Source organism: Myotis daubentonii, chromosome 1 (genome assembly GCF_963259705.1).
Source record: "Myotis daubentonii chromosome 1, mMyoDau2.1, whole genome shotgun sequence".
In the NCBI taxonomy this organism is placed as follows: domain Eukaryota; kingdom Metazoa; phylum Chordata; class Mammalia; order Chiroptera; family Vespertilionidae; genus Myotis; species Myotis daubentonii.
This window is the reverse complement of record NC_081840.1, coordinates 190618993-190742095: the sequence shown is the minus strand read 5'-3', so window position 1 is coordinate 190742095 and position 123103 is coordinate 190618993. Positions and strand designations below refer to the sequence as shown.

The 123103-nt window shown below is 38.9% G+C and overlaps 2 protein-coding genes across 2 annotated transcripts; both read right to left on the bottom strand.

Moving 5' to 3' along the window:
- Positions 1–15600: 15600 nt before the first annotated feature.
- On the bottom strand, positions 15601–61699 carry TMPRSS11A (transmembrane serine protease 11A). The gene is made up of 10 exons (XM_059669821.1): positions 61514–61699; positions 52546–52667; positions 50569–50687; positions 37409–37476; positions 36219–36379; positions 29582–29620; positions 27487–27658; positions 24055–24314; positions 19959–20101; positions 15601–17708 (listed from the first exon to the last, which is right to left on the bottom strand). Exons 1-10 carry the CDS (start codon positions 61522–61524, stop codon positions 17547–17549), a joined length of 1257 nt encoding a protein of 418 aa, XP_059525804.1. The 5' UTR covers positions 61525–61699; the 3' UTR covers positions 15601–17546.
- A 12366-nt stretch (positions 61700–74065) lies between these two features.
- Positions 74066–120079, bottom strand: LOC132227343 (transmembrane protease serine 11G-like). Its single transcript, XM_059682304.1, has 10 exons — positions 119984–120079; positions 92870–92991; positions 92178–92299; positions 88643–88710; positions 86987–87147; positions 85398–85436; positions 84277–84448; positions 83013–83272; positions 78354–78496; positions 74066–75682 (listed from the first exon to the last, which is right to left on the bottom strand). Exons 1-10 carry the CDS (start codon positions 119992–119994, stop codon positions 75521–75523), a joined length of 1260 nt encoding a protein of 419 aa, XP_059538287.1. The 5' UTR covers positions 119995–120079; the 3' UTR covers positions 74066–75520.
- Between the last annotated feature and the right edge of the window lie 3024 nt (positions 120080–123103).

Genomic DNA, 123103 nt, shown 5'->3' with positions numbered 1-123103 from the left:
AGTTTCAATTATAGAAGCTAAAAAACCCCAGATACCTGCTTTCAGCCAGCCGTGGCCACCGAGCTGGAGCCGGCTCTCAGGTCCAGTGATGGCAACAAAGTTTCAATTATAGAAGGTAAATAAATCCAAGAATAAAAAATAAATAAATAAAAGGAGAGGCTGGGAGCTTCAGTCACTGGCCAGCCTGAAAACAGCCCTCAGTCCCTCACCTAGACTGGCCAGGCACCCCAGTGGGGACCCCTACCCTGAAGGGGGTCTGACCAGTTGAAAACAGCCATCAGCTCGTCACCCAGGTTGGCCAGGCACCCCAGCGGGACCCTCATCCTTTAGGGCAAACCAGCTGGCCCTCACTTGTGCACCAGGCCTCTATCCTATATAGTAAAAGGGTAATATGCAAACTGACCCTAACAGCAGAAAGGCTGGGAATGACTGGTCACTATGATACACACTGACCACCAGGGGGGCAGACGCTCAATGCAGGAGCTGCCCTCTGGTGGTCAGTGCACTCCCACATAGGGGAGCTCTGCTCAGCCACAAGCCAGGCTGATGGTGGTGGTGGGAGCCTCTCCTGCCTCCTCAGCAGCCCTAAGGATGTCCGACTGCAGCTTAGGTCTGCTCCCCGCTGGCAAGTGGACATCCCCCGAGGGCTGCCGGGCTGCCAGAGGGATGTCTGATTGCCATCTTAGGCCCAATCCCCCTGGGAACAGGCCTAAGCCAGCAGGTGGTCATCCCCCAAGGGGTCCCAGATTGCAAGAGGGCACAGGCTGGGCTGAGGGATCCCCCACCGAGTGCACAAATTTTTGTGCACTGCGCCTCTAGTAGCTATATAAAAAGTATATTATAACTTTTTGTTTTGATATAATTTCAAACTTACAGAAAACCTTCAAATATAGATTCATCAAGTATTAACTATTTTAATGGCTGCATTTTAAAGGATGAGTCATATTACACTGACTAGATTCATCATAAAATACTGAAACTATCTCCTGATATGAAGTGTTTATATCTATTTTATTGTTGATGATTCATTCTTTCAATGACCACCTTCACAAACATAGTTTTTTTTCCACCCTAATGCTCAATTTTTCTTTGACATAAATAAAAGGGAAAATAATTTATTCAGTCAATTATTTAAATATTTTAATGGCTTTTAAAACTTTACTTTTTTAAATAATTTTTTCAAGGATGTGAAGTATTGTCCTTTGGTTTTTGTTGACAGCACTTTCCCCAGAGTACGCATGCTCTTTCTCCTCCATCTTTGTGTTTCCTGGAGTACTCAGAAAAGGCCTTTTTAAGGAGTATGTGTTTAGTCAAAACATATTGTTTGGATGTCCAGTAACTGAATGTATTCATGCAGATTGGCGTCCCATCACTATTCACAGCAGAACTTAGGATGAGTCAGGGGAGTGGCATGGGGAAAGCTGTGCTCAGTCTGAAAGTGACTTCCTGCTTGCCTGGAATGAGCGCCATACAAAGAGAGCTGGGTCATGAAATATGATTTGAGAGGCAAAGGATTTGCTCTTAACACGGACGAGTTCAAAAGATGTCTACTCTTTAAAACCTTTTTTTAAAAATTTCTCAATTACAGTTGGCATATAATATTATATTAGTTTCAGGTGTACAACATAGTGATTAGATATTTATGTAACTTATGAAGTGATTACCCTGAGAAGTCTAGTACCCATCTGACATCATATATAGTTCTTACAATATTATTGACTGTATTTTCTACGTTGTGCTTTACATCCCTGTGACCACTTCTATGACTGCCAATTTTTACTTCTTAATTCCTTTACCTTCTGTCCTTTCCCCAAACCCCTCCCATCTGACAACCATTTGCCTTTCTCTTTCTGACTTATTTCACTTAGCATAATGCCTTCTTCATCCAGGTTGTTGAAAATAAGAAGATTTTATTCTTTTTATGATTAAGTAATAATTCATTATACATTCATCTATCTGTGGACTCTTAGGTTGCTTCCATATCTTGGCTATTGTAAATAATGCTCCAATGAACATAGGGGTGCATATATCTTTTGAAATAATGTTTTATTGTTCTTCAGATATATACCCAGAAATGGGATTTCTGGTTCATATGGTAGTTCTATTTTTAATTTCTGGAGAAACTGCCAATACTGTTTTCCACAGTAGCTGCACCAATTTACAATCCCACCAACAGTGCATGAGAGTTACATTTTTCTTCACATCCTCACCAATGTAAAAAGATATTGAGTCTTAATCTTGAGATCCTCATAAAGTGGCAGGTTAGGCCTTACCTTTTCTGTTTGTGAGAGGCAGCATTGCAAGAATAAGGAGCATAGAATTACATACAAAAATAGCATAATCCTCTTCTCTGTCATAAGCTTGATTTTATTCCTCCGCTTGTACATTCACAAAACCAAGGCAGCCCGACTTAGGAGGACTAACAGGAACCATTTTTTTTTGGGGGGGGGGGAATTAAAGAGAAAATTTATTTTGATGAAGGATAAACTGGTAGTATATGAGCTATTGAAAATGATTCTTTTGCCTGCCTAGGCTGAGGGGGAGAGATCATAGTAAAGAAAATATCTCCGAACACGCAAACAATCAGTTCATAAACTTAACTTTGAAAGAAATACGAATTGCTCAATGGAGTCCATCATAACAATACAAGCAGAAAAACAACAACCAAAATGCAGATGATCTAAGCGGGTGTGGGCCAGTAGTGATTTCTTTGAATTTGGAGTTTGACTACTCAATTCAGAGCAGTCCAGTCATATGGCTTTGGTTGGCAATGAATTTGTCATTACCTCTCTCACAGTTATTATGAAGATAGAAAAACAAAGATAATAGACATGCTCACCATCCTATATAATAAAGGCCTAATATACAAATTGCCCCATCGACCAGGAGTTCAACCAGGAGTTTGACTGCTTGCTAGGATGTGAACTGACCACCAGGGGATGGCGACATGTGCCACCTAGGGGTGGGGATGAAAAGTAAAGAAGAAAGCACACTGAGACTGGTAGGAAATGCAGAGGTGCAGAATGAGCTGGTCCGGCACCCCGGTGTGCTGCTTTTTTATTTTATTTTATTTTTTTTCAAGATTTATTTATTTTTTAAAAATTAAATCTTTATTGTTCAGATTATTACAATTCTTCCCCTTTTTCCCCCCCATAGCTCCCCTCCACCCGGTTCCCACCCCACCCTCTGCCCTTAACCCCCACCCCCACTGTCCTCATCCATAGGTGTACGATTTTTGTCCAGTCTCTTCTCGCACCCCCACACCCCTTTCCACCCCCCAAGAATAGTCAGTCCTCTCCCTTTCTATGCCCCTGATTCTATTATAATCACCAGCTTATTCTGTTCATCAGATTTTTTATTCACTTTATTTTTAGATTCACTTGTTGATAGATGTGTATTTGTTGTTCATAATTTGTATCTTTACCTTTTTCTTCTTCCTCTTCTTAAAGGATACCTTTCAGCATTTCATATAATACTGGATTGGTGGTGATGAACTCCTTTAGCTTTTTCTTATGTGTGAAGCTCTTTATCTGACCTTCAATTCTGAATGAAAGCTTTTCTGGGTAAAGTAATCTTGGTTGTAGGTTCTTGGTATTCATCACTTTGAATATTTCTTGACACTCCCTTCTGGCCTATATAGTTTCTGTTGAGAAATCAGCTGACAGTCATATGGGTACTCCCTTCTAGATAACTGACTTTTTTTCTCTTGCTGCTTTTAAGATTCTCTCTTTGTCTTTTGCGCTTGGCATTTTAATTATGATGTGTTTTGGTGTGGTCCTCTTTGGATTCCTTTTGTTTGGGGTTCTCTGTGCTTCCTGGACTTGTAAGTCTATTTCTTTCACCAGGTAGGGGAAGTTTTCTGTCATTATTTCTTCAAATAGGTTTTCAATATCTTGCCCTCTCTCTTCTTCTGGCACCCCCATAATTCGGATGTTGGTATGCTTGAAGTTGTTCCAGAGGCTCCTTACACTATCTTCATATTTTTGGATTCTTTTTTCTTTTTTTTTCCAGTTGGGTGTTTTTTGTTTCTTCATATTTCAAATCTTTGACTTGATTCTTGTGATCCTCTAGTCTGCTGTTGGTTCTCTGTATAATATTCTTTATTTCGGTCAGTGTATGCTTAATTTCTAGTTGGTCCTTTTTCATATCCTAGAGGGTCTCACTAGATTTATTGAAGGTCTCACTAAATTTATCAGCAGTTTCTAGAAAATTCTTGAAAAACCTTAGAACCATGGTTTTGAACTCTATATCCAGTAGTTTATTTTCCTCCATTTCTTTCATTTGTGACCTTTTTTTTAACTCCTCATTTTGGCTGCTTCCCTGTGTTGATAGAGTGGCTTTCTGTGCTAGATGTCCTATAGGGCCCAGTGGCTCAGCCTCCCCAATTACCTGAGGTGGACACTCTTGGTGCACCCCTTTGTGGGCTTTGTGCACAGTCTTGTTGTAGATAAGCCTTGATTGTTGTAGGATCACTGGGAGGAATTGACCTCCAGGCCAATTGGCAGTGAGAATCAGCTGTGTCTGCAGTGGGGGAACTTCTGTGCTGAAGACACCCTTCTGGGGCAAGACTTGCTTCAATGGGGCTTTGGTGCTCACTGAGTCTGCCCCCTGAGTGTGTCCCTTATGGATCTGAGGAGTTTTAATCTAGATGGTCCAACTCTGACCACTGGGTACACTGGCTCTTGGATTTCTATGGAGGTGCTAATTTAGCCTCTGCCTGAGGCTACCCAGCAGGAGCAATGGAGAGATCTGCAGATTCCTCTTCTTTGTTTGGGATTTGGAGGTGCCCAGATGAGGCCCAGCTGTGAAGCAATGCAAGCTGCTGTGGGGCCTTGGGCCTTCTTTTGGATGTTCTGGGTCTGTCTGACCAATCTGCAGTTTATTAGGTAATTGTAGATTGCAAAGGGCCAGGCCATTCATATGCAAAAGCCTCTGCGCACAGCTTGGGTGGGGCGGGGTCTCAGGGAATCAACAGGGCGGAGCAAACAGCTATGGCTGATCCTCAGCCCTGCCCTAAGAGGCCCCCGGTCTCAGTGTCCTGGTAATCACTACAAGCACCTCTGAGAGAAAGCTGCCCTCGAGTTCTGCCTGCTGCCAGACAGTCCAGTTTCTCCCCGTATGAGTCTGGGTCCCCAGAGACTCACCTGGAACTGGAGTTTAGAGCAGTCGGGAGCTTGAGACTCCTTCCTGATTATAAAGGACAACCACCTCCTCAGTTGCCAGTTCTTTCCGCGTGCGCCTCCGTACCTCTGCACTTTACTTCCACACCTCCTCTGAGTCTCAGTGTGCTTTTCTTTCCTTCTAGTTGTAGAATTCCACTCAGCCAGCATTCCTGTGGTTTTGGATGATGTCCGTTTGTCGTTTAGTTGTATTTTTGAAGTGGTTGTGCGAGGCAGCAATTTCAAGTGTTTACCTATGCCGCCATCTTGGTTTTTCTCCTGTGTGCTGCTTTTTAATCAGGAGGGAGAGCATCTCTGCATAGGCCACCCATGAGAAGCAAGGGCTCCCAGCCCTACACCAGAAGTCCAGCCTAGGGTCCCAGAGCTGGGAAAAGAATTCTTCATAACTACAGACTGTAACAAGAAGTGCAGATTCAGCCTCAGTGACACAGTATCAAAAGGGGCTGGAACATACAGCTGGATAAGGAAGGGTTTATTGACTTTGGAGCTGTCTCTCTGTATACAAGGCATCACACCTGAGAAGATACCCAGGAAATGATGTAAACTCACTGCTGGAGTGGCTCCTAGAGCAGTGATGGTGAACCTTTTGAGCTTGGCGTGTCAGCATTTTGAAAACCCTAACTTAACTCTGGTACCGTGTCACATATAGAAATTTTTTGATCTTTGCAACCATAGTAAAACAAAGACTTATATTTCTGATATTTTTTTATATATTTAAATGCCATTTAACAAAGAAAAATCAACCAAAAAATATGCGTTCGCATGTCACATCTGACACGCGTGTCATAGGTTCGCGATCACTGTCCTAGAGACCTGGATAAAAAGGATGATCCATGCTAAGCAAAGTTGAAATGCCAGATTTTTTGTGAGAGACAGTAGAGGTCAAAGGATTAGAAAGCTCGAGAAGTGAGCACAATGGAATGGATATATTATGTTCATGGGAGGGTAGATCTTCCACCAAGGCCATCAGGAATGTGCTAGTGAGAAGGGCAGCAGTAGGGGATGAACTTGTTCCACTTGGCCCAAGATTTTCTAGGCTTTAAAATGGGAATTCCAGTGTTCTGGAAGCCTCCTACAATCCTAGACAGACTGCACAGTTGGTCACTCTAAACTAGAACTATTAAAAGTTGGCATGGTGGACACATAAATGTTGTGGCCACAGTGGGAGAGATGGAGTCCAACAGCATGAAATCTCACTTACCAACACCAATCTAACTAACCCTTCCTCTCAATGTTCAACCTATTATCAAAGACTGAACTCACAGCGTCTCAAGCTGGTGACAAGCCAGCTACATTGAGCCGCTTCCATCCTGGAAAGACCAGCCATTTTTTTCTCATAGGAATAGACATCTATTTTGGGTATGAGTTTGTCTTGCCTACCCAGAGGACCTTAGCCAGCTGTACTAGTTGGGTTGTTGTGAATGTTCTAACTGGGCAGATTCCTTATAATTGAGTACGATTTATTTTCTGGAGAAACTTCTTTAATAACTGCTCTCATTGTGATTATTACAAGTCATTAAAAGTACTTTATATTGTCTTGCTCATTTGGAAGTAGAATGAGAATATCTGGTAATACCATCTGCCATTTATTTTCACTTTTTTGATATGTAGAGACAAAATTCAGAGATGTCACAGTTGTTGTTTTTTATGTTCCTTTTTCTTATAAATTATGTTATTTTCTGGTTATGGCTAAGTGTAATTGGAGTGTGATGTGGGTTTTTTTTTACAGTGTCATATCTTTTGTACCTATCTTTTCATTTTAACAGTATTCTTGAGCAGGCATAAGACCATGCATTTGTATTTAAAATGTTATTAAAATGTATTAAAGACAGTATAAAAGTCTCACAAGCACTTGGACATGGTTCTTGCTTAGGATTAAGAAAGCATTATTTAGAAGATTCTTTCTAACATCAATTCATGTCATGAAAGATAGCAAAGATGATGATAAAACAAATTTAATTATAATCTTAAAGTTAGAGACAATGCTGTATCATCTATTGACTTCAATATATGGTAATATTGTTAAACTAGTAATTAAAAATATATATCTCACCCCAGAAGTGTGGCTCAGTGGTTGAGCATTGACCTATGAACCAGAAGGTCATGATTAGATTCCTGGTCAGGGTACATGCCCAGGTTGCAGCTTGATCCCCAGTGTGGAGTGTGTAGGAGGCAGCCAATCAATGATCCTCTTTCAGCATTGATGTTTCTACCTGTCTTTCCTTCTCCTTTCCTTTCCGAAATCAATAAAAATCTATCTCAATCTATGCAATGTTGTATTTAAAGAGCTTTAGGGGGAGAAACCAAGATGGCAGCATAGGTAAACACCGGAAATTGCTGCCTCCCACAACAACTTCAAAATACAACGAAAAGACAAAACAGACATCATCCAGAAGTACAGGAAGGCTGGCTGAATGGAAATTCTACAACTAGAAGGAAAGAGGAAAGCACACTGAGACCCAGAGGAGGTGCAGAAGTAAAGTGCAGAGGTACGGAGGCTCGAGCTCACGCGTGGGAGGGAGTCACAAGCTCCCGACTGCTCTGAACTCTGGTTCCGGGAAATCTCTGGGGACCCAGGACTCATACAGGGAGAAACTGGACTGTCGGGCAGCAGGCAGAACTCGGAACTTGAGGGCGGCTTTCCCTCAGAGGTGCTTACAGCAATTACTGGGACACTGAGACTCGTGGCCCCTTAGGGTAGGACTGAGGAGCAGCCATAGCTGCTTGCTCTGCCCTTTGATTCCCTGAGACCCCACCCCACCCAGGATGCAGCAGAGGCTTTTGCATATGAAAGGCCTGGCCCTTTGCAACCTGAAAATTACCTAACAAATTGCAGCTGGACCAGACAGACCCAGAACTTCCAAGAGAAGGCCCAAGGCCCCACAGCAGCTTGCATTGCTTCACAGCTAGGCCTCATCTGGGCACCGTCAAACTCCAAAAAAGGAAGGGGAATCTGCAGTTCTCTTCGTAGCTCCTGCTGGGTAACCTCAGGCAGAGGCTAAATTAGCACCTCCTTAGATCCAAGAGCCAGTGTACCAGTGGTCAGAGTGAGACCATCTAGATTAAAACTCCTCAGATCCATAAGGGACACACTCAGGGGGAATACTCAGTGAGCACCAAAGCCCCATTGAAGCAAGTCTTGCCCCAGAAGGCTGTCTTCAGCACAGAAGTTCTCCCACTGCAGACACAGCTGATTCTCACTGCCAATTGGCCTGGAGGTCAATTCCTCCCAGTGATCCTACAACAATCAAGGCATAACTACAACAAAACTGTGCACAAAGCCCACAAAGGGGTGCACCAAGAGTGTCCACCTCAGGTAATTGGGGAGGCTGAACCACTGGGCCCTACAGGACACCTAGCACACAAACCACTCTACCAACACAGGGAAGCATAAAAAATGCGGAGACAAAGAAACAAATGACAGAAATGGAGGAAAGCAAACAACCAGATATAGAGTTCAAAACCACGTTTATAAAGTTTTTCAAGAATTTTATGGAAACCGCCGATAAATTTAGTGAGACCCTGGAGGATATGAAAAAAGACCAACTAGAAATTAAGCATACACCAACTGAAATAAAGAATAATTTACAGAGATTCAACAGCAGACAAGAGGATCCCAAGGATCAAGTCAAAGATTTGAAATACGAAGAGACAAAAAAATACCCAACCGAAAAAGAAAAAAGAAAAAAGACTCCAAAAATATGAAGACAGTGTAAGGAGCCTCTGGGACAACTTCAAGTGTACCAACATCAGAATTATAGGGGTACCAGAAGAAGAGAGAGGGCAAGATATTGAAAACCTATTTGAAGAAATAATGACAGAAAACTTCCCCTACCTGGTGAAAGAAATAGACTTACAAGTCCAGGAAGCGCAGAGAACCCCAAACAAAAGGAATCCAAAGAGGACCACACCAAAACACATCATAATTAAAATGCCAAGAGCAAAAGACAAAGAGAGCTGAAACCGATTTGGCTCAGTGGATAGAGCATCGGCCTGTGGACTGGAGGGTCCTGGGTTCGATTCCGTTCAAGGGCATGTACCTGGGTTGCGGGCACATCCCCAGTGGGAGATGTGCAGGAGGTGGCTGATCGATGTTTCTCTCTCATCGATGTTTCTGACTCTCTATCGCTCTCCCTTCCTCTCTGTAAAAAATCAATAAAATATATATTAAAAAAACAACAACATTAAAAGACAAAGAGAGAATCTTAAAAGCAGCAAGAGAAAGACAGTCAGTTACCTACAAGGGAGTACCCATACGACTGTCAGCTGATTTCTCAACAGAAACCATGCAGGCCAGAAGAGAGTGGCAAGAAATATTCAAAGTGATGAATAGCAAGAACCTACAACCAAGATTACTTTACCCAGCAAAGCTATCAATCAGAATAGAAGGTCAGATAAAGAGCTTCACAGATAAGAAAAGGCTAAAGGAGTTCATCACCACCAAACCGGCATTATATGAAATGCTGAAAGGTATTCTTTAAGAAGAGGAAGAAGAAAAAGGAACTCTTATCATTTGCCACAGCATGGATGGAACTGGAGAGCATTATGCTAAGTGAAATAAGTCAGTCAGAGAAGGATAAATAGCACATAATCTCACTCATTTGTGGAATATAATGAACAACATAAACTAATGAACAAGGACTGATCCAGAGACGGAGTGGCATTGATTGGACTGTTGGGCCTTGGAGGGAAGGTAGGGGAGGGTGGGGGTAAGGGGGAAAGATCAACCAAAGGACTTATATGCAAGCATATAGGCCTAACCAATGGACATGGACAATGGGGGGGGGTGGGGTGAGGGCATGAGCGGGGGGGGGGATGGGTAGGGGGTAACGTGGGGATAAGGACACATGTAATATCTTAATCAATAAAAAATATATTAAAAAAAGAGCTTTAGGACTCAGTAAATTATGTGTATTAAATTATTATATGGATTCCCATGGCAAGTGTTTCTTCTTTTTTTTTTTTAAATCTTTTATTGATTTTCTACGGAGAGAAAGGGACAGGGATAGAGAGTTAGAAACATCGATGAGAGAGAAACATTGATCAGCCGCCTCCTACACGCCCCCAACTGGGGATGTGCCTGCAACCAAGGTACATGCCCTTGACCGGAATGGAACCTGGGACCCTTGAGTCTGCAGGCTGACGCTCTATCCACTGAGCCAAACCGGTTCTGGTGGCAAGTGTTTTTTTTTAATATGGGGAAGCATCATGGCTTTTTCCAAGAGCACAAGCCAGGCCTCTGACAAAGAGTAATTTCACTACGAGGAGGAACAAGTGAAAGTATCGTGAGAAATAAGGTTACAATAAATATTAGCATGCAAACTTCTTTTTCACTTCTGCTTTTAGGTGCTTTAAAAGAAACAACTTATGTATGTTTAAAGCAGAATGATTAGACCATTATGAATAAGTTGTAGAAAACTTCCCACCAAGGGAGACAACCCATTTACTAAGGTTTCTATTGCTCTGGGTATGGGTGTGTGTTTGGGAATAAAATACAGGGTTTGGCAGAAGTTGGTTTATAGGTGTTCACATGGAAAGTAATAAAATAATTAATAAACAGTAATGCAAGAATAAACTATGTGTTTTGCATACTCAGAGTTGTAAATCTACTTTTGCCACTCCCATATAAAGAAATTAGCAAGAAAACAGAAGAAACAAATGGTACAAAGAAAGTTCACAGAAGTTATAGCAAACATAAAAATTGTGCTAATATAGGTAAATGGTTTCAACAGATATAATAGAAGGCAAAGACTCTTTTGAGTCTCTTTTTAAAAGAAAATCCAGTTATAAGAAACCCATACGTTTTCAGATACACAACTAAAACAAAAAGAATGTTAAAGAGAAAGAGAACAAAGATAGCAGGCAAATATACAGAGATCCAAAGCAACAACATTAACCAGGATAAAGAGTGAAATTTGTATTGGTCAAAAGTATATAAATATACAATTTTGAAAATGAGAACAATAACATAACAACAAATGTAGAAAAGATAAGTAATTATATGTGAAACTATACTAAAATATTTAGTCTCAAGAAAATAAATTTCTGGGATAAAAAACAAATCATTGAAATTGATTTAAGAGCTAGGAAACTTCAACAACAAAAAATAACCACAGGAGAAATGAAAAATGTATTAAAATTTTTTATAAAAACATCTTGCCTCATAGCATTTCCAAAACAGTTGTTTCCTATGCTATCTTAACTGTTTCCAAGTATAGAACATGCTGAAATCTTTTCTGTGAATTTTATAATGCTGACGTGATCTTGGTTAATAAAAATTTTGGTAAAACACTAAGGAATTTACCAATCTAGCTATGAGAAATTATTAACTATATTTGAATAAGTAAAGCCCTGGATCTATCTTTTCTAGAATAAGCTACGTAGGGTTGCTTATGTAGACTACAAATCAAATGCTGTTGGGTCCATCTCTCCCACTGTGATAGAGTGTTTGCCCTCATGATCTTCAGTTTGGAGTTTGCATGTGAAAATGCTGTCTTTGGTTTTGCTTTACTTGTAATATACATAACATGTACTACTAGCTCTTTAGTTATAGAGACCTTTCATTGAACTTGGGTTTTCCCCACTTTGGTGATGAGAATTGGCAAAGTAAATTTATTTTGTTTTGTTGGATTTGTTGTTGTTATTATTTTGAACAGGTTACTTTCCCCATTTATTTTTCTGGGTGTGTACTGCTAAATTAAAAAAAAATCTACTTATTTTCCCCCAGCTTTAATGACATATACTTGACATGTAACATTGTGTAAGTTTAATGTGTATAATGTGATGATTTGCTACACATAAATATTGTAAGATGTTTACCACAATAAAATTAGTTGAGACATCTTTCACCTCACATAATTACAATTTTATTGTGGTTATTGTTATGATATCATTAAAGCTTTACTCTCTATCAATTTTCAAGTATACAGTACAGTGTCATTAACTATAGTCAGCATGCTGTACATTAGATCCTGGTACTTATAACTAAAAGTTTGTACCCTTTAGCCAACATCTTCTCATTTCCTCGACCTCCCAGCTCCTGGCAAGCTAATGGACAGCATTGCGGCTATAGTTAATGCTGTATTGGAAAGGCAACTATGTGAGGTGGTGGGTATGTTAATTAGCTAATTTGGCAATCATTTCACAGTGTATGTATTATCATATCATCATGCTGTCCACTTCATATATAATTTTCTTTGTCAATTATATCACAATAAAGCTAGAAAATGTTAATAACATCTAAAACACATTCACAGAAACATCTAGAAATAATATTTAATCATTTATCTGGGCCCAGTGGCCCAGTCAAGATGACACATGAAACTAACCATCATGAAGTTCAAATAACCCATTGTTGTTCAGTGGTAGGTTGTGGAGCCAGGATTCAAATAAATTCTGTTTAACTTCATATTGTTTACCCCTGTGTCATACTATCCATCATCTAGCAAATGTGTGATTTGGTAGTATAATCTTTTACAAATATTTTAAAAGATTATTTAAACCTATATTCAATAATCCAATTGGTTCAAATTGTCATCAGTGGACAGGTTTTGTATTAGTGTTTTACTCTTTTACCAAACTCTGAAATATGTGACTGTAGCCGGGTACTTGAACTGGGTTTGAGGTCATTTGGAACCATGAAGATGTATCATTACACCTTTCTGATTCAAGGTAATAGTTCTCACAGTTAGAAGAGCATGTATTTGCATTGTCTCTTTCTTAATAACACGGGGACGTTTCCACTGATTCATCCTTATTTGTTTCCAAGGCTTTTGGACAGGAACACTTAATACTGTGATGGTTTTCTGGGATTAGGGGTAGTCTGTAGTCATGGATCAGGGAGAAGCTATCAAGCTCACCTTGAAATCCAGTCTGTGGTTTTCTTTTGTTTTTATTATTTGTCCTGTGATATAATCTGTTGATCTCATTTCTCAGAGGCATCTAAACGAGAAGGATATAAGGACTATGGATAAAATAGTAGATCATGTAATCAGAGTATGTTGTTAGGTCCTTAAATGACCCAATGAAAGGCATATGAGGGCTTGGCTGTTTTTCAGACTGTTTGTCATGAAAAGCCAGGGGTAATGTTTGTGCTTTGTACCAGGAATTGGAGTACTTGCCTCAAAATGAAGAGAAGAAACAGAGCCGTGGTTGGCTGTGAGCAAGACCTAGAAGGGGCTTCTCCATGCTCTGTCCTATTCCCTAGTTGTCCAACAGAATCCGGGAAAGCTGAGGAGCTCTGGTTGTTGGAGGCACAGGTAAAGCCTTGTTTGTGTTGGGCCACCATGTTGTTGTGTATGATGGAGCCAGATTACATTACCCCTTTTAGGACAGTTTCAGGAAGAGAAACTGTTAGGAACACTGAGTGCTCTCTCCATCTATGACATGATTCCAGCAAGATAATTGATACCAGTTTTATCATTGGGAATCTTCAAGGTTGATAAAAAAAATTTTAAGGTTCTCATTGATTCGTTTCATACTTTTCTAAACACACACATACCCCAGAAGATAAGCCTTTATGTGGGAAGGAGGTTTGTCTGGAACCCTAGAGATAACTGTAGTTCCTGTACACAGTGACAGGATTAACCCAATCTCCTCTAAATTAACCTTACACTCCATCATTGAAACTCTATCTTTTCTCCACTCATATCAAATTCTCCAGGAAAGCAGTCTCACAAAGATAAAATGCCTTCTTTCTTCAAGACGAAGCATGCTTTTAAGATTTAAAAATTATCCTTTGCAGGGAGCCAGCTTCATGGAATGATATGACCAGATATCCGTGGCCTGTACTACCATGGTAACGGCCACTGCTACTTCTGCTGTGTTGTGTTCACTGGAGTAGAGTGTCAAAACTACCAGATAACTCCTCCAATCCCGGAATCCAGGTTACCAGGGAAAGGTAAAAGGAACGTTTCCTAGGAAAATCTAACGAACTTGTGGATGTCGTCTAGTGTGGGAAGAGCTCAGGAGATTTATTTCAGTGCAGTGGCAGATGCAATGGTGTGAGCGCACTCCTCCTATACAAGTTTCCTTGGCACACCGGGAAGTGGCAGTGCCCGCCTGAGTAAGCCCCCTAGAGCCCCTACATAGTACCCTGATCTTTCCTACCATTGGTTGCCCTAAGGATGGTGTAAACTTCTGATTGGTCCAGGAAGTTATATATGTTGCTGCACTTAAACAATAAAATCAGACTGCGTCTTGAACCGGTCTCCGGAGTCAGGCATGCTTCGTTAGGACTCCGTCGGCTTCACCCCCGCGGGACCCCCTGCCTCAGTCTAGCCTCCAGGTTCCTCCTAAGGCTGACGGTCCCGTAAAGGATAACAGGAGAACTCCTGTGCGTAGGAGTGCCCAGCTGAATGCCAGAGCCTCCTGAGATGGCTATGGGAGGCCCAGAGAGCAGTCTGGTCTATGAGGGCAGTGACCACATCACTCAAGTCAGGGAGGTACTCATCCTAGTGCTTTCTCTGTACCATGAAGCTCCTCTAGCTGATCACTACAGGCCATGCAAAATATTCAGCAGATTTTACAGGGATCCTCAGTGACCCTGCATACTGCATAACATCTAGCATGCCCAAACCCAGAACATGTATTTCAAGGCTACCAACATTAGCATAATACTATCCAGGAGGTCTCCAATACCCTCCTGAAGTTATTAGTCCTTGCCTGTACTGGCTCTTTATCACCATCAGTTTCCACGGAATTTTAAGCTGCATAATATTCAGCTATTTACATAGGAAAAATACTTTTAGTTCTTGTTCTCTGCCTAAACATATTGATAAAAAAGATTCAACTTGGTAATGAGGAAATATCATATTTTCTGCGAGCAGCATAGTTCAGGGTGCTGCTAAATATTCTACACTGCATAGGGTAGCCCCTCACAAGTTATCTAGGCCAAAATGTCAAAACTGCCAAGGTTGAGAAACCCTGCTTCAGCGTGACGCAAACTAGTTATTTAAAAGAAATGCAGCCCTAGCCAGTGTTAGTAAGTGGTTAGAGCATCGGCACATAGTGAAGGGTCTCAGGTTTGATTTCTGGTCAACGGCAGGTACCTGGATTGCAAGTTCCATCCCTGGCCTCTGCCAGTTGCCTGTGGGAGGCAACCAATCGATGTGTCTTTCTCATCGATGTTTCTCTCTCTCTTTTCCTTGCCTCTCTTTCTTTCTCCCTCCCTCCTTTACTCTCTCTGAAAAAGCAATGGGAGAAATATCCTCTGGTGAGGAGGAAGAAAGAGAGAGAGAGAGAGAGAGAGAGAGAGAGAGAGAGAGAGAGAGAGAGAAAGGAAGGAAGGAAGGAAGGAAGGAAGGAAGGAAGGAAGGAAGGAAGGAAGGAAGGAAGGAAGGAAGGAAGGAAGGCAATTCTTAAGAGCAGTTGAAAGAAAGATTCATACTATTGGCCTACCACAGATTAAATGATATTTATAGAATGTTCTGACCACCAACTTTATTATTGATTTAAAATGACATACCAATATTTGCTTGCGCATGTTCCAGAATGAAATGCTGCACCAAGCAGTTTAGAAATACGAAGTTTATAACTCTAAGATTATTTTGAATCTTAACATCAAAAGTCAGAATTATATACCACCAAAATAGCGTCTAATTTATGTCTGTATATATTTTTGCCTATGAACAAGCAACTTTATCTTGAAGTGAGTTCAGAGAATTGGTAGCCAGCTGCCTAAGTGAATTCCATCATTTAAGATTATTTTCTTAAGAGTTTCCTAATTTAAGACAGACTCAATAATAGCACTTGCTGAAACTTTTATAGATCTGATGTTAAAAAAGATGCTCTGCAAGGTAAAGAGCATGTGAAATTGGTACCTGGGTTTGCGGCCCTCGCTGGATAAGGCTATCTGGGCCTCACCAAGTCATTTAGGCTTCCTGGCTTCCGTTCTCTGAAACATGTGTGCTGGCCTGCATGACTTGTACAGTCTTTTCTAATTTTTAAACTTTTGTGAGTCTAAGTTATGGATCATTTTTTTTTTTTTTGGCGGGGGGCGGTGAGTAAACTGTGAGTTTCCTTTCCATTATTTCAGAGTTATTTTCATGCCTTCTCAATAGCACATGAGGGGAAATTATTGTAAGGTCATTCAATTTCCCAGTGCTTTGGCTTGTATTTGCACTACATGAATAAATGACACCACACTGCAGAGCTGAAGTTTAGCTGGTGTAGTCACACGGAGTAAGTTCCCACAAAGCCTTCATTCAATTGTATCATTGAATACATGAGCCTGACTTTCCCAATGTCTTCACAAGGCACTTTATTTAGCAGGCATGTTTGTTCTTTCAGATGACATTGTTCACGTGTTCTGTGTGGTAGGTCTTCAAAATTTATATTTATTTTAAAACATATTTTTAAAACTAGGGTTTCATGGTTGCAGTGGTCAGGCTACTGCCACAAGCTTTAGGGGAAAATAGGCTGCAGCAATACAAAGACACTTGATTTCTATCTAGAAAAGCAATGCTCTTTGATTCTTTAATGTATTAGCAAATTTTTAATTTTTTTCTAGGCATTTAACCTTACAATAAAAATCTACAGTCACCTCTTGTTAGTCTAAACATGTAAATGCATCTATGAAATGTCAAAATGTTGTGCCAATGTTTTGGGACTGTTCATAAAGTTATCACATTCCCCCAAATTTCTTATAACAAAAATATATTTTTGATTAGTTAATTAATATATATATATACTTATTCATTAATCAGGCTTTCTCTGAGTTTATCTGTAGGGTAGGGATAGGTGTGTGTGTGTGTGTGTGTGTGTGTGTGTGTGTGTGTGTGAAAATCACCACAAATTAAGGAGGTTAGAACCAACATAAAAAGGTTAGATCTCTGGTTTGATTTGTCACAGAACTTTGTTACCCAGAAATAACTTTCTTTTATGAAGACCCCTCCAATGAGTTTATAAGTAAAAAATTAGTTTCTTATGGTGGAAAATCTCTTTGGAAAACCTGGAAGAATAAGAAAAAAGGAAAAAAAGTATTTGTGAGTTCTGAAGATTATATAAAGGTTTCCTGAACTCTCTGAGTGTTTAAAAATTTACTCATTTAAGGTGACACCCCTGACAAATCTCATGGATTATCCTCAATAGATTGCATTGCTCCTCTTTTATGCTCCACCTTGTATGATTTTAAGAGCTGAGTAGCTCTGATGTATTTTTCAAGCCAGGCTAAACTGACCCATGACTTTACAAATTTAAATTCTTTATGAATTGGCTATGGGTAATTGGTTAGTTAGAGTGATTCTAAAATAAATAGTGACATATGTTTTGTGCTGCTCGGTCCAGTCACTGAACCTCACTGAATATTTGGGTTCTCATACATGTGTGGCTGGCATACAGCTCTCGATGTTGAACTTTTACAGTGATTTAGAGCCCAGTTTTTGAAGCAATCCAGTTTCGGTAATAAGTCACCATTGTGTAGACTCCAGGTTTGTTCTTTTGACCACAGTTATCTCCCCAGCTCACAATTCCAATGAGATACCAGGTATCTTTAAGATCCTTTATGACTAATGGTCCCCCAGAATCACCCTGAAGGTAAAAAAGAGAGAGAAAAAAAATATTAGTTAAATATAAAGCTTATTACTTAAGATATTCTGATGAAGCACATATTTTATTATTAGGCATATATATAGATTACCAATTATGGGATAATTAATTGAAACATGTATTTTAAAAGTTATAAAGCCCTTTAAAAAGTCTATAAAATTTCAATGTTGACATTTTAATTTTTTTCAGTTTTATAGATATACTAGAGGCCCAGGGCATGAATTCATGCACCAGTGGGGTTCCTTAGCCTGAGCGATTGGGCTGAAACTGGCCATCTGACATCCCCTGAGGGGGCCCGGATTGTGAGAGGGCACAGGAAAGGCTGAGGGACCCCACTGGTGCACAATCAGGGCCAGGGAGGGATGCGGGAGATTGGCCAGCCAGGGAGGAACCACAGGAGGGCTCCAGTGCATGTCCAGCCCATATCGCTCAGTCCTGATCAGCTGGACCACAGCAGCAAGCTAACCTACCAGTCGAAGTGTCTGCCACCTGGTGGTCAGTGCATGTCATAGTGAGTGGTTGAGTGGCCTTAGCATATCACTAGCATATTATGCTTTGATTGGATGACTGGAAGACTGGACACTTAGCATATTAGGCTTTTATTATATAGGATAATTGTCAGATAAAATTGTATATATTTAAAGAAAATGACATGATGATTTGACATACTATACTTTGTGAAATGACCATCAAGTTAACTAACATATCCATCAGGCTAATTAACACATCCATCCCTCACATAGTTACTGTGTGTGTGTGTGTGTGTGTGTGTGTGTGTGTGTGTGTGTGTAGGGGGCAGGTAAGGATGCATAAAGTCTACTCTTAACAAATTTCAAATACATAACACAGAAAGTCAAGCTGATGTTGGTTTTCTTTTGACTCTAAGTAGGGTGCTTAGTGTTCCGTTTTCTCAGACAGACTAAGCCCCACACCATAGACCCCAGTACAATTGCCTTATTTTTGTCTAGGACCTGTGCCTGAGTTTCTTCCTTGATAACTTTCTCACTTTTTGTATGACTCTGGCTTATTACTCACTTGCACAGTAATGGGTTAGGAATCTTATGTCTGCTCCCCAATCCAGGGAAGTCTCTTCATGAGCACCAATCCTTCCTGAGGCTTATCATTAATCTCAACGTTTGTCTAGATTCCCATATCCTGTCTGCTCCTAGACTCCTGTCGCCACCTTCCACTTATCCATCAAGGCATGGGCCTCTCTTTGGATTCCCTGAATTCTAGCTGCCTTCCTCCACATTCTTAACAACTGAGGCTAGGTGTGTGTCAGACTCTGTTCTTTCTAAGCCTATATGCTACTTGTACATATATGTAGCATACATTTTTCTGACAGAGGCTGCCCATGTTTTGTAATCTGTGGGAATCTGGGAAGGGCTTGCTGCCACCTGATATTAATAACCCCATCATTTCATCAGGTAGAATCATCTCCTTGGAATTTTCAAGGATCTCACGTTATAGAGCAAGTGCCTCCAGGAAGAAACACTTTTGTACCTTGTCAGAACACATATATGCAGGATAGATATTGGATGACAGAGGGGGACATGGTAAGGGCACTGGATAGTCATGACATGGTCTAATCCACCTTCTAAGCATTTGCTACTTCTCACCTCTCATCCTCCTATGCGAGACTCAACAGGTTGCCTGGGGTCCCCTCAAATATGAATTGTAGTTTCACAGCTTTATAATTGTGGTGATGCTCTTCCTCTTTTCTATAATATTATTTTCTTATTCTATAATTGGGCAAGTGCTATTTATCCTTCAGGCCTCATTTAAATGTGATTTTTCTGATACTTGCTGTAAAAATATTTGCTCTTCATTATATCATTTATAACCTCACATCATCGTTCATTATTCCTGAGTGTTTCCTTCCTATATGTGAGCTCTTTAATAAAAGAGAGTTTTATGAATCTTTGGACTTCCAGTATTAAGGACATTTAATTTTATTATTTATTTTTCTTTTTAATCCTCACCCAAGTATATTTTTCCATTGATTTTTAGGGAGAGTAGAAGAGAAAGGGAAAGACAGGAACATCGATGTGAGAGAAACACATAGATTGGTTGCCTCCTGCATCAGCCCTGGGCCTGTGAAATTTGTATTTAGAAATTTTTGAACTGATAAGATATCTGTATTTTGTACTAGTATAAAGAATATAGAATATTTCTTAATTCGGGTAAAAAAATTTTGAGTTAATGATATAAAAATAATGTCTTTCCGCCTACCCTGCAGGCATCATACATGCCTTCCAGATATCCAGCACAAAACATCCCAAATTTAATATCACTGCCATATACATCTGGTTGCTTGCACACATCATCACTTATAATCTTGAGTCTGGCTTCTCGAAGTTCATTTTGAGATTCCCCTTAAGGCAAAACAAAATAATTTTAGTGTTTACAGTCAGCATTCTTAGCTAGAATGAAGTGAGCAGACTTTATTCTAATCTTTTTCATACTAAAATTGTCAACACAGCATAAGTTTAATGTAAGCAGTTTCCAGAGGAAAATAAAATTCTGTTTAAAACCTGGCACATTTATCATATGATTTTTATCATATCACATTTTTTTATTCCTCACCTGAGAACATGCTTTTTAAATAAATAAACAAACAAACAAATAAATATCTTTTTATTGATTTCAGAGAGGAAGGGCGAGAGAATCATTGATAGGCTGCCTCCTGCACACCCCACACTGGGGATTGAGCAACGCTGGCATGAGCCCTGATTGGGAATTGAACTGTCCTAGTTCATAGGTTGATGCTCAACCACTGATCCATGCTGGCTGGATCTGAGGACATGCTTTTATTGATTTTTAGAGAAAGAGGAAGGGAGAGAGAGAGAGAGAGAGAGAGAGAGAGAGAGAGAGAGAGAGAGAGAGAGAGAAACATCAATATGTGAGTGAAACTTCAGTTGGTTGCCTCCTACAAATGCCCTGACCAGGGATTGAACTCACAACCTGGACATGTGCCCTGACCAGGAATCAAACCAGAGACCTTTTGGTGCATGGTATGATGCTCCAACCAACTAAACCACATCAGCTAGGGCCTTATCACATTTTGTTAATCATCACCCTAGGATATTTTTTCATTGATTTTTTAGGGAGAATGAAAGAGAGAGGGAAAGACAGAGGGAAACATTGATGTGAGAGAAACACATCAATTGGTTGCCTCCTGCATACACCCCGACCAACTGGGCCAGAAAGGAGCCTGCAACCCAGTATGTGCCATTGACAAGAATCGAACCTGGGACCCTTTGGTCCACAGGCCAACACTCTAACCACTGAGTCAAACTGGCTAGGTGGGGGCCTTATCATATTTTTATAAATAGCTATACTAGCAAGAAATACCATTTTATTTCTTTTCCTGGAAAATCTTTGTATCTTTCCATTAAAAATGATCAGTTTATATATTTAAGAAGACATTAATTTTTTAAAATAATATTTATATTTGTGAACTCTAGTTTATTTCCAGAACTTTGTAGGTCAAGTGTTCTCCCTTGGCTTGATAAAATAACTGTAACACTATGTATATTTATTTTATCCTTTGCATTTTATGAAGAAGTTTCACACATAAAATAACATTAAAGGCAATGATTTCATTTTTTATGTATTGTAAGTTTGGGGCTCTCGATTCTAAACTAGATTCTGAATTATAGAAACCAATAGTATGGCAGGAAGATAACTATGGTACAAACAAAGACTATCACAAGAATTCACAGATGCTTTACGTCAAACAGTATGGTCTTTGGGAAACTGACACTGTAATAGACAGAATTCAGTGATGATCCCCACGATTCCTTTGTGATGTCCCTACCCCCAAGTATGGGTGGAATCTCTGAATATAATGTGTATCATGCATATGATTAGGTTATGATATGAGGCACAGGTGAGGAAATTTTTTAGGTGTAAACTAAGAAAAATTCCGTTTGACACTGAGTTCATCAAAAGGGAGACTTTCCAAGGTGGGTCTGACCTGTTCAGATGAGCCCTTTTAAAAAGGGCTGAGGTCTTCCTGGTTTTGAAAACTTTACTAATGGCATTGAACAAGCAGTTCTCAGAAGTTCTATAGCTGTAAAAAATTGAATTCCATCACCAACCAATGATCTTGGAAGAGAACCCAGAGCTGCAAATGAGACCACAATCCCAATCAAGACTTTGCTTGCTGTTTTAAATAAATCCTGGAACTCCCTGAACTGTTTCTCAACTCTTGTGAGAATGCTGAATGACATTTCTCACAAAATATTGATTTTTTCAAAGAATTCGCTTTTCCCCCAATTAATTTTCTCTATTGTTTTTTCTTTTGTTTTTATTCATTTTCTAATCTTTATTATTTCCTTCCTTCTGCTTATTGTAGGTTTATTTTGCTGCTCCTTTCTATTTATCTGAAGTGGGAACTTAGATTATTGATTTGAGACCTTTCTGCTTTTCTAATTTGCACATTTGCTGTAAATGTCCTTCTCTGCACTATTTCAGCTGCATCCTGCATGTACTGATATTTTGTTTTTCATTTTCAATCAATTCTGTGTATACTTAAAATTTTCTTCAAGACTTCCTCTTTGACCGATGGATTATTTACAAGGGAGTTGTTTAATTTCTAAGCATTTGTAGATTTTCCTGCTGGCTTTCTGTTACTAGTTTGTAGTTTGATTCCATTATGATCAGAGAGCATACTATGTATGATTTCAATTTTTAAAAATGTGTGTAGGATTGTCTTATGGACCTAGATATGGCCCATCTTGGTGAATGTCCATGGGTGCTTCAAAAAGTATTTTTTTGTTGTTGTTGTTCAATACATGACAGTCAGATTCTATTGCTACGCAAAAAGTATTATGCCAGGTATGGTTCTGTACCAGCCTCAAACTCCAAGCCAGGAATGTTTCTTCCCACCAAGCCCCTCCTATCATCCTGAAGCAGAGAATGCAAACACTGACTTAGGAGAAAACCCCTCAGATAGAATGCAGACAGAGAGGTGTCAGGCTTACAGCTCTACTCAGCCACCCCTGGAATTAAAAAACTATGCCTAATAATTTCTGTGACTAGTAATATTGCCTTAAAGAAAGCAACACGCTTCTCAGCTCATACAGTATGGAATGAAACCACATGGGACATCTATTTTGGGTCACATTAGTGAAAGGTATTCCTAGTTTCTTAGTAGAGACTGAGAATTAAAGGTTTATTCTTTAGAGTTTATTGTATTTAAATTGTATAGAGCTCTGTGAATGAATTTTGTCATTCTCAGAATGCCCTTTCTCATCTTCTCAAGCCCAGAGTTAAAGAAACCCTCTCGCTGTTGTATATGTATGTACCTGGACCAGATTTTAGGATCCAGAGTGTATCTAAGTACGCCCACCAAATATTCAAAAATAAAATAATTTTTACTTGTTAGGAGATCAAGTTAGTATTATCAAGTTAAATAATCTTAGAGAGGGTAATATCTGGTATTGCATAGAGAACGGCACATAGAAATAGATTTTATTGTTGCTGAGGGAACACCTTTGAAGTCTTCCTTAAAGCCCACCCTTTTAGAACTGCCTCTCCCTCATTCCATGTGATGCTGACCGGGCTGCCCATCACACACCTGCCTTTCTTGGTGTAGGCATAGGTCTGAGCATTTATTTGAGTTAGCCAATCAATCTGAGTACCCCTGGACACAAGCTGGGCCACAAGAGATATTCTCAGGGATTAACATAGATTCTGGCAAAGAGAGAGACATGTTCTTCCCTTGGCATCTATAGGTAGAGAGGGGTAAATCCTGAGCTGCTGTTGGCCACTTTGGAGCTGGAATCCCTCCATACGAACGGGGAAACAGAGGCAGGAAGTGGAATGATTCAGCAACTTAGAGCTTAGTAACATCATAAGAAGTCCTGAATCCAGCTGTTTCTGAAGCCAGACTCATTTCTTTTTTCTTTTTAAAATATATATTTTTATTGATTTCAGAAAGGAAGGGAGAGGGAGAGACAGAGATAGAAATATCAATGATGAGAGAGAATCATTAATTGGGTGTCTCCTGCACGCTCCCTACTGGGGAGCCAGCCTGCAACCCATGCCCTTGACTGGAATCGAATCCAGAACCCTTCAGCCCATAGGCCAACGTCCTATCCACTGAGCCAAACCAGCTAGGCCAGCCAGAAATACTTCTTGATTTCCAAATTACAAGGGCAAAAGGTGCCATTTCATCATTATTCTCGGTTTTATCTAATCTGAGTTGAGGTTTTGTCACATGCAAAACAGGAGCCCTAACTAATCCAACCAAGTTGTGGAAATGGCTGGCGATGTTGATGGAAATTAAATCATACCCTATGATCATTTTTAAGATACCCACCACCGTAGTAAAGTGCTCCAAATCCTGTGATATAGACAGTTGAATTTGGTCGGAAGGATGCAGAAGCTTCTGGCAAACAAACCCGGCGGATGTCATCAGTAAAGGTGACTCTGGGAGAAAACTGCACAACAGCAATGTCGTACTCTCTTGCTGGGGAGTGATACTTCTCATGGAGAATAATTCTTTTGATATTTCTTTTCATTAGTGGAGGGTTGATTGTTGTTCCAAAACTAACAGTCCATTCACGTGGATTTATATTCCTAGAAAATATTAGCAAATGAACAGAATATATAAACTGCACTACAATAATTGCACTAGGCTAATAAAAGAGAAAATGGCATCCTGAAAATACTTGATTGCACCAATAACTTTCTTTGACTATTTAAATGGAGTCTACTGCTACTATTTTGAAGGTTAAAACATGTACAAACAGCATCTTAGACCTTAATCTAATACAGAATTATTAGATTTTAGAACTGCAAAGGCACATAAAATATCATTTACCTCTTCAACCAATATTTATTGAACATCTACGTGCTGAGTCTTATTCAAAGTGCTGAGGATAAAGTGGTGAACAAGACAGAAAAGGTTAGATTCTAGTGAAGGAAAAAGAGTTAAACCAATTAACAAATGGGTAAATAACCAAACAGTGACAAGGGTTAAGAATAAAATATTATAGATCAATGGAATAGAATACTAGAGGATAGTTAGGGAAGGCTCTTTTGGGATATGACAATGGAACTAATACATGGTTGACAAGGAGTCAGCTGTGAGAAGATGGGAAGACAAGTTTCCAGACAAACTTCCCAAGGCTTTAGACTGGAGGGGCTGCAGTTCAGGACCCAAAGGAAGAATGGTGGGGGTGAGGTTGGACAGGTAGGTAGGAACCAGATTTTAGAGTGCGTTATAGGTCATGAGTAAAGCACCTGGATTTATTCAAGTGATATGGATGATTTTAAGATGACAGTACTTGAGTCTCATTTATATATTTTTAAAAAAAACCACCATGTTGATTCTAGAAAATAGATTGTTGGATGATAAGAGTGGATGAGTTAAAAGCTGTCAGAGGTCATGTGAGAGATGACCAATTGTGTATGACTTATAGCTCGTGGGCTGGAGCAATTGGTGGATAATGGTGCATGTAGGGATTGGAAAGGTCATCTAGTGATGACAGATTATCTAATAAAGCCTGTGTTTCATACTTAAGGAAAATAAAGCCTAAATGGGCTACACTATTTGCCTTGTATCACATGTCTGCTTGCCTCTCTATGCTCTTTTCTTTCTAGGACATGGTCTTCAACCAAAATTTATTTATTAATAGCAAGATAAATGTTCCTTAACTAATTAATTGAACATCATCCATAGGAATAACCAAAGAGACAAATACTGTCTACATAGATACTTGTTTCTCAGCCTAATTATTTCTTAATAGGTAGCTTCATAGAAAGAAGCATTTATTATAAACATCAATGGGGCTTAAATCCTATTTGATAGCTGTTAATTGTGCTGGGTTTATTATTTTCATTTTTGAGGCAATTTAAAATTTTATTTTTATACACAATTTTTATATGCAAAAATATTCTAATGAGAAAAGCTAAATAAAGATTGGTTTGTAAACACAATTGTTCATATAGCATAAATATACACATATTTTAAATTTATAAATCAGTCTTTTGTGAGATTTATTGGTACAAATCTGCACTCGCAACTTAATCATGCCTAGAGGAACGTCACATAAAATAGATATTTTGAACTTGGATATGCAAAGGACAGAATTATATTTACTCAAATGGGAATGATCATTCTAACACTTTCCAACAATGGCTTGCTACCAATTAATACAGTTTGTGTTTATTACATATGCAGATTACAAACTAGAAATACCTGACATGAGGATGCTGGGTAAAGATTACAAATAAACTTAACAATTTTTAATTTGGCCCCATATCAATAAGGTGCAATTTACTAGTGATAAGTATAAAACAGTAATTTAGATCCCCAAATAAATTGTAAACATTTAAAGTGGTGACACCTGGTCTGAAAATCATCCCTGTAAATAGGATCTAGGAATTGTGTTATTAGCTTTAAAAAAAACATGTACTGAGGTTTCTTAAAGTGTTAACTCAATATTAGACTCCACTAATATAAAATAATCTGAGTAGTAAAGGCCATACAAAGTCATGTGGTCCTTTCACTGACCCACTGCTTGGGAAATGGGATTTGCCATGAGGAAGTCATATCCTTGTGTTCAACTCTACCATCTCCTAACATTGTGACCTTGGGCAAGTTACTGAACCTTCCTTATTTCCTTCACTGAAAAGGGGCTTACTAAGCAGGGTTTAGCAAGCAAAGGAGAGCATAGATAAGAATCATATAAAACAAATCTTAAGCACCTAACCAAATGCTTGTAGCATATTGGGGCTTAATGAACAATGATAGTTGTTGTTACAAGAACACTCTCAAGTGGCCATTGTCTACGCTTGAACCCTTTTGCAGATGGGGACATCATTGCCTTTATATCCCTTTCTTTACCTTAAAGTCCCTTTCATCTTTGAGCATCTCTGACTGTTGAAAAATTCTTACTTGATTACCTAGTTCTCTTACACAGGAAAGTATCTCAGATATATGAACATAATTATTTATCATCTCTACCAGAGCTTTTGCAAGATAACTTTTTTTCTCCTAGGATAGTTTCTCAAGCTTTAATTTGCAAACAGATAACCCGGGGAGCCTTTAAAATCCAGCTCCTGATTCTGTAGGGTGGAGATAGGGCTTGAGATTCTTTCATTTTTAACAAATTCTGTAGTTATGTCAATGCTGCTGGTCTATCAACTATGCTTTGAGTGGCAAGACTGTATGGATATACCAGCTCCTTTCTTTATCACCAAGGACTCGCTACTACTCTACTAGTAAGAGCATTTTGTTTTGTCAAGTTCTCTTTAAGTGTATTGTCCAGGACAGAATTCACTATTCTAGGCAGGATCTGACCAACAAAGAGTCTGATATCTCATTTATTCTGGGTTCTGCATTTCTTTTAATGTAATCTAAATCACAATTGTAGTTTTGTGAATCGACTCATAGTAAGTTATCTTCCAACAGAAATTTCTAAGCAATTTTCACGTTAAAGCACATCATTTAGTTCTTGCTATTACTCTAACATAAAGTCCTTTTGACATTTCTGTTTTTCTTACCAGACTATTTGGTACTGGGGAAAGGTCATAAAGTGAACCTAGTTAGAAAGAAACCTGAGGACCTGATCAATGACTACTCCACTCCCCCCACAACTTTTCAAATAAGTTTGCAAACGTAACGTTGTTTTAGAAAAGAACCAGAATTCCTCATTTTACCTCAGTAATATTTGGGGGTATTGATTATTACTCAGAGACTTTTTTTTTAGCAGTAGAGGGGTCCAACTTAAGGTCTATAACTTACTTCTTAAAGCAGTGTGCTGCAGTGACGAGCCACGTATTGCTAATCAAGGTGGCCCCACACTGATGGATGTTATCACGCTGAATGGAAGCTTGCCACGGCCAGGCAGCCTTGGCCGCAATGTCTCCGGACATTATTCTGTTGACTATTAATGGAACAACCCGTTTACCACAACCTGAAAGAGATGAGACTATTAAGTTTTAAAAAATGTGTAAGTTTTGATGCAAAGAACCTCTAATAGAGTATTACAATGCAATACTTGCATCTATCATTATATAAACATGTACAATATTAATATCCGTCCTCTGTATTTACCAATATGTTGATGTTTTATTCTTTCCCTACCTTTATATATGTGGAATATATTGCCTACTGAAACTATGTACAGCTGCAAAGGGTTGGCACACTGCAAAGTGTGTATCCTAAGGACTTGTGGTGTCAATTACCTACATGTCCTGGGAGCTCATACTAAGATCATTGTTTCTCAATTTTAGGTGATTCAATAGTGTCACTTTGACATGAACTTCTCACAAGAGAACTGACCAGACAAGTAATGTACTATTTGTTGGAGCTCCTTCTTCTTTATATTTTTCTGAGTGGCCAGTTCTTAAAGTGTGTATGAGGTAATGTATCGTGACCAGTCTCTCACTTTCAGGATGGAGTTCCATGTTTCCACATAAACATCACATTCACTATTGGTGGGAATAAGTATGTACTCTGTTCTGTGCATCAGATCAGAGATTAGTCTGCTGCTTAGGGTTCCTGCTAAGAATCAGCCTCCTTGATTAGCACCTTTATGGTGATAATAAGGAAAATAAACTAGCTTCACTTTTTGTTCTAACTAATTAGGTATCAAAAAAGAAAACTGATTTTACTGACATTGATTACACTCCAACTGTGGCCAGTCATTTAAAAAATCTCCATCACTCTGCCATTGCTCTAGTTCGCCATTTTTCTCATCTAGAAGACTTCTACAGTGTCCCAGTTTATCTCCCTGCCTCTAGTCTTGTCCCTCCAATCTGTTCTCCACATTGAAACTGAGTGATCTTTCTGATCTGAATAAAACAATTTAGTGATTTTTCACTGCCCTCCAAATAAAGTCAAAATGTGTCAGCAGGATTCTGGTCTTTGGTGACTATTAATCATGCCTCTTTCTGATACCTTCAATCCCCATTCTGTGTTCCAGCCACACTGATGTTTTGCAATTGCAAGACATGACCATGTCCTTTCTTTCCAGAAGACATTTTTACACACTACTTTCCCTGCTAGGACACCCATCCTACTTGTCATTTGTTTCATGGTCTCTCCTCAGATCATGTTCTGACTCCACAAGATGAGGTTAGCTAACTCTCTGATTGACTCTCATAGCAGTGTGCACTTTCTCTGTCATAGCATTTATTACACCATTTTAATATTTCCTGATTTACTTATGTCTTCCTCTAACTTCAAACTCTTAATTTTAGAAGCAGTATTGTGTCTCATTCACAATGATATTCACTTCCTGGCACTTAGTAGATATTAAAATGATATTTGTTGAATGAGCGAGGGAATTAATTAATTAATTAAAATGTGTAGTATGGTGTGTTTGCAAGACACATAGATGAATGCATGAACAACTTTGCTCAAATTCATCACCACTTTTATAAAATGTTTCAAAAATTTGGTTACACTGATATAAAATAAACAAGTGGAGCTGCTGTCAACCATAAAGGTAAGATATATTAAGCAACTTTTATAGGTCAGTCACAGATAATGGAATCTATCTCTTCTCCATCTCATTTTCTCATTTTATTTCTCAGCAGAAAGCACATTTGATAGCATTTAAAAATTAGGAAAGCAAGTCCATTTATTCCAAACCAGAAATATATATGTATAACTTATGCAAAATGTTCAAAATTTCAATTACGTAAAATGTTTTTCTTAAACATGAGAAAAGATCAATCTCAGAGTTAAAAATAAAAGTATTTTCATATTGCCCAATTGCTATTCTCTCCCAAGAAAAGTGGGACATGGATGGGAAATTATTAGCTAATATTTGAAGATATTGTTCTTTCTGATGTGGAAATAGAACTTGTTTTTATAAGCTAACTAGACTTACATGCTTGGACAGTTAACTTCCCTGTTGATGAGCTCATTGCTGAAAAACAAAAGAGAACAAAGAATAATAATTTGACATTCTCCTGATTGGCCTCCATGACCTGAAATTATCAGGAGGTGCTGACCATATATGGATTCTAGATAGTATTCTAGAATCAGGAGAATGGCTACTAGATATACCATATATATGCACAATTTTTGTAGAGACTAATAGGCAAAGCTCCAATTAGGAGAATAATACCTCAAACAGTGGATGATTAGGGCACAAATAGTGAAGATTAAAATTCACAAATAGTTTATATTCCTACAGACAGTGGTTTTCTAATGGTGCAGAAAACACCCTCTTTGGATTTCACCTTAGAAGAAAAAAAAGTGGGGAACTAGGGAGCAAGTAGGTGGGGTTTTGAGGCTCAAACACAGCCTCAACCAGAGAAGGTCTGCTTTTATCTCTTCTGTTTAGGAGTTCACAGAAGCCTTTCTCTGGTTTAGGAATAATAATAATAATAATAATAATAATAATAATAATAATAAAACACATTGAAAACACCCATGTGAACTGTCCTTAAAATACTTCTAAAACATAGTTCCTAAATTATCAAAATGATTTTTTCTGAAGAGTAAGCTAATTGTGTATTCTTATCCAACATCAATTATTGAACATAAACTAAGATTGAATTCTGTTAATTTCCAGCAAAGTTAGGGATCTGATAAAAAAAAACATGAATACTTAAACTTAAGTTGGTGGAAGGTTGCCTGAATACTGATGATTTTCAACATAAAATTGCTTGCTGAGCAGAATGAAGATAAACTTTTACAAATTTCCACCAATGGTATGTTTAGACTCATGTTGTTTGCATTTAACTTCTCATTGTGCAAAATAAGAAATTTTACCCACCTTCTATAAGTCCCACTTGAAAAACTAGTGATGATGAACTCTGTAAATTGGGGTTTTGAAAATATTGAATTCAAAGATTCCCTTAAAAGCATGCCCAAGTTATTATATGGTGAAGAATCAATTTTTCAGGACACATTCTCAATGTGTATTTTATATCAGTTAATCAATATATAATTGATTAACTTGGTGCCAGGTGTGCCCTCCACCCCCTCCTCCAGAAGATTACAAAGAGGAGGAGACCGCCGAGGTTGAGTACAGTGATCCATATGCTGAGAAGGACCCGCCCTGGGCTCCAAGGTCTTATTTGGAAGGAACTCAATTTTCTGTCAAATATTATTTTTAGTAAATTTCTTATTTCACTTAAAAAAAAAAACAATTTAAAATGCCACATAGTAGTAATGCACTAAAATGGAAAATAGTATAATGTTAGAATTATATATTGATTAACTGATACAAAATAAAGGTTGGTCTTTATTTTGGGATTTTATAATAGTATAATGTTAGAATTCTTCAGTTAAAACTTCTTCAGCTTAGTTTGAGCTGGATGCAAATACCTCTTTTCCAGGAATGATACCAGGTTAAGTGTAATGGTTGTAAGTATAATTGGATTTTTAAGGGTTGATTACGCCTAGAGGTAAACTACCTATGCACAAGTCACTAGCTGCTGAAGGTTTCTAATCTGTATCAATATTTTGACTTTCCACATCTAGGAGCACAAAGAAACATGAACATCCTGGTCTTGAAAGTAACCCTCTCACACATTTCTGAGTCGGGAGTAATGCCGTTAGTATTCAGGGCTCTACAGCCTACAAGTAACATGATGGGAGTGGGAGCACACCCACTGCGGGTAGGCAGTGAGCTGCCCTGCCACAGCCACGCATTTGCAATGCAGAGGTGTTGACTTTGGCCTTGCTTTCACACACTGCATCACATGAAGGACCCACACCACACAGTAATTTGTCAAAACAAAACACATATTTTGACAAATTATGGGTAAATCTTGGGCTGCAGTTTTTTATTCATTGGGAGTCCCCCAAATGAAGTGTTTCTATAGACCAATGTATTTGCCTGTAAGAACAGCCTTGAGGTTTCTTAATGAGCTTTCCACTAATGGGCCTTTCCTAAGTGCTAACAAACACTGCTCTTTTTACATTTATAAATTTGGAAACCTTCAAGGTTCTAGCTTTTTCTATTACCAGTCACTCACATTAATGCTTTCAGTTTCCAAAACATATGGACAATTTACTAGTTTTCTAAGTGGTAATAGTCTATATGTTCCATATTATTTATATATATATATTCTTATATCCTCATGGTATTTCTATTTCAGGAAGAACAAACATTATCATTACAACTAGAGGGCTGGTGCATGAAAATTCATACACTCAGGGTGGGGGGTGGAACCCCTCTGCCGGGAGCCGGTCCATGCTTGCTGTTTCAAGGGACCTGGAATATATGGCATACGGTTCTTAATATGTTTGCTCATCTTCTTGGAGTTGTGTTTTAACCAAGGTCACCTCTCCAAGAAAGGTTGAATCCCTAGGTAGGGATTTCCCCCTGGAGTTAGGGAGGGAATAAAACCCCTCAACTAAGTGCCAGGCGGGTAATTAATCACTTTAACTATGAACAAGCATGCTTAAGCTACATAATCTTTACTCCCTGGAATGGAGATAAGAAACGCCCTAACCTTTGTAATAGAGATTGGTAGGATTGAATCAACTAGTATAAATACAGATGTAACAAGACAGCAAGAGACAGAACTCAGAACACAGAACTAAGGACACAGGGCTTGGAAGACAGGACCAAGAGAGACAGAGCCTAGGCACAGAACCTACACAGAACGTTCTGTAGAGACAGAAGAACTTCACTGGCGAGAGCATGCCAATAGATCCTGGACTGAACCTGACTATAGAACATGGCAAGAGAACCTGACTAGAACCTGGTGACTGAACCTGGCTGGAGATCTGAAGCAGAACCTCTCTGGAGATCCAGACCAGAACTTGGCTAGAGATCCTGGCTAGGCTGCTGATCAACTGAACGCTGTCTCCGTGTCATTCCTTCTTCGCCGACTCTGTCTACACCTTTGGGAACCCCTTGGACCTGCTGGGGTTGGACCCCGGCATCTGGCGCCCGAACAGGGACCCCTAGGTAAAGCGCCCCGCACTCGGGACGGATAGGACTCCACCGCAGGAAGAGGGTGGATAGTCTTCGCCGACTCCGTCCACATCTTTGGGAACCCCTGGAACAGGATTCCCATAGGTAAGCCCCCCCCCCCCCCATTGAGAACCACACACTCGGGACAGATAGGACTCCACCAGGGTACTGCAGACCCCCCTATAGAGGATAAGTAGGGTAAGAAGGTGGATAGTACAGAACTTAGATTGAGAAGATGTGCCATACTGAGTCCAAAGAAAGAAGACTCTGTATTGATCCTTAGATTGAGAAGATGTGCCATACTGAGTCCAAAGAAAGAAGACTCTGTATTGATCTTTAGATTAAGAAGATGTGCCATACTGAGTCCAAAGAAAGAAGACTCTGTATTGATCTTTAGATTAAGAAGATGTGCCATACTGAGTCTAAAGAAAAAAGACTCTGTATTGATCTTTTAACATATATGCTTGCTAGCAGAGGAATTAAGGTTACTCCCAGTCAGACAGAACGTTTTATACAAGAAGTATGTCCATGCTTTTCTGAGGAGGGAAAGGTAAATGTAATGGCATGGGAGAAGGTAGGCCCAAGGAGCCTTATCCTTAACCCCACTGCAGCCTTTCTACCCTGGAAAAGTGCAGGATTGCCAAGCTCTCCCTGGGATGATAGATCAGGACTCAGGTAATAGCGGAAAGCGCCAATCCTACTCTTAAAATGGATATAAGAGAGTATTTGAGGTTTTTCTTTTTAATGCCTGCTTTTAAAAAATAAAAAAGGGGGAATTTGCCAGGAGCCGGTCCATGCTTGCTGTTTCAAGGGACCTGGCATATATGGCATACGGTTCTTAATATGTTTGCTCACCTTCTTGGTGTTGTGTTTTAACCAAGGTCACCTCTCCAAGAAAGGTTGAATCCCCAGGTAGGGATTTTCCCCTGAAGTTAGGGAGGGAATAAAACCCCTCAACTAAGTGCCAGGCGGGTAATTAATCACTTTAACTATGAACAATCATGCTTAAGCTACATAATCTTTACTCCCTGGAATGGAGATAAGAAACGCCCTAACCTTTGTAATAGAGATTGATAGGATTGAATCAACTAGTATAAATACAGATGTAACAAGACAGCAAGAGACAGAACTCAGAACACAGAACTAAGGACACAGGGCTTGGAAGACAGGACCAAGAGAGACAGAGCCTAGGCACAGAACCTACACAGAGCGTTCTGTAGAGACAGAAGAACTTCACTGGCGAGAGCATGCCAATAGATCCTGGACTGAACCTGACTATAGAACATGGCAAGAGAACCTGACTAGAACCTGGTGACTGAACCTGGCTGGAGATCTGAAGCAGAACCTCTCTGGAGATCCAGACCAGAACTTGGCTAGAGATCCTGGCTAGGCTGCTGATCAACTGAACGCTGTCTCTGTGTCATTCCTTCTTCGCCGACTCTGTCTACACCTTTGGGAACCCCTGGACCTGCTGGGGTTGGACCCCGGCACCCCTCATCCCAGCCTGTGCCTTCTCGCAGTCTGGGACCCTTGGGGGATGTCCACCCTCTGGCAGCCCAGAGTCCTTGGGGGATGTCTGACTGATGGCTTAGGCCTGCTCCCCGCACGTCCTTAGCACTGCCATGGAAGTGGGAGAGGCTTCCCGCCACCACTTCCTTGCTCACAGCCATCATCCCAGCTTGTAGCTGAGCAGAGCTCCCCCTGTGGGAGCGCACTGACCACCAGGGAGCAGCTCCTTTGTTGAGTGCCTGTCCCCTGGTGGTCAGTGCACATCACAGCGACCGGTTGTTCCACTGTATGGGTCAATTTGTATATTACCCTTTTATTATATAGGATTTTTTAGATGAGAAAATGAAGGCAAAGGCCTGGGCCAATTACTTGGGTGGTCCTGCAGTGACTCAGTGGGGTTAGAATTAGTCAGGTAACTCTTAAGTCAGGTTCTCTATCAGCACATCCTACCCTTTAAACTACTCCAGCCATTAAAATAAACTGCAGTGTACAATCTGAGTCTGTAAGAAACAAAAAGACCAGGCAATCCATGACCATTTCACACCTCATTTCAAGTTTCAGATAGGTCAGGCTTTTAAATTCCTGGTAAGTTAACTGGTTATTGGGAATTAAATAGAACTATCATGTAACTTATCAGAATTGCCACTATTTCATAACCTCGATTCATTTGCTTTCCCAGCTAACAAAGAAGGTGGATTAAGCTCTTGACAGTTTCTTCCCCCTCGGCTTGGGAGAGGTCCACAGCTTTATTCCTTGAGTAGCTGACTCTTTGCCACATCAGCAAACTCCTGCCCATCCCATTCATTCACATTTTTGCTTCCTGGTCTGGTTTCCTCTTGAAGAGTCAGTCAGACCCTTACAAGGGCAGGGCATCCTGTTTCCCATCTGATGTTAATCACTCTGATTCTCTTTGTGACTCTAAGGATTGTGTCCATTGGAATTTGTAGGGAAGTCTGCCGGAAGTAGATGCAGCTTAATATACAAGGGTAGACAGGTTTTTGTCTAGCTGGACTCATCAGGGTATGCTAATAAGGAATGAATTTCTAAGAGATGAATCTTAAAAAACAGAATTTCTAAAATGTGTTTGACCACAGAGCCATTTTAAATAGAGCCTCTCAAGAAATTAGAGATCTAGATTTGAATTTTACCTCCTTTTAACAATTAGAGTCCTTAATCTTTTGAGGCCTTCGTTCACATCTATAACATTTGCCTACTTCTTAGGGATCTAGAAATTAGATGCAGCATATAAAGGGAATAGACAGGGCCTTTATAAAGGTTGATTCTCTATTTCAGAGAAGTGATAACAGTATAATTGTTTCAATAATTTTTTTCTAGGTTAGTGATTTTTACTTATTAATTGTAAGATTGCTTTAGTGGCTCCAAAGTTAGTTTACCAATTTTCCAAATGCCCATAGGAAAAAAGTTAACAAAAATGTCATAATTGCCCTAGCCAGATTAGCTCAGTTGATAGAATGTCAGCCTGTGGACTGAAGGGTCCTGGGTTCGATTCAGGTCAAGGGCACATGCCCGGGTTGCTGGCTTGATCCCTAGTAGGGAGCATGCAAGAGGCAGCCAATCAATGATTCTCTCTCATCATTGATGTTTCTATCTCTCCTTTTCCTTTCCTCTCTGAAAGAAATAAAAATATATTTTCTAAAAATGTAATAATTTCACTCAATACAGAAATTATCTATATTTTTGAGAGGCAACACACGAGTTTATGTTTAGAAAGGTCCCACCCAGAAAAGCAGTTGTTGCTAAATGCTTAGTATTTTCACTTACTTAGTCATGGAGGCAGTGATGGTCAGATTAATTTTCTATTAATGGTAAAGGTTGGCCTTTATTTTGGGATCAGCACCAGTCACTTACTACAGGAAAAACCCCTTGACAACTAACTGTAGACATGCTTTCATCAGTCAATAATATTAGTAAGACCTTGAAATTTTACTTTTTTAACTTAAAAAAATTAATCTTGATTCTAGCTATTGTTTGGAATAGAAATATGGCACTTAAGTTTAAGGTGAGATACAACATGAGCCTAATAGAGAATTTCACATCACACAGAAAGGTGCCTACTTACCATTAACTTGCACTGATGAGGCATTTATTGACAAGGCTCTTGTGTTCCTTATCTTCTGGTTTAGGATGTTATGGATTTTCTTCTTCCTTACTGCCCTTTGCTCAGCAAAGGGGAACTGGAACACCATAATGATATCTGCTTTCACACCATCGTCCTCTGGACTTTGAGACAGAAGAGAAAGGTGATTATTCGAAGTAATAATCTGGTATCAACTTACACTCTTTCCTGTATTTTCTTCCCCGGAATTATGTCTCAATTGTTGGATTCACACAAAAATTCACTGACAATGGCTACAGATTTAAAGGAGTTCATAAGATTATGATAATGTTGCTTGAATATTATGGCAAATCAGAATTTCAAAATAGAAGGCATGAAGTCCAGAAGGTTTCAGCAAATATGTTCTTTTTATCTCCCAAGTATTATAGAATTTACCAATTTTATAAAATTCATCTGGTAGTCACTAGTTAGTCAGTAAAGTTGTAAGGAACTTGGAGTAAGTCTGTTACTAGGCATTAGTCCATGAGTGAGAAAAGTGATTATTTCCTTCAAATAAATCTGTGTAAATATATTCATTTTCTTTAAGAAGATGAATCATACAGGCCCATACATTTGCACCTATTACGTATATGTTCTGCTATGTGCTTACCCAATAACATAATAGAAACCTCTGAGCGATTCCCGCAACTGATATGAGTCTTCCCCCTCCACCACAACAAACAGAACATTTATTAAAACAGAAACCTGTTTTTGTGTAGGTGTGCCCATTGACACTGGGGCTTTATTACAGGTAAAACTAATTGTCCCAAATTGTAGTCAACTTTTCCTTCTTAATATTTTTGAAATGACATATTTGTAAAAGAAAGTACAACTTAGTGCCCGCAGTGACATGCTGCTGGGTTTTCCCAGACACAGATTCTGGTAGTTCCAGATATTGAATCTTGGTTCTGTTTCACTTGGGAAACCGTCACCTGGGGAACTTTGAACATATCACTTAACCTTCCCCCAGTTTTTGTTTTCTCCTTTACAAAATGGTGATCAGTGCCATGTCTTGAGACTGTTGTAGAGATAATATTTATGAGAAACCCTTTCCAAAGCCTAGCTCATAGAAATGCAGCATATACGAGGGTCCCTGTCCCCTTTGCCCTTTGTCTCATTAGGCTGTGATTCCACCTTTGCCCAAACATACATACGTCAGTCTGACTACTCGGTTCTTGATATAATGCTTATTCAAGGCCGAATCTATAAATATCTCATCCACCTGTTATTACAACAAGAAAGAAACTTTGTGTTAATAAAGTATTTCATAATGAGCATATACTCCTGATTAAATACTAAAGCAGTAGAAAAACAATTTAACATGAGTAATATCATTATTTAAACCAGTGGTTCTTTACCCTCACAGTACAACAGTGCAATTTGCAGAATTTTAAAAAATTACAGATGCTGGGGTGGTTTATCTTCCAAAGTGTTTGTTAAAATTGGTCTGGAAGGGACCTAGGCATTCATAGGTCCAATTATTTTTAAATCATTAGCCAATGATTTTTAAATTGTTGTGGATTGTGGGCTCTAGGAAGAAAGAGTAATATGTGTTTCAGGTTACATAAGAATTGTGTTATAAGTTTATGTCACCAAGGAAGGAGAAGAAAAGCGACTGTTTTGGTCGATATGCACAGTTTGAATTGCTTGTCATAGCACTATTACTGGTATGTTGTGATTTATCAGGTCTAGATTTTGGCTTGCAATACCCTACAGTGACCACTTGGTGGCAACAGTGTCATCAGAATGCTGGCACTGCATTTCACATTTGGTAGATCAGTCACAGGTGCAAAAAACCATGTCTTACATCCTATGGAAGGAGCAAGAAAACCAACTATCATTTTGAAAAACACAAAAGATAGAAATAAATGGAAGGCTGTTTTAGGGATCAAGGAATACGTTATGACTACCTTGACATCATTAGGCATTCATAAATGTTTGAGAACAAAAATATTAACGATGTCCTTTAATCCCTACAACAACTCTTGGAATTAAGAATTATATTGATTCTTATTTTCTATAATAATAAAAACATAATATGCTAATTAGACCGGATGTCCTTCCGGAGGAAGCCGGGGCTGCGAGGGAAACCTGGGTCCAGGGTGCCAGAGGGAAGCTGGTGCCAGCAGCTGTGGGGGAAGGAAGGCCTACTCTTGCACGAATTTCATGCATTGGGCCTCTAGTATTTAAATATGAAACTAAGACTCAGAGACATTATATGAATTTCTCTGGAATCACGTGAATAATAAACTTGGACTTAAACCTACGTCTTCTGTCTTTAGGTCTCTTTTCATCAAACATACAACCTCCCTGTTAAATGTGATATACATCTTACTTCAATTTTTTTATAGAAAACATAATGGTAAGTTATAAAATAACTAGCTGGTTGACTTTAAAAGACAAAGTATAAAAGATGTAATGATATGCATTTGGTAATAGCTGTTCATTTAAGATCAAAAGTGTCACTTGGAAAACAAAGAAATTGCTAGGATCCAAAATATAATTTTATTTGTATTTAAATAAGAAAAGCTTAAAGGGACTGAGGAGGTATGGGGCTTATTTATTAGTAACAAAACTGTTTTTGAAAGATATGTTTTTGCAAGAGTGACATTATTATAATTACTTCTCTCTTGTAATCCACAACTAGTCCTATTACTCAGTTTTCTGGGGAAATCCAAAAGAAAAGAAAAGACAAACAAAAAAATAACAGAGATAAAAGTGAAAAATATTAAAAAGAAAAGTTAATAGCAGTTGGATATCTTTCAAAATTTGGTTTCTAATTATTCTCTGAAATCGCAACCACAGTTGATCCCCTGGCCCTTTTGTAACTTGTTGGTGAAGGTACTGGAGTAAGTTTTTGACTCTGGATGACATCATTCATATGGCAACATGCCTTTGAAAAGGCTATCTACACCCAGCATCAACTTTGTCTCTGAATGATTCAACTGTCTGGGAAGATAGGAGCTGAAATAATAACAGTAATCATAGAAATAAAGGACCTTCTTCCTTATAACTCAAATCCCAGGACCTTGCCTCATTGATTAGGGCTGGGGTGAGGCCCGGATTTTTAGGTGATCAGGTAGCTTCAGGAAAACACTTTGAGAAATGCTAGGGCAAAGACTGGCTAGGAGTATTGCACTAAATAAATTTATGATGGGAAAAATGAGAGCAAACATGAACATAAACTTTATTGCTGACTGGCATTTATGTATGAACTAGCTTTCTAGAGACCCAAAATCATGTTTTCCTGGTAGATGAAGGCCTATCTCATCAGAAACACTCCACCAACACTTGTTGGCATTCTAAATTCTCAGAAATGTTGGAGGACACTTAACTTGTGTGCCAGCTTGTTATAAATTTATTATTTATACCACCTAATAGAGTAAGTGGTTTCTAAATCTATCCTACCTCACATTTGGAGCATTTGTAGAATTTTGTAGTTGGAATTACTCTCCTAACATTGAATAAAGACCCCTTTCAGGTTAGTACTTTTTTGTGTTGGATGATTTTGAAATGCTAGTAATTGCACTGAGATTAAGTTCTAAGAGGGCAATTGGAGGTTAGTTGGGTGTTTAATGAAAGAGTTAGGGAGAGGCTGTCAACTCAAACAAACAGACCTCACCCAACCATTCAGTGATCATTCCCAAACTAACTCTGTTTACACACGTAGTCTCCTTTCACTGTCAGATGTGCCCAACCGAATCCTCTCTCAGCAGTCTTTGTATTCACATAGGGGGAGTTTCAGGGCTGAGACTGCAAACTTCAGATAGATAAGCCACTGAAGATTGTCCAGTGAGATATAAAAGCAGTTCCTTCTACCATCATACTAGAGCAGCCCCAATGAACCAAAATATGCCATGAAGAAAACTTCAGATTCTGTTGATTTCTCATAATTATAACAAGAATACCACATAAAGGATGTATAAAAGATGCTTTTTAAAAATACGCCACTAAGCCTTAGTAAGGCTTAATGGATGTTGCTTGATACAAGGGTTCAACTCAAGGTAGAAACAGAGAACAGAACACAACTGAATTTGAGCCTCCAGTCATAAAGTCAGACATTCAAGGGCCTCAACATGTGCCAATTCCCCCCCACCCACTTCAGCACCACCACTACCTTTCAGGCTTGGCTATGCCCTTGCCCTTCTCAAGCTATTCCTTCGGTCAGGAGCACCTCCCCAATTCTGCTAGCTCTGTGTTTCTGAAGCACAGCTCTCCTTTAAGGTCTACTTCAGATAATACCTTCATTGGGGTTATTCCTTGAACCTCAGAGTAATTATGTTTCCTCTTGTCTTAATTTTTCTTATCCCTCTTAAACCTTCCACTCTTTAATCTAGTTACTTATGCAAATATGTTATTTCCCCTACTAAATGGCAAACCCTTTCTCGGTAGGAACTGTGATTCATCTTTTCATGCTCTACAATATATAGGAATGCAGCATGTTTTTGTTGAATGAATTAATAAAAGAGAAATTTATTTATCAGAAAGTCTTGCATTTATTAGGACATTTGTAAGAGTTGTTAATGCACTTTATATCAAATTGTGATTAATGTTCCTAGAGAAGAAAAAAAATGCCCATCCATGAATTATTTAAAACATTTGCCTCCTTGTTGACATTTTCAGGTAATTTGATTCCTTGTGGAAAACTTCTCTATGATGAGACTACACTAGTTATGATAGAAGACTAGTATCACTGCTGTCTTCTACCTGTGCACCAGGCACAAACTCCATTGTATTTGAGCTCATTTGCTTTTCCCACCAACCTCTGAGGTAAATACTATCATATCCGTAAGTAAGTGAATTGCCCAAGGTGACACAGCAGGGAGCCCGCTGACCTCAGTGTGAGCACACAGGTGGGCTCTCACTAAGGGTTCCTACCCACTTACATGTAGCAAGCAGCGTGTTAGGGGGGACCAGAAACTGTTATACTCCTCTCTGAAGGCAGCCTGTTTTCTTTGGTCCCCAAAATAAAGGTCATAATCTCGATAGTTCTATTACAATCCTTTGAGGTTATTATTGTATCCAGATTTTTTGTGAAACCCAAGATTCAACAAGTGAGCTGTGAATCATTATCCTAAGCCTGTGTAGAGCATGGCTAACCTGAGCATTGGTAGGGCTCCCAGGATTTGGGGGCTTGTTGACCTTCTGGGAATCAAGTCACTTCATTTTCACAAAAGTCCTCTTTATAACTCCCACAGCTTTGCACCCAGTGTTGTGTCTTTTGGAGAAGACAGCTGGATCCATTGTCATATGGGACCTGTGGGTGTGTGAGCAGTTTCCATGGAAGTGTGACATTCTGATTACTCTAAACCAGGAAGTGATGATAGCACCCAATGGGTTGTATTATTATGTGATGTTACCAAAGTTGTTTCTTTGATTGTACTTCTACTTCCTCAGTGTTTCTTTGTGAAATGCCAGAAGGAAACAGACATCTGTGACTAAATAACCATATATCACAAGTAGCAATATATTGGATAAACTTATCTCAAATCGGTTTATATTCCTGAGACTGACAGGCAAAATAAAGTCATAGAATTAAAATGTTTGCAATTAAGGGTGATAAAGACATTTTTAAGTATAGTACATTTAAGTATACTACAAAAACCTAGATCTCTGAGTTATCTTTTTTAAAAGAGGAAAATAAATAATTAGTATCTGCTTAAAGTTGTACTGAAGATATTTAAACCAGGGATGATCATTATATAGAAGATTCATGTCCTCTCCAGGTGATTGTCTTCAAAATTTCTAAATTTGATTATTCTTTCAGAAGGAGAGAGAGAGAGAAAGAAAGAGAGAGAGATAATAATTTCTCTTAGACTCTTTTATAGTGCCTGAATAATGAATAATAACCTAAATAGGTTATCCAATAGAGTGAAGATTATGAAATATTTACAACTTTTTTAGGAAGTTTAGAGATAGCTAATATTGCTTCCTTTCACACAAAAACTTCCCTCAGAAAACACCCATCCACATCTTTCCTCCAATCATAGATTGTTTATGCTACACATATACAGGGTGTCCCCCCAAAACTTATACACATACATTTTTGATAGCTCAATTGCTGGTTCTTCCTTTTCAGATTTAACTCATTGGAATTAATAATTACTCAAAGTGTGTATATGTCTTTTGGGACACTCAGTTAATGCAAATATATCCACTAACCTCCTTCCTCTCTCTATTACAATTGCTTTAACTGTTGTTTTTCTCTTCATAAACTGACACAGATAGAAGAGATTATAAGCTAAAAACAGTAACAAGAGACAAAGAATATAATGAGAAAGGGTCAATTTATTTAGAAACTATAACCATAATAAATATATATGCACCCTACATCAGAGCTACTAAATTAGGTAAATACTAACTGATTTGAAGGGACAGACAACAATAAAATAATAGTAGGAGATTTCAATATCTCACTTCCAACAATGCATAGATCATTCAGGCAGAAAATCAACAAAGAAACATTGTATTCGACCATACGTCAGACTCAATGGACCTAACAGAACATTATATCTAAAAATAGCAGCAAAATAATACATTCTCAAGTGCACACAAAAATTCTCCAGAATAGATCATTTGGTGGGTCATAAACAAATCTTAGGAAATATTTAAGAAGATTGAAATCATACCAAGTATATTTTATGACTATCATGGTATGAAAGTAGAAATCAACTAGAAAGCTAGAAAATTCACTAATATGTAGAAATTAAGCAACATATTTATAAGCAACCAATGGGTTAAAGGAAAATCCAAAAAATATCTTGAAACAAATAAAAATGAAAAAACAATATACTAAAACTTATGGGATGCTGCAAAAACAGTTCTAAGAGAGAAGTTCATACCAAAAAATGCCTATATTAAGAAAAAAAAGATGCTAAATAAACAATCTAACTTTACATCTTAAGGAATAAGAAAAATAACTAACTCCAAAATTAGCATAAGTAAGAAAATAACAAAGATCAGAGCAGAAATAAATGAAATAAACATTAGAAAAATAACAAGAAAAGATAAAGGAAACTAAGCTTGTTTTTTGAAAAGATAAACAAAATAGACAAGCCTTGACAAATTTAAAAAAAAATGAGAGGAGAGTCAACTAAATAAAATCAAAGATGAAAGAGGATACATTATAACTGGTACAAAAGAAATACAAAGAATAACAGAAGACTACTATGAACAATTATATTCCAACAAATTGGATAACCTAGAAGAAATTGATAAATTCCTAGAAACATACAATCTAATAAGGCTGAATCATGAAGAAATAGACAAATCCAAATAGAGAAAACATGAATAAGGAGACTTCATGGGTAATCAAAAGCCTCCCAAAACAGACAAGCCCAGAACCAGATAGTTTCACTGGTGAATCTACCAAACATTTAAATACAAATTGATACCAACCCTTCTCAAATTCTTACAAAAAAATTGAAGAGGAATAACCCCAAAATCATGTTACAAGGTAAGAATTACCCTGATACCAAAGCCAGATAAGGACATTACAAGAAAAGAAAACTAGCCCAGCTAGCATGGCTCAGTGGTTGAGCAGTAACCTATGAACCAGGAGGTCCCGGTTCCATTCCTGGTCAGGACACATGCCTGGGTTGCAGGCTCGATCCCCAGTGTAGGGTGTGCAGGAGGCAGCAGAGCAATGGTTATCTCTTATCATTGATGTTTCTATCTCTCTCGCTCCCTTCCTCTCTGAAATAAAATATATATTTGTTTTTTTAAAAAAGAAAAGATGATAGGCCAGTATCTCTGGTGAATATAGTGAAAAAATTCTCCCCGCCCCAAATATTACTAAACCAAATTCAACAGCACATTGAAAGGATCATACACCATAATGAAGTGGGATTTATTCCTGGAATACAAAAATGGTTTAACATACACAAATTAATAAATAATGTATACACATATTAGCAGAAAGAATATAATCATCTCAATAGATGTGGAAAAGCATTTAAGAAAATATAACATCTTTCTTTATAAAAATGCTCAACAAATCGTATATAGAAGAAACATCACTATTGTATATAGAAAACCCTATAGACTCCACCAAAAAACTGTTAGAACTAATCAATAAATTCAGTAAAGTTTCAAGACACAAAATCAACATACAGAAATCAGTTGCATTTTTATACACTAGCAACAGAATATCTGAGAAAGAAATTTTGATTCACAATAGCATCAAAAATAATAAACTACCTAGGAATGAATTTAACCAAGGAGGTGAAAGATCCCTACACTGAAAACTATAAGACTTTGATGAAGGAAATTGAAAAAGACAAAAAAAAAAATGAAAGATATCCCATGTTCATGGATTGGAAGAATTAATATTGTTATGGTGATAATTATCTTGTATATAAGTGTATCAAATCAACATGAATTACACTTTAAACTTTCACAATGTTATATGTCAATTCTATCTCAATAAAGCTGGATAAAAACTGATACAGGAAAGCAAAGCAAGTAAGGATAAAGACATATTTATATAATAAGTAAACACATGTGTTGTATAACTAAAAGTAATCTAGTACCATATATTAGACTAGAGGCCCAGTGCATGACGTTCGTGCAGTGGGGGGCGGGGTCCCTCAGCCCTGCCTGTGGCCTCTTGCAGTCCAGGACCCCTCGGGGGATGTCTGCCTGCCAGCTTAGGCCTTGGGGAGCGGGCCTAAGCCAGCAGGCTGACATCCCCCAACGGGTCCTTAGCGCTGCCTTGGAGGCAGGAGAGGCCACTGCCACTGTAGTCACCAGCCATGAGCCCGGCTTCTGGCTGAGTGGCGCTCCCCCAGTGGTAGCACACTAACCACCATGGGGCAGCTCCTGCATTGAGCATCTGCCCCTGGTGGCCAATGCACATCATAGCAACCAGTTGTGCCACCGTTCAGTTGATTTGCATATTAGCTTTTTATTATGTAGGATTTATAATCTTTATGGACTTAAATATTATATGAGAGAAAAATTTATATAGAACTGAGTTGTCTATCTTAGCTGAGTTTTTTCTTGACTAGTAGAACAATTTAGAGAAAAGAGCTTATGTTTGAGTGACCTATATTTCTTCAGATCTCCCCTCTATCATTTCCTAGTTGTGCACCTTATCTTCAGAGGCTTAATTCTCTTATCTGTAAAATGTAGATAATAATTCCTCCTTTGCAGTGTTATATTGAAGATTTGACATGAAATATACAACAACTAGCCTTTTCTTTCAGGATCCAAATTAAAGACATAGAAAGTAGAAGTAGTGTTACACATCTTCCTCTTTCATCATGCCTAATCTTTAATTACAAAACAAAGTAAGTCTTAGCTCTCAAGTAAGAACTCAGGCACTCTCTACATCCAATTTTTCTAACTTCTGAACACAAGATTCTTGGTAACATCTGCTTATTTTTTTCTGAAAGTTTCCAAATCCAATCTGTTCTCTCTAGGCATAGGGCTATAGCCCTTCACCAACATGAGGTGTCTTTTACCTTTCTTACCTTATTCAACACCAAACTTTAAATAGTTTAATACCTTTGTTAAGTTTAAGTGTACCTTGACACAGTTGCTTTTTCTCTAAAAAACTTCCTGCGTCAGTGTTGATCTGAGCCAAATCTCACTTCTGCCTTCTAATTCATTATAGAATGTTCCTAACTACATTCCTCTCCTTGCATTACTTTCTGTTTCCAATTTTTTTTTTTGTCACTACAACTCTAGACACATAAGCTCAAGGATACTTTGAGGGTCATTTCAGGCCCTGTTCTTAGTGTACCTGGGTACAAAGAAGATAAAATTTAGAACTGCTTTGGGTATAGGAGTAGAGTGTTGTTTTTGTTTTTTGGTGAGAGACAACTCCAATAAGAAAATTCCCAACTGTTGCCTTTGATGATGCAGACGGTGATCACTAACCCATGTTAATAGTATAGTTGAGAGAGACGAATGTACCAGGAATAATTACTTGATTTCTGGTATTTTATGGGACGGTTGATGGGAAAGAAAATCACATAGATGATTCTTATGGATGATAGTTTATTAAGAACATGTAATCTCAAGTCCCAACTATATCACTTACTGGTTGTGTGATCTTGAGTAAATAAACTTTTCTGTACCTTAGTTTTCTCATCTGTAAAACTGTGATAGTAATTGTACCTACCTTATAAGGCTGTTTTTTGAGAATTAACTAAAATGACACATATGGTGCTTAATGTGGTGTTTAGCATTCAATACATGTTAGCTATGTTATTGTCATGGTGTTATTTGTAATGACCTTATAATTTAAAAGTATTTCTTGATATATCTGAAATATATTTTTCCAAATAAAGTGCTCCCTCTGTCAGTGACACTACTCAAACTTATAATATTGATGAAAATGACCTATCCATTTGGGAGTGTCATGAATTACTGGTTTCTGGTTACTGGTGTCTTCTCTGAAGAATTATATGAAAGATGAGACATGTCTGTGCCACTATCTCAGGGAACTGGGATGGGTTTTAGCAGTATTTGAGCATGAATTCATTTTACTTTTACATCTCCACTCGCATTCAAATAGTTAAATTTCAAATTATGAGGAAGAACAGGACTGCAACCTGTTTGTCCTGGCTGTCTAGTGAGCACCCCTATGGTGCTGAGAGAAGAATCAGGTTTTATTCATTGGAATTTAACAACAATAAGTAGGAGTGGCTCAGGATGAGGCATGAACCCTTCCTGTAATTCTTAGGGTAACTTAGTGGGGAGTGGATGGAAAGGGACACCGGTCTTCTTTAAAGAGGGCTACAACAATACAAAGCCTTTCCAGACCATGGGAACCCTGGTTGATCTTCCTTTTCTTTGAAGTTCTTTTGTACTTCTTTCCTCAACATACAATTTAATCCTTAATTATATCGTGTCATGCTATTCAATTTCATGTTACTCTCATCTCTCCAAAGAGATTGGGAGCAGTTTTAGGGAACGGATCATGTTTCCTTTCTTGCAAGACTCAGATGCTGAGAAATGTAAAGAGCTGAATAACATACCATATGTTGGGAAAACAGATTGTTGGAATCAATTGGGAAAACTGGCCCACTATATGGAGAATAACATGTGGGTTCCTACCTAACATCACACTCAAAGGTAGACTCCAGATACATTAAAGACCTACTGTCAAACTATAAAGTTAATAGAAGAAATTATAGTAGAATGTTTTAATATAGAATTAGAAAGAGGGAATGACTTCATAAAAACTTTTAAAAACACAACAGTAAGGCAAAGAAAATTGATGAATATGATTATTTCAAAATTACCAATCTGTATTTTTAAGAAGCATGGTCCAGATTAATAGAAGACAGAATGAATAAGTACAATGTCTGTAACCAATGGATTGTTTGCATCACGACATAAGGAACTCCTGCAAAGCCATGCTAATAAAATAAAACAGCCTTAACAGAAAATAGGCAAAGGAAAGGTACAGGCAGGTTATGGAAATGAAAGCTCAAAAGGCTAGCAAGTATATATAACAATGCTCAAACTCATTAGCAATTAGAAAAATGCAAACTAAATCACAAATAAGATACAACTTAATGGTTGGCAGAAATGAGAAAGCTAACTAATACCAGGCGTTAGCAAAGATGTTGGGACATGGGGATCCTCACGCACTGCAGATGGGAGTGCACACTGATGCAGTCACTCTAAAGAGCAAGCCAACACCAATTAGTTAAATTAAGTGTATGCAAACCTAATGACCCAGTAATTCTGCTTCCTGAAGAACTTGCATGGGTTCATAAGGGGATAAGGAGGAGGCTGTTTAGTGCAGCATTTCTTGGAATAATGGGAGGAGGTAAAACATGGTCGGTATATACGATGAATCATCATGTAGCTACTAAGAGCAATTAATTAGATGCACATTTAACAGCATAGGGAGATCTTAACACATCTGAGTAAAAATTTATGAAACAAAAAGTGATACAGTGGACTGAATATTTGTTTAACCCAAAACTCATATGTTGAAATCCTAACCCCCAAGGTAAAGATATCAGGAAGTGGGAAGATATTGGGAGGTAATTAGGTCATAAATGGTCATAAATTGGTGCCCTTACTAAAGAGACTCCAAGGGCTGTGTAGCTCCCTGCTCTCCACCCTGTGAGATACTCCAAGAAGTCTATGGTCTGGACTGAAAGAGGGCCCTCACAGAACCTGATTATGCTGGTGCCACGACTTTAGGCTTCCAGCCTCTGGAACTGTGAGAGGTGACCTTCTGCTGTTTATAAGCCACTCAGTCTGTGGTACTTTGGGAAGCAGCCAGACCTGACTAAGCCAAGTGATTTATAACACAAAGAATAATTAAAAGCATGTTCATACAAAACATCAAAAAGTATTTTTTGCAAAAATAAATATAAACAAAAGTCTACACGTGAAATACAGAATGGTCACCTGCAGAGGGAGATGAACGGGAGTGTACTATGAGACTAAAGAATCATAAATAGTGATGCCTACAAGTCCTTAGGTTGATCTCTCCTCCTTGCCCCCACTCTCCCTACCTTCCCTCTGAGGTTTGACGGTCTGATCAATGTTTCTCTGTCTCTGGATCTGTTTTTGTTCATCAGTTTATGTTGTTCATTATATTCCATAAATAAGTGAGGTCATGTGATATTTATCTTTCTCTGACTGGCTTATGACACATATGTAATACCTTAATCAATAAAGAACAAAATATAGTGATGCCCAGAGAAGGCCTTGCATGTACTCCGGATGAGAGTGTGTCATTACCTAACTTAGCCTTTGCCTCTAAGGCAGCGGTTCTCAACCTGTGGGTTGCGACCCCTTTGGCGGTCAAACGACCCTTTCACAGGGGTCGCCTAAGACCATCCTGCATATCAGATATTTACATTACGATTCACAACAGTAGCAACATGACAGTTATGAAGTAGCAACAAAAATAATTTTATGGTTGGGTCACAACATGAGGAACTGTATTTAAAGGGCCAGAAGGTTGAGAACCACTGCTCTAAGGCTTCTCTATTCCTAGAAATGCATTCTGTATTGAAACCTAAAAGTCTGCTTCCAAACACAGTTCCTTTTAAAGGTGTACTTTATCATTTCTTCTGCTTTCTTTTAAAACATCTATTGCATTCTTGTCCATTCACTTCAATAAAGACAATATCTCAGTTAGCCTAACACAACAACAACAATGTTGGGAAGAAAACATATAATAAAATAAAAAACACAGATTTTTAACTGTCTCAATACTTACTATAAATTTCCCATTGTTCAAATAATTTGTATATGATTTTCACTACGTATACTCATATTTTTCATTGAGGAAGTTATGTGGAGTTTCTCAGGATTAGAGGACTAAAGGAAGTACTAGGATATATATATATATAGTTTTTAACTGGCATTCCTCAAGAACTGATTACAAATTCTATTTTCTAAGGTGTCAAGAATATAGAAGAATTTAAGGATCTATATCAATCTGTAAGTGGTTCTTGATTTGGGAGAATGAAACTTCAATATAGAATAAGTATGCATGATTTAGTGATAATTGAAAACATACATTATAAACCTCATCTCTATAGTTACCAAATGCTGTAATTGAGAATGCCTAGGACAAAGATTGGATGGTGATATGGAAAAAATAAAAATTGATTTGAAGGAAAAAAGAAAATGTTTTGAGAGAAAAAAAGTTCTTTGACTAAAACAAACCAATACAACTGTTATTTTTATATCTTTAAAATAACTATATTTCTGTGTTAACAGGAAAGTTAACTTGAGCTGAGCATTTAAGTAAGGGTTCAAGGTATCTTGAGCAAAATTATTGGACAGCTAAGTTTACTTTTTTCCCCTTTTAGGAGCATTCTTTAATTTTAGTTTTAAAAAAATGTGTAGCATTTCATTGAACTAAATTGTAATAAGCCTGGGTATTTTACTTTATTACTATGTAAGAGAAAATGAATATTTATGATCATCTTTCCTCATATATTTAAAAATCTTTAAATTTTTAAAATGTGGTCTCCAAAAACAAGCATGTGTCTTAGAAATAATCACTTCTGACATTGTTAAGCTTTCCCATTTAGGTAATATTACAGCCTCAGTTCTCTCACCTTTAAATGAAGTAGTTGAGTCAGAAAGAGTGGTTAATCAGAACGACTCATTTGTTAGACATGCTGACGCCCTTGCTCCCCTATCCTGCCCTTCCCTTCCCATCAGACACCTATCCAGTGGGTCTGGAGCGGGACCTCGGCATCTGCAAGCTGATTCTGGTGCAGGTAGTCTGAAACTTAGGTTTTGAAAAATACTGAGCGAAATGATCTACAAAATCCTTTCCACCTGCATTATCCTATGATAGAAATAATTGTGTCTGACTTACCAAGTTTTCACTTATCTCTTTTAAGTCCTTCAGTTGGTATACACCATTGTGTCCAGAATCACTATTGGTTCGTCCATCTAAAATTTTAAAGACACCATGATAATACTCCGTTTTCTGGCCTGCGGTGAAAAGGAAAAGCAGAAAATTAAGTGGTTTTGGGAAAAAATTCAGAATCCAACTATAATGAGGCTAATATGGTCTTGAATATATTGCTGAGAGCCTTTCTAATTTAGTTTAATAAAAATATAGTGAAAATGATTAATACCACTGGTTAATAACAGCAGCTCATATTTACTGAATGCCTATTATGTGCCACGCCCTGTTATGGGCACTCTACCTGTAGTATTTCCTCACTCCAGCTCTCTAAGATTATAATCACCTCCATTTCACCAGTGAGAAAAGTGAGGCTCCGTGGTGTTAAGAAACTTGCTCTATGCTATGGAAGCGGTAAGTGACCTACCCGGGTTTTAAACCCGGACAGTCTGGCTCTAGTCCTGGAATGTTTAATTGCCATATTACCCCTTGCTGAGGTGAAGTGTATGCCATCTTATACTCTACTGGAAGTAGACGTAAATAAAAAAAAATTTATGTTTTCACTTATATTTTAAATTAATTTTTTCAAATAAAAATCTTTATACATTTTAATTTGTAATGTGAGAACCAGGCACACTAAGAAATGCATGAAAAGAAAGGCAGGGGAACACTATCAGTTTGGTAGTGAGAACAATGTGTAACTGGGATGAATCAGTAAGAAAGGAGAGAACACAGAACTGTGGGAAGTACTGAGGAATTTGGTAATCTCAGGAGTGAAGCGTCCAGGAGGAGGGCGGGTGGGCAAGAAAGCTATGAGAGAGTTAGAAATTGAGAACAGAGCAACCACAAAACAACCTTTCTCCTTGGGGTGCCTGGCATAGACAGGACACAATGAGGGTTTCCCATGGAGCTAGAAAAGAAACAGGGATCTCAGGATAGTCTCTCTCCTAAGTGGGACATCTCTGGATATGGAATGCTTTTTTTAGACCTCCTGATGTTTATCCATACAATCCACAATTATCAATCTTATTAATCATAGCAAAGGAATTTTCGTGCAATCAAATTACCTGACCTAAAACTCTTTTGCCATCATGTAAGCTATAAGTTGGATTGTTATATTGGACCCAGAACTATGTTCTTAAGCCCTTTAAAGCTCATAATGGAGTCTTCAGTCCCTCATCAAGTCTGAGGAAAGTGACAGTAGATAAGACCACTCAAGTTAGCAACCTGAACTATTTGTTTTATCACATAGTCGGGGTCAGAGTCACATTGTAGAGATTTGTCAAAAAATGTAAATGGATTTTACTCTGTGCAGAGAAAAATGCAATGTTAGAAGAGGCAATTCTAAAATGCATTGTTTATGTGATTATAAACATATCAGGCAATACAAAAATCCCTGAATATTATTTTGGAGAGTGCAAATTTTTCTCTAAAAATTAGTAAAAACATTGTGTCATATTTATAGTTTACCAGTCATTTCAAAATTAATCATTTCCTTAGACATGTGCTTTGCTTTTAGCTTTGAAATGTTGGTGGACAGAAAGATGATGAGTAAAAGAGCCAATTTTAGTTACTAATTTAGTAAGTAATTTATCATAGTTTTTCCCTTGAATGTACAATGATGATTAGAACGTATTATGATTACTATCTTTGATCTTTTGTGTAGTTCTCAAAAGAATACTAGATTTTGAGCTCCAAGGATATAGGAAATTGGTCTGCTTTGCTTAATGTTCTGTCTTGAATACCCAGAAAAGCAGTTGCATATAATAGGCATTAAATAATTAGTTGTTGATGAAATAATTGAATAAATAAAAATATTCAAAATGTGGGTATTTATGGGTAAAAGTACAAATGTCTTTTGGATGAAATTACATTTACATGTATGCAAATGAAGCTTGACAGAAAAATGAACTCAAACTGAGTGAAATCCATAACTTTACCTACCAGAGACTAAGAAGTGAGCCAGAAGACCAATGGTCACTGCCACCACAATCAGCAATAACACAACGAGAAGGGCAATCATCCATGGTTTCAAATCTCGGCTTCGGGTGCCAAATCCTACTGCTCTGCATAAAGGAAAACTCACCAGTAACTCTCACATAGTCATGGTCACAGGCTTTCTGATACTCCTTGAATAAGTGCAAGCTGCTTTAGCTTACCTTTCCCAGCAAGATGATATTTGTCTTCCATTTTGGTCAAGGTCATCTTGGTGTGAGGGGAGGTGTGGAAAAGATGAAAATTTGGGAATCCATAATATTGCTTCTGTTTTCTATTTCTAGAGGCTATTCATGGCTCTCTGTGGTGGCCAGATCTGAGTTCCCTTAACAGTGTGGTCCAAAGTAGCATGCATGCTTGAAAAAGGACCATTTCTTCTTTCTCCAGTACTTTAAAAATGATCTCTTTTATTTGTCTACCCTTTTAGAGTGTACAAAGTGATTTCAAATCTATTATCACATTTACATTTTTTAAATTTATCTTTACTGTTGAAGTATTTCAGATATCGCCCTTTCCTCCGCCGCTTTGACCCACTCTACCCCGCTCACACCTCCTCCCAAGGTCTTCCCGGCAATATTATCTGTCCATGGGCTATGCATATAAGTTCATTGAGTAATCTCTTCCATTTCTCTCCCCCTTCCCTCTGAAATACGTCAGTCTGTTACTTGCTTTAATGTCTCTGGAACTCTTTTGTTCATCAGTTTATTTTGTTCATTAGATTCCACATATAAGTGAGATCATGTGATACTTATCTTTTTCTGACTGGCTGACTTCACTTAGCATAATACTCTCACATCCCTCCATGATTTCTCAAAGGTTAATAAAGTACTCATCCATCTCAACAAACAACCTAATTAAAAAATAGGCAGAGGACCTGAACAGACACTTCTTCAAAGAAGACATAAAAATGGCCGAGAAACATATGAAACTATATTCAACATCACTAATCATCAGAGTAATGCAAATTAAAATGATGATGAGATATCATCTCACACCTTCCAGAATGGCTACCATGAACAAATCAACAAACAAGTGCTGGTGAGGATGTGGAGGAAAAGGAACTCTACTTAGTACACTGCTGGTGGGAATGCAGACTGGTATAACGACTGTGGAAGACAGTGTGAAGTTTCCTCAAAAAAAAAAATGGAATTTCCGTTTGACCCAGTGATCCCACTTCTAGGAATCTATAATAAGAAGCCAGAAACACCAGTCAGAAAAAACATATACACCCCTATGTTCATAGCAGTGTTATTTAGAACTAGGGGCCCAGTGCACGAAATTCGTGCACTGGGTGTGTGTGTGTGTGTGTGTGTGTGTGTGTGTGTGTGTGGAGTGTCCCTCAGCCCAGCCTGCCCCCTGTCACATACTGGGAGCCCTCAGGCATTGACCCCCATCACCCTCCGATCGCCTGATCGGCCCCTTGCCCAGGCCTGACACCTCCGCCAGAGGTGTCAGGCTTGGACAGGGGACCCCCATTTCCCCCCGATCACTGGCTCAGGCCCCCACCCAGGCCTGAGGCCTCTGGCCCAGGAATCATGCCTGGGCAGGGGACCCCCATCTCCCTCTGATTGCTTGCTCCACCCCCCACCCAAGCCTGACGCCTCTGACCCAGGCTTCAGGCCTGGGCAAGGGGACCATAATATCCCCCCAAGCCCCGGCTCCGCCCCCCACCCAGGCCTGATGCCTCTGCCCCAGGCATCAGGCCTGGGCAGGGGACCCCCAGCCTCCCGCCCAGGCCTGATGCCTCGGCCAGAGGAGTTGACCCTCATCACCCTCCGATCACCAATCACCAGATCGGCCCCTTGACCAGGCCTGAGGCCTCCAGCAGAGGTGTCAGGCCTGGGCAGGGGACCCCCAGCTCCCCGCGGTTGCAGGCTCCGCCCCTGCCCAGGCCTAACGCCTCTGGCCTAGGCATCTGGCCCGGGCAGCGGGGACCTGCAGTGGCAGCGGGGGGTGCCGCGATCGCGTGGGCTCCGCCCCTGCCCCTGCAGGATGCCTCTGGCCTAGGCGTCCGGCCCGGGCAGTGGGGACCCGCAGCTGCAGCGATCATGGGCTTCACTTTAGGCCCAGGCAAGGGACCCCTAGCTCCTGGGACTGCCAGCTTCGACAGTGCCCAGCTCCCATCGCTGGCTCCACCCCTACATCCTGCTATCACTGGCCAGGGCGGAAAAGGCGCCTGATTCTCCCATCATGGCTGGGGCCACCTTTGCCCTGCCCCCCAGCTCTTAGCTTCCCCCTGGGTTTCCGATCACTGTCAGTGGCAGGGGGCTTCTTCCTGCTTTCCCTTTCGCCTCCCTGCATTGTGCCTACATATGCAAATTAACCGCCATCTTGTTGGCAGTTAACTGCCAATCTTAGTTGGCAGTTAATTTGCATATAGCCCTGATTAGCCAATGAAAAGGGTAGCGTCGTACGCCAATTACCATTTTTCTCTTTTATTAGTGTAGATAGCTAAGATCCGGAAACAACCCAAGTGCCCATCAGTAAATGAGTGGATTAAAAAACTGAGGTACATTTATACAGTGTAAAAAAGAAGGATATATTACTCCATTTACTTTTTATCTTTTATTTTTAACTGGCTGTGGAAAGGCAGTGTGTCCTCTGATGGACAAGAACTAAGGTGATAGAAGCTAGAAGCAGAAGGTCCATGGGGAGTAACATTACTTAGTCTCTTAAATGGCTTAAAATCTAAAAATTCAAATATGAGGGAGAACTTAGAGACTACTTAGTATAGTTTAATGCATTTTCTAGATGAGGAAACTGAGGCCTAGAGACGAAAAAGTCATTTTTTCCAATATAATAGAACCACCAGTAATATTGAACTCATGAATTCTCACTCCTTCAACCCAATTTTTTCTCAGTGCCAGACTGCATCTCCATTGATTGCATTTTAATTTTTAAATATGCTTATTATTCATATAGTTATTTAGTCACTCACTCATTTATTCTTTATATATTTGACCATTCATTTTCTCAGAGAATCTTATCAGTATGTCTCCAAGTCATTCAAAAACACAAGAAAAGAACCAAAAGAAAAAGGCTAGAATTCAAGGAGTTTTATGAACTTTGAAATCTTTCTGCCATTTGGCCCACTCCATTTTCAAAGCCAGTGATGGTGAATCTCTCTCACTTTAAATCTCTGATATTCTGAATTTCTCTTCAGGTAGAGCCTTATACTTTTTTTAATCCTCACCTGAGGCTATGTTTCTATTGATTTGAGAGAGAGAGAAAAGGAGGGAGAGAGAAGGAGAGAGAGTGAAACATGGATGTGAGAGAGAAACATCCATCGCTTGCCTTCCATATGTGTCATGACCAGGGATGGAACCCACAACCTAGGTAATTTTCCTGACGAGGAATCAAACCCACAACTTTTTGGTGTATGGGACAATGCTCCAACCAATTGAGCCACCTGGCCAGAGCGAGCTTTGTCCTTTTTTAATGTATCACCTAATTAGGTTAGGCCCAAAGAATAATTTCCCCCTCTTAAAATCAACTGATTCAGACCTTAATTATATTTTCAAAACTCCTTCACAGCAGCACCTATATTCATTTGAATAAATAGAAGAAGGAATATGTGCATGAAGGACTAAGAATCTTATAAATTTATCACAAAATATTATGACTTCAATAAAAATGGACAGAAATATATAGACTTCATAAAAAAAGCATGTGAGATTTAAATCTCTAATTGTGGGGGTGGTGAAGAACTATTTCATTACAATGGAATTCTATGTTAAGCATGCAATTAGAAGATTAAGGGATATTTTTTCAAGCAATAATTTGGGGAATGCAATGTGAACCCTTGGAAATTAAAATGGAAAGAAAGCTAAAATTAATCCCTCATCATGACCTAATTGGCAATCTGCATTCAATGAAATCCAGTTTTTCATTCTCATTATATCTTCATTAAGCTTGGTTATTCAGTATATTCATGGCATGATTTTTCCAAAGATGTCAATGAAAATGTGATAATTTGAATAATTTGGTAATTTTGCTTTCTGCAATCTTTCAGACTGAAAGATATGTGTCTTGAAGAATATATAGAGCAGTATGAATTGTTAATGATCAGAGTTGGGATATTCATTTCCTCAGCAACCATGCTGTAACCTGAGGACTTTCATATATGTGAGTTCTATATATTTGAGTTAGCAAAAGGCCCCTCCCCACTCCACATGGATCTACCTTTTTCTAGAAAGGCCTTCCCTGAAGGCAGCAACTTTGGCTCACTCCACAGTCAAACACATGCCCTTTATAATTTTTTCTACAAGTTCCAAATATTTCCTTTTTCAATAATATTTTTTGCTTTATTTTTTAAAATATATTTTTATTGATTTTAGCGAGGACAGGAGAGGGAGAGAGAGATAGAAACATCAATGATGAGAGTCATTGATTGACTGCCTCCTTTATGCCCTCCACTGGGGATCGAGACCACAACCTGGGCATGTGCCCTTGACCAGAATCGAACCCAGGACCCTTCAGTGTGCAGGCTAAGGCTCTATTCACTGAGCCAAACCAGCTAGTGCTTTTTGCTTCCTTGTAGAAACATGATATCTTTACACAAATGCAGGTAGAGACATGTGATTGTTTTACCATCACCAATTTACAGATAGATTATAGACTCATAACTCTTCATAAAGACAGTTTTGAAGTGTAAAATATCCTATCTGATTTTAAAAGAAATTATCAGTTAGCTTCCCAGGCCAACTTAGATGCCTATTTAAGTCCTAATGTAACTGAACAAAGGTGCTAAATGCACTAACTTCCTGGGAGCCATTTAGTGCAGAAAACTGTTCCTCTTTCTCCAGCCTGGTTCCCACCTCTGGAGGCAAGTTCTTATAGAACCAAAGTGCCAAACTCTCCTTTCACCAGTGGAAATCATCATTCCCTCTGAGCCACTAATATCAGGCATTTTTTACAGAAACATCCTTTTGTGGGGACCTAACATATGACTATTCTAGAATGAACATTCAATACTAAAAGTAATAAGAACAAGAGCTACTATTTACTAAGTGCTGACTTTGTAGGAGTTGTTGATATCTTGTAATCTTTCATCCTCTAAACACTCTTGTCAATAGAGTTATTTATCTTCACTTTACAGGCAAATAATTTGCTCAATTCACACAGTCGGTAGGCAGAGTGATAATCTAATTTTGGCTGCTAGTACTCAAAAACCCATCTTTCTCTGAGATGTCGAACTTCCCTTTGAGAGTGATTTCTTTTCCCCCAGAACAGGCTTTCTATTAACCCAAATGAATAATGTGTGAAATTTCAAGCAGCATAAAAAACAAGTGAATTGAAACCCAGAAGAGGAGTTGGCATCTGAAGTGGGGCAAGGGTAGTCTAATGGGAATGAGCCTTTCACCCAAGGGATCTGTGCTAATTCTGAGTAGTGTCAGAACTGAACTGAATTGTGGGACAGCTGGTGCTCCAGAATTGTTTGGGGAAAAGCCACACACAGCCGGTGTCAAAGTGTAGTGAGGGTGGTAGTAGCGTGAAAGTGAAGAAAAACACAGAGTTTTTCCAAGACAAAGGTTTTAAAAATTCCTTTAAGTCTTCACCTGCCTGGACAAATGTTCAGAAGGCATCCTGTATTGCAGATATGGCCCCGTGTTTTAGAGTAGAAGAATTTGGCCTCAGCCCCTGCTTGTAATTCTTTAACATGTATCATGAGAAATTATACGACTTCTCTGAATTTCAATTGTCCAACCTTAGAACAGTGACAATAAATACTGCCCAGAAGTGTGAAGCAATGAAGTGAGTAATGAAGGACTCTAGCACACATTAAACTTATTCTGTGGGTCAGGAGTTTTTGTATGGGTTATCTCACGTCGTTGTTGCCATAACTTTGTGGAGTTTTGAGTGACTAGCAAGATGGATCTTTTACTCAAATTTTAAATTAAAAAACAAAGTTATTTTTGCTTGAAAATTATAAACAGACAAAACAAAAACAAAAAAAGGAAAAGCAGAATATCTTAATAGTTAAGCTCTGGTTCCAGATTGCCTCAAATCCCAACTCTTCACTTTACTATCTGTGATGATGTACAGCCAGTTACTTTTTCATCTATGAAATGTAGATAATAATAGTAGCTAACAGTATCTAAGCACAATGAGATTATTGAAAAATTAAAAAAAAACAGTAAAATGGATAACTTTCACAAAGCTTAGTAATCAGTAAGAAACATGAAGGTTTTACTTTGCTGTTTTAATTTTAATTCTGAAGATAGAGTTTTTGAATATATTAGAGAATGGGCTTGGCAAATTGTTTAAAATGAGTATTCAGAATGAAATTAAAATAAAAAATGTAAATGTTTGCAAAGACTTTCCCAGGACTATCTTTTTCTCTAAAGAATAAAAAATGGAGAGGAGGAATCTAATTTTTGCATTTATTTAGCAATGCCAAAAATAATGCACTATAGGAAGAGAGGGAGATGCAGACTGATGGGAAAAGGACAAAAATCTCAGATGAAGTCGTTTAGTGTTTTATTTATGCAAGGGAAATAACTGAGATTTTTAGTGAGTAATTCTCCCAATTAATACATTTTTAAAGAAGAGTAAGGGTTTGGATATTGCGAAAGGCAAATGCAAATAAATATTTACAGCAAGGTTCAAACACTAAGATATCTCTGAGAGGTAGAGAAGAGGGTCACTAAATCCATGGAGAAGAGACCTAAGGTTCCATAGAGCAGAAACAGTGAAGATACGGGTCACATATATTTTAACAAGGGTTCCCATTGTATTTCTTGTTCATTGAGAAGTAGGAATGGTGAGTGTGATTGTAGAACATATTGTAGATTTAATGTAGGTGAGATATAGCGTGTCATGGCAACAGTTTCCCCCACTCTCTGGAAATGGAGCATTCCTATGAAACCTCTAGTAAGCATAAATGGTATAAAGGGAAGAAATATTTATCATTAATTTATATGGAAAAATTTTCGCGCATTCCCAGATCCCCAAAGTAACTTACCAGATCATACCAAATAACACACACAACTTGAAGTAACACTAACATGTAGTAAGAATATGAATGATAGTGATAAATACGTGGCCTGTATAAACTAGATTGAGCTTGGTGATCCCTTCAACGCTCACGGTGCTTGCTGCCTCCGTAACAGCTCACTGCAAAACAAACACTGAATGCTATTTTCGCTTTTCTCTATTTTTTTTTTTTTTTAATAAAAGCGAAAGTCCTCTTTGGATTTCTTTCAATTAACAAAAACAGATACTAGTGTAGATTTTTTTGTAACAGTGAAGTGGCGTAGCATGAACTTTTGAAAAGTGGGGATACCTGAAATTATTAAGCTTTTGCTTTGCCTCAGTCCTTAGATTCACCTGTTAGTGTGACCTGCCACCTCCTACAAATCCTCTAAATCCTGGATTAGTGTTCCTTGAATTTATCTTAAAGGAACCATAAACCTTTGATGATTCCTACTGTCCCCTTTCTTTAACAACAAATGTCATGGGTGCCCTAAACAAAAGCATTGATTTCCAAAATTATTCCTGTAATTTACTTCCCTAAAACTGAACACATTCCCATAGACACAGATATTCATTTAGAAAAAAAGATTTTGGGTATCTGTAATCATGAGACTTCATATTCTTAAAAGAATAATTGGGGGAATGTGAAATATGAAAGGTTGGAACTACTGCTTTACAACATCATGCTTTCAATGAAATGGGATATGCATTTTCAAAATCAATAAATTTTAATAAGCAAAACATTAATGCTAAACAGTTACATGTGTTTACTCGTTCACGTGTTCACCAAATATTTACGGAGTGCCGATTATGTGTGAAGCTTTCTAGACCTGCTCTCGGGATCTCAGACCCTTTGACAACTGCAATGCGCTCACTAAAGTGCTGATACAAATACGGATTTTATTGGTGGGGAAGGAAGCCCAGGGAAGTACATTAACTTAGTGGCCAATCCAGAGTCAAGTTCTCATCTCTGCAATCTGCCGGCTGGAACCCTGGCCCCCTGGGGCGTCTGCAGGAGCCCCGGAAGACTGGGCTTGAGGAGCTGTGCACTGCGGCTCTCGGGCTCTGTCATTACACAGCTCCGTAGACCTGGGAGGCCTCTTCACTTCTGTTTCTCTCAGATTCCTCACTTTAAAGCCAGAGTTAACAATACCTGTTCTACTGATCTCACAACAGTGTCCTGGCTATTAAATGGAATAACATAAATATAAATGTTTTGAAATGGCATAAATGAAGATTATTGTCATCATGGATGTTTAAAGTCACTATTTCAAATGTGTATAAAGTTATATCAAGAAATCTTACTTTTTCCTCTCCTCTGCTTGTAGCAAACCCCATTTGAAAAAACAAAAAATTTGAAATCATAATTTTCTTTTTTCTTAATATTTAATAGAAAAATTTTAAGAGGATAGACATGTTTTCCCCAATCGGGTCTCCTGTTTTCTTTCTTCCCCCAAGAAGTCCTGACAGTTCTATGATGAAGGCAGGTGCCTCTATAGTTCCTGACCTCCCAATCTGCATTAGTTCCCAGGGACTGACTTGAAGGTACAAGGAAAAACAGTTAAAGGGAAAGTGCCATAGAAGCTAAATTTTGTCAGGTTGCTAACAGGCTTTTTAAAAAACAAATGAACACCTTTCCCCTAACCCCAAAATCAGAATCAATCAGGATGCAATGTAATATAGTTTTCATTAACTTCTAAAATCCCAACTATTTGAAATTCACAATGTGCAATAATGCTGACAATGATCTTTTAAATACAAAAACACTAATTTCAAATACAGAGATTAATTCATCTGTTATAACAATTTCAGATATCTCACAAAATCCAATGGAGATTCAATCCACTGAGGACACCTCGCAGGAACCTCTGACACACCAAAAATCTAGCCACTGACACACAGCAGAGCAAACAAGCCATTTACAAAACAAAGCTGAACTTACCGAAACATCATCTACAGGAGGAAAATATGATCTTGGAAGCATGCACCCACTGAACTCGACTTTCTAATCAACCATATGACATCTCTCGTGTATTAAAGGTCTACAGCTACAAGAAATAAGGAAACAAATTACAAGTAGTTGAAATGAAACTAGTTTGACAAGTCTGAACAGAGAAGTCTCAACCCATAGAAGAGCTTGAAGAAAATAGCTCAGAGACAGCATAGTCCCAACAAGAAAGCAATACCCTTTTTTTTTTTTACTATTGACTAATTTCATCAAAGGAGAAGAAACTGGTTGCAAGGACTTGAATGAGAAACACCTAAGGAATGCACTAGGATTAAGAGTTTAAAGAAGATTATTGGTAGGTATACAGATATCTTAAAGAAAACTTTACATAAAAGCTCTCAATAAACACAACCAGATATTCTTAAAACATATTCATAAAATAACTCAAGAAATCCCATGTGTCACAGGGATATAGTGAATTTATTAACACATAATTATTTTTATTTTATTTTCTAAAAAATATACCTTTTAAAAATTATTTACTTTATTGTTTAAAGTATTAAAAATAGTAGTATATATGTCTCCTTTTTTTCCCCATTGACCTTCCCCTGGCCTACCCTACCCCCCCAGCATATGCCCTCACCCCATCCCTCCAGTGTCTTGCGTCCATTGGTTATGCTTATATGCATGCATACAAGTCCTTCGGTTGATCTCTTACCTCACCCCCCTACCTTCCCCAGCCTTCCTGCTATAATTTGACAGTCTGTTCAATGCTTCTCTGACTCTGTTTCTATCTTTTTTGTTCATCAGGTTGTCATGTTCTTTATTATCCATAAGTGAGTGAGAGCATGTGGTATTTTTCTTTCACTGACTGGCACTGGCTTATTTCACTTAGCATAATGCTCTCCAGTCCCATCCATGGTGCTGCAAATGGTAAGAATTCCTTCTTTTTTATAGCAGTGTAGTATTCCATTGTGTAGATATAACATAGTTTTCTAATCCATTCATCTGCTGGTAGACATTTAGGCTGTTACCAAATCTTAGCTATTGTAAATTGTGCTGCTATGAACATAGATAGGAGTGCATATGTCCTTTCTGATTGGTGTCTCTGGTTTCTTGGGATATAGTCCTAGAAGTAGGATCACAGGGTCAAATGGGAGTTCAATTTTTAACTTTTTGAGGAAACTCCACACTGTCTTCCACAGCGGCTGTACCAGTCTGCATTTCCACCAGCAGTGCACGAGTGTTCCTTTTTCTCCACATCCTCTCCAGCACTTGTCATTTGTTAAGTTGTTGATGACAGCCATTCTGACAGGTGTAAGGTGGTACCTCATTGTTGTTTTGATTTGTATCTCCCAGATGATTAGTGACTTTGAGCATGTTTTCATGTGTCTCTTGGCTTTCTGAATGTCCTCTTTTGAAAAGTGTCTATTTAGGTCCTTTGCCCATTTTTTGATTGGATTGTTTATCTTCCTTTTGTTAAGTTGTATGAGTTCCCTGTAAATGTTGGAGATTAAACCCTTATTGGAGATGACATTGGCAAATATGTTCTCCCATGCAGTGGGCTTTCTTGTTGTTTCGTTGATGGTTTCTTTTGCTGTGCAGAAGCTTTTTTATTTTAATGTAGTCCCATTTGTTTATTTTCTCCTTAGTCTCTCTTGCCCTAGGATCTGTGTCTGTAAAGATATTGCTATGACATATGTCGGTAATTTTGCTGCCTATAGAGTCATAGAATTTTTATGGTTTCCCATCTTACATTCAAGTCCTTCAGCAATTTTGAGTTTGTTTTTGTATATGGTATAAGTTGGTAATCTAGTTTCATTGTTTTTGCATATATCTGACCAAATTTCCCAGCACCATTTATTAAAGAGACTGCTTTGACTCCATTGTATGCTCTTGCCTCCTTTGTTGCATATTAATTGAGTATAATGGCTTGGGTCAATTTTTGGGTTCTCTATTTTGTTCCATTGGTATATATGTCTGTTGTTGTGCCAGTATCAGGAAGTTCTGAGAACTGTGGCTAGGTAATATAGCTTGATATCTGGTATTGTGATCCCTCCAACTTTGTTGTTCTTTCTCAGGATAGCTGTGGCTATTCGGGGTCTTTTTAAATCCAGATAAATTTTTGTAGAGTTTGTTCTAGATCTTTGAAATATGCCATTGGTATTTTAATATGTATTGCATTGAATCTATAGATTGCTTTAGGTAGTATGGATATTTTAATGATGTTGATCCTACCAGTCCTTGAACATGGGATGCTCTTCCATTTGTTTATGTCTTCCTCTATCTCTTTTTTCAATGTCCTGTAGTTTTCTGAGTACAGGTCTTTTACGTCCTTAGTTAAGTTTATTCCTAGGTATCTTAATTTTTTTTGGTGCAATAGTAAATGGGATTTTTTTTTTTCATTTCTCTTTCTGTGAGTTCATTATTGGCGTACAAAAAGGCCATAGATTTCTGGGTGTTAATTTTGAATCCTGCTACATTGCCAAATTCATTTATTAGGTCTAGTAGTTTTTTGATGGAGTCTTTGGGGCTTTCTATGTATAGTATCATGTCATCCGTGAATAAGGACAGTTTTACTTCTTCTTTTCCAATTTGGATGCCTTTTATTTCTTCTTCTTGTCTGATGGTTATGGCTAGTATTTCTAGTACTATGTCGAACAGGAATGGTGAAAGTGGGCATCCTTGTCTTGTTCCTGTTCTCAGGGGAAATGAGTTTAGTTTTTGCCCATTGAGTATGATGTTGGCTATAGGTTTGTTATATAGGGCTTTTATTATGTTGAGGTATGACTCCTCTATTCCCACTTTGCTGAGAGTTTTTATCAAGAAAGGATGTTGGATTTTATCAAATGCTTTTTCTGCATCAATTGATATGATTATGTGATTTTTGTCTCTCAGATTGTTTATGTGATATATCACATTTATTGATTTGTGGATATTGTACCACCCTTTCATCCCTGGAATAAATCCCACTTGGTCATGGTGTATGATCTTTCTTTCTTTTTTTATTTTTTATTAAATCTTTATTGTTCAGATTATTACAGTTGTTCCACTTTTTTCCCCCCATAGCTCTCCTCCACCCAGTTCCCACCCCACCCTCTGCCCTTACCCCTCCCACTGTCCCCATCCATAGGTGTACGATTTTTGTCCAGTCTCTTCCTGCACCCCCTACCCCTTTCCCCCCAAGAATTGTCAGTCCACTCCCTTTCCATGCCCTTGGTTCTATTATATTCACCAGTGTACTCTTTTCATCAAATTTTTTATTCACTTGATTTTTAGATTCACTTGTTGATAGATATGTATTTTCTGTTCATAATTTTTATTTTTACCTTTTTCTTCTTCCTCTTCTTAAAGAACACCGTTCAGCATTTCATATAATGCTGGTTTGGTGGTGAAGAACTCCTTTAGCTTTTCTTATCTGTGAAGCTCTTTATCTGACCTTCAATTCTGAATGATAGCTTTGCTGGGTAAAGTAATCTTGGTTGTAGGTTCTTGCTATTCATCACTTTGGATATTTCTTGCTACTCTCTTCTGGCCTGCATGGTTTCAGTTGAGAAATCAGCTGACAGTCGTATGGGTACTCCCTTGTAGGTAACTGACTTTTTTCTCTTGCTGCTTTTAAGGTTCTCTCTTTGTCTTTTGCTCTTGGCATTTTAATTATGATGTGTCTTGGTGTGGTCCTCTTTGGATTCCTTTTGTTTGGGGTTCTCTGCGCTTCCTGGACTTGTAAGTCTATTTCTTTCACCAGGTAGGGGAAGTTTTCTGTCATTATTTCTTCAAATAGGTTTTCAATATCTTGCCCTCTCTCTTCTTCTGGCACCCCTATACTTCAGATGTTGGTATGCTTGAAGTTGTCCCAGAGGCTCCTTACACTATCTTCATATTTTTTATTCTTTTTCCTTTTCCAGTTGGGTATTTTTTGTTTCTTCGTATTTCAAATCTTTGACTTGATTCTTGGGATCCTCTTGTCTGCTCTTGGATCTCTGTATATTATTCTTTATTGCAGTTAGTGTATGCTTAATTTCTAGTTGGTCTTTTTTCATATCCTCCAGGGTCTCACGAAATTTATCGGTGGTTTCCAGAAAATTCTTGAAAAACCTTATAACCATGGTTTTGAACTCTATATCCAGTCATTTTCTTTCCTCCATTTCTGTCATTTGTGACCTGTTTCTTTGTCTCCACATATTTTATGCTCCCCTGTGTTGGTAGAGTGGCTTTGTGTGCTAGGTGTCCTATAGGGCCCAGTGGTTCAGCCTCCCTAATTACTTGAGGTGGACACTCTTGGTGCACCCCTTTGTGGGCCTTGTGCACAGTCTTGTTGTAGTCTTGTTTTAGTTAAGCCTTGATTGTTGTAGTTATTACTGGGAGGAATTGACCTCCAGGCCAATTGGCTGTGAGAATCAGCTGTGTCTGCAGTGAGAGAGCTTCTGTGCTGAAGACACCCTTCTGGGGCAAGACTTGCTTCAGTGGGGCTTGGTCTCACTGAGTCTGCCCCCTGAGTGTGTCCCTTATGGATCTGAGGAGTTGTAATCTAGATTGTCTCACTCTGACCACTGGGTACACTGGCTCTTGGATCTAAGGAGGTGCTAATTTAGCCTTGGCCTGAGGTTACCTGGCAGGAGGTACGAAGAGAACTGCAGATTCCCCTTCCTTTTTTGGGGCTTGGAGGTGCCCAGATGAGGCCCAGCTGTGAAGCAATGCAAGCTGCTGTGGGGCCTTGGGCCTTCCCTTGGAAGTTCTGGGTCTGTCTGGCCCAACTATAATTTGTTAGGTAATTTTCAGATTGCAAAGGGCCAGAGCATTCATATGCAAAAGCCTCTGAGGTAGCTTGGGTGGGGCGGTGTCTCCGGGAATCAACAGGGTGGAGCAAGCAGCTATGGCTGATCCTCAGCCCTGCCCTAAGGGGCCCTGTGTCTCAGTGTCCCGGTAATTGCTGTAAGCACCTCTGAGGGAAAGCCGCCCTCAAGTTCTAAGTTCTGCCTGCTGGCAGACAGTCCAGTTTCTCCCCGTATGAGTTCTGGGTCCCCAGAGGCTTCCCGGAACTGGAGTTCAGAGCAGTTGGGGGCTTGTTACTCCCTCCTGATTCAAAAAGACAGCCGCGTCCTCAGGTGCCAGCCCCTTTCCGCATGCGCGCTGGAGCCTCCGTACCTCTGCACTTTACTCCAGCAGCTCCTCTGAGTCTCAGTGTGCTTTTCTCTTTCCTTCTACTTGTATAATTTCCACTCAGCCAGCCTTCCTGTAGTTCTGGATGATGTCCATTTTGTCTTTTCGTTGTATTTTTGAAGTTGTTGTGGGAGGCAGCAGTTTCCGGTGTTTACCTATGCTGCCATCTTGGTTTCTCTCTGATCTTTCTACTGTATTGCTGAATCGTATTTTCTAGAATTTTGTTGAGGATTTTATCATCTATGTTCATCAAGGATATTGGCCTGTAGTTCTCTTTTTGTGTGTGTGGTGTCTTTATAGGTTTTGGGATTAGGGCAATGCTGGCTTCATAGAAAGACATTGGAAGTGTGCCTTCCTCTTGAATTTTTTGGAATAGTTTGAGGAGTATAGATTTTAGTTCTTCTTTGAATGCTTGGTAGAACTCCCCTGTAAAGCTGGCCGGATCAGGGCTTTTGTTTTCTGGAAGATTTTTTATCTTAAAAATATACTTTTATTGATTTCAGAGAGGAAGGGAGAGGGAGAGAGATAGAAACATCAATGATGAGAGAGAATCTTTGATCAGCTTCCTTCTGCACACCCCCATAGGGGATTGAGCCCACAAGCCAGGCATGTGCCCCTGACCTGGAATGGAACCTGTGACTCATCAGTCTGCAGGCCGACTCTCCATCCACTGATCCACACCATCTAGGGCCATAATCATTTTTTTTTAAAAATACCCACTTCTGAGAGTTTTTAAATAAATTTATATCAAATCAGATTTTTCTCCAAATGATTTTCATAATAAATATACACTGAGTGGCCAGATTATTATGACCACCTGATGTTTGTCGGCAAATTGGCTATAATTTTGCACTGAAGTTGCTAGTGGGCCAGACCATTATAAATAAGGAAGCAGATTGTTTACCACAACAGTAGAAGTGATTTTTTTTCTGAAGATATGGGTAAACAATGCGATTTAACAGCCTTTTGAATGTGATATACATATATATTGAGTGGCCAGATTATTATGACCACCCCATCAGTACTTCGTTGGGCCACCTTTTGCCTTCAATACTGCCACGATTCTTCTTGGCATTGACTTCACGAGATGTTGAAAGGTGATGTGAGGAATCTGACACCATGCCTGATTGATAGCACTGTCCAGTTCTGTGAGATTTGATGGTTGTGGAACCAGCTGCCTGATGGCTCTTTTAACTTAGTCCCACAAATGCTCAATTGGATTGAGATCTGGTGATTGTGGGGGCCACCTAAGCAAGGTAAAGTCTCCCTCATGTTCTTGATACCACTCCTGCACAATACGAGCACTGTGGCATGGTGCATTGTCCTGTTGGAAGAAGCCATTTCCATTGGAATACGCCATCAACATGATAGGATGAACTTGATAAGCAATGATACTTAAGTATGTTGTGCTATTCAGGGGCTGCAGGTGTTCTGATAGTTCTGCCATTCGGTCAATTTGCATATTACCCTTTTATTATATAAGATAAACTGCTTTTTCATAATATTTTCCCATATTTCTATTGAAGGAAAGTATCATTTTCCTTATTTATTTGCAGGGATATTTTATATATTCTAATATCACTACCTTCTCAGTTTTAGACATTTTAAATACCTTTTGCATTCTATGGACATTATTTGCCTCATAGAAGCAGTGAATAGTCAGAAGTATGTTTTATTTTTTTGGCCTTACAATTGATATGTTCTATGCTTGGCTTTAACAATCTGTTCCTTATTCTGAGTCGCAAAGTCAATCATAGGTATATATGATTTATTTAATATATAAATTTTATTCTTTTTTTCCTTCTCAATGTGTCTCTAATTTATTTCTGGAGTCTACCTTTATGCATAGTTTTAAGCAGGGATCCATTGTTGTGATGATGATGGAAATGAGCCTCTCAGATCTCCAGCTTTAGAGAATGTAATTAATTGACAAATGGCCCAGCCACTGTGCTCTCAGCCCACCACGGCATTCACCCAGTGGCCATGCTTCTTGCTGGCTTCTCCCAGCCTATGATCAAGCAGAACAGGGCTGTTTAGGCTGTCCCTTTCCTGGGAGATGTGGAACTCCTCTGCTGGGTAACTTTGACTTGAAGACTCCCCCTAGGCCTGATCAAATTTTCTGGGAACTGCACTGCCATGTGAGACTCTTCCCATCTGACTCTTCTTCCTTCCCTCCTTACTTCAGGGTCAGACCTGAACTGCATTCTGAAGTGTCTTTGACTCTTCTGGCACGTATTCCATTTTCTTCACAGAAATTTATTCCAATAAATTTTTTTCACCTCTGATTCCACCTGTGTCTGATTGAATGGTCTGAGAACACGTAGGACCGACTAACTCACTTCACTGTCCATTGGGTAGAGAGGGCATCATCTTGAGAGGCATGGGAGGCACAGATAATCCTTGTCGTAACTGGGTAGCTGAATTACTAAAGATTTCACCAGCAGTGACCTGGAAAACCTTCCTGGTAGAAGGGACTCCAGGTAAGATGGTCCAAGCAATTGAAAAATGAATTGGAAAAGTACCTAGAGAAAATAATGGAGTTGGCTGGTTATTGCCAACTGCTGATTTTCACTGTTGCCCTGTATAGGGATAAGGAGAAAGTGAGGGTTATTTACAATTAGTTAAAGGTTAAAAAGAGGCCCTGATATCCTGCAGAGAAAGAGCAGACACAGCTAAGCAGCAGGCTGAAGTTTTAATAGTTAGAATGCCAGAGTTTATTTGAAAACTTAGTCAAAGCAGATCCGAGACACTTAGGTCAAGGCCCTAGTTGGGAAAACCTAAGACCTTGAGATGTAAGATGGAGACAAGCAGATGGATGTCATGATGATATTGGTTCTGCAGATCCCCTGAACCCTCAGACTTTGCAGAAGTAGTCCCTTACTCTTTAGTTAGAGCCAGCCCCTGCTCCCTTGCTGAAAGATACTACAGAGCCCTTTCCCCTACAAGACACAGCTGCCTCCTTGAGAGATATTCCCACCTCCTTGATTGACAACTAGGCCAATAACAGCTAGGAATGTGCAGGGTCTGATAAGGGAGGAAGAATACTGTGCACTGAAAATGTTATAAGTATGTGCTGACAGAGGAGCACTCCTGTTTCTGGCATTGGATTTTGAGGGTGGTTGATGAAGCAGCGTTGAATGAAAGACAAATAAATAAGAATTTATTGACTTTCTCAAGATATAGTATTTAACATGCTGGCAAGGACCCAAGGAGATTGGGCAGATTTGCTGCTAGGGTGGCTCTTAGCCTGAAGAAAGCAATAGTCAAACAGGAATGCCCTATGACCCTGGTTTGAAAGAGAGAGGTAAGACCAAAAGGTGGTGGATTTAGTTCCTGGTCAGGGCACATACCCAGGTTGCAGGTTCAATCCCCAGTTGGAGTGTGTATCAGAGGCCGCTGATGGATGTTTCTCACAACGTTTATCTCTCTATCCCCTTACCTCTCTCTTTCAAACCAATAAAAACATATCTTTAAGTGAGGATTAAAAAAAAAGAAAATGAAAATGAAAAAAAAGAAAAGCCCTATGTGTCCTGGTAGAGAGTGGAGAAAGAAATAAATGGCTGGCTATGTTGCGTAAAGCTGGAAGACCTGTCAGGAGATATGTTCTATGGGGTGGCCCAGAGGACACTCTACTTACCAAAGCCACCAGATGAGCTGGTGATTGGGGCTAGAGCATAACTGAGAAGTTCAACACTGGCTCTTCTCTGCCAGTGAAGGCTGGCCATAGGAGGAGTAGCTAAGCAGCACTAAGAGGAAACGATACCAGCCCTGGAGGTCTGGAGGAGTGTGGGTGAGGAAGAGAATATCTGAAAGTAGCTGCTTAGTTATCACCTTTTGTAGAAACTCCTCTCCTTAGTAGACATTTGCCTTGATACTTTCCAAAATTGGCAGTCTGGATTGCTGTGACTATTTTCTGGTATGAAAAGCAGGAGAACATTGTCTCAAGGCAACATTGGGAAAGGAAGGGTGTTGGGGGTGGGGGTGAGGAATGAAAGAGTAAAACTTAGAAAGTGTTTCTTTAAGTACTCTCTTATTCCACTCTAGGCGTCTGCCACCCACCCTCCTCACATACTCCAGTTCAGGATAGCCTCAGTCTCCTTGTCTCTCACTTTTATTATAATTTCCTGGCCTAGAATTCATGTTTACTTCTTTCTTCTATAGTTTATCTGATTGGATTGATTTGGAGGAAGTAAGTATGCTATGCTAGTTCACCATTTTGGCAGAAGTTAGAGAGAGAAGGGCAGAGAAAATGATACAATTTTTTTTAAGTGAGTAAAACCTTTATAACTGAATAGATTATGTTTAGATAAACAAAGAAAACCATGCAAGGATATACAAAACTTGAACTTTGATTAACTTAGGAGAAAATTTGGGAGAGATTGCCAGATTTTTCTTTGTATTACTCTATGTTGGAACACAGATTGTATAAATTATAGTTTGAAATGAGATGACAATAAAATATATGTTAAAAATAACATTGACCAGGAGATGGCAGCATAGTAACACATTTGGTCTAAATTTCTTAGTACCTTGCAGCGTTTTTTTTCTTTTTTAATTCAAGTATAGTTGGCATAAAATATTATATTAATTTCAGGTGTACAACCTATTTATTCAACAGTTATATATTTATGAATTATGAAGTGATCTCCACAATAAGTCTAGTAACATCTGTCACTGTACACAATTTTTATGACATTATTGACTGTATTCCCTGTGCTGTACATTACATCACTGTGACTTATTTTATTTTATAACTGGAAGTTGTGCCTCTTATTCCCCTTCACCATTCTTGCTCATCAACTCCCTTCCCTCCTCTCTGGCAACCATAATGACATTAGCATATTTCACATGCCAAACCTTTTTTTATTTGGGTTTGCTTCTTGCTTAAAACATCATTTAATATTTTCAACTTTGTGACTCTGATACTTCTCAATTACTTGATATTATTTTCTTTGGTTGTCATTATATATCTTGTTGGGTTATAAGAAATTCCCTGTTTATTTTAAAAGCAACAAAGAATTTTTTTGATTCTTTAATATACATTTAATTGGGGAAGTTCTGGGATCTTTGGAAGTTTGAAAAGTGATTTCTGACCACTTCCATCTACCTGTGGGTATCTGGTGGGCCTGCTCATACAGAGATTCACCTCTCCACTCCTGGACCAGTGCCCCTAGAGGAAGGAGAGTCTGAAAGGAGCGACCCCTCCACTCCCTCCTCCCCCACCAGGGTTTCCTACTTTCACCAGCAGTTATCAAACAAACTTTTACCTTTGTATGTGATCTTGAAAACAGGACTTAGCTTTATATACAATTGTATACCCAGTGCCTAGAGTATTCAATGTCTGACACATAGAGCCTCAAATAATGTTTGTTCGATGAATAAGTGATTATGTAAGTCAACGATTTTCAACCCGTGTGCTGCAAGAATTTTTAAAACAAGGAATACCCATTTAGTCAGGGCATTGACCTCTTTTCTCTTAGTGTCATATAAAAATATGATACTGGTCAACACAAAAATTGCTGTCTGGTGTGAATGAATCAAACTTATACCAATTTTTCTGTCAGACTGGCAAAATATATAGTGCACATTTTGGTTTGCTGCAGAAATTTAGTAATTAATTTATGTGTGCCATGAGAGGAAAAAGATTGAAAGTTGCTGATGTAAGTAGTTGCATAGAATGTTCTAGGTTAGTAGTGTCCAATAAAATTTTCTGCAATGATGGAAATGATGTATATCCATATTGCCCGATATGCCATAGGTAGCTATTTTGTGTTTAAAATGTGATTAGTATGACTGAAGAAATGAAATTTTAATTGTATTTAATTTAAACTAATTTAAATCTAAATGGCCCCATCTGGTTAGTGCCTACCATATTGGACAGTGCAGCTTTCAATGCCTGGTGTTGCTTTGCAATTTTCTATTCTCCACTCTACACTGTTAGTGAATGATAGAGTGGACCATTCTGCCTCAGCCAAATACATAATGCTCTTTCAAGCAGTATCTCTTTATGCATTTTGAAGATACTAAATAGGGTATTTATGGTGCAATTTTGCATAATTAAGGTATTTGAGAAATATCTCTTTGTAGGTATATATCTACTAGAGGCCTAGTGCACAAAAATTTGTGCACTCGGTGGGTCACTCAACTCGGACTGCATCCTCTCACAGTTCTGGACCCCTTGGGGGATATCCACCAGCCAGCTTAGGCCCACTCCCTGGGGGATCAGGCCTAAGTTAACAGTCAGACATCCCTCTGGCAGCCCAGGAGACCTCAGGGGATATCCACCCACCAGCTTAAGCCCACTCCCTGGGGATCAGGACTAAGCTGGAAGTCGGACATCCCTCTGACAGCCTGAGAGCCCTCGAGGGATGTCTGAATGATGGCTTAGGCCCGCTCCCCCTTGGGGAGCCACAGTCAAACATCCTTAGAGCTGCCAAGGAGGTGGGAGAGGCTCCCACCACCACCACTGCACTCGCAGCTGTCAGCCCAGCTTGTGGCTGAGTGAGATCCCCCTATGGGAGCACACTAACCACCAGGGGGCAGATCCTGCATTGAGTGTCTTCCCCCTGGTGGTCAGTGTGCATCATAGCAACTGGTCATTAAGGTCAATTTGCATATTAGCATTTTATTATATAAGATATAGATTTCTCTCTATATAAGTCTCTCCATAGGTGGTTGTATAGACAGATAGACAGATGAATTATTTGCCCATAGCAGTTCAAACTTCAAACAGCCTCCTTCCTCCAGCCAGGTCCAGTTTCCAAATGATCTTAATTTATCTAGAATTGTTTAGATATGAGATCATGATGGTCTGTCAGCATCCTCAATGCATCAGCATTATAAAAAGAGGGAGAAGAGCCCTGGCTGGTGTGACTCAGTTGGTTGGAGCATCATCCTGAACACCAAAAGGTGATGGCTTCAGTTCCTGGTCAGGGCACATATCCAGGTTGCGTGTTCTATCCCTCAATCTGATGGATGTGTTTTTTTTTTTCTCTCTCTCTAAAAAATCAATTTAAAAAAATGAGGAGGAGAAAGATATTCCCAAACTCATGTAAGAAAATTATGGTGCAAGATTTTTAACAGTGAAATTTTTCTTTTAGCTATTGATCCCATGACCATGGTTCTCAACTGAGGGTGATTTTGCCACTCAAGGGACATTTTTCAATGTCTGGATTCATTTTTGTTTGCTGCAACTTGGTAGGGTTACTGCTAGCATCCAGTGTATAGAAAGAAGGAATGCTACTAAACCTTCTACAAAATAGAGGATAGCTGCCAGCCCTCCATGTAACACATCTCCCGAAGATTTATCTCTGACAAAATGTCTGTGGTACCAAGAACGAGAAACCCTGCAGTATGGTGATGACCAAAAAGAATGAGTTTGACTTTATTATTATAAATATATTTTAATGTATATAACATAATATCATGCAGTGCAAGAGAGACTCTCCCTTGATATAAAACAAAAAAAAGAACACAAAAATTCTTAGCATTGGCAGTTATTTCATTAACTAAATTAATTAATTATAAAAAGAATGGGTAAACAAAAGTTTAGATGCACAGAAAAACTTTTGTTGAATATTACTCATGTCAGGTTGCCATGTACAGTGCCACAAAAATGCATTTAAATATATATGAAAATGACCTAGGTAAAGAATTAAACCATTTCAAAGATGCTTTCTTGATTGTTAAGTTTTTCTATAAATATCATTTTTCCAATAATGCCTAACTTTTAAACATAAAATTGAAATATTGTATAGTAAGGTATTTCCCAAAATCTTGCATCAAAGTATCCATGAATGTCTAATTTTATACTGGCTTCTTGTTTAAATTATTTATGAATATCTAATTTACATTGACTTATTCTGCGGGTTCCTTAATTGTTCTGAAATTGATTGAAAATAACTGTTTTTAGAAAATAAACTGTATTAAGAAATTATTAAACAGAACTGAACAGTAAATTTACACTAAGATCGGAACTTCTCCCATTGTTAGAGAGGGAAGACGCTCATTCTTACTCAGTCCTTGCCTCCTCTTCTCAGTGAAAAGGCCAAGAAACTTTTCTTTTCTTTTCTGAATATCAAAAGGCATTCTTACATAGTGTAAAACAAAGTCCAGTGCTAGGCAATATTTTCAGTTCTCTTGCTGTCTGATTCAAATATTTTGTTATTGTTCAAAAGTAAAGATTAGTGTAGTTGTTTAAAGAAATTAAAATCTGGGTGTAAATGTAAATGACAGTTTTTCTTCAAATTTCAAAGAGAGGTAAAACATGCATCTGAGGGCAATGGGGAAAGAACTCACAGTAGTGCCATCTCTTAAGTCCTGGCTTCATGTCTAATGCCCCTCCATCATTTGTGTTAGCATTCGCCAAAAAACTAATCACCTTGATTTGCCTAGTACATGGACCTACAGATTCCTAATGAGAACTATTTGATGAGGAAGGTTAAAAACTGTGGAGTCAGGGGAAGGACAGTGTGATCTGTCAGCGGGAAAAAATAGAGAATGCTTAGCCAATTGCTACTTACCTGCTTAAACTGCTGGATTATGCTAAACTGAGAAGCGTATAGTAGGGATAGAAAGGTGAACAAGGAGGTCATCAGAGACACAGCAGCAATGGTGGATCTTTGAGGAGATGACAGTTTCTTATATGTTCACGGTCAGCAAAATACTTCTTTATGTGAAAGAAAGCCTGTCTTTTTCCTCACATCTAAGGGGAGAGTTGTCAGATCATGCTTATTTGCATCTTGACCTCAATGACAGCATACGTGGCAAACACATACTGGACACAATTTCCTAGACACCACACATGACATTTTCACTTGGAGGTAGATGGTTGTTGCATTAGATAGTAGTTTTAGATTTAATCCAGTCCCGATAATGAGTCACTTTTGTATAAATTCCAGGATTGTTTTCTTTACCACAGTCTATTCCCCAGCTTACTATTCCGATAATATACCAGATGTTTCTATCACGTGCTATAACCAGAGGTCCCCCAGAATCACCCTAGAGAAGAAGAGAAATATTGTCAATGTAATAAATGAGGGTCACAATGACAGTTAATCAGCAACTTAATATCTAATAAATTAATATTTTGAAGTATGTAAAACTAATTCTATTTTTACTTACTATTAGTATTAATATAATAATTGTGTTATTACTTATATCTTATTATGTCTGCTTACCTCTATGAATATCTTCACCTGAAAGATGATGATAATAAAGATAATGTTTCAGTTTTACTCTTGTATAGTTTTTTATTTTTGCTCTATCTAAATAGAGAGTGCAAACTGTATCTAAATTTAGGCATCCAATTCTTACATAAATGATACCTTAAGCTTCAACTAAACACCACCTCTACAATGAAAACTCTCCTAACTCTGTTATGTAGAATAATCTCTTGCTTTGAGTTTAAATCTCACCTTATTCCACTCTCACCAGCTGATAGGTGTCCTGGGCACTGTATTACTGTGTAGCAGTAGGTTTGAGAGGAAGAAGATATGCAAAGAGCACTCCAAACCAATGTGCACCACTTATTACACAAATGATTTTGCTTCCAAACTAAGATGGAATCCCTAGCCTTCAAGACTTTCTTGATATCTTTAACCTTAGAATTGGACAACTGATTTGTACTTATCTTTTAGCAATGAACCTATTCATTCCAAAAAAGTATTATGTGGAAGTTCCTTACAGATTTTTTTTTAAATAAGAGAAATGGTCTTGTTTGAAGTAGGAATGGGGTCCCAGAGACTTGTCACTTTAGCTCTCTTCCCTTAACATGTCTTTTAGTACATTTCAGTGCACAGTAGAGGGAGTGTGAAAACCTTGGTCTACCAAAAGCTATCCTCGACAGCTCCTTAGCTCCTTTCCTAAGTTAGCCCACATCCTAACTTAGGTCCTCAGTGTGCTAGTGGTGAAGGAAGCATGGACCAATAGAAAGAGGAAATCTGCTTTCTTATAAACTCAAATATAACTTTCTATTCAACAGATTCATTTTTGTGGATTTGAGTCTATCCTAATTATAGACTTTTTTGTGTTCTTCCTTAAAACTCATGTGATCCAGTTCTATCTTGAAGCATACATGTTGTTTCTGCTTCTTAAGAATTAAAACTAGCCCTAACAGGTTTGACTCAGTGGATAGAGCATCAGCCTGCGGACTGTAGCGTCTCAGGTTCGATTCCGTTCAAGGGCATGTAACTTGGTTGCAGGCACATCCCCAGTAGGAGGTGTGCAGGAGGCAGCTGATCGATGTTTCTCTCTCATCGATTTTTCTAACTCTCTATCCCTCACTCTTCCTCTCTGTAAAAAAAATCAATAAAATATATTTTTAAAAAAAGAAAAAAAAGAATTAAAACTAGTAGAAGGAGACCTTGCATTCCAGAAAATGTAGCCAAATCCTTGTCTTTTGTCCACTGCTTTTAGTTATGTACTTATGTGCTGTTATGAGATTGTAAATTCATCATGGAGTCCTGCTTTTTTAAGTGTTTATGTTTCCTTCAATAATTGCCATAGTACCTTGCAATTCACAAAAAAAGTGAATGAATAAGTGAATGAATACTTATTACCAATAGCAGATCAATGGTGGCAACTTTGCATATAAAAAAAGCACTCATGTGTAAAAATCTCAAAGCCATTCCTAATCCTTCAAGCATTATGAAATGTTGGGCTCAGTTTCAAATGCTATAGGTAAAAATCTTTATTAATTTTGATATTTATTTTTCTTCTTTTATATAACCAGACTTTAAAAGTGGCAGCATGGATGGACTTGGAGAGCATTATGCTAAGTGAACTAAGCCAGTCAGAGAAAGACAAGTACCATATGTTTTCAATCATATGTGGAATCTAATGAGCAAAATGAATTAACAAGCAAAATTGAGGCAGACTCATAAACAGAGAACAGGCTGACAGCGGTTGAAGGGGTTGGAGTTGGGAGGCTGGGTGGGAGAGGTAGAGAGATTGAGCAAAAAAGAAAAAAAAAAAAGAGAATAAACTCATAGACAGGGACAACAGGGTGGTGATTGCCAGCATGAGGGAAGGTTAGGGGAGGTGGAGGAGACCATAGGAGGAATAAATAATGGAGAGGGATTTGACTTGGGGTAGTGAGCACATAATACAGTGTACGGGTGATATGTTTTGAAATTGTGCATCTGAAACCTGTATAATTTTGTTAACCAGTGTTACCCCAATAAATTTTAAAAAGGGGAAAAAATAAAAGTGATATTCTCTTTAAATTTTTAATGATTAAGAATTTTTTTTAATTGCATAATTCTCTCTGGATGTACTATTTAAGGTCAATGGCTCAAGCACCCATAAAACGACACTACTGCCAATCCCATCTCACAATGCCTTACAACTAGTAGGGATTAGATATGTAACTATCAATTATAATTATGGATTGAAGCAATGATTGTGTGGCTTCCTGACTTAGTTTCTTTTAACTGCTGCCACTTCTTTTCTCTAATTAGAGCACTAATGTGCATCTGGTGGTCATTTTTTACATATGCATGGAGACAATAATAGGAGTATTTCTTATGGTTCATCCTTTCCCTCTTTTTATACTCTGCTCTCTCCTGCACAACTTAATTTTATGGAGACCCATGAAGTGACATGGACTTATGGACAGTGAGCTCATCTCCATTCAAGAGATTCATTTTTGTGGATTTGTGTCTAGTCTTACCTCACAGGCATCGAGTTTTCCTTCCAAGAATCCAGCACATATCATTCCTGATGACACAGCACCACCATATACATGAACTTCATTACATCTGTCATTACTTATGATCTCTACCTCAACTTGTCGAAGAGTATTGGGAAAAGGACCTACAGAAGAAAAAAGTAAATAAGTGAAGAATTTCCAAATTCTTGTATTTATAATAGTTAATTATGTCTTGCAAAGGATAGATTAATGATAAAATATATGTCTAGACCAGCGGTTCTCAACCTGTGGGTCGCGACCCTTTGGGAGTTGAACGACCCTTTCACAGGGGTCACCGAAGACCATCAGAAAACACATATTTTCGATGGTCTTAGGAACCGAGACACTGCTCCTCTATCTGTCTCCAGGCGGGTCTGTCCACATGCAGATACGCCTACATATGAGTACCCGGCGTGATGACATCATCGCGCCAACCCCATCACATACACCCTGTACAAATACAGGTGTATGTGACAGGGTTGGTGCCATAATGTACTTATGCGGACCAGTCACACATGTGTAGAGAGCAGCTACTGTGTAGAAAGCAGTTGCTGTGTTGAAAGCAGCTACTCTGTTAAAAGCAGCTACTGTGTTGAAAGCAGCAGTATTGAAGGTAAAAATGACACTTCATGAATTATAATTACTGGGTAAATGTAAAATCATGTACTGTAAAATCATCAACTACTGCAAAAAAAAAATATCTGTCCCATGGGAACTTAATCTGGATGCTGATCTGTCTTTTTATATTCAGCTGTGGTTGATGTGAATACTGCCCCCTTGTGATAGTAATAGGTGTGTAAAAAACAACAACACAGAGAATGGTAAATCATAGGAAACTTTAATGAACTGTATTGACTGAACTATGCCATGTATCATCTTTTGTATTATTAAAGCTATTGTTATATATTATTTTCATTAGCATACCCTCCCATGACAATGGACCATGTAGAGAGGAACGTTAAGAAAAGAAAATATAGTGAGGATTTTTTACGGTATGGTTTTACCTCAATAATTACAGCCGGAATTGAGAAACCGCAATGTGTTATTTGTTGTGAAGTTCTATCAGCCGAATCTATGAAGTTAAACAAACTAAAACGCCATTTTGATAGCAAGCATCCGAGCTTTGCCGGCAAGGATACCAACTATTTTAGAAGCAAAGCTGATGGACTCAAGAAAGCCAGACTTGACACTGGTGGCAAGTACCATAAACAAAATGTAGCAGCCGTTGAAGCTTCATATTTGGTGGCACTCAGAATCACCAGAGCTATGAAACCTCACACCATTGCTGAGGATTTACTGTTGCTAGTGGCCAAAGACATTATTCGAGTTATGATCGGAGACGAATTTGCTACGAAATTGAGTGCAATTTCCTTATCTAATGACACTGTCCACAGAAGAATAGATGACATGTCTGCTGATACTCTTGATCAGGTAATCCAGGAAATTAAATCTGCTCCACTTCCAATATTTAGTATCCAGCTTGATGAATCTACAGATGTTGCAAACTGTTCACAGATATATTAATGATGGTGACTTTAAGGATGAGTTTCTTTTTTGGAAAACTCTTGAAACGACAACTACTGCATGTGATGTATTTGACACAGTTGGTTCATTTCTGAAAGATCATAAGATCTCTTGGGAAAAGGTTTGATGGTGCTCCAGCTATGCTAGGATGTCAATATGGATTTCAACGTTTGGTACTGAATGAGTCACCAAAAGTCATCGGAACTCACTCTATGATTCATTGGCAAATATTAGCAACGAAGACGCTGCCACAAGAGTTACAAGAAGTGATGAAAAGCGTCATAAGTTGTGTCAATTTTGTAAAGGCAAGCACTTTAAACAGTCGACTGTTTTCACAACTGTGCAACAAGTTGGATGCGCCGAACAATGCTCTGCTATTTCCCACTGAAGTGAGATGGTTGTCGAGAGGAAAAATTTTAAAACGTGTTTTTGAGCTTCGTGATGAACTCAAAACATTTTTTAATCAGAAAGCAAGAAAGCAGTTCAAAGCACTTTTCGGTGATAAAAGTGAACTGCAAAAAATAGCTTACTTGGTTGACATCTTTCCCATCTTGAATGAGTTAAATTTATCACTGCAAGGACCAAATGCAACATGCCTCGATTTGTCTGAAAAGATCATATCATTCCAAATGAAACTTCAGCTTTGGCAAAAAAAAAAAAAAAAAATGGATGAAAATAAAATGTACATATTGCCTACCTTATCTGCTTTCTTTGAGGAACATGACATTGAACCAGACAAAAGGATTACGATGATAATTTCTGTGAAAGAACACTTGCACATGCTTGCAGACAAAATTTCATTGTACTTCCCAAATCTACCTGACCCCCCATTTGCACTTGCCAGAGCCCATTCACAGTCAAAGTTGAAGATGTTCCTGAGACAGCACAAGAGGAGTTCATTGAACTTACTAACAACGATGCAGCGAGAACTGATTTCTCTACAATGCCAGTTACAAAATTCTGGATCAAGTGTTTGCAGTAACATCCTGTTCTATCTGAGACTGTGTTGCGCCTTCTTCTTCCATTTCCAACAACATATCTTTATGAAACAGGGTTTTCAAGCTTGTTGGTTATCAAGTCTAAATACAGAAGTAGACTTGTTGTGGAAGATGATCTTCGTTGTGCTCTTGCAAAGACTGCCCTGAGAATTTCTGATCTGGTGAGAAAGAAGCAATCTCAACCTTCGCACTGACTGAAGTTGGCTTTTTATACATATTGTGCAAAATGTAGAATGTAGTTTACTGTTGTTATATTAAGACTGTTACCCATGCTACACCATGCTTCAAGACAAAATTTCATTTATTTGTAATTAGAAATAAATATTTCACAATATATAATTACATATTGTTTTTGTGATTAATCACTATGCTTTAATTATGTTCAATTTGTAACAATGAAAATACATCCTGCATATCAGATATTTACATTATGATTCATAACAGTAGCAAAATTACATTTATGAAGTAGCAACAAAAATAATTTTATGGTTGGGGGTCACCACAACATGAGGAACTGTATTAAAGGGTCGCGGCATTAGGAAGGTTGAGAACCACTGGTCTAGAAGTTGGGCTCTGGGCTTGATGACAGCGCTTCGGAGTCAAGTTATATTTCCTGGATGCTCTTTTGTTTTCTATGTGTTAGCTATCACCCTTGGCATGCTTATTTCCACTGTCTTACTTCATACTTGTCACAATTACCAAAGATAAATATGGATTTTTTTTTTAGATGAATAAACCAAAGATCACTTGGCTATGAGTCTTGCAATGATCACTTAGCTAAATGGAGATTAAAAAGTCAGGGCATTTATCACTACCTGGGAAAATCTGTCACAGTTTACCTAATTTACAGGAAATCTGGATTATCACTCTTCAAATGACACACTTATATTGGGAATTGAGAATCCTTTAGAAAAAGCAGTACAGAGCAAGACTTTACTATCAGGAATTAACTTCAATACCAAATAGATAAAATATTATTGCTTCATAAAAAAGACCTGTGTAATATTTTCAACAATAAAGGTTTTTTTTAAAGGATGCAACTTATAACAATAGATAGGTCAGTACGCAGTATTCTGCACACTTTTGGGCATTGAATGATTCATGATGAACTCACAAATCACTCCGAAACTACAACTCTGGAAAGGGGGATGTTAAGTTTAATTAGGTTCTAGAGGTGGCGTCATGGTCCTGCCCTAGTGGTCGATGCTATATATTTCTTCTCCAATCAGTAAGCAGTTTGCCTAATTCCAAATCATTTAATTCTCCTTTATACTTATCACCATACCCTATATAACAAGGCCAATCCCTTAGTAATGAGGAAAAGGACTCTCAGGTTATAAAAACAGTGTATCAACCTGTGATACACTGAGAATTTTAGAGTGCATATTGAAAGAGAGCAGATATCTATAAAAATCAACTGATGAAGACTCGGTAGATAAAAGCTGTACTTTGAGCAAGAACATAATAAGACTACAACTTCATAATAAGAGCCTGGAACGAGAATCAGAAAGTCAAGGACTGATTAAACCATATGTAAAGAGTGCAGCTTAACAGAACTGGAAACTTACATCATTATTTAAATGTCTATCAGCAGTTTATTATATATTATTAAGCATAGTAAAATATCATACTTGTCAACTTCATAAACTCTCAAACTCAAAAAACTGTTTTATAGATACATGGATCAGAAGGCCCCATTTAATATTCAGCATCAGGAATGTCATTCAAATTGCTCTCTTAAGACTAGTTCTGTTTATGATACATTACTACTACTCACAAATAACATACTTTAAGAATTATGTAGCCATAACAGAATCTTTACATCTGAAAGAGCAATGAAAGAAAAAAAAATCATATGAAAAAATATGCTTTAATTATGTTTGAAAAGTTATAACTAGTTTTTAGAGAAACCCCTAAAGAATATAATAAACATAAATACTGTGTAATAGTAATAGCCAAAGTTTTCATAAGTCACAATATCTGGTCTTTGTTTGTTGTTTCGGCCATATTTTTCATGGGACATAATGGTTTAATCTCTTATTTTCTGTATTTTGACTTGGTGTCTTATTTCATATTTCCTCTCAGATGGAGGTTTTTGTTTTTTTACTGAGATACTCACCTTTTACTTTCAGTGCTCCCCATCCGGTGACAAACACTTTACTCTTAGGCAAGACTTCAAATGCAGGATCCGGGAGGCAGACTCTGTGCACGTCTTCGGAAAACAGGACGGGAGCGGAGAGCCTCACCACCGCGATGTCGTCTTCGTGCTTATGGGCAGCATAGTTCTCATGAAGGACGATTGACTGCACCCTTCTTCTCATTAGCGGAGGGCTTAGCGTGGTTCCAAAACTAGCCGTCCAGAGTTTGGGGTTTTTGTAACTGATCACAGATTAGAAGGATTATTGTTGGTTCATTTCTGATCTAAATTTACCCAGGACTCTGGATGAGCAGGGGGCATAGGGTGGGAGAAGGGTGATAGTAGATGGGGATCCTTCCACCTTCTCATTTAAGGCTGCTCCCCTAGAGCTGTTTTGCATTGATTTCGCTGATGACAAATCCCCCCATCCTCATGTAGCTTAAAGTATACTCTTCCAGGGGGAGTTTGTATTTTTTTTTTAAAGAAACCAATGGATTATCGCTATTTTTTGAAGAAAATATAGTTGAATAAAAATTAGAGATATTGTATACATACATATACATATCACTATGTCCATGCATAGTTATTTAAATGTATGTATGTATACTTAGAAAGAGAGAAAGGGAGGGGAGGGGAGGGAGAGAGAGAGAGAGAGAGAGAGAGAGAGAGAGAGAGAGAGAGAGAGAGATTAGAGCCACAATTGGTTCAGTGTTTTCTCATCCTTTCTTTTAGGTTAAATTTTATCCAGAATATTGTCACATTTTATGTGAATTTCGCTAGAGCTACTATATCTCTTTATTTTCTCCAAGTGTCCCAGATGTTAAATCTTCAATGAGTATATAAATAATAAAAGTAGAGCACCAAAGATATCCATGTGGGAAAATCAGATGTAAGTTCATGGGATAATCAGATGTAAGTTTGTGGGTTGAGATATTATTAGCAGAGTTTTTAAAAAATCCACAATATATCTCAGAAAAACTGGCGAGTGTGTTTAAATTTTGACAGTGTTGGCTTATTCTTAGTTAAAATTGAGATTGCTGGGGAATATATATTCAGTTAAAGCTGAAGATACTCTAATTTTTTGTACTATTCAGTAATTGTCACTTTTTCTAAGCCTACCAGAAGAATCACGAATACTATTGGGAGGCCTAAGATGATTGATGAAAAAGGGATACGAATTATAGCAAGTGAAGGTGAGAAAAAGAAGTGACATTGGTGACCCTGTGGGTACAGACGGAGGACTTACGTGTCAAAGCAATGCGCTGCAGTCAGGAGCCACTCCTCGCTAATCAAAGAGGCACCACAATAGTGGGTGCCATCCATTTGCAGGCTAGCTTGCCATGGCCAATCAGCTTTCTTTGCAATATAACCATTAGCAATTTTTTCCATGGATGGAGACTCCCTCCCTAAACCACAACCTGTCATAAGAGAATAAGATGATTATTTCTAGAGTTATCAATGTGTATAAGTATATTTGGCACATAGTAAAATATGGGAACATTCATAGGTTTGCCTGGCCTTAAAATTTAATCAAAATTACATGATAGAATAATAATTTATACTAAAAATGGTTAACTTAAAACATAAAATATTTAATACCCTCCCTGATGTATTTAAAGCAATTTCACTTATTTTTTTTTCTTATATTTTGGGATCATGTTCTTAGGTGCAGCATTTACCCCCATGATATTTGATGGTTTTGATTGTGAAATGTATACTAATTATTGCAGGAAAAAAATACTATTTGTACTATTTTATTTAAATACTTGTCTAATATTAAAACCATTACATAACTTAGTATAAATATCTAAGTTTACATATTAAAGTTAGTGGATGTCATTTACTTCTAAACAAATTTTCTACTTTAACAAAGTGAACCAAATAAAAATAAATTAGATAAAATGAAAGGGAACTCTTTAAAAGAAGTCATCAGTGAATCCTTCTATAAAGAAGAGCAAGTTATTTCCAAAGAACCCATGTGACATGAATTCCCAATTTTCCCTTGAGGAGAGTTAAATCATGTATCCATTTAGAGATATCATATACTTTTGGAAATAGTAAAGATGGGAGTAGAGAAACTCTTCTCTCTCTCTCTTTTTAATTGATTTTAGAGAAAGGGAAAGGTTGAGAGAGATTGAAACATCAATTATGAGAATCATTTAATAGGCTGCCTCCTGCACGCCCCCTACTGGGATCGAGCCCACAACTGGGGAATGTGTCTTTCACTGGAATCAAAGCCAGGACCCTTTAGTCCGCAGGCCAATGGTCTATCCACTGAGCCAAACTGGCTAGAGCAAGAAACTCTTAAAAGTGTTTTTAAGTTTTATTATTTGATCTATAAAACATCTCAGATATTTTTGAACTTACCACTGTTCAGAATGTGCTCTGCTTGTATTTTATTTATATCTGGAAAAAATACAAGATGATTGCTCAGCAATTTCAATTATCATTTAAAACACTGTACCTGCATGACATGAATATTTCTATTTGGAAGAAACTGAATTAGTTAGGAAATACTTAATTTAAAGGCAATAGAATAAAATCCTACGAAAAGGGGTAGTTTAGATATAAATTAAACTCTTCATGCTTACTAAATGTGGACTGTAGGAAAATACTGGTTCATTGTTATAAAAACATTGGCAGAGAGGATGCTATTTTTTGCCATGAAGGCGGATTAATGCCATGCCAATTTATTAAAATATAAGTGAAACTGAAAAGAACCTAAGACCACTTTTACATATATACTAATATGTTTGGACACTGTTCTCCTCCATCCTCATTCACACAGTAGTGTTACTGTAAAGCCATTCAAGAATCTTAGACAGCTGGCATCGAGGGTTGGTCCACAGATGCTCCCTGTGGAATCAAAATCCACCAATATCCTAACAAATCCTCAAATATGTTAGTCATTTTTATCATGAAGTAAAATAGAAAGCAAAGCATGCTCAGTTGTTCCCCACAATTACATGAATTTCTCCTTATGCCAGATAGCATAAGGAGCAATCTAGACCCATATTTTGCTACAATGAAAGCTGTGTGAAATTTTAGTAAACCTGCAAATTAAGGAGTCTTTAATGTAAGTCAGACTCTAACCGAGAACATAAAATTCATCTGCAGATTACTATGGGTAGGGAGTTTATTAGAGTAAGTCCCTTAGAATTAGGTTTTGCCGATAATAACAATCTCAAAAGGATATAAAGTGTATGATTCCATTTATGTAACATTCATGAAATAATATAATTACACTAGAGGCCGGTGTGTGAAATTTGTGCATGGGGGGGGGGGGGGTGGGAATCCCTCAGCCTGGCCTGCACCCTCTCCAATCTGGAACTGCTGGCTCCTAACCACTCACCTGACTGCCTACCTGCCTGATCGCCTCTAACTGCCTCTGCCTGCCAGCCTGATCACCCCTAACCACCTCTGCCTCTACCCCTGCTACCATGGCTTTGTCCATAAGGAGGACTAGACTATCAGAAGATGTCTGGTCTATCCGGTCTAATTTGCATATTACCCTTTTATTAGTATAGATAGATGGAGAATGGATTAGGGTTTCCAGGGGCTACAGATGGGCAGAGGGTTTGGGTGTGGCTATAAAGAAGTAACACAAGGTAGTCTTCTCATGGCACAGTAGCAGAGTATAGGTTTTTTTTTTTTTTAAATCATATCCATGTTTAATTCAAACAATTATACTAATATCTCTCTTTCAAAAAAGGAGGAATTGCTATTATATTTGTGTTATTATATAATTATTACATAATTATTCTGTCTTAATTATTTCCATATTAATCAAAGGAATATTTTGGTGTTGATTGGGTTTTTGCTTATTATCAAGTAAATGAGAGACTTAAAAATGAAAAGCATTTTCATTTTATGGTGAAATAAAGATCCTTTCTCTGTAGATGAGAAGATAGTAAAATTGTGAACTATAGCATGGAGAGAAAAATGGTATTTCTTACCTTTAAGATAAAGCAATGAAGTATCTATCTTCAAGAAGCTTTCATTTAATTTTAACTTCTGATGCAAAATGTTAGCAGCTTGACTTTTTACTGTTTCTGCATTGTTAGGAAGAAAGTGAAATTTAAGCAATACATCTGTTTTCAATCCATCATCACTTGACCTGGAAAACAAAAACACCAGAATAAATAAGTGAAGTCATAGCCATAATTATTATTTTATACCTTATTATTTAAATGTTACTTATATCTTTAAAAATACAACATAAATATTTTATCATAGATTTTTCCCTTTCTTTTATCATATACGTGTTAATACATAAATTATTCCCTGTTCGTAAAAGTGTTTCATATTTATGGAGGGGAGAGTAAAATTCTAGAGTTTTGGAATTTTTTTTTCTGGGAAAATAAATCAAAAGTACTTGTTAAATTCTTCAACTCTGTCTACATATATTTTTTCTTAATTTTTAAAAATTCACATCTGTTTATGCTTAAAATTTAAGTAAAATTTAAAAATTAAGCCCAGCCAGGTGTGACATAGCAGTTGATCATGGACCCAGGAATGAGGTCACATGTTCGATTTCCGGTCAGGGCATATGCCCAGGTTGCAGGGTCGATCCCCAATAGGGGGTGTGCAGGAGGTAGCTGATCAATTATTCTCTCTCATTATTAATGTTTCTCTCTCTCTCCCTTCTTCTCTGAAATCAATAAAAATATATTTTAAAAAAATTAAGTAAAAGTATTTAATGATTGTGAGAATCTTTAAGTGAAGGGCAAGTCTTTTTTTTTTAATCCTCATGAGCAGATATGTTTTCATTGGTTTTTATAGAGAGAGTGAGGAAGAGTGTGTGTGTGAGAGAGAAATGTAAGGAGAAACATCAATAGGTTGCCTCCTGCACGTGCCCCAACTGGGGGTTGAACTCACAACCTAGGTATGTGCCCTACCAGAATCAGACCCACAATCTTTTTTCTGTCCAAAATATGTTTTTTTTTTTTTTAAGAGAGAGGAAGGTACAGAGGGAGAAAGAGAAAAACATTGATGTGAGAGAGAAACATCCATTGGTTGCCTCTGTAGACACCCTAATGGGAGTATGAAACCCAAAATCTGGGTATGTGCCCAGATGGGGAATCAAACCAGTGACCCTTCAGTGCACAGGACTGTGCTCAACCAACTGAGCCATCGGGCCTGGGCAGAAATGCAAGTCTTTAAAAGAACAACCAGAAGAATGTATTTAATCTCTACCCAAATCAAGAAAGTGTCCCCTCTAGGTACTCTGTAGAAGAGGAATAACAATTAAACATAGTAATATGAAATTATTTTTGCTCTTGATATATCTAAGATTTTTTAAATATATATTTTTATTTATTTCGGAGAGGAAGGTAGAGGGAGAGAGATAGAAACATCAATGATGGGAGAGAATCATTGATTGGCTGCCTCCTGCTCATCCACTACTGGGGATCAAGCCTGAAACCCAGGCCTGTGCCCGGACCAGGAATCAAACCGTAACTTCCTGGTTCATAGGTCAATGCTCAACCACTGAGCCATGTAAGCTGAGCTATCTAAGATTTTCATATCCTGCCAACAAAGCAAATAAATGAAGAATAACTAAATAAAACAAAATTGCCTTTTCATTATACAAATTGATTAGTTATGATTACCTAAAGTTGACAACATGAGACTCGATGTAATGATGATTTAAACTGGAATTTTGAAATATCTTATCAATCTGAGAAAAGAAAAAACAAACAACACACAGCATAGAACTTTGTTAATTATGAATTTCACACATTTCAATAGAACACAAAAAAGTTTGTATAAAACCTGCAGTGATTCAAATAGCATTTATTCTGTTTTGCTTTACACCTATCCCCACCCAGTAAGCTCACTGGGGCATAATCCTGTTATCAGAAAGATCTTCCTAGTAATTAGATGTTGATATTTAAACGAATTGTCACATGGTTAAAGATGGCTGATATAGAGTTGAATGAAGCTAGCTGTTTCAACAGCCAATATAAAATATGCACAGAGTTGGAGGTACAAAGATGGAGGTTCTTTGAAAACTTGCTACATAAGGACTTAAAATCCTCTGTCATTCAAGTTCAGTTATCTTCCTCATGGAGGTGATTAAAGAATCAGTCTTTTAGGCTTTTCTGAAACTTTTTAGGCCATATTTTGATTCTGTGATAAATGGGGGAGAGGAAAAGAATATATATATTTTGGGTACTTCTTTAAAATGAATATACTCAGCAAGAAAAATCATGAAATAATAACAGAATAAGACTATGCTATTTGTGTGTCATTTTAGACTTTTGTGGCATAATTTCTGTGTAATACTAATTCCTAGAAGAAATTATTTCATACTAAAACCACAGATTGTTACAGAATCTGTGGTTGCACTAACCTATACACTAGCATTGACTCATCAATCTGGCTTTTCAGAAAAAATGACAGATCATGTGTCAAATCTTAAGTGAACCTGAGTCTCAATAATTATTTCCTCAAATCAGAAGAGAAAAGAGCTGTCAAAATGTGAAACTAGACATGTGCTGAACAAGGGCTTTTCACTCATCTGATTTATGACATTTCCTCTGGTGAGGCACCATATCATATCCTATTAGATAGGATGGTAAGCATACAGTTATTGAAAAATCAAGTTATTAAAAAAAGAAAATTCAAGTTATTAAGAAAAACAATGACCAGGTGTTTTCCTTTAACAATGATAGAAAATTTGTTTTTCTAAGGATATAGTTTTATATACACACATGTACATTTATATGACAAAACCTAATACATATTCATTGTAAAAAGTTATAAAAAGCTAGCAAAAAAGCATAATGAAAAGCATTAAAATAGCTTCTAAATCACTGCAGAGAACCTGTAATTTTCATTTTGGGCATATGTACTTCCAGATTTCTACATCGATTTTTATAAATTTTACTATAAGTTCTCTGCCTATTTCCATTCTCTTTCTATCTCATTATTTTGTTGTTGTTTCCTTTAAATTACAGTTTTGTGAACCATGTTATTTCCCATGGCAATGTAAGCAGTCTAGATTATAAACAGTCTAGATTATTGAACTCCAAAAGACATCTCTAAATTTCATTTTAGGTACTGATTTTAGTCATTTCTTCTGGGACAATGTTTGCTAGAACTGAAACTCGCAGTCTAAATCAGGGATCAGCAAGTTATAGCCTATAGGAAAAATCAGCCAGCCACTCGTTTTTGTGGGCCCATCATCTAAGAGTGGTCTTCATATTATTTTAATAGTTGAAAAAAAATCATAAAAAGAGTAATGTTTTGTGCCCGCTAAAAATTTTTACAAAATTTAACTTTTAGCATCCAGAATCAAGTTTTCCTGGGCTGCAGCCACACTGCTTGGCTGACATATAGTCTCTGGTGCAGTATCACTACAAAGACAGATCTGAATTGCTTCAGAAGGACTGTATGGCCTGCAAAGCTGAAACTATCTGGCTTTTTTTTAAAATTTCTTTATTGGTTAAGGTATTACAAATATGTCCTCATCCCCCCATTAACCCCCAACCTTCCCCCACCCCTGCCCCTGCACTCATACTCTCATCCCCCTGTTGTCCATGTCCATTGGTTTGGCTTATATGCATGCATACAAGTCCTTTGGTTGATCTCTTCCCCTTACCCCCACCCTTCCCTACTTTCTCTCTGGGGGTTGATAGTCTGATGGCTGTTTCTTTGTCTTTGGGTCTGTCCCTGTTCATTAGTCTATGTTGTTCTCTATATTCCACAAATGAGTGAGATCATGTGGTATTTATCTTTCTCTGACTGGCTTATTTCACTTAGCATAATGCTCTCCAGTTTCATCCATGCTGTTGCAAATGGCAAGTTTTCCTTCTTTTTTACCACAGCATAGTATTCCATTGTGTAGATGTACCACAGCTTTTTAATCCACTCATCTGCTGATGGGCACTTATCTGGCTTTTTACCAAAAAAAAAATGCCAACTCCTGGTCTAAATTACTGTACTTCTGTACTATACTTCTCAATTATGATCCTTCTCCTATGTGGTCACTATTTGTATTCTAGAGGACAGGGCCACTACTAGTAAATTCTTTATTCCCTAGTCATTTGTTTGATGAGTATTTTTATGATCCTACCATGTGGCAGACACTGTGACAGGCACCAGAATTATAAGAATAAGTCGATTTAGCCCTTCACAAATCCAGAGAAACCTAGACATATAAAATAATAATAATGTCACAAGGCAGAGGTGTGTGAAAAGAACACAAGAAACAGATACTAACCTTCATTCAGACATTGATTTTCATACTTTTTATTTGCAACATAAACTGATTCTCAGAATAAGTCAGAGGTGGGTGTGATTATCATTATTTTGAAAGTGGAAACCTTGAGGGGTCAAGTAGCTTCCCAAAGTCGAGAAGCCGATTGAACATAGATGTTCTGACTTCAAAGCTTAGACTGTCTCCAATTCAGTATATTTATTCCTGTAATAAAATATTCAGTACCCTGCCAATGCCATTTAATTGCATATTTCAATTCATTTCATTGTTTTCTGATTTTGGTTGGGAAATGGCTAAAGAAATACTTCTGAACCTGGCAAGAATGATCTTTTATCTTTCGCCAATGCTTGGCTCAGTAGAAGCTGTATATACACTTGAAGTCTTCAGTGGAAGTCTATGTGTTTCTATGCTCTATTTTTAAGAACAAATGTTCAATATAATTGCCTAATTATTAGGGAAATGTATTAGGATCATACATACGGTAGGTGTATATTTAATGATATATGGTAATGTTGTTTGTGCCTGAATGATTGACTTATATTTCCAAATATGCTATTTTTTGTACTAAAGCTATTTTTTTTTCTTTTTGTTTAGCTTATGTTGTTCAGTCTTTGGTGCAATCACCCTTTCTCCAGTGTACCTGAGACAATGTTGATTAGAGTTGCCAGGAGTAGCAAATAAAAATAGAGTTAAACTTTAATTTTAGATAAACAATAAATGCTTTTTAGTATAAGCATGTTGAATGGAGTATATTTTCAGGAAGATGTGAAATTAAAATTCAGCTGGGCATTCTGTATTTTATCTGGCAAACCTAACATAGATGTAATTTGGTGTGTTCTCAACTCACCTCTTATTTTATTTTAACCTCTTTCTCCCTAACAGTATTGTCAGGTAGAAATGATGCCAGCAAAACTTAGACTTACCTCATCATTGATTTTTTGTTTCAGGTCAGTCCTAATTTTTGAGTGCTCTACTGAAAAATCCGGATGATATTCAATACTGGGGATCTGGAAGGAGGTTTGGAAATAGTGCACCTTTTTCTGATCTGGAAGGGAGAACAAATATGCATGGTTTCTCTTTAGTTCATATGAGCTACATAAATAATGGAAATAGAGGGAATGGCATGCAAAAACATCCCATAATTGATGAACTCCTGAGAATTAATTCAGTAGCTGTGGCCAACACTTCTCTCTTCCTTTTTGAAGATTGCACAATCTCTTAGTCAATGTAATTTTCAAATGTGTCCTGACACAAGTTGACCTTGAATTTAGAATTGCTACTAAAATAATTTTTTATTCTCAGTAAATCATATTGAGAATATAAAATCATAAGATAACATAGGATATAAATTTATGGCATTGGTCAAGAAAAAGTATTATGTGAACCAAGTCAAATTTTAATGCTAGAAGCATTTTTACACATAAAAGATTATAATTTCCAAAATGTAGATAAATTCATGCAAATCAACATTACATTATGCAAAGTATGTACACATTTAAGCAAATCATTGTTGCAATGAAAATTGTATTCTAAAATATTAAAAATTATTAAAGTTTTGAAATAAGTGAGTGGATATTTAAAATTTAAAAAAAAATGCAATGAGATAGGTTCTTACCAAATGCCAAAAAATAAACAAGGAGACCGATGATTATTGCTAGAACCAACACAACAGCTGCAACAAAAAGGGCAATCATCCATGGTTTCAAGGAACTTGTTCTTCTGCTTCGTATTGGTGGCCTTTTGAGAGAGAGTCGTGTATTAAAAACAAACAGAACTTGAAGACTGGAATCTCAATTTCACATAGTTTTGGCATAGGATGTGTTGTTGTTTTTTGTTTTTACTTTAAAAAAAAAAATTTTTGATGAGTAATTATTTTTTTTTAATTGTTTAAAGTATTACATGTCTCCCTTTTTCCCAATTAACCCCCATCCCTGAGGGCAAGCCCCCACCACTCCAGTATCTGTGTCCATTGGTCATGCTAATATGCATGCATACAAGTCCTTTGGTTGATCTCTAACCTCTTCCTCCCCTGCCTTCTCCCCAAGGTTGGACAGTCTGCTCAGTGCCACCTTGTCTCTGGATCCATTTTGGTTCATCAGTTTATGTCGATCATTATATCCCACATATGAGTGAGATCATGTGATATTTATCTTTCTTCAACTGGCTTATTTTGCTTAGCATAATGCTCTCCAGTTCCATCCATACTGTTGCAAATGGTAAAAGTTCCTTCTTTTTTATAGCAGTGTAGTATTCCATTGTGTAGATGTACCACAGATTTCTAATCCACTAATCTGCTGATGGGCACTTAGGCTGTTTCTAAATCTTAGCTATGGTAAATTGTGCTGCTATGAACATAGTGGTGCATATAACCTTTCTGATTGGGGTTTCTGGTTTCTTGGGATATATTCCTAGAAGTGGGATAACTGGGTCAAATGGAAGTTCCATTTTTAACTTTTTGATGAAACTCTAATACTGTTTTTCATAGTGGCTGAACCAGTCTGTATTCCCACAAGCAGTGCACGAGGGTTTCTTTTTCTCCACATCATCGCCACCACTTGTCGTTTGTTGATTTGTTGGTGATAGCCATTCTTACAGGTGTGAGATGGTACCTTACTGTTGTTTTGATTTGCATCTCAGATGATTAGTGACTTTGAGCAATTTTCATATGTTTCTCAGCCTTCTGTATGACCTCTTTCAAAAGCGTCTACTTAGTCCTCTGTCCATTTTTTTTAATTGGATTGTTTATCTTCTTTTGTTAAGTTGCACGAGTTCCCTGAAAATTTTGGAGAGTAAACCCTTATCTGAGATAGCATTGGCAAATATGTTTTCCCATGCAGTGGGCTTTCTTGTTGTTTTGTTGATGGTTTCTTTTGTTGTGCAGAAGTTTTTTTATTTTAATGTAGTCCCATTTGTTTATTTTCTTCTTAGTTTCCATTGCCCTAGGAGTTGTGTCGGTAAAGATATTGCTTCAATATATGTCTGATATTTTGCTCCCAAGGAGTCTTCTAAGGTTTTTTTTTGTGTTTTTTTTTATTGCTTAAAGTATTACAAAGAGTATTACATATGTCTCCTTTTTTTCCCCCCCGCCCTTGACAATCCCCTGGCCTCCCCTACCCCCAAGTGTCTTATGTCCATTGGTTATGCTTATATGCATGCATACAAGTCCTTTGGTTGATCTCTTACCCACCCACCTCCTGCTCTCCCACCCTCCTCAGCCTTCCTGCTGTAGTTTGACAGTCTCTTTGAGGCAGCTCTGCCTCTGTATCTATTTTTGTTCATAAGTTTATAATGGTCTTTATTATCCAGAAATGAGTGAGATCATTTTTCCTTCATTGACTGGCTTATTTCACTTAGCATAATGCTCTTCTAAGGTTTTTATGGTTTCCCATCTTACATTTAAGTCCTTTAACCATTTAAAGTTTGTTTTTGTGTTTGGTGTAAGTTGGTTATCTAGTTTCATTTTTTTGCACATATCTGACCAAATTTCCCTGCACCATTTATTGAAGAGACTGTCTTGATTCCATTGTATGCTCTTGCCTTCTTTGTGCAATATTGATTGGACATAGTGCCTTGGGTCTATTTCTGGGTTCTCTGTTCTGTTCCATTGCTCTATATGTCTGTTCTTGTGCCAGTACCAGGCAGTTTTAAGAATCATGGCTTTGTAATATAGCTTGATATCTGGTATTGTGATCCTTCCAACTTTGGTCTTTTTTCTCAGAATTGCTGTGGTTTTTTGGGGTCCTTTTTTATTCCAGATGAATTTTTGGAGAGTTTGTTCTAGGTCTTTAAAATATGCTCTTGGTACTTTAATGGGGATTACATTAAATCTATAAATTGCTTTGGGTAGTATGGAAATTTTAATGATGTTGATTCTACTAATCCATGAACACGGTACATTCTTCCATTTGTTTAGAATGTGTGTGTTTTTTAACTCTAGAATTTATGGTTAGCTCATATTACATTTGGTAACATTTGAATATGGTTTTCTATAAAGAATTTGACAAAATACTGTCAATAAAAGCTCATTGATGATTGACTTTATATCTTGATTTTAAAAAGTCAGAATTACACTACAGTGACTACTTTTTCATATATTCCCCAGTTTATTACCTAGATGTTCTGAAATAGTTTTTCTTTGTAAATGAACTAATACCATATGTTGGGTTCATGTGCTTCATATCTCAATGATTCTCAAAAAGTGAGGGCAAATGAGCCACTCCTCTCATTCTAGCATGAACAGACAGAGGCTTTGAGTGACTACTGAAACCTGGAGGAGCTAGAATGCAGACTTGGTCTGTTAGGGCTCTTTGCACACATCTGTACATAAACCTATAATCTCCATTTATAAAAGAAGTAATCTGTAATGCATACAAAGAACATCTAAAACAGGACATGTAGAAGAAAATAGAAAAGGAACAATAAGGAATAAATAATAAACAACACAAAAAGAAATTTATATAATGAACAAACAAATACTGATAGATCAGAATTTTGGACCCAGAAACTTCATGGCATGAGAACCACTGGGGGTATATAATGAATATCTATTTCATCTATATATATAAAAGCCCAGTGAACGAATGGCAGAACGACTAGAACAACCAGTTGACCAGTCACTATGATGTGCACTGACCACCAGGGGGCAGACACTCAAAGCAGGAGCTTCCCCCTGGTGGTCAGTGTGCTCCCACAGTGGGAACATCCACTCAGAGGGCGGGTCCACAGCCATTTGGCTGACCAGGATAAGTGGCACTCCCACAGCAGGCCAATCCCCACGGGCCACGGCCCCCACCAGTGCACAAATCCATGCACCGGGCCTCTAGTAGGATTATAAGATTCAAACCTGTGATTTTTTATAGACAATACTAGTGGCCCAGTGCACAAAATTCTTGCACATTAAAAGGGATTAGAGGAAATATTTTAATACTAGTAGCCTGATGCATGAAATTCATGCAGCGGGGTGGGGGCGGGGGGGGGGGTCCCTTAGCCCAGCCTGCAAGGATGCCAGCATCCCTCAATGTGGACTCTGGCCAGAGGCCCCTGCCCTCCCCTCCTTCAGCTCAGACTCCAGCCCAAGGCTCCTCCCCTCTCCTCCCTCCTCCCAGCCGGGGTGCAGACTCTGGCAAGGCCCCTGCCCTCCCCTCTCTTAACCCAGCGAAGCACACATGTTCAGCTTTAGAAGTTATTTACTAACTATCAGTAAGTAAATAACTTCTAAAGCTGAACACGTCGCTGCAAGCCCAGAATTCCTCACCAGGGACTCCAGCTCCAGGCCCCTCCCCTCTTCTCCTTCGGTGCCGACTCTGGGCTGGTGTCACAGTGAGCCCGGCATCCCTCACCATGGACTCCAGCCCCAGGGCCCTCTCCTCCCCTCCTTCAGTGCGGACTCTGGGCTGGCATCGCAGCAAGCCCGGAATCCCTTGCCGTGGACTCTGGCCCAAGGACCCCTCCTCTGCCTGGCCGGGGTGTGGACACTGGGCATCCCTGGTGGCAGACTCTGTGAGCCCAGTGTTCCTCGTCGCGGACTCTGGCCTGAGGCCCATCCCTTCCCTCCCTCTGCCCGGCCGGGGTGCAGTCTCTGGGCATTCCTTGAAGCATATTCTAGCTGGAGGCCCCTTCCCCCCCTCCCTCCATGCAGCTGGGCCAGATGCTGGGCTCGTGTTGCTGGGGCAATAAAAACTTATTGCCCTCAAAAAGTGAGGGCAAATGAGCCACTCCTCTCATTCTAACATGAACAGACAGAGGCTTTCTGCATTCTAGCTCCTCCAGGTTTCAGTAGTCCCGCCCTGGCCACTATAGGCGTTGCCATCTTTGTCGCAGAGTGATGGTTAAAGAAAGTCCTGGGAGCCCATGGGCTTGCCTCCTGGGGCCGGCGAAAGACTCGGGAGCCCGGAGCCACGGCTGCCAACACCTCCTGGGGCACTTGACACCTGTGTATGCAAATTAACCACCATCTTTGTCAGATAATTTGCATAGTCACTCAGATTGGCTGGTGGGTGTGGGTTGTGGGTGTGACTTGTGGACGTTGCTTCAGCATAGTGGAGGGACAGCTAATTTGCATGTTTCTCTTTTAATATATACAATTGCTATTTGCCCTTTCTCTATAAAAGAAGTATTAGAGATGAAAGAAAATTAGTAAAATGTATATGAAACTCTTCCTCCTGTCAGAGTCTGGGGCGCACCGCAGGACCCAGAGTTAAGTCCCCACCCACCCGAAGCACCTCAAAATCGTGCAAGACCCAGACCTGGCTGGCCCCACCCCCACTGGGTGAGATCCTAACCCAGCCAGCCCCACCCTTGTCAAGCTTGGCCAGGCAGAGGGCTTAGCCTTAGGTCCCCTGGCCTGGTCCTGGGAGGGGGATGAGGCCTGAGGCCCCCCGTCAAGCCCTGCCAGGCCGGGGGCACAGCCTGAGGTCCCCCAGCCTGGCGCTGGGGCGGGGGGCGTGGCCTGAGGTCTCCTGCCCTGGACCAGCACCACACAGCCTTAGGTCCCTGCTGATTGCTCCTTAAAGCTCGTTACAGGAACTCGGCCTCCGCTGTGGGTGCAGCCATCTTGTGTTTTAGAAGTACCGCCTCTGCTGTGGTCGCCGCCATCTTTGTGACAGCATGACAGTCAATTTGCACATTCCCTCTTTATTAGATAGAATTGTGTAGAATAAGGCCATATTTATTTGAGTAAATAATGAATCAATTTAAAGACAATTATTATTGAGACAATAATAATGTACCAGTAGCATGCAAATATGAGAAAGAGTATGAAAGTGATATGCAAATGACTGACATTTGGCAAACCTTTGCAGAAACAGGAAAATGTGACAAAACTCTTCTCCCATCGCAGGCTCAGAGCCCACACCTAAAGACTAAACCTGAACACTTATAGAATCGAGGCAGGCTAGAAGAGGACCATCAGGGATTATACAGGAAGATCTAACCCATTAGAGAACTGGACAGGAATATTGTTCTGATAATTATAGATACTGCTTCTTTTTATCTTACAAGTACACATGGAAAAGAAGAAGAAGGAATTGCCTTCTCTGGGATTGATAAATGGTGATATTAAAGTAGAAAATATAGGCCCTAGCTAAGTAATTGAAAATATAACTGAGGTGGCATCAATGATCTCAAAGGAGTAGGGATGCTCTTGTATCTTTGCATCTGGGCAAAGAAGCTAGAAGCAGTTTTGCCACTCTGTAACCTATAATCTAAGCTCTGATAAGTACCTCAGGTAGCATTAATTCTGAGTTCTGCTATATTTCTGGAAGGATATAACATTACTCTGGTCTGCTACTCTTTGGTTGATGGCAAGACAAGAGTACCTGCAGCAATCTGCAGATATCTGAAGTATCATTAGAAAAGCTAGGATCCCACTGGGGCACAGTCAAAATCTAATGAACATATTTATCACCTTTATTTTTTATTTTTAAATATATTTTATTTATTTTTACAGAGAAGAAGGGAGAGGGATAGAGAGTTAGAAACATCGATGAGAGAGAAACATTGATCAGCTGCCTCCTGCACGCCTCCTACTGGGGATTGAGCCTGCAACCAAGGTACATGCCCTTGACCAGAACCAAACCCAAGACCATTCAGTCTGCAGGCTGACACTCTATCCACTGAGCCAAACTGGTTAGGGCTTATCACCTTTATTAATGGTCAATTATAAACTCATTCAGTTGACATTTGCTGATTTCTTCTCTTTGCCAAACACTTTTCGCTCAAGATTAAAAACTGAATAAGACATAGTCTCCCATCTACAAGAATGTATTATTTAGAGACACATTAAGTAATGACTATAATACAAATGACAGATATCATAATGGAATTATGCCCAAGAGAGGTAAGTGGGTTGATTTTGCTATGAGAGGTAAATGAGTTAGTTTTGTCTTAAAGAAGTTGTCCTTTGAAGTTGGCCATGAAGGCTGAGAAATAGAAATTGTAATTATAATTACAAATTGCTAAATGACAAGTCTCTTTTCTTTCTTTATTGGCCTCTTTCTCCCCCTAACCATTGTAATTCAAAACTTTTAATTTGGCCAGCCTATCCCAGCAAGATGACTAAACAGGTTCATTGTAATACAGGAAAATACAGCCTTAGAGAAACTTTTGACATTCAATCAAAAGAAAAATATGTGACCTCATCTTTGAAGTATTCCTGCCAAAGCAAAGATGAGCAGTGATGAAAGCTACCCACTCAGCAGGTCAGTCTAGAAAATTTTTCACAAAGAAGAGAAGCATTTTGAAAAGTGTCTTCTATTTAATCTCTTCCTTACCTTTATGTAAATTCTGAGTGGCTCATTACCCAGACTGTCTACTGGGGAGGTACTTCTTGACCTCAATAGACTGGAATCAACTCCTCTGGCTCTTTTCTTTTTTTAAAAAAAAATATATATATTTTATTGATTTTTTTACAGAGGAAGAGAGAGGGATAGAGAATTAGAAACATTAATGACAGAGAAACATCGATCAGCTGCCTCCTGCACACCTCCTACTGGGGATATGCCCACAACCAAGGCACATGCCCTTGACTGGAATCGAACCTGGGACCTTTCAGTCTGCAGGCCAGTGCTCTATCCACTGAGCCAAACCAGTTAGGGCCTGGCTCTTTTCAATGTACCTTTACCAAGGTACATCTTCAGGGCCTATTCTCTTAGATAGCTCTCCTGACATCTATTTTTTTTTTCTGGGTGCTTTTAAAATTATTCATATTATCAAATGTTGTCACTCGATGATTCAAGGATGAGGAATAAAAGGATTTCTTTTTGCCACAGCAGTGGCCACATGAAAGAGGTTGTTCAGGATAGTGGTTAAGAGTGTGAGTTCTGCGGCCAGCTGAAATGAGTGCCTATCCCAGCTCCCCTACTGTGGGGCATTGGCAGTCATTCAACCTCTATGCCTTAGCTTCCTTATCTATAAAATGGAGCTAAAATTACGCACCTTATGGATATTGCACCTTCTGCAGAGACAATTGAGTTAATATAAGTAAGAGCACTTAGAATCATAACTACAACATGGTGATGACTTAGGAGTTTGCTTACTTTATTATTTTTATTATCAAAAGCAGCAGAGAAATGATAACCAAGGAATGCATACTGGGGTAGGGTGAGTTGGTGGAAAGTGTGTGCTGGATGGTAGATGTGCTGCTCTTGAAAGAAAGAGAAGGGAACTTGTGCCTAGGATCTTGGAATCTGAGTGGCTGTGTACAAACTATGCACAGATTAGGAAGCAATTTGGGAGCCTAGCAAAGCCCTGATGATCGCCAAGGGGGTTTCCAGCAGATAAGATTTAAAGCTTAGGGAAAGGACCTCTAGAGCCTTCAAGAGTAATCAATCACAAGATTCAGAGGTATCCATCTTGTGGTGAGCACAGTTTGGAGCATCCTTGGGAAAAAGTTACTGGACAACAGCAATGGGTATGAGAAAATTTAAGACAAGACAAGATGGGTGAATCGTGTAGCTGGGGTTTTAATCTACTGCCTGGAGAAGACAGAGAACTCTGGAAAAAATTGTTATGAAAATATCAGGAGGTGGGGGTGCTATTATTCATAATAGCGGTGGCTCAACAATGATGACAATGATCACTTTAACTGTACCACCAGATAGGATGAGACTTTTATAAAATCTATGATGTGAGTAGGAATACTAAAAGTTGTGCATAAGATTAAATTAACATTCGTGCTTCCTTTTATATTTCATGTTCTGACAAGCTGTGTGTCTTGTTCCTTTAACCCCACATTATGCAAATAAGAAAGGCATGTTTCATAAGTGAAAAGTTGATTGATGTCATAATTAAAATAACTGGTGTTTTAGTTGTGAAAGAGTTCAAAAGGAAATAATCAAGATCAGGAGTGCTACTCTTCATATCTCTGTTTATTAATACAAATTTACATGGTGAGGTTCCATGAGAAGCTGTTCCTTGAAGGAAATTTTAGAGTATTGGGGACAAAAAAGAATTGACCTGAGCTATTGAAGATAAGGCGAGTGTCCCAAGCAGTACTCTCTACCCACTTTGGCCAATTTTGCTTCAGTTTTATTGGTACATTTTCCTGCTTTCTTACTAATGTTTTAAATTAATCATGACTTATCCTTAATCATCTTGCTTCCTACTGTGATTTAAGAACAAATTTTGACCTTTAGAAGAAAGTGGGCCTTGTTTTGAATGTTAATACATGCAAAAATGTATTAGCTACAAATCTTTTCTAATGAGCAAGTCCTACTGTCACTTGTATGTGACAGTTGGGAATCATCCTATCTAATAAAAGAGAAACATGGTAATTAGCCGTATATAAGCTACCCTTCCCATTGGCTAATCAGGGTGATATGCAAATTAACTGCCAGTCAAGATGGCAGCCGGCAGCCAGGCAGCTTGAAGTTAACATGAGGCTTGCTTGCTTCAGTGATGGAGGACTCCAATGTTCCCCGCCTGCTGCTGCCGGCCTCTGAGCTTGCAGTTTGAAACATTGTTACAAATATAGAAGCTAAACAAAACCCCAGAAACCTGCTTTCAGCCAGCCGGGATCTCAGAGCTGGAGTTGAAACAGTGTTTCGATTATAGAACCCAAACAAACCAGATACCTGCTTTCAGCAGCGGAGGCCTAAGAGCTGGAGCCAGAGCTAAAGCTGGCCCAGAATAAAAAAAAGAAAGAAAAAAAGGAGCGGTTGGGAGCTTCAGTCACCCGCCAGCCTGAAAACAGCCCTCAGCTCTCACCCAGACTGGCCAGGCATCCCAGTGGGGACCCCCACCTTGAAGGGTGTGTGACCAGCTACAAATAGCCATCATCCCCTCATCCAGGCCGGCCAGGCACCCCAGTGGGGACCCCCACCCTGAAGGGGGTGTGACCAGCTGCAAACAGCCCTCAGCTCCTCAACCAGACTGGACAGGCACCCCAGTGGGGACCCCCACCCTGAAGGGTATGTGACCAGCTGCAAACAGCCATCATCCCCTCACCCAGGCTGGCCAGGCACCCCAGTGGGGACCCCCACCCTGATCCAGGACACCCTTCAGGGCAAACCAGCTGGCCCTCACCCGTGCACCAGGCCTCTATCCTATATAGTAAAAGGGTAATATGCCTCCCAGCACCAGGATCAGCGGAGCCATGAGGCCTCCTGGCACCGGGATCAGCGTGACAGGGGGCAGTGCCCAAACCCCCTGATCGCCCTGCAGCTCTGTGTGTGACAGGGGGTGGGGCCACAACCTCCCTATCTGCCCTGCTCTGTTTGGGACAGGGGAAGGCGCCCCAACCCCCTGATCAGCCCTGCTCTGTCCCTGATGGGGAGAGCACCCCAACCGCCTGATCGCCCTGTGGCTCTGTGTGTGACAGGGTGCGGCGCCCCAACCCTCTGATCAGCCCTGCTCTGTGTGTGACAGGGTGCGGCGCCCCAACCCTCTGATCAGCCCTGCTCTGTGTGTGACAGGGTGTGGCGCCCCAACCCTCCCCCTGCCCCACGGGCCCTGCTCTGTGTGTGATGGGGTAGAGCCATAACCTCCCCATCGGCCCTGCCCTGAGTGTGACAGGGTGCGGCGCCCCAATCCCCTGATCCGCCCTGCTCTATGTGTGACAGGGGGCGGTGCCCCAACTCCCCTATCGGCCCTACTCTGTGAGTGACAGGGGGGAGCTCCTCAACCCCCTGATCGGCCCTGCTCTGTGAGTGACAGGGGGCAGTGCCCCAAGCCCCTGATTGGCCTTCTCTGTGGGTGACAGGGGGTGGCGCCGCAACCTCCCCATTGACCCTGGGCATCACAACCTCCCAATCCTCCCTGCCCTGTGCATGACAGGGGGTGGCACCCCAACTCCCCAATCAGCCCTGCTCTGAGCCCGACCAGGGGCTGCACCCAGGGATTGGGCCTGCCCTCTGCCACCCGGGAGTAGGCCTACGCCAGCAGGTCGTTATCTCCCAAGCGGTCCCAGACTGCGAGAGGGCACAGGCCGGGCTGAGGGATCCCCCTCCCCCCTGAGTGCACAAATTTTTGTGCACCGGGCCTCTAGTTTTAATATAAAAAAAATAAAATTTGAAATGTGAAAAGAAAATTAAATCAGGCCTTTCTTGAGCCTGAAAGAACTATTTAATTCTGCTGGAGATGTCACACGAATGCCAAAGAGAAAGATAATGATAGTTAGATGACTTGGAGAGCTTCGGTGAACAATAGCTGTCAGGAGCTTTTACTTTTAATTAAAACTCACTTTTGAGCATCCAGAGTCTTTTGATGTCTCCTTTCTGCCTTTTTTCCTGCCTTACTTTTCTCTCTTTTTTTTCTTTCTTTAATGTCTATATTGATATATAATTAACATACCATATATTTCACCCACTTGAAGTATACTATTCAATGACTCAATATGTTCAATGTTGTAGAACCATCACCAAAACCAATTTTCAAACATTTTATCTCCCAAATAGAAAATCCATACCCATTAATAGTCACTCTCTATTGCCCCCAAACCTAAGCAACTGCTAATCTACTTTATGTTGCTATGGAGTTGTATGTTAGAGACATTTCTTATGAATAGAGCCATTTAATGTGTGGCCTTTTTTACCTGTCTTCTTTCACTTAATATACTATTTTCAAAATCCATCAATGTGACATCATGGGAGTTAAGACTGCATGCCTTTTATTGTCAAATAATATTTTATTTTATGGATATACTATATTTTATTTATATATTAATCAGCTGATGAATATTTGGATTTTTACTACTTTTTGGCTATTATAAATGCTGCTGTGAATATTCATGTTTAAGTCTTGTATGGACATGTGTTTTCATTTCTTTGGCATGTATGTCTGAGAGTTGAATTTCTGGGTCAGATGTTAAATCTGTTTAACATTTAGAAAAATTGTTAAATTTTTCTAAAGTGTCTACACCATTTTATATTCACATCAACAATGTAAAAATGTTATAATTTCTCAACATCTTCACTAATCTTTTTTTTCTTTACTGTCTCATAGTGGGTTTCTATTTTTTCTTCCTTCTACTTGGTTCTTCTGCCTCATTCTTATCACAACACTCTCTTTCTACCTTAGTCTGTTCATATCTTTTTCCTGTCTACCTATATTTTTTTATTTTTAATCACATTTTGAAAAACAAAAATAAGAATTAATAAAATTATTTATAATTTTCCAGTTACTCTCTCTGAACCTTCAAATCATATGATAGCTCCCTCGTCACAACTCCCTCACCTAATAGGTCTAACTTGGAATTGTCTTCCATATTTTCCCCCTTTGTGCATTTTCCTAACACCATGCTACCAACCTCAGGCATTCAATGTGTTTTGTCTGGACAATCACTATAGCCCTTAATAGATCCTTTATCTTCAGATAATTTCCCCTCAAATACATTCTATACTGTTGTTGCCAGAATTATCTTCCAAATGTACATTTTGTTAAAAAATATTTTTATTGAATTTATTGGGGTGGACATCCTATATAATAATCCTATATAATAAAAGGCTAATATGCAAATATTATGACCAGTCGCTATGATATGCACTGACCACCAGGGTGCAGATGCTCAATGTAGGAGCTGCCACCTGGTGGTCAGTGCGCTCGCACAGGGGGAGCGCTGCTCAGCCAGAAGCCAGGCTCATGGCTGGAGAGTGCAGTGGTGGTGGCGGGATCCTCTCCCACCGCTGCAGCAGCACTAAGGACCCTCCGGGTTGTCCACCTGCCAGCTTAGGGCAGGGAGCAGCCCTAAGTTGGCAGGCGGACATCCCTTGAGGGATCTCAGGCTGTGAGAGGGGACCACCCCTCCAGTGCACGAATGTTGTGCACTGGGCCTCTAGTTGGTTAATAAAATTACATAGGTTTCAGGTGTACAATTCTATAATGCCTCATTTGTATGTTGTATTGTGTGTTCACCACCCCTCGTTAAAACAAATATATAGTTCTGATAATGTGAATCTCTAGCTCAAAAACCTTCATATAGTTCTCATTACAGAAGCTATAAACTCTTTAGCTTAGTATTCATTTATTCAAGAAATATTTACCAAGATCCCATTATGTGCTAAAAACTGATTCAGTTGCTGAAAAAACTGTGGTAAGTAGTTTAGTGAAAGGAAACGGAAAATAAACAAGCCATGGAAATTTCACTCATGGAAATAAAATACATTGCTGAATAAAAAGTGACTAGAGGCCTGTGGTGGGGTCCTTAACTGGGTAGCAGGAAGTCATCCCTGAAGAGCGGCCATTGGATCTTAGAGGCGAATTATGAGGAAATAACTTTTAGAAGAACTGGGAACGGACAACTAGGTGGCAGCAAGTTCCTGGAGCTGGAAAAGGAGTAGCTTGTTGAGTTCCTGAAAGAAATGAGGCCAGTGTTGCTGGATCCCGGTGGGTCCAACAAAGACTAGATAAGGTTAAACCAGAGAGACAGGCAAGGACCAAATCATGGGGCCCCTGAAGGCCATGGCACGATGCTATTAATTCTAAGGTTATAGGAACCCAATGGACAATTGTAAACATGAGAGGGCATGATATATTTTCCATTTTTAAAATAAGGGCCTTTCATTGGCTATGTTTAACCTACCTTTGGCTTAATGTATGGTACTTGCCCGCACATGGGCTCTTCTGTTCCTTATATTCACCCACCACTGTTCTGCTTACAATATCCTCTGTCTAAAATGTCCCCCTTCCTCTGTATTTCTAACTTCCTTTCCCCAGCTGCTGGCATTTCTTTTTCTGGAAATCTTTCACTGTGATGCTCTAATGCACAGGGGCCAGCTCCTCTCACAGCTGTTCCTGCCCCCCTCACTCCCCTTAGCAGCTACCTTGAAGTTTCCTATACTGCTTTGTTGCTGTCTATTTTGTTGTATTGTTTGCATTCTATTTTCTGTCTTCATTATTTGTGCCAATGCCCTTGTTCTTCTCTCTACTTCAGCTGCCCACTCTCATACTCATATTGTCTATACAGTGGGGCCTTGACTTACGAGTGTCCCGACCAACGAGTTTTTTGAGATACCAGCTGTCTCTCGGCCGATTTTTTGCATTGAGTTGATAGAGTAATTTGAGTTATCGAGCCCCTTAACGAGCTCCTTAACGAGCTCGGTCTCGGAACGAATTAAACTCATAAGTCAAGGTCCCACTGTACTGTTATTCTCAACAGCTTCCATTTCTCCATAATCTAAATTTTAATCATCCAACTCTTCAACTACCACCACTCATCTTTCCAGCTCACTGCCTTTGTACCCTGACTTGAATCCCACTGGCATTTATATATGTTTCACTGTCTCCCATCATTCTCATGCTGGCAGTGCTCACTTACCCAGGATACAGGATAAATCCCATGGTCCCTCATTATACTCATCCCCTGGCATATACCTTCATTCCTATAATCCTCTCTCAGTCATAATCATGTAGTAAACAACTTTCTAGATACTTTGTGATTATACAACGGTGGCTGGGGAAAAATGATCAACTATGCTGATGAATCTCACTTTAAATGCATTGGCCCTTAGTGCTTTCTGGTCATCATACTAATTATTACTCTCTCTCCTGTGTGAGAAACAAACAATTATTTTATACCTTCTCTTCTCAAGTCTCCAAAAACTCCTCTTCCACCCTCACCCTCGGCTAATGACCTTGATTCCATTTTACTGAGAAAATAGAAATGATCAGAAGAGAGCACCCACAAGCTCCCACTAACTCATCTGCCACCCCATCTGCCTTTTTTATGGCTTATTTCTGTGCCATGTTCTCTGCCTTTCTTCTTGTTACAACAGTAATACTTAAAAGACTGCTTGGCCCAAAGTGGGCAATACGTTCTTGTTAATTCATTGACCTGACAACTGTTTTTCTGCAAAGACAACAAAATTTAAGTGAAGGGTTATGAGATAGGGAGTGAAAACACTAGGTTCTTGTCTTATCCTCCTACAATTTTTAGACTCACTTTGTAAATAGGAAATAAAAAATTTAGATAATTATTTCAATAACTAAAAGGAAAATTGCCACTTTCTCTTAATTGCCCAGATGGGTTTTTCAGTATATCACTCACCTATATAATCCGGTCTGTATGTGATCTATCAAATATTAAGAAAGTTCTCTATGTTGCTTTCTCATGAACAAGAAAGAACCCGAGAGTTGCCTATTTTTTATTATTGGGTTGCATCTAATGTATGTATTGTACACTATTATGGGTAAGGCTCTTAGGAAAGTATATAAAGACAATGCAGTAATCAACTAGTTGTGCATATTTGTGATATTCCACTTCTTCTAGCCAATCCTGCAAACTCGCATAGTCTTGAACAGAACATAAGGAATATTTCGCTCATGTTACTTTTTTCTTAAGAGTTTGCTTTGGTCACAGAAGCCTCACCAGCTCTCTGAAGAGAGGTTGCATGTGTGGTGAAAAGTGACTGGGTTCTTTTTAGATGTAATGCCTCTATTCTCACTGTGATGTGACCTTGCCTCATTTACTAGAGCTGATTTTATTACTCTGTAAAATGCAGATGATTCCCACAGAGATATTATGAGAACTGAGATAGTAAGTGCTCACTCAATGTTCGTGATTGTAATCAGCCTTGATTAAAGAGCGGCTGTGACTGACTGACCCTACTGAACAAAATTATATGGTTTGAAAAGTCTGTACAATTAATAACTGCTCTGACCAAGGCTGTTCCATCACTGTGTAGAGGTCACACTCATTTTGGAGATTCCTGTCTACATGGGAACCAAGGGATCTCTGTCCAGGTAGCTTTCTTGTTCCTAGTTTTCTATTACTCACCCTTACATTTCAGTGGCAAAATACCTGCCAGAGAGTAACCCTATGACCTCAGTTAAATATATGTGGCATTTATACATATCTGATGAGCTATCTTAATTGTTGAGAGTTCTTTATGTCTGTGTTTGATAAATTTGCACAGTATAATCAGAGCCTTATGAGAGAGCTTTTGGGGAATCTTAGGGCCCCTAAAAATAGGGAGTGGTACTTTACTCAAACTTGCCCCACCTTATTCCAAACAGGTTTGGAGAGCAAAGGGTGGGGTGTAAGGGTAACATAGGTCATCCTAACAATAGTAATAATGATGATAATATTTTTTGTTTAGATAGCACTTTATAGTTCTTAAAGAGTTTTAGCATACCCTATAACACTCAACATTTCTGTAAGGTTCATATGGTATATATGTCCATTTTTCAACTGAGACTAAAATGATTACCTTAAGAACTTAAAAGTGCCAATTACTTGAGCCCACCTAAGTTCCCTCTTTTCTATTTGTGAACATTTCCTCTGTAGAACATAGGACCTAATCCAAAATTATAGCACAACAATGACCAATGAGATATGGTGGAAAAATAGAAGCTTGGAAACAGGGAGATAAATTTTGCTGAGAAAAAATTGCACTAAAAAATAATTTTACTCCTAACCAAGATCCAGAGGTCTGGAAGAACCCCAAGACTCATCAGAGCAGTACATGGCAGCGATTAAGAGCTTCTAGTACTTTGTAGAGTAACTTTGGAAACTAAAGCCTTACAGCGGAGCTTCCCAGCAGACCATATGGGAGAGGCATGCCTGGGTCACCTGGTGTATGAGTCTTAAAATGGTGAGATCACCAGCTGTCTGGACAGGGCACCCCCAAAAAAGGTGGTGGCCAGAAAATGATTATTCCTCTTGGAGAGACTTAAAACACTTTAGTGAGGAGAGTTAATTCACTTATAAATAGGACACAATAAACCATTCTATTGGGTCTGTTTTTTAAGAATCTGACTAGGGACTCAAATCAAAGAAATATAATGAACCCCTAGAAAATCAACTGGTCATTTGTTACACAGTGCCTCTGGCACAAGGATCATGACCAAATCCTATTTTAATTTACTAAACTCTCTTCTCCACTGAGCCCACTAGCAATGATTACCTTTTACATTTGGAATCTTTTGTAGTTTTCATGGTGTTTATCTCAGTACAGAGGTAAAAATCAGCTAATGACACATATCTAGTAACTGGAGGAATATTAATTCAAAGTTAGTTTGTTCTAATCTCAAACCCAGTGCTTCTTTCACAGTGTTTGTTCTAAACTGCTCTTTATTTTGTAACAAAATTATTGAACTAATTTGAATTTATTAATTTTTCATAAAATAAAATGTTTTTAGAGAGGGCTTGGGTATTTTGCCAGAGAGTCACTACTTGAGTTTGAATGGTAAGAATTATAAAAGGGGGACCTATGTAATATTTTCAACATAAAGATTTAAAAAAATAATTCTAGAAGTTTCCATTTGTATAAACTTGAAAGGATTGGCAAATACATAAAGTTACTATCAAAACAACATTTAATTGTTGTAATGGTAAAAAACAATAACAACAATAAAATTTAAAAATAAAATTATTCATAAAATTTCACCCTGCCTTGTTTGTGATATATTTTGTACCTACTGAAGCATATATATTACCCTCTTTGTAAACCCATAAATAAGCATTTGTTTTCTAATTAATGACTTGTAATTTTGCGTTTTTCTTGAGAATGTCAACCTGGTCAAAAACAAAACAAAACACCTATTACATTAACTAAGAAGGCATTCTGCTTTGTTAGTCTAATAATCCAAGTCTAGAATTGCCCTCTCCTACTTTCCTACTACTAAAAATGTGTAGTAGGGATTCATCCTATCTAATAAAAGACAAAGATGCTAATTGACCGTACCTTCATTACACCCACCAGCCAATCAGAGTGATGTGCAAATTAACTGCCAACAAAGATGGCTAATTTGCAAACTGCAGACAGGGTGGGCCAGTGCAAGCTGCCATCCAGGCCCCATGTGCCGCCCTGGGCAGTGGGACTTAGGTGGCTGGATCGCACCGCCTAAGCCCCGCCTCCAGCCGGGACCCCATGGCGATCCGCTAGCAGGAAAGCACAGCCTGCAGGCAGCACCCAGGAGGGCCTGCCCCTGGGTCACCCTGGCAATTGGAGAGCAGGAAAGTGCCGCCCGCAGGCAGCACACAGCAGGGCCTGCTCCCTGATCCCTGAGCAGGAAAGTGCCACCTGCAGGCAGCACCCAGGAGGGCCTGCTCCCCGGTCGCCGTGGCAATGTTATGCCCAGATTTCAAGATCCCCCAAGACAGACCACTAGGGAGCCGAGTCCGATGCAAAAGCATAGAGTCATTTATTCAAGCCTGGGACTTGGTCCCCCCCTCTGCCTCCATTACTGGATGCAAGAGAGAGCCCCGAATCCCAAGGGAACAAAGAATTTATAGGGCTTGGAGTCGGGGGTGGGGGCACACTCTGACCACTGATTTGGCCAATTCTGGTTGGTTGAGTGAGAGCCAGGGGCTAGTGACGCAAGGGCAGGGTGCAGCTAGGGTCTGGTTACACAAAGACAGGGGGGTGGCTAGCATACTCTTGGCCTTGGGCTAGTTTCCCCCACTTTCCCATAGGCTGAGATAAGGGCAGGCTGAGTAACTGATACATTCTGTGGCTTTCCTGGGAGAGGAGTTAGAGACACAGCTATCAGTTCCGTTCTGTCCTTTCAGCAATCCACCAGCAGGAAAGTGCCACCCACAGGCAGCACCCAAGAGGTCCTGCTCATGGGTTGTTGTGGCGATCGGAGAGCAGGAAAGTGCCACCCACAGGCAGCACCCAGCAGGGCCTGCTCCCTGGTCGCCATGGCGATCCTTGAGCAGGAAAGTGCCACCCACAGGCAGCACCCAGCAGGGCCTGCTCCCTGGTTGCCATGGTGATCCTCAAGCAGGAAAGTGCTGCCCGCAGGCAGCCCCCAGTAGGTAGCACCCAGAAGGGCCTGCTCCTCGGTCACCATGGCGATCCACCAGCAGGAAAGTGCCCACCGCAGGCAGCACCCAGCAGGGCCTGCCCCCTGGTCTCTGTGGTGATCTGTGAGCAGGAAAGCACAGCCTGCAGGCAGCACCCCACCCTGGCCACAGCTCAAGGGAGAGAACAACAGGCAGTAGAGGCCAGGAGCCTGAGAGAGCAACACAGAGGGCTCCTGCTCCAAGCCTCCAAGATGTGGCTGGGGGCAGGACCCCAGCACACACACACACATACACACACACACATACACACACACACACACACACAAGAGGGGACTGCTCTGAGCCTCCTACGCAGCTGGGTGCAGGCCCCCAGTGGGGATACACACACACATACACACACACACATACACACACACACACACACACAAGAGGGGACTGCTCTGAGCCTCCTACGCAGCTGGGTGCAGGCCCCCAGTGGGGATACACACACACACACACACACACACACACACACACACACACAGGGCGACTGCTATGAGCTTCCAATGCAGCTAGGGGCAGGCCCCCAATGGGGACACACACACACACACACACACACACACACGGGGTGCCTGCTCTGAGCCTCCGATGCGGCTGGGGGCAGGACCCCAGCACACACACGTGCGCGCACACACACACACACACACAAGGGGGAACTGCTCTGAGCCTCCTACGCAGCCTGGGGCAGGCCCCCAGTGGGGACACACACACTCACACACACACATACACACACTCACAGAGCGACTGTTCTGAGCCTCCAATGTGGCTAGGGGCAGGCCCCCAATGGGGACACCCCCCCCCACACACACACACACACGGGGTGCTTGCTCCAAGCCTCCGATGCGGCTGGGGGCAGGCCCCCAGTGGACACACACACACACACACACGGGAAGCCTGCTCCGAGCCTCTGCTGCCAGACTGTGGCCATCAGTAGGACTTCCACTGAGGGCTCCCGGACTGTGAGAGGGGCAGGCTGGGCTGAGGGAACCCCACCTCCCAGTGCATGAATTTCGTGCACCGGGCCTCTAGTTATACTATATTATAAGGTCTCATCCAAATGCTCTATTTAAAATGTTCATTTTCTATCCTACTTAAAATTAATTGTTCTTTCAATGAGTTATTATAGTGTTTTCCAAATTTCAGTTGCAATCGTCATAATTTTGTGATAAGCACTAATACCTCTAAATCAATTTCCTTAAATTTGTAAAATAGAATCACTTTTGATATAGCCAATCCCTAAGCAAGAACATTCACCAAATACTGAGTTTGATATAGTAGCTTTATTTTCTTGTATAAACATTAAAATAAATCCTAGCTAAAGTTATTTCATATATCACCAGCAGCACAAGTACTGACCTTTTAGGTCAGTGGTTCTCAACCTTGGCTGCACATTAAATCACCTGGGAATCTTTTTAAAATCCTGATTTCTGGGCCCCATCCTCCGGAAATTCTGTTTCTTTGTTATGGAGTGGGGCCACAACATTAGTAACAAATAAACAGAATTTCCAGAGGATGAGGCCCAGAAATCAGGATTTTAAAAAGATTCCCAGCCAATGTTGAGAACTACTGTTTTAGGTAATAGTGCTACAGTGCATTGATTACACCTGTGCTTAACCTTCATTCAATTTAAATTGAATTATATTTGTTACTGCTCATTGTTCTTTTTTAACCCCTTACCAGTGATCTTGCTTCCTTTATTCCTCTACCATGTGCCCAGTTACAAGTCTTTTTGTTGGTAGTAATTAGTACCTCTTTTGATGTTGTTGAAATGAAATAACTTGGAGCTCATCTCATTGTTATTTAGATAGGTGGTTGGCATAAGAAATATTCTCAGTATTCACTCACTATGTCCCCTATGTATGAGCCTGAAATTCTCTTTCTAGTTCATTCACCAAACCTAAGGATCATGATTGCATTCTAACTCAGTAATATGTCAATACCAAGAAAATATAGAAGGAAGTTATGTTTAGATTACTGATAAACTGTGAGATATAATATAGTCTGAGCTGTGAATTTTGTGAAACAAGATTTATTATAGATGGATAGGCCAATTGTAATTATAGGCTACAAACTACTCTTTTATAAGTCTATAAGATAAGGTAATTATTACACATTACTTAATCCTACAGGGACATTTAAGTATTATACTATGCCGGAAGCTAATTCCAGCATGTCATAAATGAGAAAGTTTCGTCAAAAGGTTGATGGAACTTGGGGACTCAGCAAGGGCTGAATCACATGTTATTTCCTGTTGGAAATGGCTAAGGACATTTCCCCAAACCTGAAAAGGATGCATAAATGATTGCTTGCTGCCAGACAGCTGAGGGCATTTCAAGCTATATGTTATTGCCTCCTGATGGCCAAACGCCTGAACAGCCGTAGGCAATTTCCCCCAATCTGACAATTGATTCTGTATACTAAACCTTGCCCTTTGATATGTATATCTACCTTGCTTTAGGACAATTTGTGTTAATAAAAAGCAAGGGGTCCAAAGATTCAAGAGAACTTGGTGTATTTAGCCAAGATCCTCTGGCCCCCCAAATGCCTTCCAAAATTATGTTTCATCTCTGGACTCTTTAATAATTTACACACAGTACCTTCTTCAGATTTCTGAACCCCTTCTAGATTCTGGATTAAGACCCCCGGCAGTACTAGGTCAATACTAGTCAAAAAACTAAAAACATTAAGTGCACTATTTACATTCTACATGATGCGGAGAACTCTCCTTATATAAAACTGCCTTATTTAAATAAATTATATACTTTTCACTGTTTTATTGTCTTTGCTTGTAAAATTCTTGGAGCTAAGAGATTAGAAAAATCAGTTACACATGATTGTGGGTTATATTTACTTTTTGCTATTATATTTATGAATGAGATATCTATTTCCTAAAAATGACATATAGAGGCAGAAATCATCAAGGGAAACACGAAATTGGACTACTTAAATAAAAGAAAGAGATAAAACTAAGTCAGCATAAAATCTTCTGTTGATCTAGTTTTGAAAAGCAAAAATCAAAGGGCAAAATGTAAGTTATATATTTACAAATATGAAAAGGAAAAGTTAATTTATCAGCATAAATACAAAGCCATTATATATGCATTCATTATAATATAACAATTTTACTTTTTCATTTAAAAATGCTAAGTTCTGTGTGAAATGCATCATTGTATTTTTAGCACCTAGAATATGATAGATACTTGAGAATTTTTTATTGAAGTAATAGGAAGAGGGAAAAACCCAGAGAAGAACTCTAAAGAAAACTAAGATTTAGGATGTGGACAAAGAATGAGGAATCCTGGAAACCTCATTAATAAAATAAGGAAGAAATAAGAAGGAAAGTAACTGTGATATGATAACAATGGATAAAGGATATTCAAGGAGGAATTGATGTATGCTATTGAGAAATCAAATAAAATAAAAATGTAGAATATCCATTGGATTAAGCAATAGTGAATCATTGGTGACCATAAGAGGAAAAGAAACAGAATAGTGGAATTATAAACCAAATGTCAGTGGATTTGCGGGAAAATTGTAAATGAGGAGATGGGACTGTGGATATCAACATTTTTTTCATGAGTTTGACTATGGATAGAAAGAGAGAGACAAGTCATCAAGGCATATGTAGTTAATCGAGGGTTTTATTTTCTTGTGAATGGAACAATTTTGAGTATACTTATAATAGTGTAGACTAGCCAGTAGAGGTCCTGGGGTTGAGAGGAGAATTGGGTTGAGAGCATATTTAAAAGTTTGTGGATTCTAAACTATTATGTTTGCAAGTATGAAATTGACATTTGTGTAGATCACAAGTTGAACCATTTTCATATAGTTCAACATAAGAGATTGGAAAACTTGGATAAACTGTAGGAATCCTCCAAAGAGCATGAATGGATATAGGCAGGTTTGTTGGTTCATTGTTAAGAAGTTGAATGAATTGTTATCTAATTGATCAATCGATCAATCATTTTATCTCTTTGAAGTAGTTGAAACCAGGAAAGGACACATGGTGAGAACTTGGAACTTTGAGGAGGCTAGAGAAGTTGAAAATAATCATTGTGAAAAATTGGACTATTAACTAAGATGATATAGTAGGAATAGTAGTAAGAGTTGAGAGTTCAAATGAAATGGCACTTCCAGCACATTTGAGTGATTTTCTGTAACATTCTTCAGTGGTCAGGGCAGAGGGTGGTCATTGTTCAGACAGCTGTATTCTCTCTAGAATTTATTCAGGTATCAATGATGAAAGAAATAAGGGATAAGAAAATTTAGTGGAGTTTAAGACAAAATTCAAAAAAAATGTTGAAATTAAGGATCATAAAAGAAACAAAGCTTAGTGAGTGAGTGAGTGTGTGTGTGTGTGTGTGTGTGTGTTTGATGGGGATGACAACTGATGGATATGAAGAATTCATAGAGTGGAGCTAATGTTTTTTTCTTAAATGATGCATTAAAAGCAACTGAGTCTGTGAGAAGGAAGTTTAGAATAGTGTTAGTTGTCTAAAGTTATGATTCAGAGAGAGTAATTTCAAGTTATGACAAAGTCTAAGGTATGGACATGAAAGTAATATTTGGAGAGAATTATAGAGATGAGAAGATCAAGGAAATAGATGAGTAGGATGTTGAAGATCAACCACCTGGGCACTGATACTACGTGGGGTAAACCTAGGACTTGGATTACAGAAGGAGATAGGGAAGTAGTGTCAGTCTTTAATAAATCATGGCATAGTCATGGGTCCATAGGACAGTGATGAGGAAGAAAAGAGGGTGGAGAGCAGAATTGTTCAAGCCTCAAAAGAACAAAGCAATTTACAAAGGTATAGAGAGTAATGGTCTGAAGTGGCATTAGGGAGTGAAAGGGCAAAGACTAAATCTTCAATAATAGGGCTGTAAAAATGCTATGTTGTGAGAAAAAAAATACCCATATTTTAATTTTCTAGGTATATAGGGAATATTCAGGAAAAAGAAGTTTAGGATATAGAGTATTTTGTTAATTGTGAGATGGTATTCCAGAAAGTGTGAAAGTATAGAAAAAAAATTATCCTAAAGAAAGAATTTTAAAATTTTGAATGTGTGCTAAAAATTAGCCAGAAGGGTGTTCATTATTAATGTGTTGTTTACAAATTTATTAAGATTGAAAAATAGAAAAGAACAATTTTAAATTAAACATAATCTATCATAACATTTTCCTGTAAAAATACTTAACTTTATATAAAACAGATATGTCTGTATCTTGCTAATCTTTTTTTAAAAAAATATATAATAGAATATGAATGTGTATATGTATATATGTATATTTGCATATATGCATAATATGTATGCATAAGTTCTGATAAAGCTTACATTGTATTTTTAAACTTGAAATTATGCTATTTCAGAGATACTCTTTTTAAGGGCCATCTGTATTTTTTTGTATCTAGTCCTACATTGTCAGTGCTGAACTCCTAGAGCCCAAGCCAAGGCTCTATTACAGAAAATGAGTATGGCCTGTCATTTAAATGACAAGTTTGATTTACAAATAAAAATCATTAGACCCTAACGATTTATTTTCTCATAATTGAATATTTATTTTATTTTTTCTTTATTTTTTCACTTGACATAGTCCTTTTGTTATACATCTCAAACTTGTTTTAACAATGTGGGAAATAGCTTAAAATTCACTAATGGGTGTTACTATATGAAAAAGACTCTAGGTGGTGCCAGAGCTGGGGTGGGTAGTTGGGCAAAAAGAATGAAGGTGGTCAAAAGGTACAAAATTCCAATCTATATATATAAAAAGCCAGTGTCCGTGACAACCAGGATAACCAAATGACTGGTCACCATGAAGTGCTTTGACTTCGGTCCCTGCCTCCTGCCCGCAGGCTCAGATGGATCAGCAATGGTGAACAGAAGAATTGGGGTAGGTGGTGGGAGGACTGGGCTGGCTGTGAGGCCGTTGGGATCACCAGTTCATCCCCAGCTGCTCAGGGGCTCAGGCCCACGGGAAAGCAGGTGCCACCAACTTCACCTCCATGCCTGTGAGCCCGGCCGGCTGCTGATGAAACGTGCTGCCTGCTTGGGGCCGCTCACGCCGGGGTGGGTAGGTCATGGGCACACCCCACAGCTTCCATCAGCGCCTCAAACCCCAGCACCAGTGGCGGGGGCAGCGACAACTGCATGAGCAGCCCTGAGTGGGCAGCGCATTCCATCAGCGGCAGCCCGGTGCACACGCATGGAGGTGAAGTCGCTGGCGCATGCTTTCCTGCAGGCCTGAGCCCCGGAGCAGCCAAGCAGCCAGGGATGAGCTGGTAATCCCAACGGCCTGACAGCCTGGCAGCAGAGGCAGCTTTCGGCCTGGGGACTAGCAAACGGGCAGAAGATGGCCCTGATTGCAGGAGTCTAGGCCTAGGGACCCTACCCATGCTGGATCGCTAGTCTATATATATAAAGCCCTAATATGCAAATAGACCAAACAGTGGAATAACCGAACAACCAGTTGCTGTGATGTGCACTGACCACAAGGGGGCGCATGTGGAACATGGCGAGCGTTGGCAGCAGGGGGCAGAGTGCAGAACATGTGGGCATTGGCTGCAGCAGGATGGTGGAGCAGGTGAGTGGGGGCTTCAGACTAAGGCGGGGCACCGGTCACTGTCATCGGGGCAAGCCTCTGGTGGTTACTGAAAATTCTCTGTTCTCAGGCACCGTGGTCCCACCCAGCACTCACACCTGCTGCTGGCACGAGCCCCGCTCACACCTGCTGCTGGTGCCTGTGCCGCCGCTTGCACCTGCTGTCAGCGCCTGGCACCGGCCCTGATCACTCAGTGCCATCAGCAGGTGTGAGTGGTGGCTGCTGGCCCTGATTACCCCTCAGGGTTTCTCTACCTTCCCCTGCTCCTGAGGGGCAATCAGGGCCAGCAGCCACCTTTCGCACCCGCTGCCAACACTGGCCACCCCTCGCACCCACTGTCTGCACCTGGTCTGGTCCTGATTGCCTCTGAGGGCTTTTCCACCTCCCCATGCTCCTGAGGTGTGATTGGGGTAGCAGCTGCTGTTCACACCTGCTGGTGGCACTGGCCCCACTTGCACCTGCTGCTGGCGCCGGTCCCAATCGCTCCATGCTGTCAGTGGCTGCAAGTGCCATCAGCTCATGGGAGTGGAGGTGGTGGGAGCAGGGCTGCCAGCAGAGAGGGGACTGGGGGCCACAGTGAGAGGAGCCGGGTGGGGGTATGGAGGGTGGGGCAAGATCTTCCCCTGTTCCCACCACAACCTCGTGGCCCACAGTTCCTTTCAAGGGGCACGAAATCGTGCACTGGGCCCCTAGTCATAAAATAAATGTCATGGAGATATAATGTACAGCATGGTGACTATAGTTACTAAATGTATTGTACATTTGAAAATTGCTAAGAGAGTAGTTCCTATCACAAGAAAAAGAATTTGTTACTAAGTTTGGTGACAGATGTTGACTAGACTTTCTGTGGTGATCATTTCACAATATATACAAATACTGAAGCATTATGCTGTACACCTGAAACTAATGTAATATATGCATCAATTATATCTCAATAAAAAAGACTAATATTTTTGTGTGAGGTAAAGAGAATTTTAAAATTATCCAGAATCTCATTGAAGGAATAAAATAACCCAAGAAATCTCCAAGCAATCATTTTTTGGAAAGAAAACAAGGACTTAATGTTATACCTGTTTATATTATGATATCTAAATACAGAGTGGCTTACTAGAAAAGTAAACAAACTACTTCAGTGTAAAAATAAAGGCTTTAAAGATGACATGAAATCCAGTTAAATCAAACGGATGAGTTGTTAGCTGGAAATTAGTTGGTACCAAATACATTTGAAGAACAATTAAATGGTTCAACTAATATGCTTTTGCCAAGCATTCTACTAGATATTGGCATGTACAACAAAGAATAAAATATATTTTCTTCGCATTACCTCCAGCTGACAAAAACTAATACATTTTCATTTGTGTGTTTCAAATAGAGAAAAACCTCTGACTTAATTACCTCAGACATCAATTATCAATAGGAAAAGTAGGGATTGTTTTTCAACAGCATCTCCCCACCCATCCCTCCACTCTCACCTCTTACTATCCCTCTAAGCTACAAAGCCATGGAAAACCAGAGCAAAAAATTATAAAGTAGTCATACTGATTTATCTTGTTATGGAATGGAACTGTAGACTTTTTATGGATTTCAGACCTGGAGAGGACAATTTTGAAAATCTTGAAAATAGAAAGTAATAGGAATGAAGAGACCTAAATGGTTTCTTGGACTATTCCCAGATGTAGGTCTTCTGTTTTCCCCAGATTTTTATTTCATGCTATTTTTCTATTTCTCTACCTTTATGTCACCTTCATTTCTATAGACATCCAAGTCTACTAAAATACAAAATTTTTATGATAACTTATTTGCTTCTCACTTTTGCATTCTGATGTACCAATTGTTCTTATATTGTTTTTTAAAATTTTATTTTAAGAGAAAAGGAATGTCTCAAAGGACATTATATTTTGTATTTATTTTTTTGGAATTTTACTTGTATTTATTAATTTCAAAATAGGGGTTAAAATACAATACTTCTTACACAATTTGTGTATTTCTATTTTCAGTGTACCAATTAAATGCATAATTTGGGAAGATTAAAAATACTATTATATATTCTAAACTCTGAACTGAGAGTGAGAAGACACTTTCTTCCATGCCCAATCCTTCCACTGCTACAAATTTATAGTATTGTACCTTAGGCTCTCTGTTTTTCCTCCCTCTCTGTGATGCTCTTATATTTACATTAAACTTTGCAATTAAAATCCAACCCATTAAACCTTTTAAATCCTAAATATTAAATTGTTCGCATGGTTTCCTAAAATAAATAGTATTAGCATTACTATTATTATTTTCTCCAACAACAGAAGGGAAAGAAAAAAAAAACACCTTTAAATTTCCAATTCAGAATAATTGCCTGAACTGGAAACCACTATCTGAAATGAATCTTTTTAAACATGAAATAAAGTTAAACTTACTGATACATCATACACTGTTGAGAATGCACACTCCTCCACCTCCGTGCTGCTTTGTGATTTCTCGTCAAATGAATAGCATCCTGGCATTCTTTCAGACCTGTACGCTGACTAAAGAAAGAATGCTTAAGGATTTAAAATAAACAAGTTTGACAAGTTGGGATGGGTAAACTTTAACCAATACTATGGTTTGAGGTGAAGAATCGCTTCTCTTTACTGCAGGAAAAATTTCCTGGTTCTGGCTAATTAAGTGGAGAAACAGTACCATATTCAAAACCGAAGCAACACCCTTGAATACTTTGCATGGTTTTGTGCTTGGCTTTCCAGAGGTGGCACTCCGTCTGAGTCAGGACAAGCCTGGTCTTCAGGCCCTGCCATTCATCTCTTTCAGAGGCAACATTAGGACTTTTCTAAAGCGTTGGACACCCTCGACTTGCCTTTCTTAGTGCAATGATACATGCACTCATCATGTCTGGCTCAGTAATTCATTTGTATCTGCTCTAAAGGGGAATCTGGCTCGAAGGAGGGAAAATTAAAATATATTTGTGCCAGCTGCCATCATAAAGGGCTTTACTGCTGATTGTCTCCACTCCATGTGTTCTCCTTTGTAGTCATATCTACCTTCTCCGAGCTTGAGTTTTCTGTCAGTCCAATCCTTTTCTTCCCATTGTGTCTGCCCACATGCCGAAAATACCATTTCCCTTCTTTATAGCGCGGTTCTCAATTCCAAATCCACCTCAGTGTGAGATTCAAGTCATTCCATCAGACTCTGTCTACACAGGGTACATCGATTCTAAAGATAATTCCTCCAGGATGTTTCCCTTTAATTTCCCAGCTTTCACACTATCTAAACAACCCATGCTTTACCTTCAAGCAGGAGTCTCGTTTTAGCTGTGCTTACTTTTAGGTTTGTAGACCCATTTCTCATGTTAGATAGTGAAACTGTGATGGCCAGAAACTGTGATGTCTTTTACTAAATGCACATACCAGAAACTCTGCAAACACTTTGCATTCAATACTTGACTTTCTTTCAGTGGATTTGAACATCAACATACATATTCATATTGAGTCCCTCTTTTGTTTTGTAAAAAAAAAAAAAAAAAAAGGTTTTTTTGCCAAAACAGAAACATATAATTACAATTAATAAATGAACATATGAAAAATGTTCAAATTGGCTAATAAATAAAAATGATATGCCTTTGTCAATTATCTTTTCATGTATAACAAATTATGACAAACTTAGCCACTTAAAACAACAGCCGTTTATTATCTGTTTTTACTTTGTAGGTCAGAAATCTGGGTGAGCTCATCTTTGTTCTCTGTTCAGTGTCTCAAAAGCTAAGAGCAAGGTGTGGACATCTGGGTTCCTATCTGGAGGCTGTGGTGAGGAATCACTTCCCAACTCATTCAGGCTATTGCAGAAAGACTAAGGTTCCTGTTTCTTTGTTGCTGTCAGCCTGAGCTGACCTTGGCTTCCAAAGGCTACCTGCATTCCTTGACACATGGTTCCCTTCATTTTCAAGCCAATAAGAGTACATCCTCTCACTCTTAGAATCAAGAAAATAGGTTTTTGTCTTTGCCCTGAAGGTCAAAGACTCTTGATTTGTGTATGTGTGTGTGTGCCTATGTGTCATGATCATGGCCATCTGTGGCTATCTGGTGAAGACTACAGGAGCCTTCTATAATAATGTTTTTTAATTCATAAAATAGAATATGTAGAAATATACAGAAATCAACATATCACAATATAGGTATAAAAATATTTTTTAAATTTATGGTTTAGTAATAAGTATGATTCTCTATTAACATTAGATAACATCATATAGCAATGAACCTAATAACATAATTTCAAAGTTGTGGTGAGTATAAATATATTTCATACATATGTAACTTTTAAATAAAATAAAAATATCTATGATTTCTCTTGATCACAAAATCAGTAATACAGCTTATGTTATTTCTGCCTATTTTATAATGTAATAAAATAGTATATTTCTTTCAAAAGTTAGTGAAAATAAAGATGTATTTTTTTCCTGTTGGACTCTAGATTAAGTATCTCTTCTGTAAGAGATGGATAAATTAGAGTTATTTGAAACAAGTTCAGGAGAATGGACTAGAGGGCATCAAGATTAGTAGAAGGAAGATAATTTTGAGATTCTGTCAACAGTCCAGACTGGAGATGTTGGGAGTGGAATAGAAGTTTAAGTCATTGGGATTTATGAGGTCAAAGAATTGAAGCTAGGTGTGATTCATCCACTTAGATGTTGAAATTGACCACAATGAAGATAAAGTTAGGTAGAGAGGTCTATTTTGAGCAAGTGACTAGTACCTCAATAAATGTGGGGAGTGATCAAGAGATTGACAGTAACTGGGAGGGGCAATGTGTGGTATAGCTACAGGCATGAGCCTTTGTACTAAAACAGTATATATTTTATACTAGTGTGCAATAGTAATTGTTGGGAGACTACAAACATATTTGGAAGCTTTTATTTAAGAATTAGAAGAATTCTGACTCAATATTAGAATCCGGGAGAAAGAGCAATCGCTTGAGAGGGCTACAATGAAGGTGTGCTTTAGATCTGGATATCCAGACTTTAGTAAGATGGTGAGGGAGAATTCTGTGAAGAGATTGGGGGCATAGGAACCTTTTAATTTAAAAAAGCAAGGAGGATTCAGTGGAACCAGCTGAGAAAGAGGTAGTAGAAAGATGTTAAACCAACAGGGAAGACAAAAAGCAGTATGAGGAGAAGGAGAAGAAACCATAGTCACTGTGGGAAAGAAGTAAAGTTCAGGAAAGTATAGGTGATAACAGGGGCTTTTCATTTGGTGAGTTCCTAGAAGGTTCATGGAGCATGGAAGGGATGATGACATACTTTATGGTTTATGACCCTGGTATAAAATTTAGTTTATATATCATGTTAGCCTAGTGTGCTGGTCACAGTCTATGTAGCATAACTATTTGATGTATCGAGTCAAAGGTAGTCATTAAAAATTATGGTTATATAAAACACATAGTTATTGAAAAAATGTAAGGTAATCTCAGATAAAGAAATACATAATTTTATATATGTAATTATGTCAACTTTATAAAATATATACTTGAGTATATACAAGGATTGGAAG

Bases quoted from the DNA above. Each gene is read 5' to 3' on its own strand.
- TMPRSS11A (XM_059669821.1), bottom strand. The intron at 36,380-37,408 runs GTATGTATGTTT...TCTGTCTCAAAG, and splicing joins AACCGAGTAGTCAGACTGAC to TCCAGAGGACGATGGTGTGA. The intron at 17,709-19,958 runs GTAGGCGGAAAG...TTTTACCTTCAG, and splicing joins GCATGTATGATGCCTGCAGG to GGTGATTCTGGGGGACCATT.
- LOC132227343 (XM_059682304.1), bottom strand. The intron at 88,711-92,177 runs GTAAGTCTAAGT...TTCTTTTCTCAG, and splicing joins AACAAAAAATCAATGATGAG to ATTGATAAGATATTTCAAAA. The intron at 84,449-85,397 runs GTAAGTTCAAAA...CTCTTATGACAG, and splicing joins AGAGCACATTCTGAACAGTG to GTTGTGGTTTAGGGAGGGAG.